General features: G+C 42.3%; 3 protein-coding genes across 3 annotated transcripts; 1 reads left to right on the forward strand and 2 right to left on the reverse strand.

Annotated features, from left to right (window-relative positions):
• Positions 1 to 10,019: 10,019 nt before the first annotated feature.
• RPP40 (ribonuclease P/MRP subunit p40) lies at positions 10,020 to 22,041 on the reverse strand. Its single transcript, XM_054381974.1, has 8 exons — positions 21,913 to 22,041; positions 20,248 to 20,392; positions 19,129 to 19,197; positions 17,026 to 17,121; positions 15,787 to 15,912; positions 12,435 to 12,633; positions 11,484 to 11,618; positions 10,020 to 10,218 (listed from the first exon to the last, which is right to left on the reverse strand). The coding sequence occupies exons 1-8, from the start codon at positions 22,039 to 22,041 to the stop codon at positions 10,020 to 10,022; spliced, it is 1,098 nt and encodes a 365-aa protein (XP_054237949.1).
• A 13,485-nt stretch (positions 22,042 to 35,526) lies between these two features.
• On the forward strand, positions 35,527 to 36,408 carry PPP1R3G (protein phosphatase 1 regulatory subunit 3G). The gene has a single exon (XM_054381931.1). It carries the CDS (start codon positions 35,527 to 35,529, stop codon positions 36,406 to 36,408), a length of 882 nt encoding a protein of 293 aa, XP_054237906.1.
• Positions 36,409 to 43,603: 7,195 nt separating this feature from the next.
• LYRM4 (LYR motif containing 4) lies at positions 43,604 to 121,678 on the reverse strand. The gene is made up of 3 exons (XM_054381685.1): positions 121,593 to 121,678; positions 109,028 to 109,148; positions 43,604 to 43,931 (listed from the first exon to the last, which is right to left on the reverse strand). Exons 1-3 carry the CDS (start codon positions 121,676 to 121,678, stop codon positions 43,869 to 43,871), a joined length of 270 nt encoding a protein of 89 aa, XP_054237660.1. The 3' UTR covers positions 43,604 to 43,868.
• Between the last annotated feature and the right edge of the window lie 218 nt (positions 121,679 to 121,896).

The raw sequence follows: 121,896 nt of genomic DNA on the forward strand, positions 1-121,896 counted from the left end.
AACATCTTATAGCAGAATCATTTTGAACAACAATGATTTAGAAAACCGTTTCCTGATTTATTAGAATTGTTTGCGATTTGTGTAACAAAACTTGAGTAAAAGGGGTTTAATGGAGATGTATGACAAATATCATAGAATCAGTCAGGGTTGGAAGGAACCACAAGGATCATTCAGTTCCAACCCCCCTGCCATGGGCAGGGACACCTCACACTACATCAGGGTGGCCAGAGCCTCATCCAGCCTGGCTGCAAACACCTCCAGGGATGGGGCCCCATCCACCTCCCTGGACAACCCATTCCAGGCTCTCACCACTCTCATGGGGAAGAACTTCTTCTTCACTTCCAGCCTGAAGCTCCCCACTTCCAGCTTTATTCCATTCCCCCTAGTCCTATCACTACCTGATGTCCTAAAAAGTCCCTCCCCAGCTTTCTTGTAGGCCCCCTTCAGATACTGGAAGGCCACAATAAGGTCACCTCAGAGCCTTCTCTTCTACAGACTGAACAGCCCCAACTCTTTCAGTCTGTCCTCACAGGAGAGGTGCTCCAGCCCTCTGATCATCCTGGTGGCCCTTCTCTGGACACGTTCCAGCATGTCCATATCCCTCTTGTAATATAGGGGCTCCAGAACTGGACACAGTACTCCAGGTGGGGTCTCACCAGAGCTGAGTAGAGGGGGAGAATCACCTCCCTTGACCTGCTCTTGATGCAGCCCAGGATGTGATTGGCTTTCTGGGCTGCAAGTGCACACTGACAGCTCATGTTGAGCTTCTCATCCACCAGCACCCCCGAGTCCCTCTCCTCAGGGCTGCTTTCTAGCCAGTCACTGCCCAGCCTGGATTTGTGCTTGGGATTGCCTGGACCCAGCTGCAAGACCCTGCACTTGGTCTTGTTGAACCTCATAAGGTTGGCTTGTGCCCACCTCTCCAGCCTGTCAAGGTCCCTCTGGATGGATCTCTTCCCTCAAGCATGTCTACTGCACCACACAGCTTGGTGTCATCAGCAAACTTGCAGAGAGTGCACTCAGTAAATCATCCAAGATGATTCTCCCCACTGAAGAGAACCAATAAACAGAAAAACGAAATCTCAACTACTTCTCATGGTCTTTCTGCTTCTCTGTGCCACTCAGCCTGACAGTAGATCTTCATGTTTCCACTACAGCTATGCCCTAAAAAACCATTGCTCCATTAATGATCCATATCCACTAGTTGAAACTGAAATAATCTCCATACCCACCCAAAGCACCATCCAATCCTTCCACAGCAGTTATCTTGGATTCTTTACAGCTGCCAATGCTCTTAGCATTAATACTTATATTAACAAAACCTGTTTCACTTCAGCTGTGTTGTTTGAGGTTATGGCCATAGCCTTCTTCCCAGAAATACGTGCAATTACATGACAGTGCAATCTCTGTTTCATGAAATGTCTCATAAGCAAGAACCACAAGCTACTTTTGAAAGTAGAGATCTGGTATGGGTGCAAGTGTGAGTGTGTGTAGAGGTCAATTAAGAAAGCAAACAACAGCCTCTTGGATCATTTCACAGAATCACAGAATGTCAGGGGTTGGAAGGGACCTTGAGATATCTAGTCTGATCCCACTGCCAAAGCAGAATCACCTATACCAGGTCACACAGGAACTCATCCAGGCAGGTCTTGAGTATCTCCAGAGAGGGAGACTCTACAACCCCCCTGGGGCAACCTGTTCCAGTGTTCTGTCACCCTCACAGTGAAATAATTCTTCTTCATGTTTCCATGCAACTTCCTATGCCTCAACTTACACCATTGCCCCTTGTCCTGTCATTGGGCATTGCTGAGAAGAGCCTGGCTCCATCTGCTTGGCACTTGGTCTTTATATATTTATAAACATGAATGAGGTCACCCCTTAGTCTCCTCTTCTCCAAGCTGAAGAGCCCCAGTTCCCTCAATCTCTCCTCATAAGGAAGATGTTCCAGGCTGCTGGGTTACACCCATGCTGGATGGGGGGCTGAAGGACCCCAGCCCCCCAGGTGGACAAAAGAAACCTGATCCAGGGGGGCAGAGAAAGACTTGCTTTTTCCCCTCCCAGGAAGATGGATCCCCTGGATCAAAGGTGGTCTATTCCACTCCACCTTCCTGTCCAGCAAGCCTATAAAAAGGGCAGACATCTTTTACTGCAGGCTCTGCTTCTTGCCTTGCCTGCTCGAAAGATTGGCTGCTGCTGCTGCTGCCTCCTGCACTGACCACGTGGTCAAGGCCTATTTCTTCCAAACTGAATCCACTCGCATCCAGGGAAATACAAGGCTATCCAGGCTTGGTGGTGTATATTTTCCTATTTACCCTTACCCCTCACCTTTGTGAACCCTCCCTGTTACTGCTATATATATATATTGTTTAAAAATTTACATCTTCTACTTCCAAATCAATTCCAGACTGTTTCTTTTGCAAATTTACCTCTCCTCCTCTCCCCTACCCTTTTCTTTTTCCTTCCTATTACTGGGAAAAGGGAGGGGGAGAAAAAAATCTCAATCTGTGATCATTTGAGCTCTTAAACTTCAGTCAAAGCTCAAACCAGCACACACTCCCTTAATCATTTTCGTGGCTCCATGCTGGATTCTCTCAAGCAGTTCCCTGACCTTCTTGAACTGAGGGGCCCAGAACTGGACACAATATTCCAGATGTGGCCTCACCAAGGCAAAGTAGAGAGGGAGGAGAACCTCTCTTGACCTACTGACCATACCCCTTCTAATACAACCCATGATACCATTGGCCTTTTTGGCCACAGGAGCACATTGCTGGCTCATGGTCATCCTTCCATCCACTAGGACCCCCAGGTCCTTTTCCCCTTCATTGCTCTCCAGCAGGTCAGTCCCCAACCTACACTGGTACCTGGGGTTGTTCTTTCCTAGGTGCAAGACTCTACACTTGCCCTTGCTGAACTTCATTAAATTTCTCCCTGCCCAGCTCTCCAGCCTGTCCAAGTCCCACTGAATGGCAGCACAACCCTCTACAAGACTCCAGGCCTGCTGACTATAGAAAAAAACTGCTTATCTCTGAGAGGAAAAAGAATCCTGGGACAAGAACTGGCAGGGCTGATTGATAGGGCTTTAAACTAATTTTGAAGGAGAAGAGGGAAAAACGAGCCTCACTGAGGACATTCCTGGGACAATTGTGAGGCAGGGTACCAGCTCCACCGCTATCCCAGGGGCTGTAGGGGATAGTGGATTATGCAACACCCACAATGGTAACAGATACTCCTCTGCTAGGGCTCTGAAGTGTTTGAATACCAACGCAAGAAGCATGGGGAATAAGCAGGATGAACTGGCAATCTGGGTGCAGTGGCAGAGTTATGATCTTGTGGCAATTACAGAGACATGGTGGGACAGCTCCCATGACTGGAATGTGGTTATGGGCAGCTATGTTCTTTTCAGGAAGGACAGACTGACAGGGTGAGGTGGTGGAGTTGCTCTCTATGTGAATAAGCAACTGGAATGTGTTGAGCTCAACCCAGGCAGAGATGACAAAAGCGTTGAAATCTTATGGGTAAGAGTGAAGGGACATGCAAACATGGATGATGTGGTTGTGGGTGTTTACTACAGACCACCGAACTAGGAAGAAGCTACTGATGAAGCCTTTTACAGGCAGCTGGAAGTAGCATCATGATCAAATGCCCTGGTGCTTGGGGGTGACTTCAACCACTCTGATACTAGTTGGAAAGATCACACAGCCAAGCACAAACAGTCCAAAAGGTTCCTGCAGTGCACTGATGACAACTTTCTCCTGCAAGTAGTTGAAGAACCAACAAGGAGAAGTGCAGTGCTGGACCAGATATTAACAAACAAAGAAGGACTGGTTGTAGATGTCAAGGTTGGGGGTAATCTTGGTTACAGTGACCATGACATGTTAGAGTTTAATATCAATAGACAAAAAAGCAGGCTGATAAGTAAAATTTCAACCCTGGACTTTAAAAGGGCCAATCTTCCCCTCTTCAAGACTCTACTTGGAAATATCCAGTGGACTAGGGCTCTGGAAGAAAAGGGGGCCCAAGACAGATGGTTAATGTTCAAAACATTACCTCTTCCAAGCTCAAGAGAAATGTATTCCCTTGAAAAAAAAAATCAAGTAAGGTGAACAGAAGACCTGCATGGATAAGCAAGGGATTCTTAGTAAAACTCAAAAACAAAAAGGAGGTTTACAATATGTGGAAAAAAGGACTGGTCAATTGGGAGGATTATAGAGATGTAGCCAGACAATGTAGAGATGCAACAAGGAAAGCCAAGGCCTTCCTGGAACTGAATCTTGCCAGAGGGGTGAAGGAGAACAAGAAGAGTTTTTTCAAATATATCAATGATAAAAGGAAGAGCAGGGAAAAGGTGGGCCCACTGCTGAATGAGAGGGGAGATGCAGTAACTGATGATGCAGAGATGGCAGAGTTGATGAATGCCTTCCTTGCCTCAGTCTTCACTCCTAAGACCAGCCCTCAGGAACCTCAGTCTCTAGAAGCAAGGGAGAACTGGAGAGATGTGGACATTCCACTGGTCAGTCAGGAAAGGGTTCGAGATCTCCTATACCATCTGAAGACACACAAATCCACGGGGCCTGATGTGATGCATCTATGAGTGCTGAGAGAGCTGGCTGACACAGCTGCTGAACCTCTCTCCATCATTTTTGAAAAGTCATGGAGAACAGGAGAGGTGCCTGATGACTGGAAGAAAGCAAACGTCACTCCAGTCTTCAAAAAAGGCAAGAAGGAGGACCCAGGCCAACTACAGACCAGTCAGCTTCACCTCCATCCCTGGAAAGATGATGGAGCAGCTCATTCTGGAGGTCATCTCTAACCACATAGAAGACAAGAAGGTTATCAGGAGTAGCCAACATGGATTTACCAAGGGGAAATCTTGTCTACCTAACCTGATAGCCTTCTGTGAAGTTATGACCACTTCTGTGAAGTAGGTAGAGAGAAGAGCAGTGGCTGTCATATATCTTGACTTCAGGAAAGCTTTTGATACAGTCTCCCATAACATCCTCATAGAAAAGCTCAGAAGATGTGGCATAGATGGTTGGTCAGTGAGGTGGATTGCAAACTGGCTCCACAACAGAGTTCAGAGGGTCATCATCAGTGGCACAGAGTCAACTTGGAGGCCTGTGGCCAGTGTGTTCCCCAGGGATCAGTACTGGGTCCGGTTTTGTTCAATATCTTTATCAATGGCCTGGGTGAGGGCATTGAGTGCGCCCTCAGCAAATTCGCTGATGATACAAAACTGGTGGGAGGCGTTGGCTGACACCTGTCAGGCTGTGCAGCCATCCAACGTGACCTGGACAGGCTGGAGAGCTGGGTGAAGGCAAACCTCATGAAGTTTAATAAGGACAAGTGCAGGGTCCTACACCTGGGGAGAAATAACAACGTGCATCAGTAGAGGTTAGGGGCTGTCCTGCTGGAAAGCAGCTCCACAGAGAAAGACCTTGGAGTGCTGGTGGACAGCAAGTTCTCCATGGAACAACAATGTGCTCTTGTGGCCAAGAGAGCCAATGGGATCCTGGGATGTATCAGGAAAGGTGTCCAGCAGGTCTAGGGAAGTTCTTCTACCTCTCTACTCTGCCCTGGTGAGACCACACCTGGAATACTCTGTCCAGTTTTGGGCTCCCCAGTTCAAGAGAGACAGAGACCTGCTGGAGAGAATCCCAATGGAGAGCGACAAGGATGAATAGGGGACTTGAGCATCTCCCCTGTGAAGAGAGACTGAGATCCCTGGGGCTGTTTAGTCTTGAGAAGACTGAGAGGGGATCTGATCAATGTCTATAAATATGTAAGGGGTGGGTGTCAGGAGGAAGAGGCCAGGCTCTTTTCGGTGGTACACAGTGATAGGACAAGGAACAACAGGTTCAAACTAGAACATAGAAGATTTCACCTCAAGGTGAGGAGAAACTTCTTTACAGTGAGGGTGACAGAGCACTGGAACAGGCTCCTCAGGGGGGTGTGGAGCCTCATTCTCTGGAGACTTTCAAAACCCACCTGGATGCGTTCCTGTGCGGACTATCCTAGGTGATCCTGCTCTGGCAGGGGGGTTGGACCTGATGATCTCTTGAGGTCCCGTCCAACCTCTGATATACTGTGATACTGTGAACCCTCTGGTGTGTCAGCCACTCCATCCAGTTTGGTGTCACCAGCAAACCTGCTGACAGTGCTCTCTGTTCCCTCATCCAGGTTGTTGATGAATACATTGAACAGCACTGGTCCCAGTACTGACCCCAGAGGGACTCCACTAGTTACTGGCCTCCAACCAGACTCTGTTCCATTGACCACAACTGATTTCTTTCCTTCAACCAGTTCTCAATCCACCTCACTACCCTTCTTGAAGACTGGAGTGGCATTTGCCTTCCTCAAGTCCCCAGGCACCTGTCATGTCTGCCCTGACTTACCAAAGATGATAGAGAATGGTCTGGCAATGACCTCTGCCAGCTCCCTCAGCACCCCTAGGTGCATCCCATCAGGACCCATGGATTTGTGGACATCCAGTTTACTTAACTCTTCTCTAAACCAGTCCTCATCAACCAAGGAAAATTTCTTATTTGCCCTGCCTTTCTTTGGGGCCTCGTGCTGCTGAGGACAGCCTCCAGCAGTATAGATGGTGATAAAGAAGGCATTTAGCAACTCTGCCTTCTCTGTGTCCTCTGTCACCAAGGCACTCACCTCATTCAGCAGTAGGCCTACACTGCCTCTGGTGTTAGTTTTTCCTGCAATGTATTTGAAGAAGCCCTTTCTGTTGTCCTTGACCTCCCTCACAAGGCTGAATTCCAAGGAGGCCTTAGCCTTCCTAGTAGCCTCCCTACATCTTCTGACAATTGTCTTATGTACCTCCCAAGTGGCCAGCCCCTCCTTCCCTGATCTGCGGTTTCTCTTCTTCCACCTGAGTTTCCCTAGCAGTTCCCTACTTAACCATGCAGGTATCCTGTCTCCCTTTCTTGATTTCCTACTTGTTGGGATGCTCTGATCTTGAGCTTGGAAGAAGAGGTCCTTCAATGTTAACCAACTGTCTTGGGCCCCTTTGCTTTCTAGCACCCTGTCCCATGCGATTTCCCTTAGCAATTGCCTGAAAAGCCCAAAGTTGGCCCTGCTGAAATCCAACATTGTAATCCTGCTTGATACTTCCTACCACACAAAATCCTGAACTCAACCATCTTGTGGTCACTGCAGCCAAGGCTGCCCTCAAACCTTCACTGTTCCAACCAGTCCCTCCTTGTTGGTGAATATCAGGTCCAGTAACGCTCCTCTCCTAGTTGGTTCCTCCACCATTTGCATCAAGAAATTATCATCAATGCACTGGAGGAACTTCCTGGACTGTGGATGGCTGGCTGTATAGGCCTTCCAGCAAATACCTGAGTAGTTAAAGTCCCCCATGACAATCAGGGCCTGTGACTGTCAGGCTGCTGTCAGCTGTCTATAGAAGGCCTCATCGACTTTATCATCCTGATCAGGTAGTCTGTAATAAACACCCACAACAGTGTCACCCATGCCAGCCTGCCCCTTAATTCACACCCACAAACTCTCAACTCGCCCCTCATCCACCCCTGGACTGAACTCAACACATTCTAGTTGCTCTCTCACATAGAGAGCAACACCACCACCTTGCTTAGCTGATCTTTCTTTACTAAAAAGGACATAGCCACCTATGACCACATTCCAGTCATGTGAGCTGTCCCACCATGTCTCTGTAATTGCCACTAGATCATAACCAGTTGACTGCACATGGATTTCTAACTCCTCCTGGCTGTTGGTGTACAGACAGTGCAGGGAGTGATCTGAGCACACCGATTCCACCCTGGGAATTCTGATCCACAATAACACCAGGACACTGCCCCAGTAGTGCAAGCCCATCAACAACCCCATCCCCCTTAAACTCTAGTTTAAAGCTCTGTGAATAAGCCTGCTAGTTCTTGTCCTAGAATCCTTTTTCCCCTGCGAGATAAGCCTTTCCCACATACTGCCATCTATCCTCATGTCCTACAAAAGCTACAAGTAATTATCAAAGAACCCAAAGCCCTGCCAGTCTTGGAGCCAGGTATTTACAGACTGGATTCCTCTACTCCCTTCCATGTCATGGCTGGGTACTGGAAGCAGAGGAAAATCACTTGAGCCCCAGACTCTTTCACCAACTACCTCAAGGCCTTGAAGTCTGTATTCATCCTCCTCAGACTACAGGATCCAGATTCTACCCCATCTGCCTGGAAGATCAGGAATGGGTAATTGTTATATGACTGCACCATGTTGGGGAGTTCTTTAGTGATATGCCTGAAGTGGGCACCTATGTTGAGGGTCAACCCTGCCCTGCATATTGGGCCCTCTGTTCCTGCCAGAAGCGAGCCTCCCACAGACACTCTTCTCTTCTTCCTATGTGCACTTGTCCCCTGCCACAGCCATGAACCCTTCAACCCTCACCTAATCTATTTAAGCTACTGTCTTCCACCTCACAGCTGCAGGGCACAGGGGCCTCTCCATCTGGGCTCTCAACTTTCAGTGCTCCATATCTGTTGTGTAGGGGTAATTGGGAAGGTGACAGAGGCTGGGAAGGGGTTCATCCACCTCTCTGAGCAGGGACCTGTATCCACTCCCCTCCTTTTCTTAGGCCACTTCCTTCTGCCTGGTGATCTCCTCCTTCAGCCTGATATGTAGCATGGGACTCCTCTGGCTCTGGTGAGCATCTCTCAGAGATATAAGGGTGTTACTCCACCCATCTACTTCTCTTTCACTTTCCCGAATGCTTCTTAGTCTACCTCTTCCTTAAGCTCTGGCACCATATGGAGCAGATCAGTTACCTGCTCGCACCGCATGCAGGTGTTTAATTGTACTGTCCTCTGGTACTACAAGCAGGCTAAGACATTCCTTGCAATCAGTGGCCTGCAACCTGCATTATCACTTCCCTCTGTGGGAACTCTGTCTGGATTCCTACCTCCACTTTCGATGAGTTCAGCAGTATGATATTCTGCTGTTGGGTGGAGACCATTATGCGTTAAACCCTTTATTTTTTCTTACCCCACACATGCTGCCCCGAGTTATTGCAAGAAGGCTTTGTCCTCTTTGGCAATAGCCATCACACGCTATCCCCTGGCTCTTTAAACCTCCCACAGTAACCGGCCCTGCCCCCCAGCTGGGCTACGTCACTCAAGCAGCATGGGAAAGCAGCTTCCCTGCCCCCTCCCTGTGTCTCCCAGGGCTACCCCACAGCTAGAGCTTACCTGCCTTCCTAAAATTGAAGCCAAAATAAAGCTAATATAAAGTGTTCCCAGCTAGAGCCTGACTTACAGTGTGCCCTCTTTGGCAATGGCCCCCGCACGCCATCCCCTGGCTCTTAAAAATCAATTTTCAATAACCCGCTGTGATCTGCTGTGAATTCAGCTGGGAGGGAACACCAACCAAGACAGCCAGCTGATGGGTATTAGATACCATGGAAATAGCTGGCTGAGACAAAGGAGGATGGGACTTGGGAGTTCAGACTGTCACCTGTGATGCTTCCTGTTTCCAGTGCTTTCTCTATCTTCTTTTGCTTCTGGGCTTTTTGCCTTTCTTTTCCACTCACCCTGTCACTTGGTGGCTTGCTTGCTTGCTCTGAGAAAAAATGGTATTATTCCATTAAACTCTTATCTCAACCCAATCCTCCTTCCAATCCCACCAGGAATGTGATGTGTGGGAGTTTTGTGTGAACAGCTGCACTGGAAATCAGCTGCTGAGTCAAACCCGTAACATCTGCAAAACCCCAAAAGCAGATCTGTAAACCCTTACTTTTACTATGCTCAATGCGTGCTCCTCCCTCCCACTGCTGCATACCCCCTTCACCTTTTTTCTCCAAATTATGGAGAACACGTGGGTTTTACATTTGCCAGTATTGAGCCTCATTGATCCATTCCTTTCATCGTAAGTCATCCTTCAAGGGTTATAAGTAATAGAAAAATACCTAGTCTGAGTACTTAACTTGTTACCTAATTAGTTTTATAAAAACTATGTGATTCGGTCTATACAGTAAGATAGGAATAGCTTCCATAGATGTCGCTTTATGGAGGACAATCATCATAACTTCCAACAGCCATCTGAAGCCAGTAGTCCAGATTTCTGAAGATGACAAAGTTGTACAAATTCTCTCCTCCTTTGTGGAATCCATGTTCGCTTTCTCTCCAGGAAACAGGGCTGTCTGCAAAGCCATGCACAGTTAAGGTCAGCCAATAGGCCAGTTTTGGATCACCAAAATAGCAACTGTAAGTAAGGAGAAAATTAGATCAGTAATTATGATGGTACAGACAGCATGTTCAAGTAAAATAAATAAAGACACTGTCACTGCAAAGAAAATTTGTAATTAGGAATTTAAAAAAATCCTCCTTTAGTACAGAGAACATCATCTTTTGCATTTATTATCAGAAGACATCAGGAAATTAAATAAGATTGACGATTCTTGATGATTCATTGACTAATCTTTATGATTTCTACCAGATTTTTAGACATGGCAAACCTACAATTTATAGCAATATAAAAAGTTTTATATTCATGGACAGTAGTCGTTATTAATTTTCTACACCATGCACTGTCTTTCAGAAAGCAGAACACATACTGAGGACAGTTGCTATCAGGGCAAAAAAGATATTGGAAGAAGAAAGGCAGTCAGGCTATGCTTGACACCAGTACTTCCAGAAAGGAACTGGATTACATATAATCAAAACCATACATTATTCACTGCTCTGAAGTAAAATAAAAGCCAAAGAAATTTGTCTTCCAATCCTAGCCTGGGGAAGCTTTCTGCTCGAGAGTTGACAACTGGTCCAAGAGTAAAGATCATATTCCAGATAAAACTACAGCAACATTGTCCTGAGTCAGAGCTACAACTGTTAGCCACCAGGCACTTCAAGCACTGTTTCAAGTGAGAAGCAAAGAGCTTCCAGAATTTGCTGTCAGTAGCACCAATATACAATACACATAGATACACACTGACCTGTGATACACCAATATCATGTAGTTTGGCATTGATTTACAACTACATTCATCTCAGTCATTGCTATCCAGTGTCCTGTGTTACAAACACTTGATTCAAAAAACTTGCTGTAAATTAAAGGCTGCAATAACCTTTAAGTACCCATGAGTACTCCTTTTGATATCATAAAGGGATTTCAATAATATTTTCCATCAGTAGTTAAAAATACTAAATCAGATGTATTTGAGGGAATATGGTTTTCATAGAGAAGGGGTATTTAAAATATGTAGGAGCTCAGTAGAGCCATGGTTCCTTAGTAATTAAAATTAAAAGCAAAGTCATTACTAGAATACAAGGAATTTTCAAAATTTGAAGTATCCAAAATTGTTTATTTCTTTTTTATACTGATGTCAACCTTTCAGTTTCTTTCCTAGTTAGAAAAATGAATCTTCCTTTTGTATATTTTTCTATTTATCCCCACCCCGTCCCCTGGACTACTGAAAATGGAAGTCTCAGAGCACAAGTGTTTTAGTAATATACTCCTGACAGGCCTTACCACAGCTGCTCCAGTAACTGAGTTATCTTCTCAGGAATTATAAAGCCTGTGATTGTGCACAAAAATGCTTTTTCCACCACTGTGTTGGGCTGAGGGCAGCTATAGGTCGACAAAAAGCTAGATGATTTGTTCTCTCTGAAAGAAAAAACTATGAACATCACCAAAGTAAAATAAACATACTTCTAATCTTCTACATGGTTAACTCTGGTAAGCTGATAAACACCACCCAGTAACTCACTCAGTCCCCCCTAGTGCAATGGGGGTGAGAATCCAAAGGGTAAAACTCATGGTTTGAGACACTGACAGTTTAACAGTTAACACGCAGAGTCTTGCACCTAGGAAAGAACAACCCTAGGTATAATTTGACTGACCTGTTGGAGAGCAGTGAAGGGGAAAGAGACCTGGGGTTCCTAGTGGATAGAAGGATGAACGTGAGCCAGCAATGTGCTCTTGTGGCCAAGAACGCCAATGCCATTCTGGGGTGTATTAGAAGGGGTGTGGTTAGCAGGTTGAGAGAGGTTCTTCCCCACCTCTACTCTGCCCTTCTGAGGCTATTGTGTCCAGTTCTGGGTCCCTCAGTTTAAGCAGGACAGGGAACTGCTTGGAAAGGTCCAGCACAGAGCCATGAAAATGATTAAGGGAATAGAACATCTTCCTTATGAGGAGAGACTGAGGGAGCTGGGGCTCTTTAGTTTGGAGAAGAGGAGACTAAGGGGTGACCCCATTAATGTTTACAAATATGTACAGGGTGAGTGTGAAGAGGATGGTGTCAGACTCTTCTCAGTGATGACCAATGACAGGATGAGGGGCAATGGGTGGAAGCTGAGGCAATACTTTTTCACTGTGAGGGTGACAGAACACTGGAACAGGCTGCCTTGGGGGTTTGGTGGAGCCAAACTATCTTTCCTTACTTAAAAATCCATTTAAGGATCAATAAAATGAAATACTTACAAGCTAACTTGATTCCAGACAGCACCTAGCCATTCGAACAGTTCCTCAGTGCTGCAGGACTCCTCTGGCTTGCCTTCTAGTTCATTACTGTCTAACACTGGACACTGCAAGTCCCTTATGGTGCTGAATGTTATTTTTGGCTTCAGGGCCTGTATTTGGTGTTTTGAAAAGTATGACATCAGTGTGGATTCCTCTGCACCTTAACAACACAAGACCACAAACAGCTGTTACAAAACTACTTAAAAGGAGTATTGAATACACAAAACCTTTATTTTATGTATACAAGAAATGGCAGGGTGTAAAGCTCTTTACATGCTGTTACCTTTGGCCAAAGTCATAAACCTTCAGCTTCTTTATCTTCCTGGAAATAAAAATCAGTGCAAGATCCAACAACTCAGTATAGTTCAGTAAGTTTACTATTTAACTAGCAAGCATATATAGAAAAAGCAAGCAAAATTCATTTGGCAAGTAATAAAATGAACTCATGAGAAGAATTTGGAATGTTCCTGAAAAGGAACACAAGAAAGGATGCAGGAACACACTAACGGCTCCCCAAGACAAAGTTGTCTACAAATGCACTCATATTTTAACTATACCCACGTCTATACACAAGTGGCAAGAGAACATTTTGCCTTACTCATGCCCATACATACATTCCCTTTGTGCTCACATGCAAGTACTTGCTGCTGTAGAAGGGCAATGACTTATACCATTAGGTCATCTCTGGCAATTCCTTGGACATTGCTGCTTCAAATGGAAAATACATGTGGTAGACGCACTCAACGATAATGGAGCTCTAAGCTGAGGTAAAGGGAACTAAGCTCACATGAATTCAGACATTAGTCCCTCAAAAACGACTGTGTGTCTAAAGGGATCTCAGAATCACGAGTTCACTAACACCTGCTTCTAAGAGGTTTCTAGCAACTCCAATGGAATAATTCCTGCAGATCTCAGGAACACTCTGTAGAAAGCTATAGCATTATCTAACTTTTCCTGGAACATGCCTTCATGACTGCAGCTTCCCTTTTGGTTGTCCTAAAAGGCATTTGGTCTTTCACCCAGCTATCAGGTTAGTGGCTCCCTTCGTTCTCTCAGCTGAGGACAGGAATACTGAGAGGTCTTAGCCCATCACTGCAAACTGCATACTTCATTTTCTTGGTATGATGGCAGGCTTAATTTATGAGCCATAAGGTTTTGTACAAAAATGATTGATTTACAGTAAATTGAGATATCACCTTCAGCTACCATATATTTGGAAGCTCATCTAATCACCAAGCCTAGAGACTCACCTACCCACCTGGCCAAGGTGTCTGCCATCCCAGCACACCATTTCCCCTGAATAATGGAAAAGTGAGCAGATGACTACAGGTCTGAGAACAGATATATCACTGATGTCTGGAGACAAGGACAGAAGAGAGGAGGAGGAGAAGAAGGTAAAGAAATCTTACTTTACTAAAATAAAAACAACAACCAGTGATATGTCTTTAACCGCAGTGCAGCTACAACATTTAGATGTGCCTTAACAGACTTGTGGGAAAGGTTGTGTTTCTTTAACTCTAGCAAGTGACCCAAACCACCAGGTAAAATTCTAAAAACCTGACCCAAACCACCATATTGCACATTACAAATAAGTAACCAACTTTATCTTTGAAGCAAAAAGATAATGGACATGGAATCGATTCTCCTAAATGTTGAATTCCAGACAATGCATTGAGTTTTCAAAAAGTAACAATGAGAAATAATAGCTTATTCATGAGAAGTTTGAAGTCCAGAGCAGCACTTAAATCCTGCAGAAGAAATTCAAGAGCAGGACTGAGTTCACTGCAGAATACAATATCCAATAATTGTTACCAAAAATTATGGAAGCCATATTTATCTAATCAAGGAGAATCACTTGGGCAGTAGAAAAAGGCAGGATAACCTGATTCTCTTCAGTCATCCTTCAAGTACCCAAAAGCACAGTCAGAAAGATAAGCAGCCACTGAATTCTTGTTAATTTACTATTTTTATACAGATGTATTTAAGTCTGAAGTGTGTTAAAGCAGTCATCTTCCTTCAGCCTGCACTTCCTGTTGGCATATGATAGGCTAACAGCTTCAAAGTATGTATGACCTTGCCCTAGAATTTTTAGTCAAATATGAAAAAAAATTACAGATTTTAAAATCTGCTGCTACAGTCTTAACTTCAGGAATCTCAAAGACTATAGTCAAGACTCCAACAGGACAAACATAGCTTTCCATGTTGACAACCAGGTATGTTGTAAATGTTTGTTGGAGGCCAATGAATTTCAGCCAATGAACATTTAAAACTGTCACAGAAATTACAGCAATAGAAGAGAAAATTGTTTTGCCTCTGCCACTAAAGACTTGAAACAGTCCATATTCCCTTTTTCTGTTCCTCCTGGTGCCTGAAGCACTAAGTGGAAAAAACAGGTATGAAAAGCAAAAGTCCTGCTTTTGAAAAGTGACATAAGTGCTTTGCAGCAGTGCTGGACAAAGCAACAAACACCAGTTATCAGCAGGAAGGCTGAAAACAGAATGTTCAGACACAGATTCTCATGACAAAATACAGCTCCCTTTTCCCCATTCCACCAGAATCTATATAATGCCTTATGTCTAATTAACAAAATATGTTAGTTTTATTTTTGTCAGTACTAAGGAACTAAGAGTCTGTTGTGCGTTATGAGCACAAGATTCCTTCACAGAAAGACATACAGATTTAACTTCATATTCAGGAATTATTGACCTGACCTGTTTTTTGGATGTAAAGAAAGAGAATGAATGTTATTCTTCCTGAACTTTGGTACACTAGCAGCAACAAGTATACGAAAGATACCAGTCCTAGAGGCATTTTTCTCTCTATTCAGGGTCAATAAATCCAAACAACCCGAAGATCTGCAAGATCTGCAACCTTAGCTGTATTTATGTCTCTATTTACGGTAGCAACACTCTTCACTATGACTCTTTCCTGAAGACTACAAGGATAGGGATCACAAGCTTTTAAACCATTTCTGTGTGACAAACAAGGAAGGATCTTTGTCGTCTGATTAGTACTCAAAACAGGGGAGGTGATACATGAAGGACTTGCTTGAAATATGGGACACTGCTAAATAAGCTTGTAAGCAGCTTTAATTTTTCATTTTGGTCTTAAAGAGTTAGGAAGGAATAAAAATGTAAAGAGCAGATGGGCAAGTATTCTCAAGGAGCTCTCTAACACCCCTTTTCCCTGGTGAGGAGACTCAAAGCATAACCACATTAAAAGCATTTGGACAATCACTAGAAAAGAATGGTAAACTACAAAAATTTCAACTTCATGTCAGTTACATTTTAATTTTACATTTAGTTTTCATTACCTGTCTCATACCAAGCCAGCAGAATGTCAAATTCTAAAGGTTTCTTGTCTTTCAAGGCCCAAAGCACTCTGTTGTGTTTCTTGCTATCAGGGTGAAAGCTGGAATCAGTCAAGTCAATTGTTATAGCTATAAAAATGGGAAAAAAGTAACTGTTGATCAACTGAAGTAACATTAAATTCATTAAGAACCAAAAAAACCCACAAAGGAACCAAAGAACATTAAGCTTCCCAGTCACATGGATAGCATCTTTCTAAAGGATTTGATTATTCAAATAGGACTCCCCAGTATGTACATAAGCGTTCACCTCCTGCTGTCCTCATTTTGATATAATCTGGGACTGCCTTCAAGTGACTGGAGGGAGAGATTTCTTTTGAAATGGCAGTGACCGAAATCCCACAACAGCATCTTTAAACTATCTTGTTGGCCAGGCAAACTATTTGCATTTAAAAAGCTGCCGGAGTTTAATATCAAAATCCACATACATGGCAACGACATTTTTTCAAGATGAATTGGTCCCAAGATAAAAGTTGTATTTATTTTTCATCACACATTTTACTTCACAATGTGAATAGTAAAGTGATATTACATTTTGCAGAAATTCTAATTACAGATAACAAATTTCCCCTTAAATTTTTTTTTTATGTAATTCCCCATCAACTACTACAGGTTCTAAGACATTTGAGATACTGTAGCATTCATGGGCTTTAACTACTTACCAACAAAAAATGAAAAAATTAAAAACTACACTCTGTCTTTGCAGCTCTTAAAAGTTTACACCATTTTCCAAGAACTTGCTATTGGGAGATTCCCATTTTAAGTGTGTCAGAAATAATACAATCCTCCCTTTCAAGCAAGCAGCCTTGGGTGAGTCTCTTCACTGATTATTTTTCTACAAATTTTGTGCAAATTTTAAGCTCTACCTTAATTTAGTATTTTTAAATCAGAAGGCATACACACTGTGCACAATATAAAAGAATTCTTGAGTCCTACATCACTCCAGCATAAATAACCCCCCCAGAAATTAAAAATTGTATGGAACACCAAAAAGATCCAATGTGCGTTTCCTTATAACTGCTTTATTATTAGGAAAAAGTCCTTGTATCTACATCTGGAAAGACAGGATCCACACGACAACCAATTTTAAGGGAAGAGAAACATCAGCATTTCTGGTTTAGCATCCTAATGAGGTGCTTCACAGACAGATCTGAAATAAGTACTGTTAATATAAATAATACTTACTATATCTCATTGCTTTTTTGCCAGAATACTGAGAAGGGCGACCTTGCAGACCAAGCTCCTCGTAAGTATCCTTATCCACTGACAGAATTAGCTTTCCTATCAAAAAAACCCAAACTTCAATACAAATAACCTTCTAGTTCCTTCCTTTTGAAGTCTTCTGTGTACCTTGTGCAATGTTATCTTTGGATCTATGGTATTACTAATGTAATCCAGACTCCTTAGCTCTAGTTAAATGGATTAACCAGATTAATTCTCACAAAAAGTTAAAACTCAAATTACTCTTTTTTTATCAAAGAGTTCTTATGAACTAGAATACAAGAAGAAACACTTATTCCTGAGACAGTCATAACTCTTTTCTACTCTACTACCCGACTTCACTGCCTCAACCCTGGCACCACTGACTAACCTCCAAAGAGTGGTGGTCAATGGTGCCAAGACCAGCTGGAGAGCTGTAACTAGTGGAGTCCACCAGGGATCAGTGCTGGGTCTGGTCCTGTTCAACATCTTCATCAATGACACTGATAAGGGGACAGAGTATCTGCTCAGCAAGTTTGCTGACAATACCAAACTGGGAGGCTTAACTGATACACCTGAAGGCTGTGCAGCCATTCAGTGAGACCTGGACAGACCAGAGAGCTGGGCAGAGAGGAACCTAATGGGGTTCAACAAGGATAAGTGCAGAGTCCTGCATCTGGGAAGGAATAATAAACAGCACCACTACAGGTTGGGAAGTGATCTGATGGAGAGCAGCCGCATGGAGAAGGACCTGGGAGTCCTGGTGAATAACGAGTTATCCATGGGACAGCAATGTGCCCTTGTGGCCAAGAAGGCCAGTGATAATCCTGGGGTGCATTAAGAGGAGTGTGTCCAGCAGATTGAGGGAGGTTTCCTCCCCATCTACTCTGCCCTAGTGAGACCTGAAATATTGCATCCAGTTTTGGGCTCCCCAGTTCAGGAGGCACAGGGATATACTTGAGAGAGTCCAATGGAGGGCTACGAGGATGATGAAGGGACTGGAGCACTGCCTTATGAGGAAAGGCTGAGAGACCTGGGGATTTTTAATCTGGGGAAGAGAAGACTGAGAGGGGATTTAATAAATGTTTATAAATATCTGAAGGCTGGGTGTCAAGAGCGAAGGGACAGGCTCTTATCAGTTATACCCTGTGCCAGTACAAGGGGCAATGGATCTAAACTACAGCACAGGAGGTGTAGCACTGTAAGCATCACAGAACACTGGAATAGGCTCCCCAGAGAGGTTGTGGAGTCTCCTCCTCTGGAGACTTTCAAGGCCCGTCTGGATGTGTTCCTGTGTGACCTGCACTAGATTATATGGTTATGTGCTCCTGCTCTGCCAGGGGGGGTGGACTTGATAATCTTTGGAGATCCCTTCCAACCCCTAACATCCTGTGAACCTTTTCTCCACTTTTGTGTGTAATCACACAAACTGAATCACTACCAGTACCTATTTTGCTAGATTGTGCTAACAGCACAAAGAATTTCTCCTCTGAAAAGCCTGAATTTACCTATTACAGCATCTTAGGCTAGATGCTAACAGAACTATCTGTATCTCTGTTATATCTGATATACTGTAAAATAGAAATAAAATGAATATTTAAAGACAAAATAGCTTCATTTTCTCTGCATGCAAAATCCCACCTGAGATGGAACATTTTGTCATAAAACTGTGATGGAACTGTGACAGTATTTTAACACATTACACAACTCCAAAGAATAGAGACTGAATAATTTTCTGTTTTCGTACAAGTTCTGTCTTTAAAACTCACAGGAAACAAGGAGTCATAATGCAGTATTTTCAGAAAACTAATCATCTGTAGCAACTGCAGTTACAGCTGAAGCATTGACAATCTGACACTACACACAAGTTAGAACAACTTTTTTTTTGTTTTAACTTGCTTTATATTAAGTAATTTAATAGCAGGAGTGAAAAAAGTTAAAACTAATATTTTCCTGCTTTATATGTTTCTAGTAAAGTTGGCAAGTATAGTAAGCATTAAATTTTCCAGTTTACATTATTCCAAATGAAAAAAACCCCAACAACCAAGACATAGTCAGGACGCATGCATTACTAAAACCAAAACGTACCATTTGGTAGCAGAGCTGCAGCATTATCTTGATCAATTTTGGTGTTATAGGTAAGTGCATAGCATGAACCTTTAATAGTAAAGCAGAAAACCATGAGATTACAGTGTATAAAGGCAGATATGACAACATGAAAGATTTACCTCAAGATAATAAAACATGCCAGACACCATTTGAATCACTCTAAACTCTTCTGTTTTTACCAACTTTCTTCCACCTTCTCAAGCAAAATAGTGTTTGGTTATTTTTTATAAATCCCACACTGGCACTATTTTAAAAGGCATTCTTCCTGCCTGTCACCTGCTCCACTGAGAAAATGGAAAACACAATTTTTTCCCAGACACATTTCTACTGTTCACATGAAGACAATGTAGAAGGTGCTCACATCACTAAATACATTTGGTAGCATTATCTGCGACAATCAATTTCTTAAAAATGCAAGAATTGGATCCTGTAAATTTGGTGTACAAATGTCATACTACTTCCATAAAACTATTAACCTCATTAATGGCTTTTATGCCAAAGAAAATACAAGTCCCTGTAATTTCACCTCTCTTTTCCCTTTAATGTTTTCTTTTCTTCCTGACAATCATCTGAAGGGTACAACATTCATTCTGGGCCAACTCAATGAAAACAACAAACTCCGAGTACACAATACCGAGTTGGTATATCAAGTGTCTTTCTTGACATCCTTTTTGCTCTCACTGGCTAAGATGACCTGCTGCAGGTCCATTACTGAAAAAAAAACAACAAAACCAACCAAATGTCCCCCAGAAAAAAGCGTGCATTTTCCTATTTTTTCTCTTGCCTGCTGCTAAGAACAGCTAACACAGCTCTGTGCTGCAACATGAATGAGAAAGGGAGAAGGGAGCTGCTTTCTTCATGATTCTGAATAAAGTTGAGATGTGAAAATAAAAAGGTGTGAGGATATGTGGAAGCCCTCTCGACAGCAGAATTAAATGCTAACATACCACAAACCAAAAAAAAACACAGATAAAGAGACAGAATTTTCTTAGTATTGCGTTTTCCCTTCCTTTAAAAGACTTTTCAGAATAAATAATAATAAATGGATGAAAAGTATACGCTATTACTGCATCTGTCATGTTCTGGTTTCCTTCTCACCTTTCTTCACAAAAGTATCAATGAATTCGTGAGAGACCAGTTCATGAACTGATAAACTCCTCACCAGGTAGTACTCTCCAACATCTGCAATAGTACTTTTCAGCACTTCAGGTAGGAGGCCACATTCAGGGATCAAAAAAGACACCTGTTAGGAACAAATTCATCATGTAAATCACATTCTGAAATCACTTCTGGAAGAAAATCAAGCAGTAAAATGGGAAAAATTCTTCTCTTCAAAAGGTATCAGTACGTTACACCAAAGTGAGATGAAGAAAAAATAATTTCAAGTTACTCTCCTCGAAATGTATCAACTTGCAAAAAGTCTCTAAGTACAGCAAAGATATTATTTAGGTTTTGCATTTCACATGCCACACAGTAACATGGTGACACAATTTTATACAGTATGACTTCACTAACAAAATTTAAGGCAGGAAACTGATTTTCATTGAGGGATGAACATCTAGCTTTTCGTACTAGACTCACCACTCAGTCTTTTGTTTCAATTGCCTACCTTTAACTTCCCTTTTGTTTCAAGCCTTTCCTGTATGCGTTTCATTAATGGATCAAAAGAACTCTTAAGCCGGGGAGAAAAGAGCAAACACCAAGTTTCTCCATAATTGTGCACCAGCAATGAAAAGTTCATCCCCATGCTTACCACTCCATCCCTCAAAAAACATTCTTTCTGAAACAAAGAAGTTCACAGAAAACAGATACATATTGCACACATTCACAAGTAATAACTGACAAGTGGGCTGCCTGCTACACAAGTAGAAAGAACAAGTTAACTGCTAAAAAACAGTACTAAAGAAAGAAATAGTAAGAAGGCCTGACTGAAGCTTGCAAAAAGCACTGGCAAAAACATGGTCTTAAGTTATCCAAAACAAGAAATACCAACATGCTAGAAGTTGGAAGGGATCTCTGGAGATTATCTACTCCAAACCCCTGCTAAAGAAGAATCACCTAAAGCAAGCTGCCCAGGATTGTAACGTCCAGGCACATCTGAAACCTCTCCAGAGAAGGCAGCAGTTTTTGATGATGGCAATTTGGCTGAAGGAGGGACAACGTGTAAAAAAGAGGACTTTCAAGGTACATCTGCAGCCAGATTTCAGCGGAAACTTCCCTCTCCCCTGAGGGACTCCTTCGCTTCTCTGACTAGAAACTTGTGGGCGCTGCTCCCTGTGATACTCACAGAATCATAGCATCGTGTCGGTTGGAAAAGACCGTTAAGATCATCGAGCCCAATCATTACCTAACTCTACCAAGTCTGGTGCTAAACCATGTCCCTAAGCATGGTGACTCAACCACCTCTCCGGGCGGTCCCTTTGATAACCTTTTCAGTGAAGAAGTTTCGTTCAACATGCAATCTAAACCTTCCCTGGTTCAACTTGAGACCATTTCCCTACTCATTAGATAGCACTGACAAAACACTGTCATCTCTCTCCTAGTTTGTGCCTGCAGGGGACAGGGAACACCTCTCAGAATACAGCCTGGAAGGCTGTCTAAGCGCCTCTCTAACGGCTGGCCAAGCACCGGGACCCCTCCAGCCGCGCTCAGGGGGGGAGCGCGGACGCCTCCAGCTGCCTCAGGCGGGCAGCCACCCTCCCCTCCTCGCGCCCCGCCAAAAGCAGCGGCCGCCAACGGTCACCTCGCTCCGCGCGCACTCACCCGGCAGTTGTAGGCATGGTCCCGCACATGCGAGGCGTGCCGCGAGCGGGGGTGCCGCGCGTGGCCCTTCTCGCAGACCAGCAGGTGCCTGGGAACCTGGCGGATCCGCGTCAGCGGGGACTCCGACATCACCCGCCAGCTCCGCGGGGTCACAGCCGCCCTGAAAAGAGATGCCTACGCACACCAGTTAGGGATCAGATGCACAACTGGGGAAGAAGTTGTGTGATCGCGTCACTTCCGCCGGCTGCTTCCGAGGTAACGGCGGTGGGGTGTGCGCAAGCGCCGCCTCAACGCAGGAGCGGCAGCCGTGAAGCGTTTTCCCAGTTCACGGTCCTATCGTGTCAGTGCAGCGCGGATGTCGGAACGGTGGTGTAAGAAAGTTTTAGGCTGAATACGTATATAACGAACTGGTCTGGAACTAGGGTTTCTAAGACCAAAGGATGGGCTACCAAGCTGCTGAAGAACATCTTTCCGAGGAAAAGCTGAGAGCCCTGGGGCTGTTTAGCCTGGAGAAGGGCAGACGGAGAGGGGAATCTTCTCAATGCTGATGAATAGCTAAAGGACAGGAGGCAACAGGATGAGACGAGGCTCATTTCAGTGGTGGCCTGCGACAGGACAAGAGGCAATGGGCAAAAACTGGAACCCAGAAGTTTCCATCTGAACATGCTGAAAATACTTGAGGGTGCAGGAGCCCTGGACCAGGCTGCCCAGAGAGGTTGTGGAGTCTCCTTTTCTGGAGAGATTCCAAACCTGCCTGGGCTACTTGTTCTGGGTAATTCTGTTTTAGCAGGGGGGTTGGACTAGATGATCTCCAGAGGTCCCTTCTAATCCCCACGATGCTGGGATGGCGTGATAGTGGCCTGTCACAGAGGGCACGCATATCCCTGCAGCTCTTGGGGTGTATGTATTTATCATGTTTTGGAGGGATGCTCCTGAGGAGTTACTAGTTCAGTGCTTCTGGCTTGTTAGGATGATTCAGACATGCTTGTTTCAGGCATGTTCTTTTGAGTAGCTGTTTACTGGGATGACATCAAGGTGCTGCTGCTCTGAGCTTGGTGGTTTTTATCCTCTGATGTGTGAGGCTGAGATGAAACTGCACATCAGAAGATCAGTGGCTGAATTTGGAACTTACATTGGCTGTATAAATTGGATTATTAGGAATCAAGGCTATGTAATCAGAGCAGCCTTCTAATTTGTGTGCAAACATTAATGGGGAAAGCACTGCATGATTAATGTCATCTATTACCCACAAGCAGAAGCCTCTGTGCACAGAGACGCATCACACTGTGATGATCAGAAAGCCTGTTCTGCTTAAGGGGTGAAAAGTTCAAGACTCTGATCAATAAGCCCAGAGATCCAGAGAGAAAATTTGTCTCTACACAAAATGACCTGTGGAGTTTGGTCTTTTTGTGGTTTGTTTGGTTTTTTTTTGCAAGCTTCTCTATGCAAGCTTCTCTATTCTAATAGAATTTCTGCCTTCTGCTTGGTATAAAAATGCATAGGAAAATAAATGAGAAAATATGCTGTAGAAGGGTCAAGAAAGTCAAGATTCATGGTTGCATATATAAAATTAAGTCAGTATTTCAGGGATTTTGGCAGGAGTATAGCTCACTGCAGTTCAGTGGACCATTGAAGGATTCACGTCAGTGTTCAGTTAGTTTGATTCATGTGTCAAGCAATTTTCACCCACCCTTATTTATACTTTATCCGAACTCCCTGAAAATAATGCACTACATTAAACCCCCCCACCCCGCAACATTTAGCAGTAGTCTATGCTGTAACATAACGAATTTTCCCTGTCTTTAAGTGGGCTGTATTTATGTACACTAATGCTTGGTAAATGCTGACATTTTTATAGTGGTTGCTACAGTCCTGTATACTGAAAAAAAAATACAGTTTAAATTTAAGCTGTAAAGCTATCACGATTTTCCCAAGGATTTCTAACCAAATACAGCGGAGTGTGTTTTTACAGCAATTCAGTTTCTATGTATGTGCAGACAGTTATAGGCTGTAGGCAAGAGGAAAGCAATGACCTGAGGCAACCTGTGCTAATAGCCTGGTGTAAGGAAGGATCTCCAAAATGTTTCCTAGGACTGGGGAAGTTTGATTCTGTTTATAAAGTGACTGAGTTTGGAAAGAAAAGTCTGATCTTCACAAGATGTACAAATTCTCTAGTTTCAAAGCCCAACTGCTTTCATGTATGTTTTTCCCTATGGAAGCAGATCTTGTGCCCCATGTTGGGGTGCAGGTGTCAGAGGTGGCACCTGTGGAGGAGCAGGTGACCCTAAACTGACCAACAAGGGTTTTCATCCCATGGGCATCATCTTCAGGACAAGGCACCCATCCCATTCAGTGGTGGGTCTACATTGCCTGTAGTGTTACTTTTTCCTGCAATGTATTTGAAGAAGCCCTTTCTATTGTCCTTGACCTGCCTTGCAAGGTTGAGTTCCAAGGAGGCCTTAGCCTTCCTAGTAGCCTCCCTACATCCTCTGACAACAGTCTTACAACCCTCCCAAGTGGCCAGCCCCTCCTTCCATGATCTGTAGACTCTCTTCTTCCACTTGAGTTTGCTCAGCAGTTCCCTACTTAACCATGCAGGTCTCCTGGCTTACTTTCTTGATTTCCTACCTGTTGGGATGCTCTGATCTTGAGCTTGGAAGAAGAGCTTGAATATTAGCCAACTATCATGGGCCCCTTTGCCTTCTAGTATCCTGTCCCATGAGATTTTCCCTAACAATTGCTTGAAAAGTCCAAAGTTGGCCCTGCTGAAATCAAAGGTTGTGATCCTGCTTGGTATTCTGTTTCTACCACACAAGATCCTCAACTCCACCATCTCATGATCACTGCAGCCAAAGCTTCACCACTTCAACCAGACCCTCCTCGTTAGTGAATATAAGATCCAGCAGCACTCCTCTCCCAGTTGGCTCATCCACCATTTGCATCAGGAAGTTACCAATGCACTGGAGTAACCTCCTGGACTGTGGTTGGCTGGGTGAGTAGGCCTTCCAGCAAATATGAGAACCAGGGCCTGTGATTACGAGGCTGTGATTTTTGACCTTCATTCTGCTGGATTTTCTGATTTCAAAAGAACACAATTAAAATATGTACAGTTACATAACATCAAATCTGAACAAGTATTTGTCACAGATACCTTGAAAGTGTTCGGTGTGTTTAAGATGAATTAAAATGGCCATCAGGTTAAAGGAGGGGATTCTGCTGCTTGCTCTCGTGAGACCTCAAGTGAAGTGCTGTGTCCAACTCTGGAGTCTTCAGCACAGGTGGGACATGGACATGTTGGAACATGTCCAGAGGAGGTCACAACAGTGATCAGCAGATAAAACACCACTGCTGTAAGAACAGACTGATTGGGATTGTTCAGCCTGGAGAAGAGAAGGTTCTAGGGAGACCTTATTGCAGCATTTAAGTACCAAAAGGAACCAATAAGAACGATAGGACAGACTTTTTAGCAGAGCCTTTTGTGGCAGGACAAGAGGTGATTTTAAACTGAAAGAGGGAAATTCAGACTTGATACAAGAAAGAAACTTAACTACACTAAAGGTGGTGAGACACTGTCCCAGGTTGCCCAGAGAAGTGGTAAATACTCCATCCCTACAAAGATTCCAGGTGAGGTTGTCTGAAGCTCTGAGCAACCTGATCTAGTTGCACATGTTCCTGCTGACACCAGGGGTATTAGACTAGATGGCCTTTAAAGGTCTCTTCCAGCACAAACCATTCTGTCATTCTATTAAAATTGGTTTTAGTCACTTTCTTAAATATTGTTGACTGCAGAAAAGAAGGAAGTTGTCTAAATCTTTTAATCTTGGCTATTTTACTTAGTACTTTGCAAAGAAGAAACAAACAGGTATCTCTGGTGCCATGTTCATCTTAAATTAATAAAGTGTGTTAGACTGAAAACCATTAATTCACTTGATCAGCATCAACTTTTTTTCAGTGAAGAAAGTAGAAAGGTGCTAATGACATGGACAGTGAGATTTAGATACTGTTTTTACGTACTTCAGTTCAAATACTCACGAGCAGTGATCGACTGCAAAAAACTCAGACTTGCTTTCCAATGAGATTACAAACAAAGCTTCTGTTCAGCTACTCCCGTAACTGTTGTCCAAGCCAGGAAAAACAGTGAATGTTCACTGTGGATCAACCCACTGGATTTGGTTTAAATGCAATTTAAAATAAAACAACCAACCACCTGAACTATGTCTTTTGGAGTAAAAACATCTGTAATCTGGGAAACCTCACACTCTGTTGCTTTAGTGATACTGCAGTGGGAGAAGAAATGAGAAGGATAACTGATCCGATGAGATTCTGAGAAGCAGAGTGCTTTTCATCTATATTCAAGCAGGGCGTTCAGCTCCACTTGCCTCCTAAGGTCAGAATTTGCCTGGGCTCTGTATGGCGATGGAAGAATTTTCATGCACCTTCTCTCAAGAAGAATCATTGTTGTCCCCATGATGACTAATATGAGGCACATGCACTCTTACAAGGTGTCCTTTAGGGTTTGAGAAAGAATCAGGAATCTGTTTCCCATTCACACTCCACAAAATGTCAATAGTAGAGGTTGGAAGGGACCTCTGGAAATCATCTAGTCCAACCCCCCCCTGCCTAAAGACAGGTTACCTAGAGAAGTTGCCTAGGATTGCAGTGTCCAGGTGGGTCTGGAATCTCTCCAGAGGAGGTTCCATACTGCTCTGGGCAGCCTGATCCAGTTCTTTTTCACCCTTTCTTGCAAAAGGTAGCAAACTGTGGTCATGTTCCTCTGGTTACTCCTTTATCTTCTGGGAGATGTTCCAGAGAGTGATTCCACACCCACCTTGACCTTCCATGGGTCATGAATATGTCTCCTCCTTCTCCTTCTCCCGTAATGAGACAAGGAAACACTGCTGCCTTTTTCCATTGCTCTCTGCAAAACATACTGCAAGATAAAGGAAGTGACTTGCATCTTGTTCCAAGTTCAGTGCCAACATTTTATGGATCATCCTGTTCTGTAACATTAATCAAGAAATGATGAGTACATGGATTTGGTTGTAAACCATAAGGGTAAGACACCCCCTGAACATATGGCAGGAAAGATACATGGAATGTTAGATATTAATCTTCCCATTTGAAAGTAAGACAGGCTTCACAGTTAAAAGCATTTGCACTTGGCCAAGATAAAGCTTTTGTTCTTAGAGTGAGAAGGAAGGGATTTCTGTTGGGGAATGGATGCATTTTGCTTGTAGAAGCAGTAAGAAATCCTTTTTTTTCTTCACTTGTGTAAGGACAAAGGAGCATCTAAAATGAAACTAAGCAATATTCAGGAAAATGGGTAAAAAAGGAAAACTAAGAAGGAGAGAAAACTGCTCTTGAAATAGGTCTTTGAGGCAATTTAATTGCTGAATCCATTCAATATTCACAGTGAAAATGAATCCATTGCTTAGTTAGTAAGCTCATTGTTTCCCCTTTTCAGTGAAGAAATTTCTTCTAATATTCTACCTAAACTTCCCCTGGTGCCGCTTAAGGCCATTCATCCTGTCCTATCAGTTGGGTGAACAGACCACCCCCCACCTTTCTCCAACCTCCCTTCAGGCAGTTGTAGAGAATAAGAAGGTCTCCTCTCAGTCTCCTCCAGGCTAAACAACCCCAGTTCCCTCAGCTGCTACTCACAAGCCCTGTTCTCCAGACCCTTCAGCAGTTTTGTTGCCCTTCTCTGGACGTGCTCCAGCAGCTCATTGTCCTCCTTGTAGTGAGAACCCCAAAACTGAACACAGTATTCAAAGGGTGGCCTCACCAGCGCAGAGTACAGGGAGACAATCACTTCCTTTACATCTATCACTGTAGTTTGAAAACAAAGTGTCTTCTTTCAGCTGAATTGTTTTGAACTCCTTTCAGCATGTCTTCTTGAAATATTTTCCAACTGAAGCAAGTTGAGTCCTTCTGCTTCTCCAAGTAAAAAGATAAACGACTCAGTTTTGGCACTATTCAGCTGCATTTACAGTCTATCGCGTTATAGAGACATTAGAAATGATGCAGTGAGTCACGGAAGTAGCAGCCTTTAAATGTCTCGTCAGTTTAGGAGTGAAAAGAAATAGGAGACATGTGGGGTTTGTCTTTTTGTTTTAGTTGGATGTGAAAATGGAGACAGAAGCAGAGTTTGAGCAGATTAGTAGCCCAGATACCAGCAAAGGAAACATATTTAGCTAAACTTAAATATTTACTGTGTGATAATGTGAACTATGTATTATCCACAGATGGCTCCAAAATTGAACTGCCCTGAGTTCTGCCAAGCTGGTACTGGGAACAAAGAGCCTAAAAGAGCCTTATTAAATTTGCAATCCCAATTCATGATGATACAAATTGTCATCATATTGTTTAATAAGGCTTTAATGCCACAATCACATTGTACTGACGTGGCTGGAGGACTTGAATTTTATTTACTTCAAATTGCAAAAAATGCAGGAAAGGTCCTGACATGAACAGAAATAATTTGTAGCCTAAAAGACTAAATTGCATTGCTGCTCCTTGCACAAAGCACCTAGTAATGCTGCAAACTGCTTCAGCTAACTGAGTCACCTATCATATCTGGCTAACTTTCTACGACAGAACCCAGTCAAATTTCTGAGGTCGTGAGCACTGAGAGCTCTAGCCAAAATCAGAAGAACTGATGATAGACTTCAGCTCTGGTTTGCTTCAGATAGAAGGTATTGCTTTTCAAGTGTTTTCTAATTTCAAATTGTTTTCTGATTTTAAAGTGTTAGGTGGTTCAGTCTGCATGACAGCTGACCCTTTACCTGTTATTTCATTTTCTCATTTGATTGCTGGAGAAGAATGCATTTGTAATTAAATGCAATTTAAAAGCTATTACAATCAACTACACCACCAGATAGAGCTTCTTTCCTGCTTTTCCCACTGAAGGTGCTGAAACTGTGGGACAGAATTCACTGGGATAGTGGGACTTAATTGTGTTTAGAGTCAGTGAAATAGAAAACTTTCTTTTTTTTTTGCCTTAACCTCTGGTGATGCAGGATTGAGCCTGCCTGCATTCATATATGGCTATTTCAGTGATTGTGTACTGTTCATGATAGCTATTGTGTCAGCCCTTTGCTTCTGCAGGCTTAGCCTGTACCGTGCTGTCCTGCTTCTTGTTCATCCATTCCAGAATTTTCCAGTATACGCTTACTGGTTAGAATGGTACAGTGATATTAAAACAGCACTTATCTCTGCTCTTTTTTTTTTTTTTTTTTTTGCCTACTATAAAAACTACTAGCATTCTTTAGGATTTCAAATCTCTCTTTGTCCAGGCCACTACATTATCTATTTTGTTGACTGAAATTCAACTCTGAAGTCTTGTTCTGTGCTTTTAGCAGTTGCATTGTGTTACAGATATCTAATTGCTGTCAGGTACCTGGTTTTCTCCCTAGTATCATGGCTTAGCAATTGAGAACAAACTGGAACTGAGGCAATCTGGGGAACTGCAAAGAGACAGGGTTAAATTAATTTTCATCAGTTTGGAAAACTACACCTTCAACTAAACAATTTTTAACACCAAGTTCATACAGCAAGATTACTTGGAAAGCCTATTCCCATGTTTTAACTCCAGAAACAATAAATGAGACTGACATAGACTCACCCAGTTGGCTGGCATTTCCCAGGAGTTAGTAGAACAGTAGGTATTGCACAACTCTGTTTTCCCAAAAGACAGGGAGATGTCTAAGCTGATGAGGTCAGGTTCTCATTCCATGATGCCACATCAAACACAATTGTAAACACTGACAGAGTTTTTTGCCAGCTGACATCATGAAGGTCCTTCTGAGCAGCCAGGCAATTCTCTTGTCCTAGGAGAGTCCAAATGAAATTATGTCACTATGGACTTTGAGTGAGCTACATTACATGCCCTGCTGCTTATGACAAAGTTAAACACAGAAATACAGAACAGAATTAATGTGGGTACAAGTTCACGTCATTTTCATGCCTCATTTCCAATTTTCATTTCTAAATGCTTTAGAGGGGTAAAAATTCTAATGCCTCAGATACCTGGTTTATGTGCTAAGAACTAAAAAACCTGGTCTAGAGATATCATTTATGTTTTCTGTAATTTCTAGGAGGTCATTTTGGAAGGTATGTCAAGCATTTGGAATGTTGGAGCATCCCTAGTGAAGAGCTAAACAAGTCTTCTGTCTGAATAAGCTTCCTTACAGAGTTTTAAGAAGACATTGGTTTCTGTTTTCCAGAGACAGCCTCCTATGGGTCAGGGCAGGAGCAAAATCCAGCAATTTAAGACAGATGGCAAGAAAATAATTGATTGTTTTAACAGTCCAGCAATAGTTTGACATCAAACTAGACTGGATTAGATGGAGCTTCTTCTTCACTGAGGTCTAAAGCAATATTCTAGCATAATACAGGGCAAGAATTGAATCCAAATTATATTTTTCCTAGATTGCTAAAAAGTACATAGAAACATAGAAATTTTACGTGAGAGAAGCTGGATCCTCGTGTTCATCAGAAACCTTTGAAAGAGATGTGGTTCTGCAGCTTTCTGGAGGTCCACATTAAACCAAACAAAACCCGTAAAACAAAACCCTTTTCAACTACTGTGCTGCAAATCCAAATCTGGGGGAATCTGGGAATCTGAAACCATTTTTCTCACTGATTGTCTGAACTTTCCTATTTCAAAGACTGACTGTTTGGGTTAAATTGTTGAACTGCAACAGCAAGTCTCTCTGTTAGGATGTCAGCTTGTTAGTGTGAGGATTTTTATCGTAATATAATTAACTAATTAAAAGTCTGACAAACAACACAAGATTCTCAGTGTACTGCATGAACATGAAAAGTTTAGCTAAAATACCTTATAAATATCAAAGGTATTAAACCAAATCTGGCCACATAAACCAAGCAACACTTCAGAAACCTTAGTGAATGGAAAGTTTTTTGTGCAGCATGAGTTTTGTCACAGTTATTAATGCCAACTCCAGTCTGAATTTAGTGTTTGTTCAAGCACTTGGAATCTTTTCCATACAATTTCTGCAAAACAGAAAAGGAAAAAAAATAATCCTTTATACCATTAGTATTTGCTTGTCATGAAGAAAAGATTCAATGTTAGAGCAGCTGGAGAGAAATCTCGGACCTACTGCATTACATCCAGGTGAAGGGACATGTTTTGCCTCATTGCCCAATACTCATACTAGGAACTTGAAAGGGTATTTCACATCAGTGCAGGAAATACACCTACTGCTGTGATGCAGGGAAACAGAAAAAATACATTTTCAGATATTTAAAGTAATCTCTACATCCCATAGGGAATGTCAGATTCAGGTCTGCTGAGAGACAAAACAAAACATACTGGAGACATCTATAAAACTCATTGTCTGAGACTCAAAGCCCTGAAGGATTTTGCTTGCTGAGCATCCTGCAGAAATTAAAATATTTGTATTTAAGATTGGGAAACTGAAATAATCACATCCAAATACTTGTTTCCATTTCAGTACTGTTTCCATTGGAGATGTAATGCCTTTTTTGGGAGTACAGCTGCTAGGTTTTTCTGCATAAAGTAGAAAATGAGATCTAATTTTCTAACTTCTGAGTAACTTTTATGCAGAGTAGTATAGAGTTTTTCACTTGGTGTTAGATCATCCTCATGAACATAGCAACATGAAATCCTATGCTTACTAAAACCACAGAGCAGCTACAATTTCCCATGGGGTAAGAAGCATTTGGGATTTTTTAATAATTGAGGAGGCTATTAATATCTTCCATGTCATTTTCATACAAGCAACATGACTTAAAATTGGGATGAATAACTAAATGATTTTCATAGTGAAGCAAGAAGATTGTTCAGAACTGTCCTGATTTGAGCTAGAACACAACTAATTTTGTTCAGTGATCTGACTGTTTTCACAGACAGTGGCTGCTTCTAGCAGTGATAACGCTCATGGTTAGAGTTAGAGGGCTGGGGTGCAGAAAGGCTCTTGATTAGACTTGCTCCCGTGCAGATCAAGGGCACTGCAACATCTTGTGTCCCATGTTGGAGTGCAGGAAGTCAGAGGTGCCACCTGTGGAGGAGCAGGTGACCCTAAACTGACCAACAAGGGATTTCATCCCATGGGCCTCGACCTCAGGACAAAGCTGAGGTATCATCAGGGTCAAGCCTCCTCTTCAGTGGCCAGTGTCTGAGCAGGACTCTGTCTATTCTGCCTTTGATCTTGGTCCATGAATTCCAGAATCCAGTTTCAAAATCTAATTCCTGAATCCTGTTCCCATCTGCCTCTTAATCCAGTCTGGGATTTCCCCAAGGCCTGCCCCCAGCATCAGTGGTGACAGTGATGTCACTGTCATCAAAAGTTTGGGTTCCATATTGGTTTGTATCTCTTTGTACCTATTTCATTCTATTATTCTTATTTCCAGTCAAGCTGGTTTAGTTTTCTTTCACAACCCATCAGTCTCTCTCCCTTATTCCCAATCTATCTATCACCCGTCTAGTGGCCAGCCCAGCCCTAATCCTTGAAAAGAACTAAAGTTGCTAGAACTTGAGAAAAGCTGTTAGTAATTTTCTGTATGAAGTATGATAATTCCTGCATATTTCTAAATCCCTGTGAATTGTTTTATAGCATTTAGGAGTTTTTTCTTCTTCATGGTTTCAAATAAGCTGTTGTCACAGGAGATTTTCTTAGAAAAGCCTCAAGTGGGGAATTGGAGAGTTTTGGCGTATTTGAAGTGGACACATCCAGAAGTTGGATAGTTTCCTCTTTGACTGACTGGAAAATGTGCTGGGTTTGGATCTGAGGATTGACGCTCGCATTGAAAATGCGTCAAAAGAAATTATAAACAGTGTTTGAACAGGCTTCTGGATTGTGAGGTTGAGTTGATTCAAGCCGCAAATGCTCCTGCAAGGTGTGTGTTGAATGCAGAATGGGGACAAGGTAGTGGGCAGCTGGGAAACAGGAAGGGATGAAATGAAAGAAGGTGCCGTGATGAATCTGTATTTAGTTTATGACCTTAAACATAACTGGTCAAAGCCCAGAGGATGCAAAAAACACCTGACTGAATCTGCTGTCTCTACTTTACTATGAAGTCCCTCTGCTTTTATCTCAACACTTCCTTAACAAAGGTAAATGTCACTTAGAAACCACAGAGCCTTGTTGCCTCATTCTTTTAAGACAGTGCATTCTGCAACACTTAAGAGAGAACACCAAATACCTCCCTACTTGATGTTCACTGTCATGGTTTGTCACTCAACTGAACATCTGTGGTAAAGGTTCATCTGATTTTAAATGACTTCCTTTCTGTAGCAATCGATTACCACTGAAAATCTGACTTCTTTTTGTGTGTTCTTAATTTCCTGATTTTAATTCTTTTCCTGCAAACTTCTACTGCCTTAACCACTTTTGCTTAATTTCTGTGAGCTGCACTCTTTTTGCATAGGCCTGCCTCCAAGTTGTGGGATAAATAAGAAATGTATATTAATTACCGAAATATTACTTAACTTTTATCAATATTTACAGTAAGTTTTGTTTTATGCTGTCCCTTATTTGGCTTGAACCTTTCATGTTCCTCTGTAATTTCTCATAGTCCAAACGGTTTTGCCTTATCAGCAAATGGCACAATTTTCCCCTTTGCTGCTTGAAACATTTGTTAATGATTTGGCAAGCTAGGAAAGCATGTGTTGGTGGGATAAACACCACATGAGGAAGGAAGAGCTGGTTTCTTCATTTCTGTTTTTCCTCACCACAAGATAGATATTACATCCAAGAAAATATGGTAGTAATACTGTATTTTATATAAAGAATCTTCAACATATATAATTTACAAGCTGGCTGAATGTGGCAGCTCACAGCAGAGTGGTGGTGATGAGCAGTTGACAGCAACTGGTGTTCGTCATGTTTTCCATTAGCACAGCCAGTGCCTTTTATTCCTTTTGTGGCCAGCAGGATCAGGGAAGCAATTATACCTCTGTACTGGGTACTGGAGGGGCCACAACTCAAATAATGTGTTCAGTTTGGGGGCTTTCACTAGAAGGAGAACATTGAGTTGCTGGAGCATGTCTGGAGACAGGCAACAAAGCTGGTGAAGGTTCTAGAGAACAAGTCTTTTGACGAAATGCTGAAGGAACTGCGATTGTTTAGCTTGGAGGAAAGGAGGCTGAAGGCAGACTGCCTTGCTACCCACAACTCCCTGAAACATGGTTGGAGCCAAGAGGGAGTTGGCTGGAGGAAGCTGCTCAGTGATGTTCCTGCTGCTTTGATTAATTTCCCTGTGAGATCCAGCCTGCAAACTCAGTTGGAATGCACTGTATGCACTCCTGTTGAGAGGCTGCTTTTTGGCAACCAAACTGAAGCTAAAAATAAAATGAACTATGCAAAACATACAGAAAAGCCCTAATAAATGCATACTGCAAGTGTGCTGCTTCAGAAAGTACTGTTATGTGCTTTTTTGTATCTCTTCCATGAGAAAAAACATGAAGGGAAGTTTGATCATGTGGTATTTTTGCAGTCATAGGTACAGATCACCTCCAGACAACAGCAGTGGCACACACAAAGGAGAGAATTAAATTTGGAAAACTCTCAGATACGGATCTCATTATACTAATAAAAATGTTTTATAAGGATGCTGCTTATGACACATCATGTTGAGAAAATAAAACTGGGGGAGATGCTATTCCTCTTTGCTTGCTTAAAACACTGGCTTTTTCCTCGTTTTTTTGTTTAACTGAAAACTTTGAAGGCAGTTGTACGTTCACAGCATGTACCTGTGCACATGTGTACCTCTTGAGCCTTTGGGCTTGATTTTCCACAAGCAGAGTACTACTGGTACCAAGTGTGGGCAAAAAGTGGTTGAAAAGGTTTGCTTATACAATAGGTCACACTTTAAATAGTGAATTCTTTTGGTGTTCCTTTTACCTTTGGGGTTTTGCCTTGCAGCTCAGGTCTCAAAGCGTTTCTCTGTGGTTAAGATGCGTGGAAAGCAATTCAAACATGAAATCCGGGGTGTGTGGGGGTTATCTCTGTGCTGCAGGAGACAGGCGTTTGACGACCATCACGGCACACGGGCGGGACCTGGTGGTACTTGCCCCGGGGTCACGGCGGTGATGCCAGCGTGGTGCTGGGCGACTATCAGCTTCATCCTCACCCTCTGGGCTTCTCCTTTGGGGTATCCGCGATTGAAACCTAAACACAGATGAAGATGATGACAATTAATTATAATAACGATGAAGCCTGCTCCATGATTTTGCCGGGTCTCCCCTCGGCCCGCCTTTGCGCGGTGGCGGGTGGAGGGACACACTCAGTGGGTACTCCTCTTTCTTCCCTATCTCTTCCCCAAAGCCCGTAACTCTTGACAGCGTTGCTCGCAGCTCTCTGCCCCTCGCCCTGGTAACGGCTGCCGGGCGGCGGGCGGGAGGACGTGCGGGGCCGCCCGTCCCTGGTTCCATATTGCCCGTTCTGGGAGGTCCCGCCCCCGCCCTCGGTCGCCCCAACCCTGCGGGGAGGCTCCGGCCCAGGCGCGGAGAGGCGGGAGGGGACTCGCCCCCCGTGCGGGGCCTGTGGTGGGGCCGCTGGATAAAGCGGTGCTGGCCCGTCCGCTACCGCCATAGGGGCGGCCGGGACGGGCCCAGTGGGGCGCCCGGCCATGGCGAGCCCCGCACGGCCGCGGCAGGAGCTGGCAGCGGAGGAGCGGCGGCTCCGCGTCTCGGCCCCCACGCTGCCCCGCGACGCCGAGCGGGAAGTTGCGGGGGAGCGGTCGGTGCTGCTGGAGCCCCGGCAAGGCGGAAGGCCGCCAGCCCCCGGCCTCGGCGAGCGGCGGGAGGAGGGGGAGGAGGAGGAGGAGGAGGAGGAAGAAGAGGAGGAGGAAGAAGCAGCGGCGGGCGAAGGCTGCTGCAGCAAGTGCAAGAAGCGGGTACAGTTCGCCGACTCGGTGGGGTTGAGCCTCGCCAGCGTCAAGCATTTCAGCGAGGTGGAGGAGCCGCAGGTGCCCCCCGCGGCGCTGTCCCGCTTGCAGAGTCCGTCCGCCGAGGAGCGGGACCCGCCGCCAGGTCAGGACTCCCCAACACCGCCCGGTCTCTGCCTGCTGCCCGAGTTCCCCGACAGCGGGGACCCCAGCGCCGAGCGGCTGCGGCGGCAGCGCGTCTGCCTGGAGCGGCTGGGGCGGCCTTCGGCCCCCACCGACGTGCGGGGCACGGTGCAGGTGCTCGGGTGCCCCGGCCCCAAGGAGGTGACGGTGCGGTATACCTTCAACGAGTGGCATTCCTTCGTAGACGTCCCGGCAGTGCCCCTGCCCCCGGCCCCTGTGGCTGCGGGTGACCCTCCGGCCGAGCGTTACGGCTTCAGCCTGTGCGTCCCGCCGAGCCTGAGGGAGGGCTCAGCCCTTCATTTCGCCATCCGCTACAGGAGCCCGCACGGAGAGTCCTGGGACAACAATGGTGGCCGCAACTACACCCTGAGGTGCTGCGGATTACTCGCGGTCGGACCTGTGTCCTCCGCCCTGCCGAGTCCTGCTGCACCCCGATACTGATGCCAGCCAGGAGCCAGCCGGGTGGCTCTGCAACCCGCTGTCCGTTGATGGGAGGGCCAAGGCACCTGGCCGGGAGAGTACCCGAAATCTGGTGGTCTAAGTGGTTGCTTTGGTTTCACTAGTGAAAGGTGGATGTGTGTAGACTCGAATTGCTGTGGCTTGTGGAACTGGTTTCTGTTTGGTTTTGGAGAGAAGGAGACTGACTAGTGTGGGCTTTATGTTTTCCCCCTTTAAGTGAATTTTGAGGTCTTGGTTTGGGCTTGACTTCATATACCTGACCAGTAAGAGATACACACGGAGCTTGTGTGAAAACTCAGTTCGCCACAGATTGAACTTAGGATCCCAGTTTTCCCTTCTCACATTCAGGACTGCGACATCAATTGTTCGCTTTTCTTGTTTTGTTATTATTTTTTAGTTCAGTGAACTGTCACGATACGAGGCACTGTCGTGAACATCTGTGAGACTTGTGACAGGCTTGTGTGCCCACCCCACCTTTGCCATGCCGGCAGTGGCTCTGAACAGCAGGCAGGCAGCCTGTTTTGGGGCTGGATCTGGGGCTGGACTGGTCTGCTCTGGTTTCTGTCATTCAGCACACTTCCATACCGCTTCCTGCCTTCCCCAGACTTGGATCTGGCTGAGAGCAGCCAACAGGGACTTCTGCAAAAATGCTTTTTCTTAAAATAGACTGGTGATTTCACACAACTGATGATCCTGCAACCAGTATGAAGGAAGAGTTAAAGGACTTACTGATGGTGGGTTGATCAGGAGAACTTTGGTGCCACCCACTTTCACACTGTGCAGTCAAAGCTGGTGCCTGTCTCATCCAGAGTTCAGTGTTCCCTGATGTGGGGAGCGAGGACTGATCTATCTGGACAAACTTTTCACCAAGGAGTGGCAATGCAGTACAGAGAGGCTGTCCTCAGTAAGGAATGAAAATAAGTGCCTTAGTTCAGCTCTCCTGTTACATTTTGCACCACATTTCTCAAGTATTTATAATTTATTTGGCTTCTTTTGCTACCTTTTGTTCAGTGTATCATGCTGGGAAAGGGGTTTGTTGTGCACACGAATGGACTTGATACGATTTCTAGTCTTCACTATTGCATTGCACACCTGGAGGTTACTACTGATGTCCCAAGTCCTGAAATGAAGCAGAAAGTGCCAATACAAATAGGTTTGTAAGAATAAAAAAAGCTTTAAAAAGTCACAAAGCTGACCATTACCCATCTTTTTTGTATAGAGTGAAACGTAATGGAATGTTTCTTAACTTTGCAGACTAGTTGTGCCCCTAATCTGACACACCTGTGTTGGTGTGCCTCATGGTGAGCATCGGTGTTCACCATCTGCAAGCAGCATTTGGCAATAGCTGAAAATGTATCTGAAAGTGACCATCGTTCTGCCACAGCCATGGGGCAAACCACCCTCAAAGTCCACGACAGCATCAGATTGTAACCAGCACCTTGTGTAGAGCAATGATGTGAGGGAGATTTATTAGCATGGGTGGAAAACAGCCAACTTTTGGGCAAGTTTTCTTACGGCTCTTCTGCAGATTTGACTTGTTTTTTTCTGATGCAGTATTTCAAAATTCAGGTTAATTTTTTTTGGATGATAAGACATTGTCAGATTGCAGGAAATGTTCTTACATGGATGTATGGTCTTCAGCAAAGCCGTGAAAGACAGTTTCCCTTTTTAAACCAGAGCATACTCTGAGTCCTCTGAAGACCTTCAAGACTGTTATGAGCACCTTAAAAAAGAATTGCTTCAAAAATTGCCCTTCAGAAACCACTTTGCTGTTAGACTAGTGCAAATTGCTTCGAAAATGAGTAAAAAGTTCACAAAGTAAAATCTTAAGTTCTTGTTTTGCAAGCTACACATAAACTCTGGCTTAAAGCAGGAAAGGTTTTGAGGGAGTATAGGGAACTCTACTTTCCTACACAAGGTTTTTTTTAAACTATAATGAGGATATTACATGGGATAATCTGGTATGAATTAGCTTTCAGATACTTGAGTTTAAATGAAAAACTGTGATTTAAGCTGATCTGTGAGTCTACCACCACTGAGTGTTGCTTCATTTAAGTACAGTTTAGTATCTGGGGCTTCTGGGGCTCATTCCATATTCTGGGTTTTATTTATTAATTGTTTCAGAGAAGAAGGAAACTTTACCCCCAAAATGAAGGGGACAGATATCTTAAACAGTTTAAAGGAGTAGGTGTATTCTGATGGCTGTGTCAGGGCAGAGGTGTGGAGCTTGTCCCTTGTGGAATCTCATCTAGGTGTGCTTATTGGTAGAAGGGTGATAGAGCATTGGAATGGGTTGCACGGAGAAGTTGTGGAGTCTCTTCTGGAGATTCCAAACCCATCTGGATATTGTGATCCTGGGCAACCTGCTCTGGGTGACTGCTTTAGCAGGGGATTGTACTAGATGGTCTCAAGAGGTCCCTTCCAACTCCCATCATGCTGGGATTCTGTGAAACGTTCTGTGGTATCCTGTGAACTATGGATGTGAAACAGTGAAATCCAGAAAATCAGACATATATGTGTTCTCTTTAGCCCTGTGATCTGAAATTTAAAGCGCAAGAATTTGCTGAGACTAAACAGTAAAATGCTTTGAGTCCTTCAGAAAATTTGTGTCCATCTAAATTCCTGCAAATTGTGTTAATTAAAGCACATTTTTGTGCTTGGAAAACCAGTAAAAGTGCTGCTATTTATTACTTTTGTGAAAGAAAAAGGGGAACCTCTCTCAGACAAGAATCAAACATGCCCATTTCTTAACTGACAGTACTGAGGTGGTAGCAAGCCCACATCAGCAAAACACAAGGCTGCTGCTTCTGGTTGTAGGTTGAGATACATGGTGTTGTTGCAACTTTATTCTCAAAGTAACATATTAATCACAGAATCATAGAATTGTTTTGGTTGGCAGAGACCTTTAAGATCATAACATCCAACTGTTAACCCAGTACTGCCAGTTCACCACTAAACCATGTCCCTCAACACCTCATCTACACGGCCTTTAAATCTCTCCAGGGGTGGTGACTCTGCCACTGTTCTGGAATATTCCAAGTGAAATAATTCTAATTATATAAAATCCAGAGGCCAAACAGAATGAAAAGTTAAGTGAAGCACTTGTTTCATTTGGCTGCATGACTGTTGATGTAGTAGTGTTTTATAGAGTCAAACTTTAGGAGGAGGTGCTCACAAATACCCTCCTTCTCCTCTTTCAAGAAATAAGAAATGATGAAGGTTTGTTAGCACTGTCAGAAAATCTCCAGCTCTAAAGAATTCCATTTTATGCAGATTCCTGGTTTTTTATTTCCCCATGGACTAAGGGCTTAGGGGAGATGGTACCTGCCAAACCGTTTCATAGGTGCATATAAACCAAAAAAGTTTAACAGTTGAAACTCTATAGTGGGTAACTATGAAGAACATCAAAGTTAAATCTTAAGCAATTTTTGTCACTTCAATTTAAATTCAGATTTAAGTGATTCAGAAAAGGGCTGTGAGGCTAAATTTGGTGTCACAAAGAACCACAAACTTGCATGCAAACTACTTCTATTTAAAGCCACAGCTTTCAGTCAGTACTTGAAAAGCCTGGCTGCTGCTCCCCTTGGCTTCCCTGGGGTTTGGATCCAGCCCAGAGTACTGCAGGAAGGTAGGGGAAATAATGGAGATTTAATTGTCTATTCTGCTCAGAGCCCTGTTGAGGGGATTAGTGTAACATGGCACTGTGATAAATGTTCAATCTGTCAGAAGTTCAGAATCTTCTGTCTAGGTGCAGCAGTAATTAAATCACCTTAATTGTTTTTCATGATTCTTTTTAAGAGAGGGAAAATTACTTGCCTAGGATTAGCATACCGCCAAAGAGTGGCATAAATATTTATGGGGTGTATTCTTTCACTAGAAAGCCTGGACATTCTTCACAGGTCTCCATAGTTCTTTTACCCTGAATATAGAAGAGTAGTTAAGTCATTTACATGCACTGCTTGCAATCACTTTCCCCTTTTGTAAAGCTTTAGATACTGGGCTCAAGACTGAAAAAAGGTGAGTAGTAGGGGGAAAGAAGCATGTTATGCAACACTGGTGGTATTTAATTTCCTCCATAACCTGCAAAATCCTTTGAAGATACATGTGTGGGTGAAACAGGTTTGACAGTTCTGGTCTTTTCCCTCTTAAGAGTTGTAGAAAATACGCTGCTCTCTCTTCATTTCTGCTTCCACATTAAGGGCTCCTGCACTATTCTAATATTCTAGAATACAAAAAAAAAGAGAAAAGGCAAGAATGTGAACTGTCAGGAAATGAGCTACACACCTTCTTTTATAAAGGTCATCAAGACCAACATCACTAATAGTATGAAATAATTATGCCTGTGTGAAGAACCATGGAACAAAGCTATCAGTATAGTCCTGACTTGACTAATGCCAGGATTTCACTGTAGATCATTATGGAAAACGCAGGAAAACTGCCAGTGCCCAGCTCTTTCATGGCTCTGTTTATGTGTATGTATGGTCCCTGCTGGAGAGATGCATTTATGTTACATTACAGGAAGCAAGTGGAAGGGCTGGTGCTTCTCCATGAAATTACTCTACTACCTGCTGATGTGAGATGGTGAAAGTAATGCTTTTAATGCCCAGAAATTTGCTGAGGTTTTCTCTAGAAATACCTTTCTAGAAGTGTGAGTAGTAAGTTAAAATTCTTCATGGCGTATTTCAGCATGGTATATAAAGTGTTCAGCTGCTGCTCTCTTGGTTTGCTTTCCTCCAGGTCAGCTGCTCTCCTGAAAGATCAGGGCATTTCAAAACAGCTTTCAATTTGCAGTAAAACCTCTTGAGAAGCTGTAACACACCACAGAAAGGCCCATCCTTTAAACGCTTACTAATATTAAACAAATTATTCTTTTTTCTTTTTTTTTTTCTTTCAGTGTGCTGTTTCCAAATTTATGCTGTAAAAGTCACGACAAACTTCGCTATATGTAAACATTCCAATTTTGGTGCATACTGCTGAGGTTAATAGTTTGCTAAAATGTTGAGATCAGGAACAGACAAACATTTCAATACAAAAGCCAGCTTTTTTTGCTAAGACATTGCAGCTTTAGTAAAGGTATTTATTGAGCTCCCTTTCTGTTCTAAGGAGAAAGGATATACTTTTGATAATAGTGGACATTGTACACAAGTCACGGGATCATTCCTTTGTGTTTTAACCATTCCTGCTGTTTACATTGCTTTGACAAAATCCAACAAAGCTTCTGACAGTGTGCCAAGAGAGAGCTTTAATGAGTATTGCAACGTAAACAGAACTGGTGGAGCGCAGAAGGTGAGGCTGTAAGAGCACAGTGGCTCTGAGGCTGCAGCACAGTGCCAGCTCTGTGGCTTGCTGCCTCCGTCAGGAACAACACATCATAGAATCACAGAATTACAGAATGATTTTGGTTGATCATCAAGTCAAACCATTATGTAACTCTACCAAGGAGCTCCTATCAAGGAGGAAATGATTATGTATTGAAAGGGCCTCTACTTGAAAATAAGCTCTTTTTTGGTAATCATGGAGAAAACAGGTTTAAATAGTAAAATTTTGACTGATGGAGCTAATAAATTAGGGTTATGCAATTTCTAAGGCTGTTTATTTTGTCTCCTAGCATACATTCTCAGACTTTGAAATGGTATGCAGTGCTTGCTCCAGTAATGAGGCTGTTTTAAACAAGGATTTTGCATATGCTGCTTTAGGGACCAAGTTCCTTAGACTATAAACTTCCATCTAGAACAGGTGCAACATTTCACTGAACTGACCGGAAGCTTAAACAGTAATTGAACATTTCTTCCCCTACACCTTCACCATTAACTTAATTATCCAGTTGTGAACGTAGAGATTTAAAATTCAGAATCTACAGAATTTTATCTATGAAAATTACATTTTAATATAATCTTCACTGAAAGCAGTTTACATTGTAATACCTAAACACCTAATAAGAGGAGAATTATTACTGTAATTGCGTTTTCTTTGACAGTGAGGGTAGAGACTACATTTGTAGTCTTAGGTAGGCAGAGTATCTTATTTTGTTAATGGAATGCATCACAATACTTTCCAGTCTCACTGTATAATGATAAAATATGTTTTAAATGGTAGTGAGGAATGGGAGTTTGTTCTAAATCTGTGTCTATCCTCTACACAGACAACACTAAACAGCTGAAATTCAAAACAAGGAGAAAGCAAGAAAAATAAGGGAAGGTTTTTCAGTGCCACAGGGTTGTAGAACTACTGTGGAGAGTTTGTATGTCTCTTAAAAAATCCCCAACAATCCCCTGAAAAAAAAATTTTTCTGTAGAAGAAAAAGCTTTTTTTCTGTATGCCATTTAAATAGTTTTGCAACTCTTCTCTGCAGATTTCTAATAGGAAACAAATTCAAGCACAGCTATGACTTGAACAGAACTTGATCTAAATTTCTGCTTGCCTTTTTTTTAACACATTGTCTTAAAAGTGTTAGTTATTCTACAGATTTAATAATAACCAAGAAACCATAACCAATAAGTTAATGAAATTGAACACTGAGCATTCCCACTTCTGCTAGGCAAACCTTGCTGCCAATTCCTGACTTACAGCATCTGAGTTACCGATGTCGCTAGGTTTTTTTTCTCCTGCTAGGTTCTTTCTCTTCTCTTTGTGAGGAAAGGAAATCTTGCTTGAAGCAATGTGATGCTTTCTGCTAACAGGTACACCTCAACAGATGTAGAAGAGGACTTGGTGGTGAAAATACATTTTAAAGCTCATTTTAAAGTTTCCCAGCCTCAGTGATTTAAGTCTTCCATTCTGTTTTTCTGATCTGTTAACTGTAAAAAGTAAGATGAGACTGGTTATTAACTCTTGGAAATGAAGAAAGAACTAGTGAAATTTTTATGTCACTCCTGAAATGTCAAGGGATGCTCTTTAAGGAGACTACACAATGCAGCTTGTGGTATTTCTAAGTATCAGGGTCTAGGAGATGAAAAATCTGTTCATCTCTGGTTTTAGTATTTAAAATGACTCTGTGTTTAGTTATCTAATTCAGATGCTATACATTTTAAAATTAAACAGGATCAATATGAACTAAGTCACTGGGTGAGTTACTAAAAATCTAATACATCTCCCACACTCAGTGAGTGATAAGGTCAGCAGCAGAATAATTTATCTGGTTACAGGTAGTTTAATGAAGTTTTATTGTCAAAGTTGGGCAGGGACTATTCCATCACAAGACACACAAGCACACAGATTTCAACACTCTTACATGCTATTACAAATCACAGCAATATATTTCAGAACATGTGAACCATTACAAGATAGTACTTTGGTTGCAAAAAACTTGAGTCTCTCAGGCATTTCTTATGTTGAACAGAAAAGCTCAGACGTGCAGTAAGTTTATGCATCTGTATGTGGCACTGTAGGATGCTGAAGATGGTCCAGTGTTGCATGAGGATCAGATCAGAGTCTTCTCAGAGCTATGTGTTTCCTGGACTTTCAATAACCAATTTCTCTGCGGAATACAGTTGGCCAATGGTAACCTGAAATCAAACCAAAATATCAGCTGAAACTGGAAAGCAAACAGGTTATCATTTCAGCTTCACAAGAGTGATAAAACGATCCCAGGAACTGCCCAGCCCATATATTAAGCTTTTTTATAATCACAGAATCGTAGGATTGTTTAGTTGGAAAAGACCTTTAAGATCATCGACTCAAATCATTAACCCAACACTACCAAATCCACTGCTAAACTGCATCCCTCAGCATCACATCTACACAGCTTTTATATCACTCCAGGGATGATGATTAAACCACTCCCTGGGCAGCTTGTACCAGGGTTTGACAACCTTTTTAGGGAGAAAATTGTTCCTAATATTCAACTTAAACCTCCCCTGGTGCAACTTGTGGCCATTTCCTCTCATCCTGTCACTTACTACTTCAGAGACTAAACCCCAACTAGCTCCAACCACTTTGCAGACAGTTGTAAGAGAGTGAGAAGGTCTCCCTTCTGCCTCCTTTTCTCCATGCCAGACAACCCCAGTTCCCACAGCTGCTCCTCACAGGACATGTTCTCTAGACCTTTCACCAGCTTTCTTGTCCTTCTCCAGCCCTGCAACAGCACCTCAATGTCTTTCTTGTAGTGAGGAGCCCAAAATTGAACCCAGTATTGAGGTGCAGCCTCATCAGGGCTGAGTACAGGGACATGATCACTTCCCTAGTTCTGCTTGCCACACTATTTCTGATCCAAGTCAGGATGCTGTCGGCTTTCTTTGCCACCTGGGCACACTACTGGCTCATACTCAGCCGGCTATTGACCAACACCCCCAGGGTCCCTTTCTGCTGTGCAGTTTCCAGCCACTCTGCCCCAAGAGTGACATTTTTCTTTCTGTAAGCATTTATAATAATAATACAAACTGCATGACCTGGTACAGTTTTCCAGTTCCTCTGGATCCCTGATTTAATTTGCCTTACAAAAGGTGAAAACAGTTCCACACTAAGTTCAGCAGTTACATTTTAAATTCATTGGAACTGGCCTTTTGATTGAGCTGGAATTCACACCTCATCTTTGTGCTTTCTAATGCAACAAGGGAGTGAACAATGACAAAACCTGGACACTGACACTTTAATTCCTCTTGCTCTTTAGAACTTTCTGGTCTGCATGATCACACTGGTAAATTGTGGTCAGACGCAGTGGTAGTCACACACAGCTTTTTGCTCAACAGCTGAGATGTGGAAGGAAGAATTTTCATGCAAGTAAGGTAATGTAAGCAGAAGACAACTGTCATTTTAAAAGTATACATTGTAGAGTCTAAATTTGTAATATCTGTCTTACCTTTTCTCACCCTTACTTTCTCCTCCTGGGTACACAGTAGCTCTGTGTCCTTTTCATACACATAAAATTCATCTACTTAATTAAGGAATTGGGACAAAAAAAGCTAGATGCTTAATTACATCAAGCTCAATATATTTAGCAGAACTTAATGCTGCAAAAATTAAGCCTGACAGCAAATCAGCCTCTCAAAGCAGCAAAACTAATGGAAAGAGTTTTCCCAGCATTTTTCATTTACCATTATTGAGGGGAAAAAAATAGCATGGTGGCTCTTAAATGAAAATTTCTCCTCTATGCCTTGTCTGAAACTTGTAACACATTGATTTTTATCTTGAAATCTTTATTAAAAGCCATTCTTAAAAGAACAGAAGTTTGCTGTGCCAGCAAATATTTCCCTCTTTTGGCACTCTGAACTAAGTTAGTAACAGCATATGAACAACTCTGATTATTTTTCCAATTACTTAAGAAATATGTTGCCTCCAGAATATTTCAAACAAAGACTGTACATAACCATGTTATGTGTTACCAGCAGAAGTTTTAAGCTGTCAACAAGTGTCACTTATCAAAGGGAATGCGCTGCTCTGGAGTATGTGCCAGGCTACACACTTTAGTTGCTGCCTTCCCACAAACCATGATGTAGTACTTAATTTTTCTATACTGTGTTCTGGAGCCCAAAGAACCTTTAATCCTTTCCCACACAGTACAGCAAATTTAATGGGAGGCTCAGAGGGATTACAAAAATGCTGAAACCTGAATTGCATTTTTTTTTCTCCCCCAACTGGGGAGGTAGATGGGGCTGAGTAAGTGACTTCAGAGTCAATCATATTCAGCAGATGGCTTTGTAGGAGAAAGGTCCCAGCTGTAGTTTGCTGTCCCTGTGCCAACAGGTGATTTATCTACTGCTGTATCTCGACTTGGATGCAATAAAATCATAGATGTGTCCATGAAGCTGCTTCCTTAGCAAGCTGCAGGCATATGAGTGAGAGCAAGGCCCCCAGTGTTGTGCTGGCTGCCTGTGCTGGGCTGCCTGCTTGCTGCTCTGCTGTTCCTTTCAGAAGTGAAGCTGCCACATTTTAAGATGAACTTTGAAACTTCAGGATTTTTTTTAAACAATTAGCCTTGAATTTCTGACATTATGATTACACCTTTCCCATGCACTTCAGACAAAACAAGTAGACCTCCATTTATAGTTCCTGACAAATTCATGTCTGTAAACATATCCTGCCTCAGTAGAAGGACTGTGCTGGTATTTACACACAGACACTCATTAACCCTCTGAATCACAGAATTGTTTTGGTTGGAAGTGACCTTTAACTTTATCAAGCCTAACTGTTAACCCAGCACTGCCAGGGCACCATTGAACCATGTCCCTCAGCAACACATCTACACATCTGTGATCCCGTGATCCCATGATCCTGTGATCTTTTATATTCCTCCAGGATGGGGACTCCACCACTGCCCTGAGCGGCCTGTTCCAGGTGTTGATGACTCTTCTGAGGAAGAAATTTTTCCTAAAGTCCTAAACCTCCTCTGGCACTACTTGAGGCTGTTTCCTCTTGTCCTATCACTTGTTTCTTGTGAGAAAAAAATGACCCCCACCCAGTTCCAACCTCCTGACAGGGAGGGTGAGAAGGTCTCCCTTCAGCCTCCTTTTCTCCAGGCCGAACAACCCCAGTTCCCACAGCTGCTCCTCACAAGACTTGTGCTCTAGGAGCTTTACCAGCTTTATTGCCTTTCTCTGGAACCCCTCCAGAACCTCAATGTCCTTCTTGTGATGAGGGCCCCAAAATAGAACCCAGTAGTTGGGGTGCAGCTCACCAGTGTTGACTACAGGGAGGACAATGATGTCCCTGGTGTTGCTAAAAACCCAGCATTCTCTAAAGAAAGCATTTCAGCAGCAAGTACTGCTGTGGATCATTCTCCCCAGTTAAAGACCCAAATGGCTATCTGTGGAGTTCTTTTTCCATCAGTGGTGTTTGTATCTTGTACACCACATGCCACTTGCTCTTCTGGTAGGTGGCTGGCAGCCAGTGAATAGGTCAGTGTCAGGGCACTTGTATTAATCATAGGAAGCTTTTATGGGAAAAGGGTCTCCCATTTGCTCACAACTTTGTTACCCAGAAATTTATTTACCTCTGTAAGGTGAGACATTACAATTAAATTCTGCAGGTTATAATGTGCAATAATGAAACCATCATCAAGAGAAGACAAGAAATAGAAAGATAAAGGCTGCTTTTCAGATTTTACTGAATTATTCAATGTTTAAATTCTGCCTGCAAAATGATGTACTTAAAAAGTAAGTCTGACAAGTCTAACCCTCAAAAACTGACAATTTGTCCTTGTTCAAAGTACAATCTTTACAGCCAGCTTTTTCCTGTGAACTTGGAAAACTAAATCTTGCCTTCCAGCTGAATCTAAAAGAAGACTCAAGGTTTCAGAACAAGATTTATCAGCAGATATGAGTGAGACAACAAATGAGCAAAAAGAAATTACTGAACAGCAAGTACCAGTCTATCATTTAACCCAACCACCCATTGGTTATTAGGTGTCCATGTTCATATGGACACAGTAGCAAGCATGAGGAGATTTGCCCTAGAATGCATGTAAAAGTGCCACCACAGCAGAGGAATATGAAGACATTCTAAGACAGCAATTGCTCTAGCTTTCTGTGATTTAAGAATTAATTTCCTGAGAGGGTCATCACAGGAGAAGTAAAAAATATTTCTTGTTTTTCTTGAGGTAAAGCAGATGATAACTAAAGTTGATTCACTACAGTTTTATGTATTAAACACATTTACATATATAAATACATATAGGTTGTGTTATATGTGGATGCATATATTTAAGTATTTTCAAAATCAGTGTCTAAACATAGCCATCTTCTCTATTTTGTGTTGCAAATTTGCTTGCAGGGGAGAAATGGTTACCTTATTACAAGCCAGGATTTTTCCTGTGGCAGCTCAAAAGTCATATCTAACAGGTACACTGCTGAATCTTAACTAGGAGGAAAAATGACACCGCAGTCATATCACACATACTGCTTCTAATCTTGGCCTCTAACACCCTGTGAAGTAGTTGCCTGTTCCTATTTTCTTGCACTATGACTATAAAATCCAGTTCTTCAGAGCTGGAATCAATACGGAATTACATATGATTATGAAGATGTTTCCCTTATTTTCAGTGATTGTGTTTGTCTACAAAGCAACAAGAAAGGAAGTGAAGGAAAATGTGCAGCCGAGAAGTTAGGACTATTGTTTATTTTACTTCTGTCTGTGCTTTGCAAATGCTGTTTGCTTCATTCCTTTGTGCCAAAATATCTACAGCAGCTGCTACATGAAGCTTTTGAAAAGGCAGGAAGAATTAATTTAGAGCTACAATTTGTCTGGTATTCCCTAAGTAGGAAGGTGTGAAGTAAAGTAAACCAGCTAATAGGCAAGAATCTACCTAGAAGTTCTTTTAATAATGACAAATGACGTAATTCTGTTAGAACCCTATGCACTGTATCTTAGTATGCCTTTATTCAGCATATCTGAAGCAGGATGACATATTTATTTAATGCTCTTACTAATTTATTCCATGAATCTTCCTTAAGAGACACTCTTCAGTAAAAAGAGAAGAGATTAGCACAAAAATACTGCAAGCATGTGCATTCTTCTGTGTATGATGATCTACCAGACCAAGGGATCATTTTAAAATGCTGATTATTTCTCAGTTGAGAGGCTCTTTAAACATGCTACTATACTTCCAGACAACACAGGCCTGACAGACATGGCCCTTGCTCCAAATAGCTACACACTTGATAAAGCTTGAAATAACAGAGAAAGAAGAACATTAGAAAGCCAAGTGAGCAAGATCATGTGGCCCTTCAGTATGGTCATGCTGTTTCACTTCTCTCATTTGGTGCAAGCCTTTTGGCCTACAGAAAAGAAAGAGGGTGACAAGTAAAATGCCACTGTAGAAGTAGACAGGGGCCAGCAGCAGCTGGCATGGGCAGCAGCCTGCTGTTGAGGGGAAGCAGCATCCATTCCTCTGCTACTGCACAGGTAGTGTACAAAGATGTCAGATAGTAGGTACAGGAAAGCCAGTAGTGGGCTTCAGCAGCTAGGGGAAGGTTTGACACAACAAACATCCAAGGAAGAAGATCTGCAGAGGTAACACACTGATCCGGTGTGATCTTCATGTGCTTTCTCACCTCTCCTCTCTTCTTACTTGTTACCTGCTAACTTGCCTTTTCTCTCTCTCTTACACACAAACCCTCTACCTCCACAGAGCAGCTCAAACTCTTCATAAAGCCAACCACAAAAGAAATAGGTCTGAAATACCACAATTCTACACAGATAAAGGGAAGAGACACAACAGAAGCTCATCTCTTCTCAACATAGCATGCAGAAGAGAAAGATCAGTCTATTGAGATGCCAAGTGTAGCAAGGAAAGGAATACAAAACATTAGTACTTGAGAACACAGAGACAAAGACCTGAATAACATTTTGCTGAGTGTGGTATAACAGGTACTTCAGTAATGCTGAGACATTTGGTATGTGAATGCCCAAACCATTCACAGAGGACCCTATGTTTTGTAGCAACTACCTAAGCAGAATTCGTCAAAGGCAGCAGGGAAGCCTGCCTTACTTTTGTCAGTAGTATAATACAACAGCCACTGCCACAAAACACACATTCTGTGCTAGGTCCAGGAAAATACTGTAATGTTTGGGTATCACCCATAAACTAACCCCACAATACATACAAAGGATAATGTGTTATTGTAAAAGGAGAATATTTCACTCTTCAGTGTCCTCTTGGATCACTAATTGTGGGAGGCTTTTGGAATGAAACCCTGAAGAAAATTTAGTCTTTATAGAGAGGTATAAACAACTAATAAATATACTTACCAAGAAGGGTGAGAAAGTAATTTCATAGCACCAATAGGACTGTGAACTACTGCAGAACTAACATGAGCTGCCACTTGACACCTGACAACTGTCATAATTTAAAGACCAGCTTTTACAGCATTGGTATTTGAAGTCAGATGCTGCAAATACAATGTACTGAAAGAATCAACTGCAGAAGTAAACTGAGGAATGTAGCTGCTGAAAAGAGCAGTAAAACAGCTACACTAGGATTTACATGTTTGTAGGTTCATGGCTTTCAGAAAATTACTTATCCACTCATGCCTCTGCCCTTTTTTTTAATATGGTATATGACCATCTACATTTATCCTCCCTCCTAGTTCCAGAAATTTTCTGCAAAATTTCTGATTTTGTCCCATACTGCTGGGACTTAGAGAAAGTTAGAGAAACAGCAAACAGCACATGGACTTTCTGTGTTTTTAACTGAGATTTGCCTGCATAAATGATGATTGTCTAAAGCCTTGAAAAGCTTGCATGCTGTATCTGCACCATAATTTTAAGTGAATGATACATAAAGTAAATGCAAGGCATTGGGCAAGGCTGAACTTCAGGAGCTAAGACATCTTGAGGCAGCAGGTCCCAAGGTCCCAAGGACTGAAAAGCAAGACTAGATGGCTGTACCTCTGGGAGAATGGGGGTCTGTGTGCAGGAAACATACCAGAGATGTTGGCCCTCACCCAAATCTAACATAGTTCATAAGAAGGGAAAACCCAGTGTGGTGAGAACAGCCAAAGCTCTTCAATGCTGTCAGTGCAGTTGAACAAGGCAAAGCAGATTGCTCTAAAAAATGGGTTAGGTTTGGCAGCTTGGAAAACCTCAGACACATGCTGCCTTTAAAGCAGAGTTTCAGATGTTAGATTACCTGCTTAAAAACCAAAATTTAACTAGTATGGAAACTGCAGCCATTAAGAGAGTTTGGCACAATTGCCTGCTACAGAAAGATGCACCAAACAAGGCAAATATTTCTTCTTTCAAGCAGAATGTGCTTGTGCACATCAGGTGGGTAATACAGTATGTAACTAAGTATGTTCAGGTTTGTGGTTTTATTTATTCTGGATCTTATCCAAAACAAACATAAAAGGGTAAAGTTTGGGTGACTCAGAACCCTGATACTGTCAAATTAGCAATTTAAATTTTCTTTTTTGTTAATGGCCTTAAAGCCTTCAGAATATTTAAAAAATCAAACATTTTTATCTGCTACTAAGTTCTATTTTGGGAGATGAAAGACATAGTGAGCTGCTGAATTTTTACATGAATGGCTGTTAGCCACAGTTTAATTATTTGGTGATGATATAGAATCACAGCATCATTTTGATTGGAAATGACCTTTAAGATCATTGAGTCCAACCATCTTCTAACTCTGCCAAGACTGGTGCTAAACTATGTCCTCAGATAGGATTGCTTCAAGACTCCAGACTGTCCTGGCTGAGATTCACAGTGCTGGTTCTAGGATGGCATCACTTACACTGTGTTTTATAAAACTGCCAGGTGGTTTAGTACTTTTTAAAAGTAACAAAGTCTTTCAGTACTTTTGAAGAGAAAAAAAAAAGTCAATCCTGTCCTTTTTTACCTTACACACTCCTCAGATGCAATTACAGGCTGAGCTCTTCCCATTCAAATTATGAAGTTAAATGTGAACAACTAGAAATAACTAATTTCTCTTTAGACAATCTGCCTGTGTTTATAAAGATACATTTTCTGTGCAATATATTTGATTCAGTCTATACCTACACCCAGAAAGGAGCATCCCATCCATGTAAGTACTCACACGTCCAGTCCCTATTGCAGTGTTAAGGTGATCTGTAAAAGCACATAAGGAGAGGAATAAGGTTTTTTTTTTTCTGCATTAACAAGACTTCCTTTTTTTTGGCACAATTCTAACATGATTAAATTGCAGTCATCTGTTCCTGACAGAATCACAAAGATCATTTCCTTGTTTATCTGACTTTCTCTGATGGAGGATATCCAAGGATTTATTTTTCCTCGCTCAGCTATCATCCTCAGTTTAGTATCGCCAAATCCCATACCTGAAAGTGACCCAAGATTCAAAGAGCTTTTTATTTTCCCTCCCCTCTTTTCAAAGCATTCCAATGAAAGTTGTACAAAACATGAATAATCCTTCTCACATCCTCAGGGTGTCCTTTGGGAATCAAAGACATCAGCATTTGGAATTTCACCTGGAAAAAAGCATTGCCTGGACTGTATACATTCTTCAAAAATCTGAGTAGGGAGCAGAAGAGAGGGAGAAGGGAGAAGAAAGGACATTGATGTTTTAGGTCTGAGGATGGTTTTTCTGAATTTCAGTCAAGGTTTGTGACTGTGAGTTGTCACTTGCTGTCCACTGTACCATGGACACACTGAGCTCTGGTTGAACTCAGTTTCCAAACCAAAACCCCATCCAAAACCCGTAACTCTGATCTCCTTTATTACACAGTCCCCATGGAGCTGTCACCACAAACATAGTGAATCACTCTGTCCCTCACAAGGCAGACACTGACGTGCTGGACTATGTTCAAAGAAAGGCAATGAGCTGGTGAGGAGTCTAAGCACAAGTCTTATAATAAGCAGCTGAGGGAACTGGGATTGTTTAGCCTGGAGAAAAGGAGGCTGAGGGGACACCTTCTCTCTTGCTACAACTATCTGAAAGGAGGTTGGATCGACGAACAATAGGACAAGAGGAAACACCCTAAATTGCACCAGGAGAGGTTTAGGCTGGACATTATGATAAATTTCTTCTCCAAAAGGGTTATCAAGCCCTGGCTGCCCAGGGCAGTGGTGGAATCCGCATCCCTGGAAGGATTGAAAAGCCATGAAGATGTAGTGCTGAGGGACATAGTTAAGTAGTAACCCGACAGTGTTGGGTTAATGGTTGGACTTGATGACCATGGAGGTCTTTTCCAGCCTAAACAGTTCTATGATTCTAAAACACTCACGATGAAAGTTGGTGGACTTCTGTTTTCCTACAACCTCTTCCCCAGGGCAGGAGTCACTATCCTTGCCTCTCAGGACTGAGCAGGTACTGCTTGCAGCACCACACAAAGCCAAATCCAAGCCCTTGAGCTCAAATCTGTCCAAGTTTAGACCCATATCCTGTCATCAAGGGTTAATGACTGGACAGGAAGTGATGTTTTTAAACTAAAAGAGGAGAGATTTAGACTAGCTATAAATAAGATTATTTTTTTTTTACAATGAGGGGGGTTAGACACTGCACCGGTTGACCAGAGAAGCAGTAGAAGACTGTGAGATCCCAATTACTTTATTGTCTTAATTAAGCAGGGCGTGAGATGGCCTGACAGTGCATCTTGAAAGTACTGCAACAGTGCCAATGAAAGGCAAATGTGTGCACTGCACTCTGCACAGCTCTGGAGGCACTGCCCCTGCCCTGCAGGGAGCGACGTGGAACAGCAGCTTCTGGGTGAGGTGTGAGCAGTGCGCCCGATGGCTCCGCTTGTCACGCTGGCACAGCCAGCCCCACTGCGCTGCTCCCTCTGTTTTACACCACTCTGCACTGCCTGTGCAGTCTGCCAGCTCCGCGCTGTCTGTCCCCCAGCTCCCGCTGTCACTCCACTCTTCACTGCCTATGCAGCCCAGACGGTTCCCTCTGTGCGTGCCGCTCCACCAGCTCGGCACAGCTCCATTTCTGCCGCTGCCATGGAGAGCCCCCTCTTTCCAAAGTGGACACCTGCAGCCCAGAACTTGGGACTATTCCTGTGCTAACTCTACGAACTGAATCCAGGGAACGGTGATAATCTCTTCCTTTTGCTCTCTGACTCTCTCATACTCTCTTTCTCTCTCTACTTTTCCCTCTCTTTTTCCTTCCCATTTTCTGGTTCAATCTAATAAACCCAATTCATCATCTGTTTCATGTCAGTTTGCCTTTATTTACTCCAAGGGAATTATGTGAATCTTAGCACAACTTCTCCCTCCCTGCCCCACTCACAAGGGTTGGTAGAGAGTAACCAGGTCGGGACAGAAGATCCCTCCCTGGAAAAGTTCAAGGTCAGGTTGTCTGTGTCTCTGAGCAACCCAATCTAGTTGAAGATGTCCCTGCTCACTGCAGAAGGGTTGGACTAGATGACCTTCAAAGGTCCTTTCCAACCCAAACCCTTCAATGATTCTATGATCACATTGCTGTCCAGCTGGCAAGGTCGGCCAGTGCTTTTCAGTTCAGCTCTTTTCTATGAACACTAAGAATTAAGAAGGAAGAAAATAATTACTTGCAAACCCTCCAGCTTTTGAATAGGTGATGTCTGTGTTTGTGTGGCTATAGGGTATAGCTTACATTTACTTGTTTAACTGAAATAAACTACTGCAGCACTTTTGTCTTGGTTTTTTTTTTCAGAGATAAATGACTGGGTTTAGCACAGCTGGTAAGAGCTAATTTGGTAAAAAGTGTTCTTTTCAGTAGTGTGGGTGGCAAAACACTTTCAGCAACTGGCTTAATTAGTTCTTACTTCTTTGGAATAACACAAGACAGTTCACAGAAATAAAAAGAAAAATCAACTGTAACAGAAGATGGGTTATAAAATGATCTTGTTTGCTCTTTTGGTTTTGCCAACTCTCCCTCATTTAATGTCACACTAAATGGAGGCTTGTCCTGGTACTTCCAGTACCTATAACAACTAGGAGTAAGAGGTTAGCACTTACTCCAAATATAGGCAGGGAGTAACCTCTGTTCCTCTGCACAGGATAGAGCAGAGCATTCATAAACTACACTGGCCAAAACCCAAACAGCGCAGCAATGGGAAGAGGCACAGAGGGCTTTCTCCTCAGCAGAGCTGAGCCATACGGTGTGTGGGTGGCTTGTTCAGCAAAGACTGGTAAGCACGGGCTGCTAATGAGACCTGCTCCCCACTGCAACCTCTCTGACATCTGTCATTTATATGACAAAAACCATTGTGGGTGCCAAGGACAATCATTTCTGCTTCACTGCTCCCAGTGTACAACACACCAACAGCAGGGCAGTAACTCATGGCCACAAACCAGGGCTAACTTCAACACACAGATACCTTCCCTTCCAAGTGAACTGGCCAGCAGCACTGGGGCTCTTACACCAACACACACATGGATCTGCAAATGCTCTACAGCTGTCAGCAAGGCACAGCTCCTACCAGACAGAAACTGGGCTTGCAAGATCCACATGACCTTTGGGATGTCAGTGAGATAGAGGTTGAAAGGCCAGGAGGGGCCCAGAGGTTTGTATTTATCTTCATTACAGGCCATTTAGGAAAGAGCTAGATTTTTTTTTTTCTATCTGTTTTGTCCTGAATTACAACTTTGGAGCTGTACTTGAATTCAAATTACAAATTTCTTTAAAGAACCATTCAGACTGTTACAAGCCATTGCCAATGTTTCTCTTTCTCCTAACCAGGCTGAAGAAAGGCAGGATTATGAAAAACTTCTGTTGGGAAAAAAGTGAACATGCATGGGAAAAACAAACTAAAACTGAAGGATGATTTTATGAAGACAACAAAAATAACCAGTTAATGAGGAAACTCTCCAGAAATCTTCAAGAAAAAGCAGGCAGCAAAGCTTCAAACAGGATGTACTTGTACCTACAGTTCATGTTCTTTCAGGAAACTATTTTTGTATTTCTTTTGGCAGCAAGTAGAAGACAGGTTACTCCTATAGATAATATTGGACAGCCTGACTAAACCAAGAACTGGTTCCGAATTCTTATAACTACCCACTGCTCATGTACAGCATGAGAAGCCTGATCCTGAGAACAGCGTTTTCTAATACATGCTTCTCCATAACAATTGTTAGAAAACCTGTGGAATGTTGGTCCTTGGAAGGCTGTTGATGAATCCTGAAAATACTGTTTAAACATGTCAGGGAAAAGAAAACCCAAACAACTGTGACAATTAGGAGAAATGTATTGAATCTTGGAATTTGTCAGTGAAGAATCTTGTCAGAGGTAATCTGTAATACAACACTTTCCAGTTTTTGACAGCTTACGCATTTCTTAATTTTATTTCCATTTATCCGTATAAAAACATTGAAACAAAAAGGGAAACTGACTAGAGACAGAAACCAGTGGAGTAGCACAACAGCTACTGTGAGGGACATAAATGCAAAGCAGATTCCTCCTTTATCTCTCAGTACTAATCATCTTAATTTTAACAAGAGGAGAGCAAGATTAACTGGAAAGAGATCAGAAGTGATTCTTTAATCTATGTAGTGTGTTATGTCCTTTAACATACATATGCTTCCAAAAAATATCTTGCTTATTTGTCATGGATTTAGGCCCAGCTTGTTTATTTTGCTATTTAAAAATAAACCTTACATCTGCCTGTGTACAAAACCCCCAAAAAAAAATCCCCTTTGGGAGAACCACAGAAAAACGAGCCAGTAGATGGCATTGTGGCACTTGAAAAGACATTCCAGAAAATTCCATGTAAAACCTGCAAGCCTAAGTACTGTGTTTAACCACTTACTGCCTAACCAATGCACTATTTTGCTCCTGCTCAGTGCTACACATGCACAACTGAATAAACAAAACCACACCATGTAGCTGCACTGTCATAGCAGCCCTGCAATAAATCTTCTCTGCTCTGCTTTCCAAATCCAATTAGCACTGTATGATGAATTTACCATCCTAGACTGGAAAAGAGGATCCTCATTTGATGACTAATGTCCTGTGAGCCATGGCCATCAAGGGGATACCAGAAAGGAAGGGACTTGCTGAAAAATATTTCCTAAAAATCATCAGAGACACGATCTTACAACCAATGTAGATGACAGTATTTCCTGCCATACAGAAACTGCTGCAGAATAGATATTAGTTGTTAAAAATAAATTTCTACAGTGTTTTATGAATACTCCCATTTTCTTTCAGTTCAACTGCTGATATGCCCTCACAGCTAGGGATGAGAGATAGAGACCGGGAGAGCTGGATAATATTCAAATATCACTTCCTCCAAGCTCAAGATAGGTGCATTCCTTTGAATGAAAAATCAATTATAGCAGGCAGAAGACCTGCATGGATGAGTAAAGAACTGCTGAGAAAAGTCATGTGGAAGAAGGAAGTTCACAGTATGTGGGAAAAGGGTCTGGTCACTTGGAAAATTATAGAAACATAATCGAGTTCTGTAGAGATGCCACAAGGAAGGCCAAGGCCCTCTTCGATATAAATCTGGTGAAGGAAGTAAAAGACAAGAAAAAGGTCTTCTTCAAATACATCAGTGGCAACAGGAAGAACAGGGAAAATGTAGGCCCACTGCTGAATAAGGAAGGAGCCCTGGTAACCAAGGATGCAGAGAAGGCAGAGGTACTGAATGCCTTCTTTGCTTCAGTCTTTACTCCTAGGACCAGCCCCAGGAATTCCAGACTCTGGAAGTAAGACAGGAAGCCTGGAAGAGGGAGGACTCTCCCCTGGTCAACGAAGATTGGGTTAGAGATCATCTGAGGAAGCTGAACATACAAAAATCCATGGGCCCTGATGGGATGCATCCACAAGTGCTGAGAAAGCTGGCTGATGTTGTTGCTCTACCACTCTCCATCCATCATCTTTGAAAGATCATGGGAAACGGAAGAGGTGTCTGAGGACTGGAGGAAAGCCAGTGACACTCCAGTCTTCAAAAAGGGTAAGAAGGTGGACTCAGGAAACTGCAAATCAATCAGCCTCACCTCCATCTCTGGACAGGCGATGGAGCAGCTCATTCTGGAGGTCACTTCTAAGCACACGGATGAAAATAAGGTTATCAGGAGCAGCCAACAGGGATTTACCAATGTCATGTTTAATCTGATAGCCTTCTATGATGGTCTGACTGAATGAGTAGACACAGGGAGAGCAGTGGATGTTGTCCTCCCTGGCTTTAGTATGGCTTTTGACACTGGCTCCCATGGCATGCTCGTGGGAAAGCTCAGGAAGTGTGGCTTAGAGGAGTGGACACCGAGATGGATCAAGAACTGGCCAAACAACAGAGCCCAGAGGGTTGTGACCAATAGCACTAAGTCTAGTTGGAGACCTGTAGCTAGTGGTGTTCCCCAGCGGTCAGTACTAGGTCCAGCCTTGTTCAACAACCTAGATGAAGAGACAGTCTGCCCTGAGCTAATTTGCTGATGATACTAAACTGGGAGGAGTGGCTGACACACTGTCAGGCTATGCTGCCATTCAGCGAGACCTGGACAGCCTGGAAAGCTGGGCAAAGGGGAACCTAATGAGTTCAACAAAGCTAAGTGTAAAGTCCTGCACCTGGTATTATGGTGCAGGAATAGTACCATGCACCAGTAAAGGTTAGGGGTTGACCTGCTGGAGAGTAGGTCCACACACTTTGAAGTCCTGGTTGATAATAAGTTATCCAAGGGACAGCAATGTGCCCTAGTGTCTAAGAATGCCAATAATATACACAGGTGCATTAAGAAGAGTGTGTCCAGCAGGTCAAGAGAGTTTCTCCTCCACCCTTACTCAGCCCTTGTTAGACCACATCTGGAATACTGTGTTCGGTTCTGGGCTCTCCAGTTCAAGAAGGGCAGGGAACAACTGGAAAGGGTTCAATGGAGGGCTACAATGACGGTGAGGGAACTGGAGCATCTCTCTTAGGAGGAAAGACTAAGAGACCTGGGACCATTTAGTCTAGAGAAGAGAAGATTGATAGGAAACTTTATCAATTTCTACAACTATCTGAACTGCGGCTGTCAGGAGGAAGGAGTCAGTCTCTTTTCAGTGACACCCAGTGACAAGACAAGGGGCAATGGACGTAAATTCATTCACAGGAAATTTCATCTCAACATGAGAAAAAACTTACTGTGAGGATGGTGGAGCACTGGACGCTGCCTTGAGATGTTGTGGAGTCTCCTTCTCTATAGATTTTTAAAGCCTGCCTGGATGTGTTCCTGTGTGACCTGCTCTAAGTGGTCCTGCTTTGCAGGGGCTTGGACTCTATCCTGGAGGCCCTTTCCAACCCCTAATATTCTGTTATTCTGTGGTTCCACTGCTTTTAGGACTGGTAACTTTGGGAAAGAGCAACTTCATAAACCATACCCACCCACAACCACAGAGCATCTAGTTCAGGTTGGGAGCTCAGTCTTACACTTCTTTCAGGTTGGAGGCTCCCCAGTATCTGTCCAGGAGGAGAAAAAGAAAAGATGGCCAACTTCTCCAGACTTTTCTGCCCACCTGACCTGGCATTCTTTACACTAGCCCCTTAGGCAGGTTTGAAGTGGGCTCATAATCCACCCTGAGTAAATTAAAGAGCTAATTATGTGACAATACTTCTTGGTCCTAAACACTGGGCTTAATCGGTGGGACTCTCTGTGTACTTTCACCAGAAAAGCAGACTGACAGAGAATGTATTACTCTCAAGACATCACATTTGCTAATTTACTGTACAATTGCAGGGTTAATTGACAGCTTCTTGACAGTACTGAAAGCAGTTGGACAGACTTTTCCAGGCTCTCTGACACTGCCTATAGAAAATCTATGTGAGGTACATAGATAACATCTACTAATCACAATAAAAAAACCTCAGCAAGAATTATGTTCCTTAAAAAAAACCCAAACCTTACAAGCTGGTGCACAGGATCTTCCATACAAATCAGCATTCAGAGATTGGTATTTCTCACTTTGTTGCAAGCTCACAATCCCATCAATAGTTACATTAAAATATATAAACAAGGAAAAAAATACAAAGAAGTAGTGTTGGCCAGGTAGGAATTTAAAGTGCAAGCATGCAAATCAAATTTCGCTAATAAAATTTCCTAATCTTAACTTTAGAGCTTGACTTTAAATAGTAAAAGGAAAATGATTTTAAGTGACATTTAAACTGTTTTCCTATGCCTAGTGGGATCTTATGGTTATGTTGTCTGCACTTTTGCTCATAGTGATTTCTGCAGCTGCCAACTAATTTTTAAAGCAGAATAAAGATACAAAGTTCTTGCAGGTTCCTACACATACTAGCAGCCATCTACAGGAGGAAAGCTGATGAATGGCTTCTCTGAAGAAAAGGCCACAGCTTAAGTGTAAGTCTCTCTGTTTAGCCACCAGAAAATCAATTTGGGAGAGGGAAGTTGTAAATGTTTCACCTACAGGGCAAGCTTACACAAGACCTTGTAAGTGATGAGAGAACCATGAGATAATCAAGACATGAGACCCTAAAGAAACAGAAAAGTAGATTTCTTAAATTCATACATCCACAAACTGCCAAGTTCAGACAGGACAGAGCAGCAAGCTATCTACCACAAAGTAAGGGAAGATGTATTCAGTCACCACTGACTCCCCATGCAGTGGCTTATCATCCGCTCCTGTCATTACTGGTCCCTGCTTTCAGTGCCACCTAAAACTGCCCTGAGCACAGGGCAAAAGCCATGCAAGCAGATGGACCCAAACTGAGATCACTCTTTTCCTGCAGAGTCACATTGTAGATTGTCCCACAAAGTGACAAATACCTGTCTAGCTCCTTGTAGTTTAGATACAAACACTCTAACATATAAATTAGAAGCAGCCACAACAAGAGCTTTTATCTTGCTGTGTAACTTTGTCACAGCTGATGGTAAGAGACATAAGTTCAAATATTTACAGTCACAGAATAAAACACTGAATTATTAAAGGATATTATAAGAAAAGGACTAAAATTTGCCCCAATTACTACAGCCTGCTTGAATAAATATATTATAGAGCTTCCCATGTGTCATGGGTTGAGTTCAATCTGCTTATGAATATTCAACACCATGCTGCCATCACACCAGCTTCAAAATGAATTGCTGGCTGGAGCAAAGTATCATGGGGCTTGAAGTTCAGATTGTAACATGAGAGGCTTCCTGTTTCCAGTTGCTGCTTTTGGTTTCCATTTTTGGGGTTTTGGGCTTTTCTGCTGTGCTGGCTGCTGCACGCTTGGCTGGAGGGAACTGTTTTATTGCTGGCTTCTGCTGCTGCTTCTGCATTTTGCTGTGTGTTTTCTGCAAACAGGCTAAGGTAATTGTGCATTCTATTATCTCAGTAAATTCCTTATCTCAACCCATTTTTTTTGTGTTTCTTTCCCTCTACATGGGGAGAGCAGGGCTTGTGAGAGTGGGCTGTGTTAGCCCAGAACACCATGCAAACTGAGAAAGTTAATCTTAGAAAACACAGTGATTTATACTGTGCTTTCATGAAAAAACGCTTTTTGCTTTGAACCTCTGATTAGGCAATAATAATAATAATGTATTAACCATTTTAGGGAAAAAATTTCTTTCCCTTAGGTCCCCTGTTACCACCACCCATTTAAACTCTGACGTCCTACAGTGATGAAGAACCATAGAACAACTCCTTAAGTTAAGCTCTGGTTAAAAAAGCACAGAGCAAAATAGTCTGAGCAAATAGAATGTTTGGCTTGGCTCATGTCAGATTAATCAGTTCTCTGCTCTATGTTTTTATACCATAAAAGTGAATTACTGCAATTTCAGTCTTTGTCTTACTCTACTTCCAAAAGAGGTGAACCCCCTGCACATGACACAGCCCTGAAGTAACTCTTCCCAAAAGGTATCATCTGTTTTACATGAAGGATCTTGAGGAGATTCATGCAGAAATCTGGTCCAGGAGGAAAGCAAAGTCAGGTCACTCTGGACCTGACAGCAGACTCTTGGTTCTTATTTGCATATGAGGCAGCAGTTTCCCATTTCTTTCTGAACACAGAAAGACCCTTTGAATTCAGACACCATTTACTGCTAAGTTAAATGATGGGGAAAAAAATGCTACGTGTGTGTGCTCAGAATTTTAACACACTGTGTTGGCTTTTATACCCATAAAGGAACATCTCTATGCCATTTAGTGCTGACAACATCAATTTTTACTGAATGTGTTTTGCTTCTGCTGTAAAAATATAAGAAGGAAAAAAAATGAAAAACAACCAGCACTGGCATAGAGATTGGGTCTCTTTGTGCCAATAATTCTACTCAATATTAGCATGTAAGTTTTTTGATGAATCACTGTACTGTTTGATTATCCACTCCCCCAAACCACCTTAATTAGCAGAAATATTGATTTTACAATGTTCAGTTCTACAAGCTTAAGAAATCAGCTGATAAACCTAGTCTTGAATAATAAAAAAATTAAATGGATATAGTAATAAAACTGCAAGAGAAGGAAAAAGTAGACAACCTTTCAAATAATTTCAGTTTGAGTTCTGCTGAGGCAATCATTTATTGAGTGCTGCCTTGCCAGGCAAATCACCAAGTCCTCCTTGAGACGATGTGGTTTTACTGTTGCCACAATGTACTTGTCTGGTTTAAAATATTCTCCCCTAAGTGTAATAGTCATAGCACAATGCAAACAGTGCCAAAGATCTGGCTGACAAGCTTTTTGAATCAAGGAGAAAAGCCACTTGGTCCAAATTCAGTTTTTAAGAAGAAAGACAGAAAGTTAAGTGCTTTTTCATTCAATATGAATGAACCAACCAAAAAAAAAACCCAAACAAACCCCACCAACAAAAAAACCCAGCAAAACCCAACCAACCAACCAAAACCAAATTCTTGCATCCAAATAAAAAAATCCAAATTAAAAAACCCACATTTTTTTCAAGATTGCTTTCTAATAAAAATAAACTGTCTCCTTCCCTTTTATATGAATAGGAAATTCAGAGCATCCTCTCAATCTTAGTAACCACAGCAGAGTACAGTCAATGGGCAAAAAGAATTTACTTTTAGAATTATAGAATCATTTAGGTTGAAAAAGACCTTTAAGATCATCAAGTCCAACCATTAACCCAGCACTGTCAGGTTACCACTTAACCGTGTCCGTCAGCACTATGTCCCTCATCTACATGGCTTTTCCATCCTTCCAGGGATGGGGATTCCACTTCTGCCCTGGGCAGCCTGTTCCAGGGCTTGATAACCCTTTTGGGGAAGAAATTTATCCTAATATCCAACCTAAATCTCTTCTGGTGCGACTTGAGGCCTTTTTCTCTTGTTGTATGGCTTGTACTTGTGAGAAGAGACCAGGGAGTTGCAGGGAATGAAAAGGTCTCCCCCAAGCCTCCTTTCCTCCAGGCCAAAGAACCTCAGTTCCCTCAGATGCTCCTCAGAAGATTTGTCCTACAGATGCTTCACCAACTTTGTTGCCCTTCTCTGCACCCATTCCAACACCTCAATGTCCTTGTAGTGAGTGGAACATAAACTAATAGACTTCAAAGTCTGAAGGGACAAGCATATGTCAATGTTAACTTCTGCTTTAGAGCAGCCACAGTATCGTTATTAATTTCTGAGATAAAGCTGCAACTGTTTAAGCTACAAAACCTTTCCTTCTTTTAAATTTTGCACTTGTACAAGTGTATTTGTAATAAAATTTTATCCGTATTGTACCAAAAAAGATTAAACACTCATTAAGTGCCCAGAATGATCACCTAGTGGAAGACTTGTGTCACTTCTTATGTTTTAGCAAAAAAATAAGACCAACACCTCCCTTCTTCCTCATTTCTATAAAGGATCAATGCACATGATTAGGTCAGCACCCACAGAAAATGGGGGAGCAAATGAGTTTTAAGTAAAAAGAACATATTTTAATCCCTCCTTCCTTGAAAGCAAACGTATCTTTTAGGAGGGATAAAAAGTATGTCTTAGCTGTAAGTCAGTCCCTATGTAAAGAACTAAAGTAAATAGCTAAATCCCAGCTAATATTTGACAGTTGCTGTCTTATGGAAACACTGAGGTCTGCAAGGACAGTGGCAGGATGATTAAATGGTAAAACAGTATGTCAGCTGTTGAAGAGATTAAAACCTAACAGCCAGCGTAAAAGCAACAGCAAAAAAGATCAACATGACAACAGCAAAACTGATCAACAGGACAACAGCAAGTGGTGGCATCAGCATTACCAGAAATGCGTGCGGTAGAAGTGAGTACCGTCATTCTCAAGCATCCTGAGGTGTGCAAGGCAGCAGAACATACTGAGGTTCAACCCATTGAACAAAATATGTTTGTCTAAGCATCAGCTTGGGATCTCCTTTTTAAAAGTGCTTTTCTTTTTAAAGAGATCTTTGGCTCCACTGGTGTTTGCAGTGAGTTTGGTGTCTCCCATGCAGAGCAGCCAGCTGCTCCTCTGTGTGAAGGGTCATCTGCTGGTACTGTGGGTATACGGACATGTCATGTCAACCCCCTCATGTAGTGCTGAGGGACATGGTTTAGTGGTGACCTGGCAGTGCTGGGTTGATGGTTCTGAAAGGTCCTAATGATCTGGAAAGTCTCTTCCAAGCAAACCATTCTATGATTCTATAATGCCTGGCATGAGTCATACACACAACACAACTGGGACTCTCAGATGTCACCTCAGGCACTGGAACGTTTCCTACCAACTTGGAAGAACCAAGACTCTGGATCTTGACTTCTTTGCTTCTCCAGAAAAATGCTTCACAGTGTCAAAACCAACTAATGAAGCAGGCCATAAGAAGTATTAAAGTCCTCCTTTGACTGCATACATGCAAGAGATGGTCTAACAAAGTTATCTTATGGCTGCCCATGTCCCTTCAGTTCCAGCCATGTTAAGTCTAAGTATAAAAGGTAAACTGGGGATACTGCCAGTACAAGCACAACCCTGGGCAGACCTGCCCTAGAAGACCTTCAATGAAGAGTTGTATGGACTGTCAGTATCAGTCAAGAGCTGACTGATCCATGCTGAGTCTCTGTTTTTAACAACAGGCAGCTCTGAGAATGGAGACCAGAGGCAGCTGGTTTGGGGAGTTTTGGGGGTAAAGCCTTTAGGCTAGTGTAGGTACACGACAGTCAGCCCCCGGGCTTCCTACAGAAGGTGGTTAGCACTCAGCTGCAAACACTAGCCACAAGCTATGTTGTAGTTGTTCTCCTTCTCCACAGACAATACCTTAGCTTTTACAACTGGTTCATGATTGGGAACACACCCTCTCACCCCACCTCCATGCAGTGAATGATATCAAATTTCTCTCTCTTCAGAAAAAGCATAACTTAATAAATAACTTCAAACTTTTATATAGGGTGTTAAAATCATGACAAATGTTGATGCACTGAAATCTATCAACATTACATAAAACTAAACCAATTTCACCCTGTAAAATGCTAGTATTTAATGCCAAATATATTCAGAATAATGTCAGATTGGTGAACAAACGAATCTTTTTAACCTCTGTAAAGGGGTTCTGACTTCATTAGGTTCCCTCACCTTACTGACCTTCCTTGATAGCCACGAGATCATGGCTGCAGAAAGAAAATATCTGTACAGGTTCTTTGCCCACATAAACTAAAATGCAAAACAGAATCACCAACCTACTTCTTATATATGTCAATTACTTGAGTTACTTAAAGCAGGTTACATTTAATAGGAGACTTTTTAACAAATAACCCAAATTCCCTATGTTATCTTGCTGCTGTATTTTCTGAGAAAGCATAAAGTAGCCTTGAAATAAAAATAAAACACCCCTAGCTCACAGCAAAGTAGTAAAACAGAACCATGCAGCACATGTGATAGAAGAATTCTCATTCAGCATGGAAGAAGCAAGGAACAACAAAACAAGTTGATTTTATTTTAGAAAAATCAAATTCACAAGTTAGAGCAGAAGTTGGGCAGGTCTAAATCAGCATTTTCTGCAGCAAAAATACTGCCCGAGTTCTTTTAGAACTTGCCTGCATGCCAGAGCAAATATTTTTATTTCATTGAACTTGCTAGGAAAACTCCCCAACATAAAGTGTATGGCAAAAACACTTTCCAGCAATATCAAGCCTGGAATATTTATTAAAAATATTTGCAGTCAATGAAAACAAACTCTAATTCTGTACATATTCCAACTATGAACTCCACTGCATGTATTAATCAGCACAACAGAACCTCACTGAAAATAGCTTTTGATATGGGGGAAGAAGAGATGGTGGTGAGTGGGTGCTTTTCTCTACATTATTGCGAGTATTTGACCCTCTGGGCCACCACTGACTAAAATTAGCAGGCTGCATTTTGAGTGTGTTTGGCTGCTCACTGTATTATGTTCCACTGCTCTACAGTACTCACTAGCAGCAGGATTTAGAGTCTTAGGTATTTTCTTAGGAGAAAATAAAATGCATATTAGGTTATAGCTGTGATCCTGGCTGTGAATTACTTTTGGCTTCACTGGGACTACTGCATCCAGCTCTGGTGCCCTCAACACAAGGACATGCACCTGATGGAGCAGGTCCAGAGAAGGGCCATGAAAATGATCAGGAACACCTCTCCTATGAGGACAGGCTGAGGAAGCTGGGGTTGTTCAATCAGGAGAAGACTCGACTCTGGTGAGACCTAACAGTGGCCTTGGCCTTCCAGTACCTGAAGGGGGCCTACAAGAAGGTGAGAAAGGGACTGTTTACAAACAGCTGCCGTGATAGGACAAGGGATAACGGTTTTAAACTAGAGAAGAGTAGATTTAGGCTCGACATTAGGAGGAAGTTCTTTACCATGAGAGGTGGAACACTGGAACAGGTTGCCTAGAGAGGTAATTGAGGTGTCATCCTTGGAAATATTCAACATCAGGCTCGACAAGGCTCTGGGCAACCTGCTCACTACAGGGCAGTTGGACTAGATGACCCTTGGAGGTCCTTTCCAACCCAAACCATTCTATGATTCTGTGAGTGTGATGTACTTAACATTATTTAGGCCTGAATCACTGCACCTCTCCATCTGCAACACCAAAAATATAATATATATTTGCTACCACTGTAGCCTCTATATAATAAAAATGTTAGTTTGGAAGAGGATCTGTTGTTATGGTCTTATACAGGACAGCTTATATAATAACACCATTACGTTCTATGTCCCACTCCTTTGGAATACCTCATCAATTTTTAAAAAAAGCACCTTGTTCTTGCAAAACAATTATGACTCTTCAAGATCCATCAAGATCACGTTCTTTTCTTTGTCTCTGTGGTTCACCCTGTTCTTTTAAGCAGAAGGAACAGGGAGCTTTTCTATGACTGAACAAATAAGTATCATCATCCAGTTTCACAAGATGGTTGCATGTAATGTTCAATGGCATTTATCCAAGCAAGAAATACCTATCTGGAATGAACTGAATTCATAATGACTGATGTTGTTTGGTGTGCTGACAGGCAATGTCACCAATTCTTGAGAAACGTAGATGAAATAGGAGGATTTCTACTCTGTACAAACCCAGATGCAACGTTTATTACCATTAACAATGAAATACAGCATAAAATATGCCTGTCTTTTGGAGGCTAATTTCTAGGATTTTTGGTGCTAAGCCTTTGAATCACACACCAAATCAACAGCTAAATGGCTATTACAGAATTACAGCATGGTGGGGGTCAGAAGGGACCTCTGGAGATCATCTAGTCCAACCCCCCTGCTATAGCAAGGTCACCCAAAGCAGGTTACCCAGAATTGCAATGTCCAGGAAGGTTTGGAATCTCTCCAGAGTGGGAGATGCTGCAGCCTCTTTGGGCAGCCTGGTCCAGAGCTCTGTCACTCTCACAGGAAAGAAGTTTTCTCTTGTGCTCATATGGAACCTCATGGGTTCCACTTTGTGCCCCTTGCCTCTTGTGTTGTCACTGGGCATCACTAAAAAGTGTCTGCTCCTACCATCTTGCCCCCCACCCTTTAGATGTTGATGAGCATTGAGAAGATCCCCTCTGTCTGCTCTTCTAGAGGCTAAAGGGGCCCAGGTCTCTCAGCCCTTCCTCCTCAGAGAGATGCTCCAGATCCCTCAGTATTTTTGTAGCCTCTGTTGGACTCCCTCCAGTAGTTCCCAGTCTTTCTTGAACCGGGGAGTCCAGAACTGGACACAATGCTCCAGATGAGGCCTCACTAGGGCAGAGTAGAAGGGGAGGAGGACCTCCCTTATCCTGTTGGCTGCCCTCTTCTCACTGCACCCAGGATGTTCCTAGATTCCTTCAGGACAGTTTCAGTCCAGAGGGCAGTGAAAACCACTGTGAAGAACACTTATTTTTGTGGTTGTACAGGATTTCCAAATTGATAGGTGGATGGCATTATAAAAGAAGGTGAGAAACAAAGCAGGGAACAGGCATCAACAGAGAATGGTTATGTTTTTCTCTTGTTTCGACTACCCAGAAAACGTGGACACTGCTGTGACTTGAAATTACAAACTATTTATTAACAAGCGTACCAGTGCATAAAAGTTTCACTTGTGAATCCTGGAAAGCAGATACTGAGAAAAGGGCAGTGGAGAGAAAGCTACTTGACTAACTGACAAGTGAATCAATATAAAAACTACCATAAAAAAAAAAAAAGTACCATTTTCAGCTCTTTACTTACAATGTAGATCTGTTATCCAGAATGAAATTGAAGTAAAAAGGATTGCTGGACAATGATGGACAGAATCTGCTAGAATCTGACACTCCCCAAAGAGCAACGTTGCAGTTACTGGTTGCAGTGTATACCTGTAAAGCATTATCTTCAATAGTGCACAAAAGGCAGCAACTTAAACAAAACAGTGAAGCAGCTCTCATGGATCTGCTCTTCAAAAAGATTTAAAGCCACTGATTTGCAAATGCAGCACAGTTGTTTTAACCATGGGGGAAAAAAAAAGCTAAGGCTTATTTGAAGTTTGTACTTAGTTAGCAAATAGGAATCTAATCCCTCAGGATGATTTGAATAAATGTATATATATACACTTATCACAAGAGCAACATTAACTCTAGTAAAAAAAAATACTGAATACCGGAGTATGAACATAGACATTTCTGTAAAATAACTATAAAACAGTATCATTATAAGCAAGTGCATTTTTTATGTGGTGAAACAAAACATTTCCACAGTGTGTGTAAGGCACCCAACCCAGGCCAAACACACCTGGACATTGCAATCCTGTGCAACCTGTTCTGAGGAACCCTGCATTAGCACAGGAAGTGGAATAGATGATCTCTAAAGGTTCCTCCTGACTCTCATCATGCTGGGATACTGAAATAGACTTAAAATCATACCTGTCAAGGGTATGATACCTGGGCCAGCCACATGACGAGTGACAGATGCTCTCTATGTAACCCCTCTCCTTTCCCAAAGGTAAGAGAAAGGGACTAAGAGAGAGAGACTGATGGCTTGGATAAGAAAACTAAACCAGCTTGAATGGAAATAGGAACAATAAAATGAAATAGGTACAGAGATACAAACCAATATCCAACCCAACCCCTGATGGTAATGACATCACCATGACCACTGATGATGGGGGCATGTACTGGGGAAGTCCCAGACTTAACTTGGCCGCAGATGGGAACTGGATTCAGGAGCTGGATTCTGGAATTAGATTCAGTAATACACAGATTGGAGACCTCGGACACCAACCACTGAAAAAAAGGCTCAACCCTGGTGATTCTTCAGCTTTATCCCAAAGATGATGTCCATGGGATGGAATCCTTTGTTGCTCAGTTTAGGGTCACTTGTCCTCTCCACTCTTCCCCACAGGTGCCAGCTCTGATGTCCTGCACCCCAATGTGGGGCACAGAGTTTAGCAGTGCCCTTAGTCTGCACAGGAGCAAGTCAAAGCAAGAGCCTTTCTGTATCCCAGCCCTTGGCAGTAACTCTAACCATCAGTGTTATCTCTGCTAGTAGCAGCCACTGTCCGTGAAAACCTACCCTGAACTTCAGAAAGTGCTACCACTGAGCAGAGACTGAGCTGGGAACTCAAATCACTGAACAGGATTGGCTATGTTCTAGGTCAGACCGGGACAATGCCAAATACAAGTAAGCCATTGACTGAAACTCAGCAGGTATTGTAAACAGAAGCACCAACATACAGATTTTTCCAGGACCTCTTCTTTCTCCTAGCATGCTCTTTGTAAAACAAGAAACACATAACATGTTCATCTGAATTAAGGAAAACCACAGCATTTCTATCCTGGGAGGTAGAAGCATTTGCTCAGTTTATTCCTAGTTACCAAGGTCCCATCGTACAGCTGCTGGCACTGAAATCTGCCAGAGAGAACATACAAACTGAGCTGCAGCGGCTCAGCCAAGACTCCAGCATGCTCATCATGGGCAAAAGCAACAGCAGTACAGCTCAGCAGGAAAAGCACGTGGGGAGACAACATTTTATAGATCAAATAAAAACAGTTAACAGTGGTGGTTTAGCCCTATTAAACCCCAAATTCATGGATCTGTATATTTGTTCTTATAAAGGATTTACTCTTCAGGAAAAGAACTAAGTGTTGCACAATCCTGAGTTCTCCTCAGCTCTTGTAACGGAAAAGGTAGAAGTTAAACCCTGTTCTCATAATATCCTTTAGCAAAATTCCCTTGTGCTTTAGATGTGATCAAACTCTATTTATGGAATAGTTTTTAAATTGGCTTATATGATCTTTTTGATTAAATTTCATATAAAAGAATTTTAAAGAGATAATTCAAACTGTTCAATTTTGGTTTTTCCTAGAAACACATAGGCTGCTTCCCCTAAAGACAAACTACTTGCCTCAGCAATCTCAAAATTATCCCTGTATACAGAACATAAGTTTAATGGGTATGGTAAAACCACCTAGCTTGCCAGGGGACAGGAAGGCAAGTTGACTTAACATGCTTTGAGACCAAGGTCATTTACAGTCAGCAGGTATTTGTGTTAAGTGAAGATCTGTGAATCTGGCCTGACAAAGAGCTGAAGGAGGGAGTCTGATGAAAGTAACATGGCTCTGTTTTGGCTAAAGCAAATGATGAAGCAGGGCTAAAACAACATAAACATACAACTTCAAAGCATTTTCTGAGGGCCAAGTGCCTGAGTGAAGCCTTTGCTTAATTAACTGCAATTTTAGTATTAAAGTTGATACCCTTCAATGTGCTAATGATGAAAATTAAGTAAATGCTAAACTTGTACTCAACTTTCTTCCCAAATCATGCTAAAAGTCATCTAGAAGGCAGGGACAACCTGGACTGGGGTATAAAATCCACAAGGGGGACATCTCTGTGCCTCTGGCACTGGGAGTGCACATTCTGATGGCACTGGTACCAGGGCCAGCAAGGGTGGTGCAACGTGAGCCAGTATCAGCAGCACCACCAGCTGCAGCAGCAGCAGTGACTGGGAGAGAAAACAGACACAAGAACAGTAAACAGGCTGTGCTCCTTTTCCTCCACCCAAGACATGGACACCTTTCTTGGCGAGAACTGCACCTTCAATATATGGCTTAACTTGTGCTGCATTACTGTTAGAGCCATTGCTAAGGTTTGCATCTCCAACTGTGTTGGATGTTATCCAGGGTTCATTAATCCTGAGATCATCTTGTAGTCATTGCATTTATCACCCGCAATCCCAAACCTGTTGTATCTGTTACTTTGAACAATTAAACTGTTTGCTTTAAGTTTCTGAGCTGTGTCAGAGCAAGCCATTACTGAAGCATCGAAAAGCAGAGGCAAATGTTAATTTTGCCAAATAGTTCCAGCAAGAGTGCTGGGCTCTGAGACAGGCAGACTTCCGGATGTCACTCTTAATGCAACAGCTGTAGAGACTGAATTCACAGGGAAATTCTCAGATTCATAAGCTTACCTGTTCACATCCCTTTTCCTCTGCCACTGAAGAATGAGGAAATACACCTATAAACCAGATAGAAACTACCAAACTGTACCAATAAAAAGCATTTCTAAGAGCAAGATTAGGCTTGTAAATGGTAGATGAATCAATAAGGCTGTGGTTCTTCATGGAGACTAAAGTTCAATAAATGATGCTGTGATACCCATAAAGGATTTTGTTAGCATTCTGGAGAAGACATGATTACAGGGACCATCAGTTCTGTGCAACTTTGTCACACACTGCAATAAAGCCATGCCTTTTAACTCTGCAGCCAAAAAAACTGAGAGGCTTTGCCTGGTTTCCTGCCATAACATAAGAAGCATTCAGCACCCACAATGAAATGCTGGCAAAACATTTGTACTATGCACTAAAACCGAAGTGTTCTACAGCCCAGAGTCCTCCTAAGTTCTGCAAAGAGTGTCAAAGCTTCACTTACTGTGAAATGTTTCTCTTAAGCTGGTTGTGTCTGTCATGATAAACAAGTCACACTTTTGATCTTCTGATTTACCACACAAAAATCATCTTCATTTACTGTCAGCATGAAATCGGCCTGCTAATTCTGTGGTTACTCTGTACTGGTAAGACTGAATTTTGGCAATGGTGGACAGAAAATGACAGCAATACTATAGCTTGCTTGCTGTGCTGAGCTGGCAGAAGTGAAACAGAAGCCACTGAGAGAATCTCAGTCAATAAATCTATTTCATGGCTGCAGAGAAACACATCTGCACTTGGCAAGGGCTCCACTTAGAAGTATCATCATTTTAGTGGGCACTACTGAAATGGAACTCGCCATGTAAATCTGACACATTAGTAGGACTTCTTCAACTGCGGGCTAACAACTTCTGCAGACATGAAGTGGAATATTTTACTCCTATTTACAGCCATCTGTGCAGCTTTTCCCTTCAGATCAGGTTTGCCAAAACTGTAATTAAAGTCCCCGTGCTTTAAGCCATCACACGTTTCTTGGTATCAATACACCTATTAAACAGATCACTGGAGGCACAGGTACTAACTGCTGAACTTTCACACAGGCAGAAGCACAATTCAGTTGTGTATGTAGCTAGAGCCTGCTAATTATTAAACCATATTCCTATTCTACTTTAAAGTTTCTCTCAATAATAAAGGGAATCCAGAAGGAAGCTTGACTAAAAGTTATAACAGTACAATAAGATTCAGAAGGCTATCACTAATTCCTTGTTTGACTGTACACTCTTGTGGAAGAGTAAAGTCTTTTGGTGTACATTATCTTTCAAAGTGAATTTCTTCATCCTCTAAGCTTTGTTCCATATTGTGGTCCAGCATCTTGGAGTGCAGGAATCTGCTTGAACTAAACCACCTGAATATGCTCCAGAGGCAACTGAGCATGTCAGGACTACACAAGAGCTGGTCCACAGTAAAAAAAACAAAACCCAAAGCATATACAATGCCGACATCAGTTCTTCACACAAAGTATTTTGCTTTGCTGGTATGTTTCTACAGATTTGTTCTACATTCATTAATACGGACCTTGGCTCAATTTTTTTATCTCCCCAGACATATTGTATCTTTTGAGGATGGTGATGTTTGAGCCCACACCTATTTGGTGATCGTGCTGCTTCTAGCAACTTCAGCAGATGTTATCCTTAATTATTCTGATAAATATGTTCGTGGCCATGAGGTAAGATACTTCTAGAGTACGTATCTTCCAAGGTGTCTTCACAAAACCTGTGCTTGAAAATTATTATTCTCTATTAATATGTAACCTGTTGTCAACTCTTAGTCTACTTAGTAATATACCACTATTTCCCCTCCCCTACCTGCATTCCTCACCAGCAGAGCAAAATGAATTGCATGTAAACTAAACAACGAAAAAATTATAAAGTAAGTATCTTTATGCAGCTAATCAGTGTTATCTGAGGTGGTGCACCCACATTTGTTTGCATACATAGTATGAGAAAGGCTGCTGCAAACTGACAGGTCAAGGGAAAGTGAACTCAGGTAACAGCAATGGGACTGATAAACTATTCACTGCAGTAGAAAATTACTTCAAAGGGAAAGATTTAGAGATACCTCTGGTAAATGAAGTGATTTGTTCTTCCCTTTTATGCTGTTTATAGATGTGGTGCTGAGGGACATGGTTTAATGATGACCTGGCAATGCTGAGTTAACAGTTGGGCTTGATGGTCTTCAAGGTCTCTTCCAAACAAAATGATTCTGTGATTCTATGTCCTATACAATGCTACTATCATACATAAAGGGTGTATTTCATTGCTTTCATAGAGATGTGTTTATGAGCTGCAATGGTGCTGTGCAAACCTGCAGTTTTCTCTCACAATTCCGTGGATGTTTGTGGTGTTTTTATTTTTCTTGCCTTAGGGCAGTTTAACCACAGAAAGCTTTGTCACTGAGGGCTTTTCCCAAAGCTAATTTACAAGCTGTTTTTCACATCCCCATTACCAAGAAGCATTTCTAACACAACATGTGGCATGACAACTGTAGGTACACAACAGAATCATAAAACTGTAGAATCACTGAAGTTAGAAAAGACCTTCATCCAACCATTAACCAAGAACTGACAGGTCACTGCTAAACCATGTCCCTCAGCACCACATCTACATGTCTTTCAAATTTCTCCAGGGATGGGGACTCTACCACTTCCCTGGGCAGTCTGTTCCAGGGCTTGACAACTCTTTCAGGGAAGAAATTTTTCCTAATGTCCAACCTAAATCTCCCCTGGTGCAACTTGAAGCCACTTCCTCTCATCCTGTCTCTTGTTACTTGTGAGAAGAGACTGACCCCCACCTGGCCTCAACCTCCTTTCAGGGAGTTGTAGAGAGTGAGAAGGTCACCCCCCAGATTCCTTTTCTCCTGTTCTCTAAACCCCAGTTCCCTCAGCACCTCCTAAAAGGACTTGTTCTCTAGACCCTTCACCAGCTTTGTTGCCCTTCTTTGAAATTTAGAGTGTTGTAAAGGAGGTCTAACCTTTCATGAGGTACAGCAACGGATTGTACCTGTGCTCCTAGTCTACCATAATGCAAAATAAAATACGCTTACTTAGGTACCTATAGTTTTTATGTGCAGTGCAGCAGGCTAGGGATGTACCCACAGCTGACACTTCAAAAGCGTCTGCTTCACCGAACCCATCTCAGCTGTTCTCTGTCTACATTCTCTTCCCCAGCCCCACCTCTCAGTACAGCATCAAAGCTTAAATATTTGTAGAGTACCTTCTAATTAAACTGAAACTACCAAGCATGAAGAAAGGATCAATTTACAGTAGGTTAAATGAGGATGCTGGGGAAGGAAGAAGACTGGGGAGGAAGGCAAGTGCAAAAAAGGTGGAAGACAATTGGGCTCAAAAATTTTCCACAGTAGCAGGAAAACATGCACCTCTGGTAAGTGACGTGGTCAAAATATCACTGAAGTAAATCAAGGTAAAGATCTGTCCCTTCCAGAAGTTTTTACTCATTGTGAAAAAGTTGGACTAAAACAATGATTTTAGGTTCCATTATCGTGCTCAGCTATCTGCCCTTGTAAGGGCACATTAGAAAGAAATTTCACACAGTGTTTCAGTACCTATACTACCATCACTGACAAAAAAGGCATTTTGGCAGCATCTGGCACTAAATAAACTGAAGCTACTGATACATATTTAATATTGTGGCAATGCACCCAAAATCCCTCTCCCTGCCTTGGGGACTCGGGATGGGGGGAAAGCAGAAGCATGGGATGGAATGAAGGGATCAAGGGAGGATGCCTCCCCCTCCCTAAGGCTGTGGTCGGTAGACATACATGGGCCCTTCCCCTCAAGCCATGTGCCAGGCACAGCCCCCCTCTGCTGGGGCAAGCCTGGGCATGTTTTAGGTAGAGAACTGATGGTTATCAGTGTCTGGCCTTTTCGGGTTTTGGGACATGCTTTATGGTAACATTACAACACAAATTAGTTTGCATGTATAAAAACGGGTAAGCTGCAGAGCACACTCTCTCTCTCTCTCGGGCTTTTGCCCCCAGACATGTGTGGATTAGAAACAGCAACAGTTTCAGGAGGATTTTCAGATAAAAAGAGACACCAGGGAAATTCCCACAACTGGCAAGCAGCACTGTGAGTAAATTGATATATATTCCTAGAGCCTCTGGGAAATACCTGCTTTTTGTTAGTAGGGGTAACATACTGCTCTTGGATCTATCTTTTCCAAATACTTGTCTCGAACCATTCCTATATTCTGAAGACATTCTCGATTGAACATACTGAATCTTGTATAATATTTTATAACTTTTTTTGTATATTGTTCTGTGGGAGGCAGAGCCATATTAATAAATAATTTATATATTTATTATTTCCCTGCCTTATCCCTCTTTATTCATAACAAATATGTAATGTTATCTACCCTCGAGCTCTGGCCTAGCTGAGAATGGTCGGCATGAGAGAAAAATCCAAGCGCTGCAACAATCAAAAGATTTAATATGTGGCATCACTTATTTCAAGTTTCAATTCCTTGCAGAATTATTACTCAGAAGCAGTGGTGATGCTCTGTGTATTCCTTTGACCAAGCTCCAGTTGCATCTTTAAGATGAGGGATTATTTGTCAGATTTTAACAATCAGTGGCTGTCATTTGGTGCTTGTTTACTCCGTTACCACCTATCATTATCACTCAAAGAAAAACAGTCATGCCGCTTCCTGCGTTTCCTTCTCCCCACTCTGATCATGTACAGCTGTTTGGTGATGCGAAGGTGGCCAGAGTAACCGCTAACACCACTCAGCCTGCCTAGAAAGAAACACTTCCTAGCTAGCCAGTTCCCATGTCTCACACCAACTACTTATAACCACACAAGGGACCAGGCAGGACTGTCATTTCCAGAGGCAGTGCCAGTTTAGAGCTTTCCTTCAACTACAGACTGATGGTTTCAGTCTATCCTCATCAAATTCTTCTTTGGTTTGGAACACACATCTTGCATTTCCTTCCTTTGGGTTAATCCTACATCCCAGCACATCTCAGTGAGGTGGCACACAGATCTTTCTGAACTGTTAAAGTTTCTCCTTAAGAGCCAACAAATCTTTTTGGAATATCTCAATATCAAACATACTACATAAATTCTCACTTTCAATTGTGTTCAAACTGCAACAAGAAAAAAATGCACCCAAAGTAACAGTTTTAAGATATCAAGAAAGCTACTAAAGCAACAGCCACACTATAAAATGAGTCACTTCTACTAGAATAAAGATGCTTTTAAGGATAAAAAGCATAGAGATTCTATATAAAGGACATCCAGCGTGTTTTGCAAAGAAAGCAAAACTTGGGCCTTTGGTGACAGCTGTCTGTTTAATGGTATCCGTATACTGGGTGCTTCTTTACATCCTTCTCCAGTAGAAGGATACTGAGGTGCTGCAGCAGGTCCATAGAAGGGCAATGAAGATGGTGAAGGGTCAAGAACACAATTCCTGTGGGAACTGGCTGAGGAACTGAGGTTGTTTGGCTTGGATTAAAGGAGGCTCAGAGTAGTCCTTCCATTCTCTACAACTCCCTGAAAGGTGGTTGGAGCAAGGTTGGGGTCAGTCTCTTATCCCAAGTAACAAGATGAGAGGAAATGGCCTCAAGTTGAGCTAGGGGAGGTTTATGCTGGATATTAGAACAAACTTCTTCCCTAAAAGGGTTGTCAGGCCCCAGAACAGGCTCCCCAGGAAGGTGGTTGAATCACTATCTCTGAAGAAATTTAAAATACATGTAGACGTGGTGCTGAGGGACATGGTTTAACAGTGGACTTGTTAGTGTTCGGTTGATGATTGCACTCAATGATCTTAAAGGTCTTTTCCAACCCAAATCATTCTATAATTCTATTGAAGATATTTATTAAAATAGCAACAGCTATCTTCTACCTCTGTCTTGCCTAAGGAAAGGTATGTGCAAAGCACTACTGTGTAAGAGCACAAGATCCTTGCTGTGCATTTTTGTTGAGCTTCTTCAGCTCACTACAGGTCATTAACCTTTCACTTCAGGTATGTAATGAGCAATGACTTCTCCTACAAAGGAAATCAGCTGTGTTACCAATGGCAACTCTGCTTTTAAAGACACGCACCAGCCCCCTGTGTGTGCACTTGGGTGTTTTTTTTTTTTTTTCCAAATTAATTCTGGTATGAAATAAGAAAGGTTCCCCCTGGCTTCACCCTGAGCTGATAATGAAGAAACCCTCAGTGAAGTCTACTCCCAAGGAAGCCTTCTTTAATAGCACTGATTAAGAATAAAATGAAGTTTCTACCTAGGAAGCAAGATGTATTGCTTCCTGCTTCTCTTCACTAGGGTATCTTGTAATTGGACCAGTGCTAACTGGACACTCCAGTCAAACAATTTAATTTAAAAAGGAAAAGAAAAAAAAAAAAAAGAAAATAGTCCAATTTCCCCTAGTTTCTAACAGTCAGTGTCACTGACCAACACCAATATGCTGAACTGTGAAATCAATGCAGGACCTTAATTACACTGAGGGAAAGCACAGGAAAACCCTGGTGGGACTCTTTCTTCTCCATTTTAATTAGGTACCAGATTAATGTACATCTTAAAGCAGAAACCTGAAAGTATATCTTAAAGAACTTTTTTATTTAACATGTCTTGTGCAAAAGTAGGAAAGGCAGAAGAGCTGCAACTAATACAGGCTGGAAAATGTCGTTGTAACAGCCATGTGATTCTGTATCAAATTATCAACTATAAAAAAGGTGGATTTCTTTTGCCTGACATCAGGACATATAACTTACAAAGGAGATGATACAAGCTGATAGGGCAGCAAGCTAGAAGAAAATGAGACATAATTAAAAAGTAGGTTATTCTTAGGCAGAAATTAATTTGGAAAGACTTGATGTCTCTGTTTTTTTGTTTATACTTAACATTGGTCAAACCCACAAATAATACCAGGGAGCTAAAAATCTTAAGTAGTTGGAGGAAAGCATTAACAACTAAATAACTTATTTTTCCTGTCTTATCCTGTATCATTCTACCAATTAAACTATCCTTAAGCCTTATGCCCTTAAATCTCCTCTTCCTTTCATCATTTCTTCTTTTAACAGGGCTTCCTCCTCTCCAAAAGCAGCAGCTGTGAACTACTTCCCTCTAACATCTCATTAACAAACCCATCTTCCTCCTGAAGTGGACATGCACTGCCCTGTCTCAACAGAACATGTGAGCCTTGGAGAGGTACTGGAGATCAAAGTAGAATTAGGGGACTGCCTTGCATCTTCTGATACTGCCCTTTGTATGGCAAAACCACTATAAAGAATGCACTGAAAATACTGCTTCTTTCCTTTAATTCCATATCTTGGCATTGTCCTGGTCTGAGTGAGAACATAACCAATTCTGTTGAGGGATTTGACTTCTCAGCTCAGTCTCTGCTCAGCGACAGCACTTTCTGAAGTTCACAGCATGTTTCACAGACAGCGGCTGCTTCTAGCAGAGATAATGCTGATAGAGTTCCTGCCAAGGGCTGGGCTGCAGAAAGGCTCTTGCTTTGACTTGCTTATGTGCAGACCAAGGGCACCACTAAATCTTGTGCCCCACACTGGGGTTCACAGGGAGGAGTGGACAAGACAGGTGACCCTAAACTGACCAACAAGGGATTCTGTTCCATGGTCTGAGCCAGAAGGGCCCTCCAAAGATCCCTAGTCTGACTGTGGGGAGGTCGGACTAGATGACCTTTGGAGGTCCCTTCCGGCCCAGCCCATTCTATGATTCTATGACACCATGTCCAGGATAAAGCTAAGAGATCACCAGAGTCAAGCCTGAGGAAGACTCTCTACATTCTGCCTTCAGTATGTTCCTGAACACAATTCCAGAATGCAGCTCATGAATGCACTTCCTGTCTACTACTGAGTCCAGTCTGGGACTTTCCCAGTGCCTGCCCCCAGTAACAGTGGTGACAGTGACATCATTGCCATCAGAGGTTGGGTTGGATATTGGTTTGTATTTTTTTGTATTTATTCCATTTTATTGTTCTTATTTCCATTCAGGCTGGTTCAGTTTTCTTTCCCAACCCATGAGTGTCTCTCCCTTATTCCCTTTCTCTTGCCTTTGGGAAAGGAGAGGGGTTCATAGACAGTTTCCGTCACTTGTCTGTTGGCTGGCCCAGCCCTAAACCTTGACATGGATTGCATAATTGTGTTTATGAATTTTAATAGACTGATAGCCTATAATCTATCAAACACCTGTAATTTTTTTCTTTTTTTGCAGCACCAACATATGGTTGTATAATGCCAAGATATATTTTATTAAACTTTATTCATACTTAATATTCTGCGTGCAGAAACTAGAAGCCACCAAACTGCTGGTGAGCTGCATTTCTAAACTATGTATTGCCTCAAATACCAGCTCAGAAAAGCTCAGAAAATAAAAATTTTAAAAAATTAGAAGCCCCAAGAGATCAGAGAGATTGCTGTTCTAATCTGTTCTAGAAAGACAGATTTCTGATTCCAGAGTATAAAATTCACAAGCCCAGAAGGCCCCTCAAAGAATCTCAGCATGGTGGGGCTTGAAAAGGGACCTCTGGAGAGCACCTAGTCCACCCACCCTGCTAAAGCAAAACAGAGTCCAAGTTATCATTCAGGGAACCACCAGATGTGAGGAAGGCACTCTTCAAGCCCATGTTTAGCAAGCATAAGCAAGGCTGTGATTTTTGTCCTCACATGCTAACCCCCCTCTACATGTTTATTTTGGTATATGACTTTTCCTTCCCAGTTTAGCCTTTAACTGTTTCTAAGTGACAAATGTTGTGCTATTGGGAAAGGAGCTTTAGGGTAGACTAAAATTCTCAGCCAGCTTCACCCTTCCCTGTCTGTCTGTATTTACAGCCACACCTTAACTGAGTCTTGAGCAAGCACAAAGAGCCTGCAGAAATGCTGCTAATTCAGAATTCTACAGCGAGACAGCCAGTTACACCCACCTCAAGCAGGGACAGGTGGCCATGCAAGACATAACAGGGCAGCAGCAAATCTCTGTCTAATTCTTGCTATGGCTTTGGGAATTCACTTTTATTTAAGTAAGACATTGAAAAGCCCAAAGCTATCCCCTCAGCCACAAAGACATTCAAATCATGTGTAGTGTTATTACTTACTTGGATCAACCACGATGTTTCATCACGTTCTTCCCTAACTGAAATGCCATCTAAACTACAGACTTTGTAACTATTCATAATGAGTCAAGAGGAATTTTTGTACAGCATTAAGGAAAATGTGACCAAGATAAAAAAAAAAAAAAGTCATGACATTCTGATGCCCCTTCCTGAGCTGGCAAAATGCTGCAACTTCCAGGGACATTGCCCTTATACCTAACACCAGATTGTAAAGCTATGAATGATAATTGATGCTTCCTCACCAGCTTAAAAGATTCTGGAGTGACGACGCAACCAGAGGTTTCTGTGATGGAGCAAATAAAAGTGACATAAAATGCTTGAAGTCCCTCTGGTAAAAGAGGAAAGAGCCAGAGGCTGCACCCTCTGAAGGCAGGCACATGACTATAACAAGTGCTGAATGTAGAGTATGGTTGTCCTTTGTTCTCATCATAAGCAAACATGTTCTGCTCTGCCACAGGTATCTAAAGATACAAGGGAATGTGGAAATTAAACATTCTATATTTATTAGTCTATATTTAATATTCTGTGTTCAGTAACTATTTCTACTGAATGGATTATCTCCTCTGTGCAGTGTAAGTGCTAAATACTTGCTGGAAAATTGCAACAGGACAATGCTGAAAGATAAAGGGTTATGTTACCAGCTCTAATACCTGTTGTCAATAGAATTAGCAGTACGGTGTTTTATGTTTGACTCTCAGGTAATATTAAAAGCCAGAAAACATTTGAGTAGAAAACTGAAGATGTAAATTTGCAAAGAAGAAAGCAAAACTACACATGGGAGCACAAGACAATACAAGGCTGAAGATAAGTCTGTACTGAGAATGTAATGTTTTTACTCTTTCACCTTCTGAGTTTGTGGGTAATGGTGATTAGAATTGACTCAGCTTGGGTAAGATCTCAATTTACCTCAAAAGGCTTATGAGCCTCATAAGGGAACTTGTATGGCCATGAAGTCTCAAAAGCAAGGCCAGGAAGGAAAAAAACATTCTTGAGATCCATCTCAGCAGGCCAAGACTCACTCCAGAATAGGAGGATGCAAGGTCACTTAAGAAAACACCAACCCTGTCATACTGGTAACCAGCATGAACACATCTGAGAATGAGCTTCCAGAAGTGAGGAGGAGGGAACTGGTCCTAAACTACACAAAATGTCTGAAAAGGAACAGAAACTGAAAAATCACAGGAGAAAAATGAAAGGAGAACAAAAGCAGGTACCTTCATGCCCTCAAATTCAAGCTCTACCAAGGCACTTGAACTGTGATGCCCATCGCAGAAGTTTTGCTTTGATTGAACTACATCTGTTTATGATTATAGTTAGCAAGTGGAAATTGTTAGGAAGTATTTCCATGGATGATAGCACTTTTAACAATATATATAAAAGAGGATCTAGAATGCCAAGTTTTGTGATGACCACGAGAAACATTTACATAAAAAAAAGAATAAAACATAGTCATCCAAAATGCCTATAACTGCTTGCTAACAGCCCTCCTAATTACCTACAGTCTGTACAGAGCAAAACAGCAGCAGCAGTAAGTTATGTGGCTGTGTGCTAGACCGAGGTGGGCAGGGGGATCTCAGAGCCAGGGAAGCCTGAGGAAGAGTGGAGAGACCCAAGAGGAGTTGGCAGCTCTTGTGTGTGCAGTGTGGCAGTTCATGCAGAAAGGTGTGCAGGAAGGGTGCTTCGTTGAGTGCTTTGCACTGACCTGCTGTGCAAGGTGATGTTATGATAACCCTGTCTGCACAAGTCCCTGCCAAGTCCCCAGAGCAGAACAGTGAGCACTTGTTGGAGAGTAAAGGCTGTAGCTCTGACCGGGGGTCTCTTCCATCCATGCTGAGGGATGACCAATTCCTCTGCCTAGACAGAGCTGCTGAGGGGGGGGATGCCATCCAGAGGGACCTTGACAGCGGTGGGCCCATGGCAACCTCATGAAGTTCAACAAGGCAAAGTGTACGGTCCTGTTCCTGGGTCTTGCAAATCCCAACCACAATTACAGGCTGGGTGACAAGTGGATTGAGGGCAGCCCTGCAGAGAAGGACTTGGGGGTGCTGACTGATGAGGTGTTTGACGTAAGCTGGCAATGTGCACTGGCAAACCAAAAAGCCAACCATATCTTGGGCTGCATCAGAAGATGTCCGGTCAGCAGATCAAGGGAGGAGATTCTGACACTCGACGCTGCTCTTGTGAGACCCCACCTGGTGTACTGTGTCCATCTCTGCAGAGCCCAACACAAGAAGGACATGGATTTGTTGGAGAGGGTCCAGAGGATTGCCACAAAGACGATTAGAGGGCTGGAGCACCTCTTCTATGAGGGCAGGCTGAGTGAATTAGGTCTGTTCAGCCTGGAGAAGAGAAGGCTCTGAGGAGATCATACAGTGTCTTTCCAGTATCTGAAGGGGGCCTACAGGGAAGCTGGAGAGAGACTTTTTGTAAGGGCATGTACTGACAGGACAAGGTGCTGTGGTTTTAAGCAGGATAGATTTAGATTAGACATTAGGAACAATTTCCTTACTATGAGGGTGGTGAGACACTGGAAAGGGTTGCCCAGAGAAGTTGTGCATGCTTCATCTCTAGAAATGTTTAAGAACAACCTGGATGAGGCCTTGAGTAACCTGGTCTAGTGGGAGGTTTCCCTGCCCATGGCCAGGGGAGTTGGAACTGGATGACCTTTAAGGACCCTACCAACTCAAGCCATTCTATAATTCTATGAAATCTCCATAACACCACAGACAACGTATCAGTGAGAAAGCTTCAAGCTCAGAAGGAAACAAGATTGATGGGAGAAAATGAATGGAGAAAGAGATCCTCTTGGTTTTTTTCTTCCATTCACTGCTTTGCATGTACACAGTTGGGCCTTTGAGCTTTAAATAATCTGAGCAGAGGACTGGAATCCTCTAAGTGTTTGTGTGTGTATGAGAGTGTAAACATATGGCAAAATTCAACAGCTACACAAACAGCTTAACAGGACTTTTAAACTCCTGAACTGTTTCTCAGCTTCTAGTGTTTCAATTTCTTATTCATTAAAATTTTGTAAATCCAGTAGGAAGACATGAAGTAGTTCTGTATCCCCTTGAACAAATAACATTTAATTAACAATAAGAAGAATGATATGGATTGGTACTACCAAGAAGATCCATGTGGTGCAATGCATTTTATCCATTCTACTGGATAAAGGACTGTTTAACTAAGAACAGTACTGTCTGGCAACAATAGACTCTGAGAGGGGAAATTCAAGGATGCCATTACTGTGTATGTGACCAGATCTGCTGGTTATTTCCCCAAAGTGGTCAAGAAAGTTTGTAAATCCACCTTAGGGAAGTGGTGTTCTCCCTCTTTAGGATATCACCTATATAATCAGATGAAAAGGCTTGTGGTAGTATAGGAAAACTTTAAATCTGAACAAAAATTCATCAGGGGGACAGAAAACACAGGGAACGCTCATTCTCAGAAGCAACACGGCTAATCCACATATTCCCATATAAAACCTACATTTAATTCCTAACTTTTTCCAGCATACAAGTGACTAAACTGCAACTTGAAATCCTGACCACGTTTGACAGTTTACAAGTGGGTTTAATCACCCTGGTACAGATTTACTAATAATTTATAATCCAATTTGTCTTGGAAATGACTAATATTTCAAGCATTCAACATCAGAGATATCTGAACCAGTATAATCTCATTGCAATTAATAGCCTCAAACCATTCAATTGCAGTCTATCACTACTCAAACAGCACTGATTACAGTTACTTTCAATTTTTTTTAATGTCTCCTGTAAATTATAGTAAATAAGCAGATATTCTTCATCTTTTTTGTTATATGTGTGTTTTAAAAGAGTGATGAAAAGAGTATGGAAAAAGAGAAGGAAATCCTTGCTGTTATTTTAGCAATAGTCTAAATCTCCTAATCAACATTAATGTGGCTGTAGGCCAGTTTAGACAGGATATAAATGACTCACCTCCACTCTACTCCTTTCTTCAATCATTAAAGTTTACTTAATATTCATGAATAATATTTTATATCCCTGGAAGTTAAAAGCCTCTCTTTATTCACAGAATAATCACACCTCTGGCTGTATCATAAATTACTTAGGTCATCAGGACAACATACTTATAACCTTATCTGGAGGACCAATGCTAGAGATAAGAGATTTGTTTTTGTGCTTAGTAATTAGTAAAAATGTTTTGCTGTTTATTTATCAAGAGTGCTCTTTACTTATATGTAATATGCCAAACATTACTAAGTATTTCTTTCAAAGTGAGTGAAAAATGTGAAATAGGAATTTACACCAGTGTTTGTGTTTCCTTCTCACACACAGAGAATTTCCCATGAGATATATACATGCAGTTTTGTGATTGATCTTCCCAAAGAAAGGTCTAGCTGGAGGCATCTGGCTTTGGCTGGGAAGAAGCAGGCACAGAACAGGCATCATTCTCATTATGACAGGTAAAAGTGGCATTGAAGGCAATATTAAAACACTCTTCTTGCTTTGTCAAAGTTTCTCCTGCACCTAGGATGAAACATGCACAGCATTCCACACACTGGAGTTCCAAAAGTACAGCTTCTTGTTCCACTGGAAAAACAAACAAACAAATGCCCCCCAAAATAATACAAAACAAAAATACCAAACAAACTAAAAGAGTTTTGTGGAAACAACACATGAACTACAGCTTTGGCTCCAGGTGTAAGCTTATGGACCTGCTGCTGGTTTAACACAGTCTACTCTAAACAAGACTCACTCCCACTATGGAGAGAGAGGGAGACATATACAAAAAAGTCCTGTAGGCTGAGATAAAGAGAATTTAATAGAAATAAAGAATACAATCACCTTAGCCAATTTTGCAGGAAAGCACAGCAAAAGCTGAAGCAGCAGCACAAGCCAGCGATAAAACAACCCCCTCACCCCACAAGCCCACAGCCAGCCCAGCAGAAAAGACTAACATCCCAAAAATGGAAACTGGAAGCAGCATCAGAAACAGGAAGCCTCTCATGTTACAATCCAAACTACAAGCCCCATGATACTTTGCTCCAGCCAGGATGTTCATTTTGAAGCTGGCATGACATCAGCAGATTCAGCTGAACCCATTATTTTTGAACTAGAAGAGGGTAGATTTGGACTAGATATAGGGAAATTTTCTTTCACAGTGAGGGTGGTGAGGCACTGTCCCAGGTTGCCCAGAGAAGTGGTAGATGCCCCATCCTAGGAAACATTTCAGGTCAGGTTGGACAGGGATCTGAGCAACCTGCTCTAATTGAAGATGACCCTGCTCAGTGCAGGGGAATGATGACCTTGAAAGGTCCCTTCCAGACAAACCAGTCTATAAGTCTGTGATTCTTATGACAAGTACTGGATTCAACAACAGCTAAGACTAAGGAGCTCTTTTAGTCAAATTCCCATTCTCACCCTGCAAAAATTTTCATAAAAATTCATGATGTTGATTGAAATTGCAGTTTATCAATTCCAAAAGCAGCATTTTCTCCCAAGAAGTAAGGGCAAGATCCATCCTAGATCCAGTAGGGATACAGTAAAGATCAGTATATAAAAACATCATTTTGATTTAAGATTTTATCTATTTTGATCTTCATAATTAAGGTTGAAACAAATGTGCTTAAAATCTGAAAGCTGACACAGACAGAAATCTCTACTAAGTACTACTTAAATGTCACTTTCTACACCACAAAATCTGTAGCACATGCACCAGAGAGCAAGAGAACAACTGTATGCTTACTTTTAAGAGGGAACAAAGGGAATTACAAGTTTGACCAGACAAAGCATGTTCAAATTAAACAGTGCTTTGCATTATTTACACACATGAATTGTACTTTTTAAACAACACTGGCATTTGGAATTTGTTTATATAACAATAAAAATAAGGAGCATTACCCCTGCTTCATATTCCCTGACTCTGTGTTATCTATACAATAATGGCATCCTCAGTTTGCTGTAGCAGCTGTTGTATAGTTTCCTTGTAACCCATCCCTGTGTAGAAGAACTGAGTGTGCAGGTAAAACAACAAACCCAAAACTTAGTTCCTTAACACACCATTGTTACAAGTAGCTTTTACTTCTGTAAACTAAATGAGTCACTGCTGATGCTTGTTAATGATAGTAGAAAACAGCACTAGCAATTCAGCATAGGTTGGCAGCGATTTCCAACATGTGTCCACCTCCAACCTTAAGAAAACCCGAATTGAACAGCAGTGGTCCAATACCACCAAGGAGAACAACCACTGGATCTCACTTTGTTCTCACTGCTCACAAGCTGAGTAACAGCTGTACACGGGACTTGAGAGAATCACAGAAACATTTAGGCTGGAAAAAAACTTGAAGATCATTGAGTCCAACCATTAACCTACCGCTACCAAGTCCGCAGCTGAATCGTGTCCCTTAGCACCATATCTACATATTTTTTAAACATCTCTGGAGATTATAATTCAACCATTTCTCTGGGCAGCCTTTTCTAGGGCTTGACAACCTTTTCAGGAAATAAATTTTTCCTAATATCCAACCTAAATCTCTCCTGGTGCAATTTCCTCTCGTCTTATTGCTTGTTTCCTTGAGAGAAGAGACCAACACTCACCTCACTCCAATCTCCTTTCAGGGAGTCATAGAGAGCCAAAAGGTCTCCCCTCAGCCTCCCCTTATCCAGACTAAACAACCACAGCTCTTTCTGCCACTCCTCACAAGTCCTGTTCTCCAGACCTTTCACCAGCTTCCTTGCCCTTCTCTGGACACACTCCAGCAGCTCAATGTCCTTCTGTAGTGAGAGGCCCAAAGCTGGACACAGTACTATTCAAGTTGCAGCATCACCATACGTGCCCACCATGCAACAAACACTGGGCCATGGAACTGGCTGCACAAACAGAAAGGTGGGTAAGTGGCTTTTTACTATTATTATATTGCGCATTTCTCCTACTTAAGTTTTACACTGTATCTGTATTCTGACTGTATAACTTAAAAGCTGTGCAATATAATAAAGAAAAATGCCACTTACCTGACTTTCCATAACATGGTCTACAGGAATTCAGTGTCTCACTAGTATGCTAAAAATTGGGATGTCAGAGGAGAGCAAAAAGTCTGTTTTTTGACAACGAAGAATGTCATGTAGCCTAAAAAACAAATTACAGAGGGTTTTTGCTTCTCTAAAGGAAAAAACAGACTATATTAATTTTTCTGTTAAGCAAATCATTTAAGTTTTCCTTCCAATGAAATAGAAGGTATTTCTGCCACAATCTGCCACTCCACATACCATTTCTAAGAGATCCATGCCTTCCTCCTAAAGATGTTTTCTTTGCTGATAAGTAAGGATTCCTCCAACACACCCCCCACTTACTAGATCTATTTAAACCATATTCAGAGGCAGGAATAGGGTTAGGGTTAGGGTTAGGGTTAGGGTTAGGGTTAGGGTTAGGGTTAGGGTTAGGGTTAGGTAACAAAGCTGGAGGAATTTCATAGCCAGACACAGAAGATTTCTGTCAGTAACAGCCACTGTTTCTAAAACTACAGAAAATTTACTGCAGCTTTATAACGCTATTCAAATGTTCAGTCAGGCTCATCTAGTAAAAAACCCCCTGGATTTAGAGAATGCACCAGGCTGGCATATGTCCTGACACAGCAAAAAGAAAATTAATGAAAACATGACTTACAAAGGGCAGGACACAAAAAAAAAGAAAAAAAAATCAACACAACAAAACCAACAAAAGCAAACAAATCCAAAAATCAGTACTGAATTCCTAAAGACTAAATTGCAGTGTGGTAATGGTAGCATTTATACATCAAATTTTGTTTAAATAAATAAAAATCACTTACCCAAATTTCCTGATGCTTTCGCCACCACAGATAAACAACAACAGTCAATTTTCAAACAGGCCAATACCTTCAAAACCTGAATCTCAGTTAAAATCCAGTGGAAATTTTTTTGCAGTACCTGTGTTTCTAAACGTGGCCCAATATATCTATATACTACAGCACAGCTTTTTACTAATGGTATTAGTTTTTATCAGTGGGATACTGGAAAGACCTTTTTAGCATCATGTTAGTCAGAGTATCCTGAATGTGATAATAGAGAACAGGAATATTAATGCAAGAAATGTCATCAACTCCTCAGGTTTTCTGGCACTGAAGTGTATTGCTACCTTACTTGATCCAAAAATATTGCAGCTGTGACCTGGAGACACAGACTGGCAGAACAGCAATTTGATGAAAGCAGATGTGGCTTCGTACTGCAGGACTTAAAGCCCTGCCTCTTACAGAAGCCTTTTCTTTGGCCACAAGCTACTCTTCTACTATGTTCTATTAAAACTTGGATTAAAGGATAACAAGGTTTAAGATTAAGATTTAAAATTATCTGCAGGTGGAAGAGCATATACTTGAACAACCCAAAAGAAAGGAGAGGACAGCACCCACATAAAGGCAGACTACCCAGAGACATTTGATTTATGAGCAGCATTGCAAGAGCAGCTACAGTAGAGGTAAAATTTCTACATGAAGTCTTCATCATGAGCACCTGAAATGTTTACAGCTTTCTTTGCTTTTTACCTTTCAGTTGATGCTGAGATTAACACTCATGCTGTGAAACCAAAGGTAAAAATCTCAAGTTGATCATATGATGAAGCTCCAAACCTTGGCACTGTAAATAAAACCCCACAAACCCCCAAAAACCCCACCCCCACAAAGCCACCCCCATTATTACTCTGAAGAAAGGGCACCAAAATATTCTTTGTGCTAAATCAGGAGATCAAGCTCTAAGTGCTTCCAAAAATTTTAGATTGGACTGGGATGTATTTCACGTTTTCTGTGACAAAAGCATTCTGACCTGATGGGTTCACAAGGATGAGCTGTTGAATACCATTCCTAAGAGACAGAGGGTAGTGAAGAAATAAGTAAGTGTAACAATATCACAGGCTAAAATACCGTATGACGAAATCCTAAGACCACATTCAAATCTTCTCAACTCTTACCTTCTGTCCAAGGAAAGGAGCTTTCTACTACTTAACTGCAATGAAGGATGCTCCGCCTATAAATAAATAACACCCAAATTTCTCCCCAATACAAAAATCCCAAGATAATAACTTCTGTGAGTCTCCTTAATTAATAGAATAATAGAATCACTTCAGTTGGAAGACCTTTACAATCATAGAGTCCAACCATTATCTAACTCTGCCAAGTCTAGGGCTAAACCATGACCTTCAAAGCACCACATCTCTTTTTAAATACCTCCAGGGACGGGGCTTCAACCACCTCCCTGGGGAGCCTGTTCTACTGTTTGAGAACCCTTTCAGCAGAGAAGTTTCTTCTAAACTAATCTAAACTTAAACCTCCCCTGGCACAACTTGAGGCCATTTCCTCTCATCCTATCACTCGATATGAGGGAGAAGAGACTGACCCCCACCTGGCCCCAACCCCCTTTCAAGTAGTTATAGAGAGCCAGAAGGTCTCCCCTCAACTTCCTTCTCTCCAGGATAAACAACCTCAGTTCCTTTAGCAGTTCTTCAGAAGACCTGTTCTGCAGACGCTTCACCAGCTTTGTTGCCCTACTTTGGACCCGATCCTGCACCTCAGCCTCTTTTTTTTTATTGCATCCATAGCCCTAGTTGGGATATCCTATACCCCACACTGAGTAGTCCAATTGTAACAGCCAGGGTAAAATTGCCACCAGAGTGGTAGGGTTTTAAAATGTTGCATCTAGACTAATAAATGTTAAATATGTCATCTGACAGACCTGAAAGCATATCTGAAAGCAGGCTACTACAATTCTGAATAATAATAAAAAAGCACTTCAGAAGCTTTAGACTAAGCAAAATTCATATAGGTAAACTTAGAAGAATTAGTGTGAACACTAAGATTTATTTTTGCTGCTTTACCGATATCTTCTCACTGCTTCACAGATGAGATCTACAGGAAAACTAAAAGAAATGTCATTTCAATCACAGGAGCTTTTCTCAGAGTAACTTAATCCAGATTATTAGCTTATCTGAAAACAATCACACTACCAAAAGGGCTCTCTGATTATTCACTTATGTTTCTAGTGTTAATATATGAAGTTTTATAAATCAAACCTAGATTTTGGAAGACTCATGTCTCTGAGTGAGAGTCAAGTATGGTAAACAAATTCCAGCTCCTACTATCATGTGATGTAGATTTTGATCTTTTAAAAGCACAGTCTAGCTACTAATTATAGTAAGAACTCTCACACACAAATGCTTCATTATATAATTTACAAAGCAGCAATGTGATCATGTCTCACAGTGATTCAGAGTAATGTTAACCCATCTCAGAAACTGCAAACTCAAACCACAGTAGGGTGCAGAATCGAGCTTTTTGAAGTATTTCAGGTCTGTAAAATCATTTCATCTCAGGACCATTCTGCATCAAAGTAGCTGTGTTGCACCTCTGACACTAGAAATTAGTTCCCTCTAGCAGCAGCAGGAAATATAAATTAAAATATGCATGTCTGAAGTAAAAAAGAGATGAGAAGTTATTGATCAGGAGTGACCTCCACAGGCCTTCATGCAGACTGGGAGAAGCTCCACACCCTGCAGAAATGATCGCTTTTATCACTGAAGTTCATCAAGCATGCTGGCACTGTGGTATACATCCTACCAACATCATATGATGCATGGTCATGAGCAGACATAAAGGGCAATTAAAAAGAAGATAAAATGATGAGCAATAAGAATGTGGAAAAACTATTATGGCTGAAGATCATAGAATCATAGAATTGTTATGGTTGGAAAAGACCTCTAAGATCAAGTCCAACATCCAACCTAACCCCACCATGGCCGCTAAACCATGTCCCACAGTGCCATGTCTATATATTTTTTTAACCCCTCCAGGAACAGTGACTCCACTCCCTCCCTGGGTAGTCTGTTCCAAAGCCTGACCACTCTTTCAGTACAGAATTTTATCCTAATATCCAATCTAAACCGCCTCGGCACAATTTCAGGACATTTCCTCTCATTCCATCACCTGATACCTGGGAGAAGAGACTGACCCCCAACTCATTACAATCTCCTTTCAGGAAGTTGTAGAGAGCAGTGAGGTCTCCCTTCAGCCTCCTCTTCTCCAGATTAAACGATCCCAGTTCCCTCAGCCATTCCTCATAGGACTTGTTCTCTAGACCCTTCACCAGCTTTCTTGCCTTTCTTTGGATGTGCTCTAGCACCCCTTCTTGTAGTGAGGGGCCCAAAGCTGAACACAGTATTTGAGGTGCAGCCTCACCAGTGCTGAGTACAGGTGCATGATCACTTCCCTACTCCTGCTGGCCTCACTGTTCTTGATAAAGGCCAGGATGCCTTCTTGGCCACCTGAACACACTACTGGCTTATGTTCAGATGGCTGTCAAGCAGCAACCCCAGGTCCTTTTCTACCAGACAACTTTCCAGCCACTCTGCCCCAAGCCCATACCACTACATGGGTTTCTTGTAACCCAAGCACAGCACATGGCACTTGGCCTTGTTAAACCACATACAACTGACTTTAGCCCTTCAGTCCAGCCTGTTCACCCCATTTAAGTGTCATCTACAAACTCACTAAGGGTGAACTCAATTCATTCATCCAGATCATTCATAAAGATACTAAAGAGACCTGAGCAGTACAGATCCCTGGGGAACACCACTAGTGACTGGCCACCAACTGGATTTAACTCCATTCACGACGACTCTTTGGGCCAGACAATCCAGACATTTCTTAACCCAGTGAATCATCCTCCCATGCAAGCCACATGCAGCCAGTGTCTCCAGGAGGATGCTGTGTCAAAGGCTTTAGTAAAGTCCACACACACAACATACACAACACACACAACATACACAACCTTTTTTTCCCTCATCCACTAAGCAGGTCACCTTGTCACAGAAGGAGACTGGGTTTGTCAAGCACAGCTTACCCTTCATGAACCCAGGCTATCTGGGCTTGATCACCTGGTTGCCCTGCATTTGCCGCATAATGGCACCCAAAATGATCTGCTTCATGACCTTCCCTGGCACTGAGGTCAGACTGACCTCTGTAGCTCCCTGGGTCCTCCTGGCCCTTCTGGTAGATGGGCATAACATTTGTCAATCTGCAGTCATCTGGGACCTCCCCAGTTAGCCAGGACAGATGGTAAATAATGGAAAGTGGCTTAGCAGGCACTTCCACCAGCTCTCTCAGTACCATGGGGTGTATGTCATCCAGCCCCACGGACTTGTGTATGTCTAAGTGCTGCAGCAGGTCACTAAGCTTTTCCTGTTGGACTGTGGGGGCTTCATCCTGCTCCCCATTCCCACCTTCTAGTTCAGGCAGCTGGGTAAACAGTGCACAACTGGTTGTACTTCTAAAGCCTGAGGCAAAGAAGGTATTGAGTACCTCAGCCTTTTCCTCATCCTTGACTACTATGTTCTCCCCTGCCTCCTAAGGGACTCTGTCAACTTGTCTCTGAAACAAGTGAAAGTCTGCCCACCAGAAGTCCAAGGTGGCAGTCCTGTTGAGCCTCTCTTTACTTCTCCAACAACTGAGACCTCTTCAATTTTGTGATTGCTATGCCCAAAATGGCCCCCAACTGCTAAATCACCCACAAGTCCTTCTGTGCTCACAAAGAGCAGGTCCAGCAGGATGCCTTCCCTAGCTGGCTCCACCGACCAGCTGTGTCGGAAAGTTATTCTCCACACACTCTAGGAAGCTCTGGGACTGCTCCCTCTCTACTGTGTTATACTTCCAGCACACATGAGGGAAGTTAATGTCCCCCAACAGAATAAGGGCCAGTGATCACCAGATACCTGCCAGATGCCTGTCTCTTAATCCTGGTTGGGTTATCTATAATAGACTCCCCCCAGGACAGCTGCCTTGTTGGCCTTCCCCTGATTCTTACCCATGAACACTTAACTCTATCATCACCAGCATTAACCTCAATACAATCAAAGCACTCATGGACATACAAGGCCATGCCACTGCCTCTCCTTCCTTCTGTCTTCCTATCCCTTCTGAAGAATTGTAGTAGCCTTCGGTTGCAGCACTCCAGTCGTGTTGAGACCCCACCACACTTCTGTGATGGCTACTATATCATAATTTGCCTCATACTCAATGGCTTCCAGCTCCTCCTGTTTGTTTACCAGGCTGCACACATTAGTGTTCATCACTTGCTGGTTTTTAGTTACCAAAGCAGACTTAGCACAGGTATGCTGTGGGGCAGCCCTGATTGATTGTGCTTGCCTTGGAGGTTGAAGGGGGGCAGAACACAGCTGCACACATTTCAAGACTGGGATTGCCTTTGTAAAACATCTTATGTTGCTCCCTGCTTCCAATCAAGCACATGCAGGCAAGAGGACATATCCCGCTATATATATGTTATCGAATATTCCACTCCAGTTATTTCCTTCTGTGCAGAGACTGGCTTGTTTGGCAGCAATGAATGCCATGGGCAGAGAACTATCAATGTCTGCACATGGCTAGAGATACACAAAAAAAATACTCTGTGCATGACACTTGAAGTAAGAAATTCTGTGCCCCAAGGAAAGTCAGAGCACAAGGGGAAGATGATGGATCAGGAGGGTGAAGACAGGTAAGTGTAGAAGCCAGTTAAGGTATGGGAAGCCAGATATGGATACCTAGAAGGACCTTTCACAGAATCACAGAATATTAGGGTTTGGAAGAGACCTCCAGAGATCATTGAGCCCAAAACCCCTGCTAAAGCAGGATCACTTAGGGCAGGTCACACAGGAACGCACCCAGGCAGGTTTTGTAAGTCTCCAGAGAGGGGACGCCACAACCTCTCTGGGCAGCTTGCTCCAGTGCTTTGTCACTCTCTCCATAAAGAAGTGTCTCCTCATGTTGAGATGGAACCTCCTGTGTTCTACCTTGCACCCTCATTGTTCCTTGTGCTATCACTGGTCACCACTGAAAAAAAGACTGGCACCTTCATCTTGACACCTACCCCTCAGATATTTATAGACATGGATAAGATCCCCTGTCAGCCTTCTCTTCTCAAGACTAAACAGCCCCAGTCCTCTCAGTCTCTTCAGCTATAGCCAGGTTGGTCCTCTGAAACTGCAAAGGCTTGAGCTACCAGTTATGCTGAGGGATGGCAACGTGAATTATTGCTTTGTGCCCACAAGCAAGAAAATAAATCTAGCTTCACACCTAAAGGACTGGCCACTGTCACCCCAAAATACTTACCATGTGATCTAGTTGCAATGTTTTAAAGTATCTCTTCATTTGTTAAAATGACCAGCCATGATGTACACAGCTCCTAACATGCCACCACTAGAACAGAAACTCCCTATTTTAGACAGCAAGTCTGAATGGAAAAAGGAGGAAGATGCATGTAGAAACTTAGTTTAGAGCTAGTGCAGACCATGTAGAGTTGATACTGAACTGCACTGACTGAATCTGTCACAGGCACAAGTGATTACATGGAGAACCATGATCTGCATTTATTTCCTATGCATTCTGCATTTATTTCCTATACTGATTTTCAATACAGGGGCCACAGATCTGCCAGTAGCAGGCTAAGCAAAAATCTGCATTCATACAAGAAACGTCACATTAACAATGCTGATCTGAAAGCCACGTTGCAAAATATGTGGTATTAATCTACAAATAAATATGCCTCACTGTGAGGAGCTGCAATTTGTCATTTGTTTAGGAAACAGGACAGAGGACATTCAATGTCCCTCCTGATGTACCTAAGAGAAACTCCTTCAGCTGTACATCTATTTCAGAACCCTAAAAGCACCAAACCCAAAATAAACTAAGAAGTGTGTGTTTACAATACCAACTTTTAACAACTCAGAGCCTCAATCTAATGTATAAAAGTTGGATGAGAATTAAGGAAAAGAAATACAAGCCCATAGTTATTCTATAGTAAGACAGGATGTGCTTTAGTTCCCTTTGTTGAAGAGACTCAGGAAAGCATTACTATAAAAACATGTTAAAATGAGAAGCAAATGCCATTTTAAACAGCTTCACTTCCTACGTAGGGTAGACCTGGGAGCAAGGGGAGCAAGCATGTAGGAAGGAGAGTGCTTGAAGGAAGAAATAAAAGCACCGTAGCTGGCACTTGTCTGCAATAATATTATCAGCCTGCTGAGAGCAATTACAATAGCACAGACAGCACTTGCTTTATTGTGACCTTACTGCATTAAATCTGAAGCAAAAAACTCTGAGATTCAGCAGGGAATTTATTAGAAAATTTTAATGCCAACTTAAATTTGATCCAGAGGTCTCAATACTAAAGGTCATATCCATTACTATACAGTGGGAAACCTTGGATCTCTCTGTTCCTATGTTCTACTATTTCTCAGTTTTGTTTTCTTTTGTAAGAGCAGGTCAGAGTCCCCTTCTCCCAGCTTTGCAGCATTAGAGGGACAAGACTGCTATTTACATTTTAAAAAGCCTTAGCCAGAAAGAAAAATGAAGAAGGCAAGTCTTATTTTAAATGAAAAGTTGAAAATGAAAAGCAAAATTAAACATCATTGATTAAATGTGCTCTACAGCCAGATTTTATCACCTTCTGTGAATACACAAAACATGTAACCTCATCTTCACTGAATTACCTGCCACTGCTTTCAAATCACCTTCCATGGCAGAGGAACCAGGCATGGACCCACTACTGACTTGCACAGAATAGTAAAAGCTATGCAGTGTTTTTTTCTCAGCTCCAGTTCATTGCAAACCTTTGAAATTGGGAGTATTATCTCCAAACTAATGGAGCCACCATTCCTGAAGAGATTTAAAAGCTGGGATTTTAAAGCGATAGGACCAGAAGAAATGGCTTTGAGCTGTTATGGTAAGGTTCAGGTTGGATATAAGGAAACTTTTCCTCGAAAGCGTTGTCAAGGCCTGGAACAGGCTGCCCAGGGAAGTGGTGGAGTCCTCATCCCTGAAGAGATTGAAAAGCCATGTAGATGTGGTGCTGAGGGGCATGGTTTAGTGGCATTTTTTTCTCCCAACATGAAACTGTACTAGAGAGAAAAAGCTTGTGTGCTCAAATGCTTATGTAACTTTGAAGCTTACATTTTAGTGACTTCTAGAATACCTTGAGCCCATATTAGTCAGCAAAACTGTGTGAACACAAGTCCAGATCCTTGCTGCGAATCTGCTTAGCTACCATCAGAATGAAAAAGCCATCCTCTCTTTTCAGCCTTTAAGAATAAATACTATGGATATTCCTAACACTTGTTACTTTCTCAGCAGCCTCAGTGTTCACTCCATTTAGGATGTCTGAGGAAAGGAAAAAGATTAAAGGACAAGTTTCCTGTACTAGGCTCACTTAGGTTTCAAAATACATCCCACCTGATCACCTGGTGTCAGCAATTTCACTCTTCCTCAAAAGTACTGGAAAACATGGCAATTGAACTAGTTTAACCTACCCTTCAGGCTATGCTGGCATTATGTATATTTTTTGAAGGACACTGCATGAAAATCAGATATTAAAATAATTAATGTCATATTTAAGAACTGGACAGGCTGGAGAGCTGGGTGCAGGCAAACCTCATGAAGTTTAATAAGGACAAGTGCAGGGTCCTACATCTGGGGAGAAATAACAACAGGCACCAGTACAGGTTAGGGGCTGCCCTGCTGGAAAGCAGCTCCACAGAGAAAGATCTTGGAGTGCTGGTGGACAGCAAGCTCTCCATGGAACAACAATGTGCTCTTGTGGGCAAGAGAGCAAATGGGATCCTGGGATGTATCAGGAAAGGTGTGTCCAGCAGGTCGAGGGAAGTTCTTCTACCTCTCTACTCTGCCCTGGTGGATCACACCTGGAATACTGTGTCCAGTTTTGGGCTCCGCAGTTCAAGAGAGACAGAGACCTGCTGGAGAGAATCCCAATGGAGAGCCACGAGGATGATTAGGGGACTTGAGCATCTCCCCTATGAAGAGAGACTGAGATCCCTGGGGCTTATTTAGTCTGGAGAAGAGAAGACTGAGAGGGGATCTGATCAATGTGTATAAATATCTGAGGGGTGGGTGTCAAGCGGAGGGGGCCAGGCTCTTTTTGGTGGTGCACAGTGATAAGACAAGGAACAATGGGTTCAAACCAGAACATAGAAGATTTCACCTCAACATGAGGAGAAACCTCTTTACAGTGAGGGTGACAGAGCCCTGGAACAGGCTGCCCAGGGGAGTTGTGGTGTCTCCTTCTCTGGAGACTTTCAAAACCCACCTGGACGCATTCCTGTGCAGACTACCCTAAGTGATCCTGCTCTGGCAGGGGGGTTGGACCTGATGATCTCCTGAGGTCCCTTCCAGCCTCTGTGACACTGTGATATTGTCTACTTAAGAGGCAGGACTTCCGGAGTTCACTCTCTTGGCTCTTGCTCTCGCCTCTGCTGCGTGGGAGGGAGACTTTGCCAGCAGAAAGCTGTTTTGATGCATGGTGGGGCCTAGTCCATTGCTGATTCTGGTTTTGTATATATTCCTTTTCCCTTAATACTTTTTTTACTTTGTTTATTTTTGTTAACATTACTTTTATTAACTTCCAGTTCTGTGTGAGTCTGTTTTTGTTTATCCATTTTACCTTCCCCTGCCAAGCTTTTCCCTGTGGGGGAGCGGGAGGGGGAAGGGTGGTAAACCTACATTCTGTCAAACCAGGACAACCCTCTGCCTTGCTCCTAGAGCTGAGAGAAGGGAAACAGTCCCAGCCCTGAGAAGCCCCTTGGGATAGCACAAAAAATGTGCATGTACTGTCATACAAAATTATTAGTAATAAAACCAGCACTTTGAAAGAACTTCCTTTTTGTTTTCCCCATAAAACACCCCATGCATGTGGTATTTTACTGTCAGCGGGCTAGTTCTTTGGTATTATTCAAAAGCACAACATTGCACACTATTTTTTTCTCATCTTTCCCCATAAGCACTCATACAAATAATGTAAAAACAATCTAAACCACGTCAAACTACTTAAGGAGACTCTTAAAAATCCAATGTATGAAGTTAACCATCAGCATGATTTATTATTGGAGTTCCACTGTTACAACTTGACAATTAAGAAATATTGATAAATGTATACATATTATTGATGTCAATTAAAACGCACAAGATTGATTAACCTCCCAGAGGTATGTAGCACAAGCAGTTAAGAGAGTAATCACCCCCAGTAAGTATTCACTACTGACAAATGTGCACAGAAATTAGACCTCTGTGAAACAAAATTGACTTTAAATTAAAATTAACATCATCTGAACACATAACCAAACCATGCACCAGTAGAAGTTAGGAGCTGACCTGCCAGAGAAGGACCTGGAAGTGTTGGTGGACAAGTTCACCATAAGCCAGCAATGTGTCCCCATGGCCAAGAAGGCCAATGGTCTCCTGGGGTGCATTAAGAAGAGTGTGACCAGCAGGGCTAGGGATGTTCTCCTCCCCCTCTACTCTGCCCTGGTAAGGCTTCATCTGGAGTATTGTGTCCAGTTCTAGGCTCCCAGTTCAAGACAAACAACTACTGGATAGAGTCCAACAGAGACTACAAAGATGCTGAGGGAACTGGAGCATCTGTCTGAGAAGGAAAGGCTGAGAGACCTGGGGCTCAGTGACAGGACAAGAGTCAACAGGCACAAAATGAACAGAAGGAAAAACTTTTTTCCTGTGAGGGTGACAGAGCTCTGGACCAGGCTGCAAAGTGTTTCTTACAGTAGGAGTGGTAAGACACTGGAATAGACTGCCCTGGGAGGTTATTCATGGCCCTTCCCTGGAGGCGTTCAAGGTTGGATGAAGCCTTGAGCAACCTTGTCCAGTGGCAGGTGTTGCCACCCACGGCAGAGGGGTTGGAACTAGATGATTTTTAAGGTCATTGCCAACCTAGACCATTCTATAATTCTATGATTTGATGCTGCTCAGAGAAGAGTGCCCTCCTGTGAAGAGATTCCAAACCTGCCTGGCCACTGCAATCCTGGGCAACACGCTCTGAGTGACCCTGCTTTAGCAGCAGGGGTTGGACTGCATGTTTTCCAGGGGTCTCTTCCAACCCCCAGCATGCTGGGATTCTGAGACTGGGCAAGCAACAAAATCATGAGAATTACAAACAAGATTTGCATTAATGTGAAAGGCTAAGTGATGAGGTCACATACTGCTGTCCTTAACCAGACTCTTGGATGAAAATAGGGTTAAAAAATGCCAAAGCAACTACTCAGCAAATGAATTATGCTCACAGGACACAGACTGTGAACTATTACTCAGCCACCACACTGCAATATTCATAACTGCCCTGGTGAGGAACAAGACCTTCTTTATAGGACAAACAGCAGATCTTTGTTTCAAAACAAAGTATGCATTTGTTTCAAAACAAAGTATGCATTTGTGTACATTCTACAGGTGGTCAATATAAAGGTGAACTTCAAACCCTGCTCAGTAATGGTTCACACTTCCTGCAATGCAAACAGCCTGGGAAGGACATTGAGGCAGCCCATACCTCGAAGCGGGGGGATGCATACATCTGATGTACCCCAGAGAGAAGAACAACAGTAATAAACAGTAACTTTGTGATTTAAAAGTGACTGGAAGAGTTTGAGCTTCTTTTTTCTTGGTTCTTTTTACTTGTTTTCCGAATTAATGTACTGGCATAATGCCTGTCACCAAGATGAAGGGCACTGCAGATACAGCTTTTAATGTCCAAAAAAAACCCCAGGCTCACCTCAGAAAGCACAGAGCTGAAGACAGCAGCAATGCACCAGTATCAAGGAGACTGCGTAAAAAATAATTAAACTTTTCTGTACACGCTTGTCTAGAAAATAGTTTTCCCTGCTTCAACTTCCAAGGGCTGGGTAAGACATGCTGATATTGTAGTCTAGCAACTTCCTTCCCTAAAGCCTGGCCTTCATCACAACTTCGAGAATCAAAGATTTCCCTCAAATACAAGCAGCTTAGCCCAGAGACTCTAGACAGAATCCAAATTACTGCAAAAAAGGATGAAACTGAAACACAGGACATCAGGGATAAAGTTTTCTTGTTTGAAAGAGCTTTATGTGATGGCCACACATAGGTTTATTGTCAAAATAAATCACTGTGAGTTTACCTGTCTGCAAATACAGTCAAATGGTATTGGTGACAGAGAACACATTCAGTGCCATGTCAAACCACAGGGTAATTCAGTGGACACCCAGAAGATTCCAATTCCTGCAGACACACCTGACAGGACCATGAAGAAGACCATTTTTCCCCCCCTTCTGAAGTAACTTTTCCCAGATTTTTATGAAATGACACTTAATGTTGGTGCGCTTTATTAATAGGTTTCATTCTAACAAGTAATTTTAAAACAGGAAAACAACTGGTGTCTTTGCAACTGGGATAATGGAAGAGTTGTGGGACTGAACCAGCAGAAGAAGCAAGAAGTTATTCAGATGGGGAAACAAAAACACTTATGAAGCAGATTCTTGGAGCAAATAGGACAAAATAGAGCTCTTTGCAGGATGGCCTTATGCTGAGAATGAAGATGAGAATAAATTATTAAACTTGACAAACTGTCTGTAGAAGGAACAAAAAGAGACATCTGACTTAAGGGTGGCATAGGGAGATTTTACATACTATGTTTTCAAAGTATGAGGTGAGAAGCACAGCCATCTGAGAGGCCAGAAAAGAATGCAGGTACCTTAAAGAGGAGCTAAAATGCTCCCTCTTTCCTTTGTTAGATGTAGAAGGAAAAACTGTGACTGTGGTATGTGGAGACTGATGAGTGAGCATAGGTGGAGAGACTGTAATTAAGTAGCCCACTGTATCATAGCTCCAGGACTAGGTGACTTGTTGGACAGTAGGGCGTCACCACCAGCATCACTGCCCTGAATTAGCCTGCAGTTCAAGGGCAGCAGGACACAGTCCTGCAGATCTGAGGGACCCGACAAATGTGCCAAAGCTCCTCTTGGAGTGAAGTGTGCCTGCTGGGTTATGATGCCGCTGAACCTGACACTGTCTCCTTTAAATAAGCAGTAGGAAACTAGGAAGGAAAGGTTTATCAGCAAGGAAAGTGAAATAAACCAACAACAGAATAAAAAGCAATCAGCAAAAGGTGGGAGATCAAAACAGAGATCACTGTTGTAATAACAGCACTGTTGTCTCTTTTTTCAGAAGTCCTCAAAACAACACTCCCTTTCGTTTCCTCAAGGTCCAGCTGTACTTAAAAAAAAATGGCTTACCCAGGTACCATGGATAACACCACTGAAGAGAGATGATTAGGAGAGGGCTGATGTGAGCATAAATCACACTATGTTTCATAAATAACATAGCCATACTTCCCTTTTTCCTACTCGGTAAAAAAAGAGATCTTCCACAAATCCTCTGCCTTGCAGCAGACACCACACAAAGAAAGACATAAGTTGCTCAAAGGTTAATATACTTTAATGCTAGAAACTAAACCTTCAAACTCTCCTTCAGCTGTCACCACTACAAACAAAACTGGCAGGCATCAACTCAAGACTGGCGAGCTTCAATTCAAGATTACAGAGTTGTATTAGAAAAATGGCAGAAGTCATCTGAGCTGTGATCAAAACTAGCAGCACTTACTTCTACCTTCCCTCTCTTGGCAGTATTTTATATCTATACAAGGGGACACAGGCACTCACTGTTGCTTACTTCATCTGGAAGATGCCCCTTGAAGTTTTACTGCAACAGCCACCCACTGGGCTGAAGTCCTTGAGACACCAAACACAGGAAAGTAGAAAGCATGAAGAAGTGGGTGGCAGATATATCTCCCTGAAAACAGGAGCTTTCCTTACTTTTGGAGCTTTCTTCAGCAGGCTGGTTCAATCAGTGCTGCTAACTGGCTCAAAGAGCTAGTGACCAATGAAGCTGACAAAACTTAACTCTTTTCCACATGGAAGTCTACACCTTGCACTCGCTTGATGGGATCTGACATACTGCCTCACCAAATTGCTCACTCGAAAGTAAGTCCTTTTCCTCTCCTTGAGACAGCCCTCCTCTGTGCCTAACATCAGGTGCTCAGAGCTCTGGACACATTATGTAACTACTTGTTGTTAATGATACAGCCCCGACCTCACAGGATTAACCACAAGATGCAGGTAACAAAAACAATGACAGCTCCTTATGACAGAAAATAAAATCTTTTAAAAGCAGCTGTCAAATGTCAACAGACTACCTATATATAAAAATAATTATTTTTAAAATCATACATCATATGCTGTGTTTTACACAGAGGCTCTTAGATCAGAAACATGAAGCCTCATTCTACCTCTGAATCACAGTGGCTTGCACGCTAAGGGTTACTTCAGTACAGGGTCTACTTTGATGCTTAATACTGCAGGCAGGACCTGCCTCTTGTAATTTAGACAGCAGGGCAAACAGCAGCAAATCACTTGTGAAAATACAATCTCTCTCTCCATCAGGGTAGTTAAATGGAAGCTTCTGCTCTGGACACTCAAAGGTGTAACCTGGAGAGCCAGGGCACTTGGGTTTCTCTCCAAATTCACCAAATCTGTTTCAAAGTCACTCTTATTATGTTGTTTTCCTTTGTTCCTCCTCTCCTCAGAACTCAAAAGTTCATCTGTTCCCTTAGAAAATACCGATGACCAGGCAGCTGCTAAGGAAGCAGATCCACATGTCCTGTTTAACAGCTCTCGGTGCACCTTCTTCTCTTTCTGGTAAAGATTTGTGTAAAGCATGCTTATGCTTGGATCAAAGGGACAAACAAAGGCTGCAAAACATTGAAACTGTTTTACTGAAATAGTTGTGTGAGCTCAAAACCAGTAAAATTGATACTAGAGCCTTCAGAGCTGCCAGGAAAACAAAAATGAACCTTCTTAGCTGCTTAACAAGATGACTGCTTACAGCTACAATCTAAAACTGAGGAGAAAGTACTGAGGAGAAATCCTTAAAAATGAGAGAAATTAACTATAAATTATCACAGAGATTTAATCAGAGCACACAGGTCTGATACAGCTTTGGAATTTCACTTTTATATTTCCAGGTCAAAACTTCAGAGAGCACATGCCACAATGAGCATAGCAACTACTTCAAAACACTCACCATTATCCTGCCTTCACAGTGGCTTCTGTAAATCTTGGCTCTCAGCACCAGCAAATTCTCTTACCACTACTATATTCCAGCAGTGATGGAAACTCATGTTAGCAGAGATGGGAGATGGCTGTTAGAATAACATGCAAAAGACCTCAAGACCCCACCTCAAAACTTTGTAAACTTCTTCTTTTGGATTTACTTGTGACAGTGGATTTCTCCTAACACCCTACTTCACAGGGAAGACACCACAAACTTCTGTTTACAGAGGACACACACACGAATACTCTACACAAACAGCACTGAGAAAAGAATCAAAGTTGTTCCTTACTTTAGCCAGCCCATTTTTAAATTGAAAACTAACAAGCAGAGGAGGACTAAGGCAGAGATTAATGTTCCTCTATGCTTTTCAGCTTCATAAAGCTAGTTTTAGAACATTCAAGCAAATTGTACAGTGAGTGACATGAACAAAATGACAGTAATCTGTCACTGCTTCACATTTCCCACTAGGCTGATTCAAATAGTTATTTATGAACCTTACACTTCAATGGTCACTTTGATGACTAAACCATAAATTAGAATGTAAAGTGAATATAAATTTGATTTTAGAGTAACAACAAATTGTCAGCAAAGTGGGATATTACTTAATTTCTATTGACACGCTATGGAAGTCAGCAAGAGGAAGATGTGCTACATCATAATAAACTCTAAACATAGCCAAAAAAAGTATGTTAGATCTCATGTCTTCCTCAGAGGAGTGCCATGAAGATGATCAGAGAGCTGGAGCACCTTTTCTATGAAAACAGACTGAAAGAGTTGGGGTTGTTCAGCTTGGAGCAGAGAAGGCTCAGAGGACACCTTAGAGCAGCCTTCCAGTACTTGATGTGGGCTACAGGAGAGCTGGATAGGGACTTTTTACAAAGGCATGTAGTGACAAGAGATGATGGCTTTGTCCTGGCTGTAGAGGGAGGCTTGCTTGCAAAGCAGTGGTTTAAGACACTCTGATCTAACAAGCAAGCCTCCCACACATAGTCTGGGAGCGCAAGTAGCACAAAAAGCCCTGTCGTTGAGAAAAGGAGACTTTAGTGGAATCATACAACCCACAATACTGTGCAAACAAACCAAGCCAACAAAAACCAACCAACCAACAACAACAACACACACACACAAAAATCAAACAAGCCATCAAGTGGAAAAAGCAGTATCCAAGGCAGCAGCCAGTGAAGCGGAAGAGACCCCAAGCTAGTAACCGTAAACAGCCCCTGGAAACAAGGAGCATCTCAGGTTACAGTCTGTACTCCAAGCCCCATCATCCTTTGATTCAGACAGCACTTTCATTATAAAGCTTGCATGATCACAGTAAGGTATCAAATACTTATCAGCAGATCCAATTCTCTGAAACCATGACATTATCGAACCCTTTTTCTATACCATCTATGTTGTGCACAGCAGCAATTAGTATCATACAAGATACAACATACTTCATTCATTGTCTATTCTCACCCAAAATGAGATCACCTTGCAGTACACAACAGACTTGTTAATGTAGATGTTCTGGAGCTCCACCCTGTTCCAGTACAGTCTGGATCAGCACATGACAAATGGAGGGGCTGTATTTCCACCCCTAGGCAGTGAACTCCAGATATACTGGACACCCCTCCAACTGAGAGCAAACTGTGGCCTGCATTCCAGTGCCCCACTGTTGGGATCCCCCTGTGTAGTAGTTTTAGGCTATGCCTTTAAAAAATTTTCCACAGATGTTGGACAGAAAGTAGTAAAATGTAAATCAATCACTACTGGGTGTAAAAAGGAAAATAATGATAGTTCTAAACAAATTCCACTGGAGAAATAAGGGACTTAAACTAGTTGTACCAAAACAATCTCTCTCTCTTCTCTCTTCCTTATGAGGCACTGGAACAGGTTACCCAGAGAAGTTGTGAAGACTCCAACCCTGTAAGTGTTTAGGTTGGACACAGTACTGAACAACCTGGTCTAGTAGGAGGTGTCCCTACCCATGGCAGGAGGGCTGGAACTGCATGATCTTTAAGGTCCTTTTCAACCCAAACCATTCCATGATTTTGTTTGCTTCAGCGCTTCTGCATTTAAAAATAAAAGCCCTTTATATTATGCTTGGTTAGTTTTGAATATAAAGTCTTCATAATGTCAGATGACTTCATTATCTTCATAATGTCAGTTGATTTCATTATCTTCAATAAAAAGAGGGAGAAAGAGCGATTTTTTTTTCACAGATCATTGAACGGCAAGTAAATATTAATATGAATGTAGATGCTAAGGTTTTTAATAGTCCTGATCAAATGCTTGCTTTTGAGACACTTGCTATTTTCCCAACATTTATCTTGCCTTATAGCTTAAAGCAAGAGGACACTGATATGTAATAGAAATCGTTATTACCCAAACATTGAGTCTTGCAAGGAACTCACGTCTAAAAGTTAGCTTGATAAACTAATTTTCTTCTACTAGATTGTTCTCTGCTAAAAAAAACAACTATTGTCAGTTATGTGACTATTTGTGCTACTGTCTGTTACTCATGCAAACAGGTCAGATAAACACATTCACTCTTCCAAAACTGAATGCAGCATGATTAGACTTTCAATCCTTACTAGAAGTGTGACATGTAAGAGGTACTTCGAGGTAAGTTTCACTGGTTCAGCAGTGTTAGAAGTGGGTAGTTGCATCAGACTTTAATATTCCTCACTTTTCAAGCATACTCTTCCTGAGATTGTTACATGGAGTGATACCAAAAGGTGATCTGATTTAAAACTACTTTAGCTGTACCACATTGCTTTTGTATGTGGGAGAAACTCCTTAAATAGCTGAGATTTGAAACAACAAATAAACAAATAAACCTCCAAAATTTTTAAACTGAAGCCATTCTGCATTATGCTGGTGTGTCCCAAGGACAAAATGCCCTGATTTGCGCTAAAACTGATTCTGTTCAGTCATTTGACTTCTCCACTCAGTCTCTGCTCAGTGATGGCACTTTCTGAAGTTCAGGGCATGTTTTTCACAGACAGCAGCTGCTTCTGGCAGTGATAGTGCTGATGGTTAGAGTTACTGCCTTGGGCTGAGGAGCAGTATGGCTCTGGTTTAGACATGTTCCCGTGCAGATCAAGGACACTGCTAAATCTTGTGCCCCACTGTCCTGGTTTTGGCTGGGATGGACCAGTCAGGATAGCCTGTTGAATCTGCTGATGAGTATTTGTTGCCATGTGGATGTCATGCCAGCTTTATAATGAAAGTGCTGGCTGGAGCAAATGATGATGGGGCTTGGAGTTCAGTTCCCACAGGCTTTATTCTGGTTTCCAGTTTGGGGTGTTGGTCTCTTCTACTGGGCTGGCTGCAGTTTTTTGGGGGGTAGAGGGTTTGTTTTATGGCTGGCTTCTGCTGCTGCTTTTGCTTTTTCTTTTCTGTGAAATAGCTAAGGTAATTGCACATTCTATTATTTCCATTAAACTCTCTTCATCTCAACGTACAGGGTTTTTTTTCTCTGTTACTCTCAATCATGGGAGTGAGTCTTGTTAGAGTAGGCTGTCTTAAACGAGGACACCCATATTGGGGTGCAGGAAGTCAGAGTTGGCACCGGCAGGGAGAAGGTCACCCTAAACTAACCAACAAGGGATTCCATCTCATGGATGTGATCTTCAGGACAAAGCTGAGGGATCACCAGGGTCAAACATGTTCAATAGCTGGTGTCTAATGAGGACTCTGTCCATTCTGCCTTTGATCCTGATCCATGTGTTCCTGAATCCAGTTCCAAAATCCAGCTCCTGATTTCAGTTCCTGTTTGCTGCTGAAACCAGTCTGGGACTTCACCAGTGCCTGCCCCTAGCATCAGCGGTGATGGTAACATCACTGCCATAAGGGGCTGGATATTGGTTTGTATTTCTTTTTATCTATTCCATTTTATCGTTACTTCCATTCAGGCTGGTTTAGTTCTCTTTCCCAACCCATCAGTCTTTCTCCCTTCTTCCTTTTCTTTTCCCTTTGCGAAAGGAGAGGGTTCATAGAGAGCATCTGCCACTTGTTTAGTAGCTGACCCAGCCCTAACGCTTGAGCAGAGATACCCTCAAACTAACAAGTGCAAAAGATTGGTACTTAATGCCACTTGCTTGTCAAGAATTTGATATATTAAGATATTTTAACATATTAAGATATATGTATTAAATACTAGTTTCTTTTGTTTGAAAAGGGGAAACATGTAGAGAGATTTTCAGAATCTGGTAACAAACAGTGCTGTTTCAGGGAAGGAGAATCCTACATGCTCTTCGCTTCTGAACATCTTCCTGACTGAAAAGTTTGCAGCTATGTATAAAACATTTTAAACCATGATTTACGTATTATGTGTTAGAGCAAAATGTGGTTCTCAGTGAATTCTCTCAATCTCAAGAAAGATTTCTTGTGAAATTTCTTTACCATGACCACAAATCAGCAAGATGTGAAAAAAGAAAGTTGGCAGATTAAAATGGTTCTGCTGGTTTGACATAAAAAGCAAAATCCATGCTAAGAGAACATAACAAATCTTGCCTAAGCTTTATTGCTGTCATTTTTTGATCAAAGAATTAAATGCACAACATTTTTACCAGTCCAAAATACAGGCTGCTACATGTTTACATGAAACATCGAGCTACTATGATTCTGGGATTGTTCATGTAAAGGCTTGTTAGAGAAATTTGTGTACATACAGATACATGTTTATGACTGATCAAAGTGTTCACTAGCAACCCACGAATGCAAAATATCCTCAAGCCCACCTACTCCTTTACAAAGGACAGTGTGGGTCAGTTAAAGATTACCAAGCCTGCCTGTTCTTGCTGCTCTTTTCAAGGCAGATGAAAGCTCTATCTGATGCAGGACAATCTTTAGGCTAATAGAAAACTTCATAAAAGGTGCAAGACAAGATGTACAGCATAGAAGGAAAAGAATCTGCCCTGCCATGCACCTATAGGGTCTACAGTACCAAGGTACTGTCAGTCAGTAGATGCAAGTTTTGTCTCAAGAAAAGCTGAAAAGCTTTTGTTTTAGGTAGACTTATCCACCACTTGACTTAGAACTGCTTTTTGTTATTAGGCTCACAGAACCAGCAAGCATCAAATTCTACCCACTTCAAGTAATGGAACCCTGAATATTAAGGTACTACAAAGCGGCCTCCTCATTTCAGCATCCCACATACATATTTACAAAGCAGGAACAGGAAACTTTTGACAGTAAGGCCTGCTATGATTAATGGAACAAACATCCCTAAATGCCCACCTGCAACCATCATGGATAAATGAATGTTTCCCACTCCCTCAAACTCAGACATACAAAAACCAGTGTTCAACCAGAGATGGTGAGGTGGTTTTGACCAAAGATATATTTTTCCATCATCAATGGCACAAGACAGTTAACCGAGGAGTGCAGAACTCTTGGATAAAATGAGAGAAACAAACATACCTGCCGATGAATAATCTCTAGGTTTGCTTTGGCCTTATTCACTAGTTCTTCTATTTTTTCGGAATCCTTTATATTCTTGTTTTCTCTGAAGGCATCTCTTATCCTTCTGATGGCATACATTCTAAACACAAACAATAAAATGTGTGTTCATAGATGTGTCACAGTTTATGACATTTCAACTCTTTTAAAGCATGATGATTTAAAACCGTACATACACACACACATATTTTGCCCAGTTTTATGCATAGATTGTTTTATTCATAGAACCTTAGAATAATTTCTATTGGAAAAGACATTTTAAAAACATTGAGTCCAACCATTATCTAACTCTAACAAGTCTGGTGCTAAACCATGCCCCACAGCACCGCATCTCTGCATCTTTTAAACACCTGCAGGCACGGGGATTCAACCACCTCCCTGTGGAGCCTATTCCAGTGTTTGATAACCCTTTTGATTAGAAGTTTCTTCTAAGATCAGACCTAAAACTCCCCTGGTACAACTCGAGTCTGTTTCCTCTTGTCCTATCACTTTTTACTTGGGAGAACAGACTGATATTCACTGTTCCAACCTCCTTTCAGGGAGTTGTAGAGAGCAGTAAGGTCCCTCCCTCCTCAGCCTGCTCTTCTCCAGACTAAACAACCCCAGTTCCCTCAGCTGCTCCTAACAAGACTTGTTCTCCAGACCCTTCAGAAGCTTTGTTGCGTTTCTCTGGACTCACTCCAGGTCCTTGTCTTTCAGACCTTGATCTAAATTTGTAATCCAGCAAAGACAAACTGATGGACCAACCACCAGATAAGGGCTCCTTCCCCAACACACCTTTTCTCTCCTGACAAAGTATATTTCACCTTCAGTCCAATACCTCCTTATCCATTTCCAATTATGAAGCAATAACAGGACATGATCTTTGAGGCAGGAAGTCGTAATGATCTCTGCTTCCGGAAAGGAAAAGCCAAAGCTGCAGCTATCTCTCAATGCCTTTCTTTTCAATCCAGTGAAGAATTTTTATACAGTTTGTAGTGTATTGCTCAATAAAAAAATAGGGCAAATTCCAAGAGTAAAATACAATTTTCAGGCTAAGCAGTAGATAACTTTCACTAGACATGTGCTTGGGAGGGGCAGGAGAAATGGCAGTAAACTGATGCTGCTCAGCTATCTTGATAATGTCCCACTTCTCTACCACCACATCACATCGTCTTTACCACAGAATGTAAAACCCTGCATATGGCACTGGAAGTGAAAAAATGCTCCCGCAAACACCACAAAGAGCAAAACATTTAAAATATTATTTTCAAATCTGGTATAATTTTGAAACATGAGACACAAATGGCCTGAAACATGATTAAAAACTCCAAAGATGATGTTGAAAAATAAAAACATTTGAGGAAGAGACCATGGAGTGGGGAGGAAGAAGAGGGAAGATGAACTGCCAGCAGCACTACCATTAGATGGTGCTGCCCAGTCCCTAATGCTGGCTCCACCAGCCAGGCAGCATATTTTCTCTTGGAACTCATAAATAATACATCTCAGTCCAAGGAATCATGATGGCTCTGGAGTGCCACCCTGCTGTCCAACACTGGCAGATGGTGCCTGCTTTTAATTAGGGTCTGTTCACCTATAATGTGACACTGGGGTGTGCGAGTGAGTGTGTGTGTGTTTTTATGTGTGAAGTTAATAGAATGTATTAAATATGAAAGCTTTTTCTCATCTGCAGCTGTTGTCCTAGTAAGATTCGAAGGGGAAGCCGCTTATTTCTTCTAGAAAACAAACAATCCCAGAACATTAAGATATAGTTTAAATGTATTGCTTTGTAACAGAGGGATTTCAAATCACCCCATAGACGTGTCTGAGGTTAAACTGAGCAAAAATTCCAAAAAATTCAAAGACTATATAAATATAGATGATATATGTTTAGCTTAACAGAAAAAAGAACAACCAGGACATATCCATTATTGGGTACAAGCCTTTCAAAATGCAATCTACATAAAAAAACAGAGTTGGAAATAAACCAAATTCTTCTTCAGTATTACGCCTACAGACTGGGGTTTTTGATTGGTACACATAGTGCATTAATTGTTCCTTTTCTCTCTCTTCCTCTCAATACACCAAACATTTGTCAATAAAGAAAAGGTATGTGCTGAGAAAACACCGTCCAAACAGTTTGTGTCTACAGTCAGAAAGTTGCACTTTATTTTCCTTTTGCAATTTCTTTAAACCTTTATAAACATTAATGACAGTGACACAAATGTTATGGTGGGCTGGCTCCCATGACTGGAGCAGGAGATTAGATGGGTATAAGCTCTTTAGGAAAGACAGGTAGGGGAGGAGGTGACCCCCTACATAAAAGACCAACTGGACTCCATGGAGCTCCACCTGGGAATAGAAGATGCGACACAGAGCTTATGGGTGAGGGTTAAAGGGAAAGCAAGGGAAAGTGACATCATACTGGGGGTCTGCTACAGGCCACCTGACCAAAAAGACTGAGTGGCAGGGTACCAGCAATCTAAGATGTTCCTGAAATGCATGGATGGCAATTTCCTCCTCCAGGTGGTAAAGGAAACCAGAAGAAAAGGTGCTATGCTGGATCTTTTCCTTACCAAGAAGGAGGGGCTGGTGAGTGATGTGAAACTTAAGGGCAGCCAAGGATGCTCCAAGGAGATCTTATTGTGGCCTTCCAATCTGAAAGAGGCCTGCAAGAAAGCTGGTGAGGGACTTTTTAGGTTGGGTAGTGATAGGACTAGGGGGAATGGAGCAAAACTAGAAGTGGGTAGATTCAGATTGGATGTCAGGAAGAAGTTCTTCACTATGAGGGTGGTGAAACACTGGAACAGGCTGCCCAGAGAGGTGGTAGAAGCTCCATCCTTGGAAGTTTTTAAGGCCAGTCTGGATGTGGCTCTGAGCAACCTGATCTAGTTGTGAGGTGTTCCTGCCCATGGCAGGGGGGAGTGGAACTAGATGATCCTTGAGGTCACTTCCAACCCTGACAATTCTATGATTCTATAATTCTAAGATCCTTAAGGCATCAAAGAGGGTGTGAAGCAAGCTCACTACTCTGGATTTCAAGAGAGGAGACTTCATCCTCTTCAGGGATCTGCTTAGCAGAACGTCATGGGATAAAGCCCTGGTGGAAAGAGGAGTCCAAGAAAGTTAGTCAGTATTCAAGGACCTTCTCCTCCAAGTCCAGGAGCAGTGCATTCCAAGAAGAAAGAAGGCAGGCAAGAGTGCCAGGCATGGATGAACAAGGTGCTCCTGGACTTACTTGGACCAAAAAGGAGACTCTATAAGCAATGGAAGAGAGACTGCGCTACACAGGAGGACTACAAAGGACCCAGTACTCCAGACGTGGCCTCAGTTGGGCAGAATACAAGGGGAAGCAATTCTGCATCCAGTATACCTAAACAGCTCCTACAGACCTTCGGGAAAGATCCTAGGACTTCAAAAGTGTTCATTAAGAGACATCTTTGCAAATGAAGACTCAAACTGCATTTCACAATCTACTATTTTTCTGACCATTCTTTGGAAACAGATACTGCAAAAAGGCTGAAAGATGAAATGAGGCATTTTCTTTTCATCATCCAAGTACACTGAAATTTTATTAGAGAATGGAACACCTTTGATTTATTTTCTGCAAACACCTTCTAGTGAGCTAGTGACAGCAGGGCCCAAGAAAAGAGTGTACAGCTGAATAAATTCACTGAGTGCTCTCTTACGCATCCACACTCAAAATGCTTTTCATGATCTCTACTTATGTGCATCTGTCACACAATTAACTCACAATTAAATCAAAAGTACGTTCTCAACGGGTAACAGACTCAGTGCAATGGCTCTGGAGCAAAGCTACCGCAGGTGGATGGCTATGCAAGACAACAGATGCCTATCAGGAGAAAATAGTGGTTGGAGTTTAATGCGAGAACACCACCAGGGCCAAAACATTACCACAGACTCAAACAGAATGGTCACTACCTGCTCATGTTAAAAGACACCAATTCCCCCCCACCCCAAATAGTAAAATTTGCAGAGTTATGAGCAGAAAACAGTCTTTCCTAATACTCTGTCATTCAGCTCTACCTTCAAAGACTTCATCTTTTTCCTTCCCTAAAGCACCATTGAAAAACTAACGTGTCCTCATAAAAATGAAGCCTACAAGAAGTGAAGTTTGAAACAACAGCTATTAAGAAAAAATGAAATCACAACAGAGGTACTTCAGGAAATAACAGCTGCTTGGGGACTGAGGTATTTTTATTGCAAAATGTTTACTTATGTCATATCAGACAATAAAAAATAATCTTTTTCCTTTTCAAGCCTTCACTCTTGTATCTTTGCACTCCGATAGAGTGTAAGAACAGAAGCTGAGACACCATGCAGACATACCTGCTTTTAAGTATCCAGTAGTGTGTCTCCAAAATAAACCTCCACAAGTAATATTTTCTCAGCACCACTCTGCATTTACCAGTATCTCAAAATCCTAAAGGTCACCCTGCATAGCTAATGAGCAAATATTATTACTTCCTTTGGGTCATTGACTCAGCATGAGTTCTGAGATAAACTCCTGAAGACCTAGTAACTACCATCCTCTAAGCCAAAGCATTCAACCATTCTTAAAAGGACCCAGACAGTAACTTGGATATAAAAATGTGGTAGGAGTCAGTGTTGAAAGTCTCCCTAAAGCATAAGTAAACAACATCTACTGCTCTCCCCTTGTTCACAAACCCAGACAAGATTTCCTTTCTCTCAGTTGTGGAGGCTCCAACCCTGGAAGTGTTCAAAGGCCAGTTTGGATGGAGACTTGAGCAACCTGGTCTAGTAAAAGTTGTCCCTGTTCCTGACAAGTGGGATGGAACTAGATGATATTGAAAGTCCCTTCCAACTCAAACTGTTCAATGACTCCATGATTTCTGAAGCACAGCATTATTTCTGAAATAAAAGATTTAGATTTGGTAAATGCCTAGTTACGGTACCCATATTATTCTTTTAATATGGAAAGTATAAACACCAATTCCTGAGAAAAAGGATTGAGTATCAGAAATATGTTGACAGCACAAAGTCTTAAAATAACAACTGAGACATTTTGACTTATGAAAGATTTAAAGAAACAGTTCTCTGAAGGTTATCTGAGGTGAAGCTTTGTTGGCAATTTTGACAGGCTTGTAATATTTAGTGTACAGAACAGACTCCTAACAACTTTTACTGGATCACTTTGCAAAAGTGGATACTAGGAATAAAGAGGATTAATTTTGCCTCTTGGGTTTTGCTCAATTAGACCTGTTTGTGAGGAAGAATTTAAGCATCATAGATCCAAGATGAATCTAGTAAAATAAATCAGACTGAAATTAGCTAGAATCCAGACATCACACGACAAACAATAAACCACAAATACAATTTATTAAACAATCTATATGGAGTAAAGACCTCTTACTCTGTCTGCTTACACACAACACACCAGAAGTTACAGTATTTGGAATACTGGGAGTTATTCACCAAACTTCATCCTTTGATCCATTTCTATCAGCTTTAGAGCTTATCCAAAAATCTTTGTTTCTTATAACTCAAGTCAGTAGTGACAGACAACCAGTCCAGGACCTCCCATATGGCTCAATGACCTTCCCTCATTTAAAGCAAAGCACTGCATGTTTTAGTTTAGCAAATGTGCAACATCAATTTTGACAATAATGATGGATATCTGAAATTACCATGTAATACTTAGCAGCTTCAAAAATGCTAATACATGCAAAGCTTATTAGTCAAATCCAGAGCCTAAAAAACCCCATCCCATTTGAAATGCAAAACACAAAATCACCGGCCTAATTCAGAGTACTGAATATAATTTTTGTAATACATTTGGGATTGTAAATACAGTGCCTCTGCACAATACATGAAGTGTTTCAGGAAGGTCAGATACAGACGACTGTGATTATCATAGAATGGTTTGGGTTGGAAGAGACCTTGAAGATTGTCTGGTTCCAAGCCCCGAAGCATGGGCAAGGACACTTCCTACCAGACCAGGTAGCTCAAGGCCCCATCCAACCTGTCTTTGAGTGCTTCCAGGCTCAGATTTCTACTTCTCTGGGCAACCTGTTCTAGTACCTCACCATCCTCATGGGGAAGAATTTCATCCTAATGTCTAATCTAAATCCAGCTTCTTCCTGTTTGAAGCCACTGTGTTTCAAAAAAGGTTCGTAGAGTATGTAGAGGCCAACTTCCTAACAGAGCTGGTGATGGAGCCAACTATAGAAGGTGCCCTGCTGGACCTGCTGTTTGCAAACAGAGAAGGACTTGTGGGTGATGTAATAATTAGAGGCTGTCTTAAGCATTGTGATCACAATATGATAGACTTCTCAGTTACTGGAGAAGAGGGGGTTAGCAGAACTTCCAGTGGGCAGACTTCGACCTGTTTCAGAGATGGGGAGGGAACTCTGAGGGACCAAGAAGTCCACAAAGGCTGGACACTGTTCAAGAGGGATGTCCTAACAGTGGAGGAACAGGCTGTGCCCATATGAAATTAATTTGGCTTCAGCTGTTAAAGAGAACAGGAAATCCTTCTACAATTTTTTTAGCAACAAAAGGAGGACTAAGGAGAATCTCTGTTGGATGATTGAGCCTCGTCAGCACGGGTTCATGAAGGGCAAGTCCTGCTTGATGAACCTGATCTCCTTCTATGACAAGTTGACCCGCTTAGTGGATGAGGGAAAGGCTGTGGATGTTGTTTATCTGGACTTCTAGTAAAGCCTTTGACACTGTTTCCCACAGCATCCTCTTGGAGACACTGGCTGCATGTGGCTTGGATGGGTGGATGCCTCACTGGATTAAGAACTGGCTGGATGGTCAGGCCAAAAGAGTGATGGTGAATGGAGTGAAATCCAGTCAGAGGCCAGTCTAGCATCTTTATGAATGATTTGGATGAGGGAATTAAGTGCACCCTCATTAAGCTTGCAGATGACACTAAATTAGGTGGGAGAGTTGATCTGCTTGAAAGCAGGAAGGCTCTTCAAGGGGATCTGGACAGGCTGGATTAAAGGGCTGAGGTCAGTGGTATGAGGTTTAACAAGCCCAGGTGCGGGGTGCTGCACTTGGGTCACAACAACCCCATGCAAAGCTACTGGCTTGGGGCAGAGTGACTGAAAAGCTGTCTGACAGAAAAGGACCTGGAGGTATGGGTTGACAGATCTGAACATGAGCCAGTAGTGTGCTCAGATGGCCAAGAAGGGCAACAGCATCTTGGCCTGTATCAGCAATAGCGTGGGCAGCAGTAGTAGGAAAGTGATTGCGCCCCTGTGCTTGGTACTGGTGAAGCCACATCTCAAATACCACGTTCAGTTTTGGGCCCCTCACCACAAGAAAGACATTGTGGTGCTGCACTGTCATGAGAAGGGCTAGAAAGCAGGTGAAAGGTCTAGAGAACAAGTCTTATGAGGAGCACCTGAGGGAACTGGGATTGTTCAGTCTGGAGAAGAGGAGGCTGAGGGGAGACCCCATTGCTCTCTACAACTACCTGAAAGGAGGTTGTAATGAGGTGGGAGCAGTCTCTTCTCCCTAGTAGTAAGTGATAGAACGAGATACAATGGCCTGAAATTGTGCCAGGAGAAGTTTAGATTGGATATTAGGAAAAAGAAATTTAGTAAAAAATATGTTTAATAGCCCTGCAAATCAGGATATCTATTTAAAGGTCTAACTGAAATTTCTTAATATTTTTTTGTAAATAAAACACTCAAACATTTATTTTCATGGTGTAAGTTAGGTCAGAGAAAAGGCATTATGAGTGAGCCATATTTGCTCTGGATAGTGATAAAACTACTCAAAATCAATAAATGTTCCTTCCTTCACAACTAGTTTATATACAAAGAACATTAGTTTGAAAACCCATTTGCTAATTTATTGGACTACAAAACTCTGTGACATTTCAGATGGGTCAGATATGTTTTCTGTAATTTGGTAGCAGGTTAGTTTCAAGGCAACACAATGCATTTCTATTTGACATCCAAAACATAATTCAATCTACAAATTTCTAGGACACGCTGCAGCTTGTCCTGTGTCTTAAGCACTTTGTTTGAGCTGTATTGACTTTAAAACAACTTCCTGAGAAGGAAGATGTTAGTTAAATAAATAAAAACATTGATTACAAGTGGAGGCACGTTTGATGAATGAATGATTGTCTCACCAAGAATCCCACTAGGGATTCAGTCCTAAACTTGATCAAATGTGATGGCTTGTACCTAACCTCTTCCACATTCAGTTCCCTGCTTCCCAACTATGTTTAACTTTTTCACTGCTATTCTACAGTCTGCAGGTTGTGTAACCATCAGCAGTGGCCATCCGTAAGATAAACAGACAAGAAGCCTGTGCCCACGTCTCCTGCTTATGGAAATGATGAACAGATGTTTAGTGCTGGCTGTGACTGCAGCTGAGCATTGTGATAATCTGTACGTTTCTTTGAGAAAATAAATGGTCACAGAAACTACCACATGCCTGGAACTTCTCTGCACTGAGGACAGGCTGAGAGAGTTAGGGTTTTTCAGTCTGGAGAAGAGAAAGCTTCACAGAGAACTTATTATGGCCTTTCATCACTTAAAGGGGCAGATATGAAAGATGGGGACAGACTTTTTAACTGGACCTTTTGTGACAGGACAAGGGGTGAGGGTTTTAAACTAAAAGAGGGAAATTAGATAGAAGGAAGGTATTTTTTACAAAGAAGATAGTGAGGCCCAGGTTGCCAAGAGAGGTGGTAGATGTCCCATCCCTGGAAACATTCCAGGTCAGGTCAGCTGTGCCTCTGAGCAATCTGTTGTCCAAATTGAATTTCTCCCTAGTGATTACAGGAGGAGTTGGACTAGCTGACTTTTAAAGGTCCCTTCCAACCCAAACTACTATGATTCTTACAGGCAAAGTCACAGAAGTTCAGTTATATAAGCTGCACTACCACAATGGGTTAGTGATTATTTGAACTGATTATAGTTTAAGGGAAAGATTTTTTTTTTTTAAATCCAGTTTGTCTGGCAGCTAAAATAAAACAATTTTATACAAGCTAATGATTAAGAAACAGAGAATTCTCAGTTCTCATAAATCACTGTTTTCTAAATTTATGTTAAACATCTTTTGATCGAAATGCTACTGAGTTCAAGAAAACAAAAAAGCACTGCAATTCTATGGAGATTCATTTGTAATAAGATTCACACACCTATCATACTTTCTCCAGCATCCAAAATGGCCTCACAGCTTGCTTTAAACAGGGATTTTTGACAAAGGATTACATGACTGAAAGCTAATTCCCGACCTCTTGAAACCAATACACACACACACGTAGTGATTACTTTGTGTGTCCACTTCTTTTCCCTACAATGTGATGCAACATGAGAAAAATCTTTCCTGTGAGGGTGGCAAAGCCCTGGACCAAACTGCCCAGAGACATTATGGAATCTCCTTTTCTAGAGAGATACCAAATCCACCTATATGTTACAATCCTGGACAATCTTCTGTGAGTGAACCTGTTTTAGCAGTGGGGTTGGACTAGATGACCCTCAGAGGTCCCTTCCAACCCCCAACATTCTGTGATTCTGTAATCTGACACATTATAAACCATCAGAGGATCTAATTTTTGTCAAGCAAGCAGAAGAGGAAACAGTACACTTACACCTTTTTGACTAAAAATCTAACATCTTCCCTCTTTGCCTACTAATTTTCCTTCAGTGCAAATCACTCTTCCTCAGTCCATCTGTATGGGTAACAAAGCAGAAGGTCAGACAAGAAATTACTTACAGTCTACTAAAATCTCTCTGCTGTTAAAACCTGAACCATCTGGGGCCTCCAAATACTCCACAACATTTACTGCAGTACTCTGGAGGTGCTCCTCTGTGTTGTTATTCTGAGGGCCATCAGTGATGACCTCGATTTTGTTAAGACATGAACGCTGTTCTTCAGTTATGGCGCTAGAAGTTCTTTTGGGTGACAGAAGAAAATTTGGTACTACCAGATCACATATAGAATACATGTACTAGTAAAGTCACAAAACAAAAATATTGAATTTTCCATCACAAACAATACATAAACATTTAAGAGGAAAAGCACAGCAAGCTAACGACAATAACAAGCTTGCAACAAAGAGATTCTGAAATTCTCCAACTGAAACAACGAATCAATGAGATTAATCTTTAATACTTTCTGCTTTGATACCAGTTGGTTCTTTACAAAGTCATGAGGTTTACTCCAGGGAATTACAATATCACGTTACAGCAGCCCTGAGGACATGGCAGGAGCGCTTATCTTGGCACAGAAGCTTGCAGGGTGTCCATTTTAGCTGTGGGTGCAGCATAAACACCAAGGCAGAACTGTTGCTGTGGTCTCAGCAGATCTCTCTATGTAATAGCTGCTGATTGTTTCTTACAAGAAACTGCTCTTGCTTTTAGTGCACATGAGTGTGTGTACACCTCAAGATTTTACTACCTAAGAACAGGCTGTTCAAAAATAGAGGCCTTTCCTGTGAGGGTGCTGGAGCACTGGACCAGGCTGCTCCCCAAGAGGTTGTAGATTCTCCTTCTATGGAGAAATTCCAAACCCAACTGGACATTGTGGAAACCTCCTGCATGCGGGTGATGCTGCATTAGCCCTTCATCTCCAGAGATCCCTTTCAACCCCAATATGCTGGGATGCTGTGAAAAGGAAAAGTTACACCACAATATGGTGTCAAAAAAACCCAGATATCCAAGGTAAACAGAAAGCTTATGATTCAGGTGTTTTCACATTTTCAAGTATAAGAACATGAAAAGAAATAGAACAAAAAATAAATTACATTGTGTTAAGCAGAAGACTGCTGCACCTCATGTGGCAGTTAGCCTTGTCTTTGAGCTGCATGCCAAAACTCCTCAGGTGTAAATTTCATTTTTGGGGGGACCTGGGGAGGAAGGCTGGGCTCCAGGTATGGTTTAAAGAAAAGATGACAATTTCACAAGTACCCTGTGCTCTATTGTGAATGGGTTGGGCAGAGTGGGGTCTACATATAGTCTGTGAGCCTGATGCCACCAATTACTGGTACAACCACTGAGGTAGGGCTAGCTTGCTTTTTTCCATTGCTGTGGGCTCTGCATGGAGTTAGCAGTGAAGGTTTATAATCTCCTGCCTCAGCTGCAGCCCTGCAGGCTTTCTTCTTAGGGCATTGTCTCACACATGAGGTTTGGGGAATCACAGAATGATTTTGAAGAGACATTTAAGATCATTGAGTCCAACTCTTAACCCAGCATGGCCAGGTCACTACTAAATCATGTCCTTCAGCATCCCATCTACATGGCTTTTAAATCCCGCCAGGGACTGGGACTCCACCACTGCCCTGAGTAACCTGGTCCAGGACTCGAAAACCCTGTTGTGGTAGAAATTTTTCCTCATGTCCACCCTAAACCTCCCCTGGTGCAATTTGAGGCCATTTCTTCTTGGTTTATTGCCTGTTACATGGGAGAAAGAACCAACTCCCCCCTCTCCTCTGCTTCCATTCAGGGAGTTGTAGGGATCAAGGAGGTCTCCCTTCAGCCTTCTCTTCTCCAGGCCAAACAACTCCAGTTCCTTGAGCTGCTCCTCAGAACACTTGCACTCCAGTGCTTCACCAGCTTTGTTGCCCTTCTCTGGGCCTGCTTCAGCACCTTAACGTCCTTGTAGTGAGGCACCCAAAACTGAACCTAGTATTCAAGGTTTATGCCTTGAGGAGTGCAGTTAACCACAATTATGCAAGTTCAAAGGCTTTTGTTCCCAGCTCTTGCCAGGCCGGAGATGATTCACAAGGGTAGCTCACATGTCTCTGCCCATGGTCCAAGTAGGCAGTGAAATGAGTAAACTACCAATAAGTAATACGATTTTACCAATGCTGGTGGGGAACACCCTCTGTGAATGCCAGAAATATCTACTAGAGACCCGGCCTGTGCTAATAGCAAAAATGGGTGCATACCTTTCAGCAGTGGCCAGAGCAGGCAGCCAGCTATACAGCACAGCATCTAAACTCTGCTCTCTCATTGCACAGAGCACTCTGAGCTTGGGCACTGCCCATGGTGCCAGGCTTTGGCAGGGAAGTCAGTCTCCTGCCTCACAATCAAGGCTACCAGCTGTCCCCGGCTCTCCCCTCTGTGTCAGAAGAGCAGCAAGCAGTCCAGACACGACCTTTCTGAGGCTGCAATAATCTCTGTCCTGTTCTTTCCTCCTACAATAGGAACCGTCCCTAACCTAGCATTTTGAGGCAGCCCGAGGCCAGGCATAGAGAGGAGCACTGGGACTAGGGTCTGACCTTTCCCTGAGCCTCCCCGGCGGAGGCCCAAGCTCTGGCAGATAGCTGCAGCCGGGCCCACTCTTGCCTCCTTCCCTCAGGGCACGGCTGGGCACGGGCAACCGCTCGCTCCTCCGCGCGCTCCCCGGAGGCCACAGATCCCTTAGGGCCACCAAAATCGAGCACCCCACGCGGCTCCTCTCTAGCCCCGAACACCGCTGGGCATCCCCCCTCCTCCGACTCCGTTAGTCCCATGCCTTCACGGGGAGAAACGGTGCCGGCGTAGTTCGCTGCCTGCCCCAGAACCCGTCCCCGACCAGTCCGGGAGCGCACCTGTAGTTGTAGCTGCTGAAGCGCTGACTCTCCCGCAGCAGAGCCCGATACAACCGCAGCACCTGGGCCCGGCTGGACGCTGCCATGTTGTCGACACCAGGCGGGTCCTCCGGCGGCTAGGTCCCTTTCCCCGCCCGCAGCACCCCAGGGCCGCGCCGGTGCCAGAAGCCGCCTCCCGCTACCCGGCGCCGGCCTCTGCGTGCCTAGGCGGCGGGCAGGCAGGGGCGGAGGCAGCCGCGGCGAAGAGTGGCGGCGGCGCTCGGCCTGCAGGAGAGTGGTGGCGGCGGGAGCAGCGGCGCACGGC

Source organism: Indicator indicator, chromosome 6 (genome assembly GCF_027791375.1).
Source record: "Indicator indicator isolate 239-I01 chromosome 6, UM_Iind_1.1, whole genome shotgun sequence".
In the NCBI taxonomy this organism is placed as follows: domain Eukaryota; kingdom Metazoa; phylum Chordata; class Aves; order Piciformes; family Indicatoridae; genus Indicator; species Indicator indicator.

Coding starts and splice junctions, on each gene's coding strand:
- RPP40 (XM_054381974.1), bottom strand. CDS start 22,041: ATGTCGGAGTCCCCGCTGACGCGGATCCGCCAGGTTCCCAGGCACCTG. Junction 20,393..21,912: donor ACCATGCCTACAACTGCCGG/GTGAGTGCGCGC, acceptor TGTTCCTAACAG/GTGTCTTTTTTGATCCCTGA. Junction 11,619..12,434: donor GTCTGGAATCAAGTTAGCTT/GTAAGTATTTCA, acceptor TTTTTCTTTCAG/AGAGAACAAATCATCTAGCT.
- PPP1R3G (XM_054381931.1), top strand. CDS start 35,527: ATGGCGAGCCCCGCACGGCCGCGGCAGGAGCTGGCAGCGGAGGAGCGG.
- LYRM4 (XM_054381685.1), bottom strand. CDS start 121,678: ATGGCAGCGTCCAGCCGGGCCCAGGTGCTGCGGTTGTATCGGGCTCTG. Junction 109,149..121,592: donor TTCAGCAGCTACAACTACAG/GTGCGCTCCCGG, acceptor GTTTGTGTTTAG/AATGTATGCCATCAGAAGGA. Junction 43,932..109,027: donor TAGAGATTATTCATCGGCAG/GTATGTTTGTTT, acceptor GTTTGATTTCAG/GTTACCATTGGCCAACTGTA.